The sequence below is a fragment of the Notolepis coatsorum genome (assembly GCF_963971535.1).
Source record: "Notolepis coatsorum genome assembly, chromosome: 14".
Classification (NCBI taxonomy): domain Eukaryota; kingdom Metazoa; phylum Chordata; class Actinopteri; order Aulopiformes; family Paralepididae; genus Notolepis; species Notolepis coatsorum.
The window spans coordinates 35,856,402-35,965,489 of record NC_140178.1 but is presented as its reverse complement, the minus strand read 5'-3'; the positions used below and the strand labels follow the sequence as shown (position 1 = coordinate 35,965,489).

The 109,088-nt window shown below is 43.8% G+C and overlaps 3 protein-coding genes across 4 annotated transcripts in view; all 3 read left to right on the top strand.

Annotated features, from left to right (window-relative positions):
• Positions 1–10,008: 10,008 nt before the first annotated feature.
• phospho1 (phosphoethanolamine/phosphocholine phosphatase 1) lies at positions 10,009–14,220 on the top strand. Of its 2 annotated transcripts, none has more exons than XM_084328652.1 (3): positions 10,009–10,133; positions 10,330–10,437; positions 11,715–14,220. In XM_084328652.1, exon 3 carries the CDS (start codon positions 11,862–11,864, stop codon positions 12,714–12,716), a length of 855 nt encoding a protein of 284 aa, XP_084184778.1. In that variant the 5' UTR covers positions 10,009–10,133; positions 10,330–10,437; positions 11,715–11,861; the 3' UTR covers positions 12,717–14,220. The 2 variants fall into 2 exon arrangements, with proteins under 2 accessions (XP_084184778.1, XP_084184779.1); XM_084328653.1 differs by having other exon boundaries at positions 11,911–14,219.
• An 8,436-nt stretch (positions 14,221–22,656) lies between these two features.
• On the top strand, positions 22,657–93,389 carry eftud2 (elongation factor Tu GTP binding domain containing 2). The gene is made up of 28 exons (XM_084328645.1): positions 22,657–22,749; positions 27,188–27,300; positions 29,016–29,181; positions 31,656–31,734; positions 33,251–33,326; positions 36,866–36,931; positions 37,102–37,137; positions 37,433–37,523; positions 39,002–39,084; positions 40,425–40,591; positions 42,422–42,546; positions 47,043–47,106; positions 47,828–47,918; positions 48,909–49,044; positions 49,950–50,077; positions 52,751–52,944; positions 53,235–53,346; positions 57,417–57,557; positions 58,926–59,027; positions 59,117–59,199; positions 64,094–64,180; positions 72,236–72,362; positions 73,260–73,347; positions 75,268–75,386; positions 75,791–75,885; positions 86,875–87,028; positions 87,993–88,100; positions 92,587–93,389. Exons 2-28 carry the CDS (start codon positions 27,199–27,201, stop codon positions 92,680–92,682), a joined length of 2,916 nt encoding a protein of 971 aa, XP_084184771.1. The 5' UTR covers positions 22,657–22,749; positions 27,188–27,198; the 3' UTR covers positions 92,683–93,389.
• An 8,146-nt stretch (positions 93,390–101,535) lies between these two features.
• The window catches only part of gjc1 (gap junction protein gamma 1), a gene marked incomplete at its 3' end in the record, with an annotated part of 100,429 nt that continues 92,876 nt past the window's right edge, over positions 101,536–109,088 (top strand). The window contains exon 1 of the mRNA XM_084328648.1: positions 101,536–101,579. The remainder of the gene's footprint in view (positions 101,580–109,088) is intronic.

Here is a 109,088-nt window from a genome sequence, read left to right as displayed (position 1 = left end):
CAGTGATTCAGTGAAGCAGAAAGCAAGAGGTCTCACCAAACAAAACACAATGATGCTTAAGCATATGGGTCACAGGCTAGAGACGATGGTGGTGCCTGGCTGGTGGAGCCAGGGTGGCTGCTGCTAGCCTGGTGGTGCCCGGTTGCTGATGATGGTAGCTGGGCTGTTGAAGCCTGGCCTGGTAGCCTGGCTGATGGTGGGGCCTGTGTTCAGCCTGGTTGATGGTGGGGCCTGTGTTCAGCCTGGTAGCCTGGCTGGCTGATGGTGGGGCCTGTGTTCAGCCTGGCTGATGGTGGGGCCTCTGCTCAGCCTGGTAGCCTGGCTGATAGTGGGGCCTGTGTTCACCCTGGCAGCCTGGCTGATGGTGGGGCCTGGGCTCAGCCTGGCAGCCTGGCTGATGTTGGGGCCTGGCCTTGATGGCAGCTGGCTTGGTGGTAGCTAGCCAGCTACTGAAACAGCTCAAACCAATAGTCAATATTGCTTCTGGTCACACATTTTGACAAAGATGATGTAAAGGGACATCTAAAGTCCACTGACAATCTTGTGGTTGAAAAAATACAGAGGATTACTTAGATTTTTAGCAGATTATTTTCACCAGAGTCACCAGCACAGCAGCATTGCATCCATCTTGGAAAAAACCCGACAGGATTTGTCTGTCTGTTTGTCAGAAATAAAAACAACACAGGCCTATGCTAAAGTGCAGATTGGCTTAGAGGACGATAATGTCTTGTATGAACTACCAGTAATATAAATCATATTATCAAGAAAAATGTGTTCCATCTTCATGTCAGATGATTTTCAAAAGGTGCATGAGTCGGGGCGGCTATGGTGCAGTGGGCAAGGCGCTCACCACCAATGCAGGATACACTGGGTTCGAGCCCAGCTCTCCGCATTGCATTCAGCTTTGCTGGTCGTTCATACTAATACATTTGGCAGTATTAGGGGGTGGGAAGCTGATGGGTGGGGACCGGACGTTGTGGACAGCGACTCCTACAGGTCGGTTGGTGCGCCTGCGCAGTAGAATCAGGAAGCGACGGGGGCGGCGTCCCTCCAAAGCGCAGACCCCCGACGCTGAAAGATCGCGCTGTGCAGGTGAAAAGATGCGACGGCTGCTACCTCGAGTACCGGAGGGGACTCGTGCAATGTATGGCTTCGTCCACATTACAGCCGGCTTGTGGGAGGCATGCCAAACAGCGTTCGAGACAGGGGAGGGTAGAATTGGACGATACGAAATTGGGATGGGAGAAAAATAGAAAAATGGGAGAAAAAGTAGATAAAAAAAAAGTGCATGAGTCAATAAAAAAAAATAACAAGCAAAGATACTGTTGAAAGTTCAGAACGTTGAAAATGTTTCACTCCATAGATTAATAAAGTGGACCAAACAGGGTAGGTGTGAATGCGCCCTAAAGATAAATCTTTTTGAACGCTTTAAATAATTTAAATGAATCTCCAAAATTAAAGCATTAACTTTGACAGTCCTTTAACACATGTAATCACTCTAGAGTCTAGTGTATGGTATGGTAGCCTGACTGACACGGAGCACAGATCATTGGAGAGCGTAGTGCGTCCCGTGCGCAGAGTGCACATCTCCCATCCGTAGATATACTCTAGAATGCGCTCGTGCGAAATGGGAATTGTGGAAGATCCAAGCCATCCAACCAACGAGCTCTTTGTCCCTCAGCGGTCGGGGAAACTAATCTATCAAGGCAACAACAAATCGAGAGTTTCTCTCCGAGCGCAGTGCACCATCAACAGCATGGCACGCTGACTGACAGAGGCTGCACTAAATTGCACTGTATTATGTCAGAACCTTGCTTGCACAATTATAACATTCTGTATGACTGACAGACTAATATTTGCACTTATTATTATTGTTTTATACTGTATACTACCGTCCCTGTAGATACACTGTTCATATGGATGTGTTGAGGATTGTATTGATTTGTGTAGATGGACTAGTGTGCAGATGGATGTACTATCGATTGTATTGATTTGTGTATCTATGCACTAAGGTGCATAGGATGTACTGTGGATTGTAATGACTTGTGTAGACACACTGAGGTGCATATGGATGTACTGTATTATTGTATCGACTTGTGTAGATAAACTAGTGTGCACTTGGATGTACTGTAGTATTGTATCGACTTGTGTAGATACACCTGGCCCGGGTGCATATGGGTGTACTGTGGATTGTATTGACTTGTGTAGATGCAGTAGTGTGCATATGGGTGTAAACTTTGGATTGTATTGATTTATGTAGATGCAGTAGTGTGCACTTGGATGTACTGTATTATTGTATCGACTTGTGTAGATACACTGACGGTGACTAGTGTGCACATGGATGTACTGTATTATTGTATTGCCTTGTGTAGATACACCTGGGTGCCTATGGGTGTACTGTGGATTGTATTGACTTGTGTAGATGCAGTAGTGTGCATATGGGTGTACTGTGGATTGTATTCACTTGTGTATACGCCATAGGGGGTGGAAGCCAGCCCTACCTACCATCCTGTTGGCAAACGTCCAATAGAGGGGAAAAAAGGGAAAACTAAAATAATAAATTCTAAATACAAACAACTAACACAGGGAACACTTACTTTGAACAAGAAACAATGGAACATGGTCATTGCAACATCAACAATGGACAGACAATTGATTGATTGATTGATTGATTGATTGAAAACTTTAATTAACAGATTGCAGAATGGGTACAGTACAGTACAGCTCAATACACACAATTGTTAAGGGGATGCAGACCAGAGAAAGACTTTCGTCTTGTTTACATCAGGGTCCCCCATTTTCAATTCATAATGACATTTATGACATACACAACATACAGATATACAGATATAATAATCTAATCTAATCATGACATTTATGACATGCATGACATACAGATATACAGTACTGTTACATTTGTGACATACAAGATATGCAAATATACAGTACTGTTAAACAGATCCTAACTAATCCTAACAGTAAATATATACATACGAGGGGGAGGGAACACATTAGGAGTGGGTGGGTGGGTGGGTGGGGGGTTCAGACATTTACGGGGGCCAGTTTAGAATTGCAGCCTCCCGTAGGTGCTCTTTGAGAGCAGTTTTGAAGGTGGATAGTGATTCAAAAAAAATTTACGGCTGTGGGTAGGGCGTTCCACATTGATGTGGCATAATTACGGAACGTGTTTAGTCCCTTGTCTGAGCCGAATCTGGGTTGGACATGATTTGTGATTTCCTTGTGACAATATTGTCACCCACTGTAACAGAGAAGCTGTTGGTCTTGCTGAGTTTGTTATTTGATCTGAAGAGAATGGACTCTGTTTTACCCAGGTGTGTTGATAGTTTGTTATCAGCGAGCCAGGTGCAGATTCTGCCGAGTTCTGAGCTGAGGGTCTGTTCAACCTGTAACTTGTTCTTGTCAGAGACCAGCAGGGCTGAGTCGTCCGCCAACAGGAACAAGTTGCAGTCACAAGCTGATGACATGTCATTTGCATAAATTAGGAACAGCTCTGCTCCTCTGGGACAGGAGCAGAGATCTCCTGTGCAGGGATCTCCTCGTAGACAGGAGCGTGGATCTCCTCTGGGAAACAAGGAAACAAGGAACCCAAATACACAGGAATAAATGACAAACGAGAAACACCTGGGACGATTACAACTGGAGACACCTGGGAGGGGAACAGTCTGACAAAGAACTACAAGAAACAACACAATGAACTACAACTAAGGACGACAAGACACTGACCAGACACTGGGACAAAACAAGTAGACTACAGACACGGAGAACCTAATAACAGACAGTAACTACAAAGACTAAGACTAGACAGTGGCTACAAAGACTAAGACTAAACCTAATACAAGACAAGAAGAGAAACACTAGATTAACAGGGGAACATGAAGAGCAAGAGAGAGAGAGAAGGGAAATAACACTAAGGGACAGGGAGATGAGAAATACACAGATACAGGGAGAGGTAGAGCAGGGGAGAACAGTCCATGGACCCCCCCTGAAGGGACGAATCCCAGACGTCTCAAACAACCGCCCAGGGATGAGCAGGGTGGGTGGGATCCAGTGAAGGGGAACTGAGGCAACAGACCAGGGAGAAGGGGACAAGAGACAGAAGGCTGGGGAAGGGGATTTGAGACAGACTGCTGGGGGAAAGGACCTGAAACAGAGGGCTGGGGAAAACGACCAGGGAGAAGGGGACTGGAGACCGAAGGCTGAGGAAAACAACCAGGGAGGGCGGAACTGGAGAAGGAGGCCTGGGGAAAGGAACTAGGAAGGGGACTGGATAAGGAATTTTGGGGAAAGGAACCAGGAAGGGGACTGGAGAAGGAAGGTTGGGGAAAGGAACCAGGAAGGGAACTGGAGAAGGAGGGCTGGGGGAAGGAACCAGGAAGGGAACTGGAGAAGGAAGGTAAATGGCTGCATTCACTCACACATTCACACACCGACGGCGGAGGCAACCATGCAAGGTGCCAACCTGCTCATCGGGAGCAATTAGGGGTCAGAGGGGAATCTAGCACTGGGCAGTGGGGAATCTGTAGCACTGGGCAGAGGGGAATCTAGCACTGGGCAGAGGGGAATCTGTAGCACTAGGCAGAGGGGAATCTGTAGCACTGGGCAGAGGGGAATCTAGCACTGGGCAGTGGGGAATCTGTAGCACTGGCAGAGGGGAATCTAGCACTGGGCAGTGGGGAATCTAGCACTGGGCAGAGGGGAATCTAGCACTGGGCAGAGGGGAATCTAGCACTGGGCAGAGGGGAATCTAGCACTGGGCAGAGGGGAATCTAGCACTGGGCAGAGGGGAATCTAGCACTGGGCAGAGGGGAATCTAGCACTGGGCAGAGGGGAATCTAGTACTGGGCAGAGGGGAATCTAGCACTGGGCAGAGGGGAATCTAGCAGTGGGGAATCTGTAGCACTGTGCAGAGGGGAATCTAGGACTGGGCAGTGGGGAATCTGTAGTACTGGGCAGTGGGGAATCTAGCACTGGGCAGAGGGGAATCTAGCACTGGGCAGTGGGGAATCTAACAGTGGGCAGTGGGGAATCTAGCAGTGCGCAGTGGGGAATCTAGTACTGGGCAGAGGGGAATCTAGTACTGGGCAGAGGGGAATCTAGTACTGGGCAGAGGGGAATCTAGCACTGGGCAGAGGGGAATCTAGCACCGGGCAGTGGGGAATCTAGCAGTGGGGAATCTAGCAGTGGGGAATCTAGCAGTGGGGAATCTAGCAGTGGGCAGTGGGGAATCTAGCAGTGGGGAATCTGTAGCACCGGGCAGTGGGGAATCTGTAGCACTGGGCAGAGGGGAATCTAGCACTATTTATCCCAAATTAAGCCATTTACCAGTTTCATCACCTGTGCATTGTATGCACTTTACTGTTACATTTGCACTCTGGTTGTATGTTGTATTATACTTGCTGTGCTGTATAATGACAAAACATTTTAATCTAATTTTAATCAGTTGCAAATTGCTTTTGCGCTACCTGTTGAATATTTCCCCCATAAGGGTCAGCAGTGCACGGAGCAGACGCAATGGATAGTCTCTCCTTATAAGGAGCTGGCGGGTGTTTCTGTATGCAAATGAAGGTGAACGAGAACGCGCTTCCAGTAAGACTGAGTGACGTTTTTCATTCATGGGAACCCAGCTGAGATGATTTTGGCCACCTACGAAGACTTTTTCACACGTACATTTGTTATTACAAACTTTTTACAAAGATAGTTGCAAAGATACTTACGAACATGTTCGAGAATGAGGTCCAATGATTCTAACGGAGACCTGGCTATCGGTGTTCACCGACATATTCAACACATCACTGCAGCAGGCTGTCGTTCCAGTGTGCTTCAAAGAGAGACCATTGTGCCAATACCCAAGAAGACCAGGGTTACAGGCCTCAATGACTATTGTCCGGTGGCCCTAACACCCATAGCTATGGAGAAGCTGGTCATGACTCACATAAACAGCATCATCCCAGACTCACTAGACCCACTGCAGTTCGCCTATAGTCCAAACAGGTCTGTAGACGATGCCATCTCCCTGGCACTACACACTGCCCTGGAACACCGGGACAAGGGAGACACCTATGTCAGACTGCTGCTGTATATTGACTACAGCTCGGTGTTTAACACCATCGTGCCTGCAAAACTGGTCCTGAAGCTGAAGGAGCTAGGCCTGGACACCCCCACCTGCAACGGGATTATGGACTTTTTAACGGGCAGGCCACAGTTGGTGAGGATTGGTGACAACATCTCATCCACTCTGATCCTCAACACCGGTGCGCCCCAAAGCTGTTGCCTTAGCCCTCGGCTGTACTCTCTGTTCACATATGACTGACTGTACAGCCACACACAACAGCAACAGGATTATCAAGTTTGTAGATGACACAACAGTCATCGGACTGATAAACAACAAGGATGACAGAGATGAGCTAGTCCAGCTGACGCGTTGGTGCAAAGACAGCAGCCTTGCACTGAATGCCAGCAAGACTAAGGAGCTCATTGTGGACTTCAGGAGACATCAGGTCAACCACTCCGCCATCAGCCTGGAAGGGATACCAGTGGAGGTCGTCAACTGCTTCCGGTTCCTAGGACTCCAGATCTCTGACGACGTAAGGTGGACCTACAACACGGAGGTCATGCTCAAGAAGGCCCACCAGCGCGCCTACCCCCTGCGGTGCCTCAGGAAATGTGGCATAAGCATGCATATGAATGGTTGCAGATCTATATGAATCTGTGGATGTACTAGGGTGCATATGGATGTTCTGTGGATTGTATTGACTTGTGTATGCCCTACAGTGTTGTATGGATGTTCTGTGGATTGTATTGACTTGTGTAGATGTACTAGGGTGCATATGGAAAGTACTGTGGATTGTATTGACTTGTGTAGATGCACTACATATGGAAAGTACTGTGGTATCACGGTTGTGTTTAGAACCCAATGTGCATTCAAGGAGACACGGTAGGCAGAACTGAGCAAAACCCAATATGGGTATATTTAATAAGGTGGTCTAATGTACAGGCATGGGTCGGTACACTGGGGAAATTCTCGTAGTGTCCAGGATATACATGGGGACATGAAGGTCATACAGACTGATTGATTGATTGATTGAAAACTTTATTAACAGATTGCAGAATGGGTACAGTACAGTACAGCTCAATACATACAATTGTTAAGGGGATGCAGACCAGAGAAAGACTTTCGTCTTGTTTACATCAGGGTCCCCCATTTTCAATTCATCGTAACATATATGACATACATGACATACAGATAGACGGGGTGAAAAGCAGGAACAGTTGTCATCAGTGTCTCCAGGTCTTAGCCGGCAGGTCAGTGTCTCCAGGTCTTCACCGTGCAGGCCAGCGTCTCCAGGTCTTCACCGTGCAGGTCAGTGTCTCCAGGTCTTCACCGTACAGGCCAGCGTCTCCAGGTCTTCACCGTACAGGCTAGGAGAGAGGATGAGGATAGAGATTAGGTCAAGGTCGATGAACAAGAGATCCAGGCGAACAGGCAACAGAGTAGAGACAAGAGCATAGTAACGTGACTAACGTGGTATGAGAGTTTACGTTCTGACAGCTTCTCTATGTCTGGGGCGGGTTTATATACCCTGATGCACTCTGCCTCCAGACCGTAGATCAGTTGCCTCGTGACACACCACCTGTAACTAGTTAACGATAATGAGAGCGGTAGAGTGGGGAAGAGAACAGAGAGAGAAAGGAGCACTGACATGGTAGAACCATGACATGTGGATTGTATTGACACGTGTGTCTCTGCCAATTTTCTTTCTTTTGCTTCTGCATTTACCTTTTCTTTGTTTTTATCTTTAAGCTCAGCACACCCTGAATTCCAATGTATGTCAATTATACCTACAAATGGCAAATACACATGATTTTGACTTCATCCACTTGTCTGAGTAATTGTAATTCCAACTCTGTAAGACGACGCCTCCTATGATACACGTTTGAGGGAAATTACTGACAGAAAGAACACCCCATACCATTCTCCGCGGCTTAAATAGGCCCTATAGGTTGGCAGGTAATGGTTCAATTGGAGCAGAAATGAGGCACATATTTCTATGCAGAGACAAGGCCTGATTGGGGGGAGAGAGTGTTAGTGACTCACCGCTGGTGAGTGGGCGGTCAGGTACTCCGGCTCCCATCACGAATGGAGGGGATGATAACAAGCCGTCTGTACATCTACATTTGCCATTTAGATTCTAAAATAGTCAGCCGCCGCCAGCTGCTGGTGATTAAGCTACACGGAGCGGCATAGAGAGGGGGGGGGGGGGGGCAGGGTATCTTTGAGCAAGCTGATAAGGAGCCAGGGAGAGAGGGGAGTACAAGCATCAGGGTAACTGTCTCCTCTCCAGTGTTTTCAGTGTAAGAGTTGCTGAGTGTTTTTCGTTATGCAACCCATTCGCGAGGCCCTGCGGTTTTATCCGCTGCCTGTGTGGCATAGAAGTCGCCACATCACCCCCGACAAACGCACGTTGTTCTGTTGGTGGGTGTTTAAAGTGGAACATCACTCAATTCAAATATGTTATTTCAATGGTCTAGGGAGGTTCCATCAGTGTTTTGGGAACATGAGCTGCTCTCTCCCCCAAAGCCAGAACCCGGAGAACATGAGCTGCTCTCTCCCCCAAAGCCAGAACCCGGAGAACATGAGCTGCTCTCTCCCCCAAAGCCAGAACCCGGAGAACATGAGCTGCTCTCTCCCCCAAAGCCAGAACCCGGAGAACATGAGCTGCTCTCTCCCCCAAAGCCAGAACCTGGAGAACATGAGCTGCTCTCTCCCCCAAAGCCAGAACCCGGAGAACCAATAATCAAATGTGTGATGTCATTGAGTATGGAGCTGCTGCTAGACAAGTTCAAATTCAAGTTTTGTTTTATTTGTTACATATAAGGTGCATTATAGTGAAATACTTGGTTCTGTATGAGCCTCCTGAGATTGTTCTTCATACAGTAAAAAAGTAAAAGAATAAAGACCAAACACTATACAAGATGCAAAAAACTAAATGCAAACATTTGGTAGAAGAGGTAGTGCAAATTTGTAAGAATAAATAGACATTAATGACTATATGAAAGTTAGTTTGAGTTTTCATACTCAAAGGAGCTTCATTGGTAGTGTTTTCACTTGTGAAACAGAACATGTATCACATCCCCCTGGTGCTCTCAGTGTCACCTTTACCATCGTACCCAATTCACTTCCCCCAGACTTTATACCTGAAGACATCACAAGCACTCTAGTTTTTGGATTAAGGAGAGAGTTGTTCGGTGTTCGGGTGTATAGGTATAGGAAATACCACTACATTCCTGCTTTGAAATGTTAATAATGTTCCTCGGGACAGTGCCTTTGTTCTGTTTACCTTGGGGTTGTCACACCACTGTGTACAGCTCTGAACATGGCTTTGAACTGTTGGAATAGGTGACAGTAAATAACTTCTATACTCATGCACAATTGAGAGCATCCTGACTGGTAACATCACCTCCTGGTCTATTTTGTATTTATTACTAAAAGATTTGCACTACATCTCTACCTCGTTTTTTGCATTTTGTACTTTAGTTTTGTATATTGTATTTTGTATAGTGTTTGGTCTTTATTATTTGTAATTGTTTACTGTATGAAGCACAATCTCAGGAGGCTCATATACAGAACCAAGCATTTCACTGTAATGTACATGTAGGCTACCTTATGTTTGACAAATAAAACAAAACTTGAACTTGAGTATCCAGGGTGATTCTCTGGGGAACTCATGTAGTAGAACTCTTTGGTAAGGGTGTATCTGGGAGCTGATTGCAGGCTGAGTATAACAGGTTTAGACGGAGTTCAAGCGTGTTTGGCAAGTGTGCATGTATACAGTATATAACTGCATTCCGGACCACTGCATTGCATAACCGTCACCCATCTTCTGAAGGGACGGTGCAGTGCACTTGAGTTGAGTTGGATGGGCGGACCGGAGGCGGACTCGATCCGCCGACCGTGACGCGTGCGTCACAAGCTAGTCGGTGGTTTTGACTGCTCATAAAGTGAGCCGAAAGTGCCTTTTCTGCGGAGAACCCACACAGCCGTTCGAGAACGTTCGAGAAAAGCCAACCGTGGACAGGAGATCGCGCGGGGGACATCACTTGAGACAGCGATGGTAAATCCTTTTCTTTCCCAAAGCACTTTTTTGGCAACTATATGTTTCATGAGAAATAATGTTACTAACAATTTAGTTTCTCGTGCTATTCTGCATTGTTATATTATTATTATTATTATTATTATTACTATGCTGTGTTACTTTATTATTTATATTATGTAGGCCTATGTTTTATTTATTTGTATCTTCCTTACAGATCTGATGTTTCACCAGTAGCGAGCCGGACCTCTTGCACCTTGAACTTGTAGTAATGTGCAGCCGGATATCAAACAGAATCAACAGTTGACATTACGGATAATTAAAGGTACGGTAGAGACGAACCTGGCAGCCCGTGCTTCACGTAGATAACAGCGCGCATGTTGCCTAAACACCTATAGGCTTGTAGTTACGTGTTATGCACAGGCTGTAAACCTATTATGCGTTTATTATCCTTTGTCCATTTGTTTCCATTTGCTTGCCTATTGTGATGACAATACATTTGAATCTAATCGATTCTAGTTATAGAATTTGGTCTGCTTTGTTTTTGGCATGAGCATTCACATTTCTTTCCTTCCCTATGTAGTGGTTGTTTGGGTAGATTCATCTGACTTCCATCTTCATAATGCACGTTTCCTCTAATGTCTTAAAGGGGACATGCATTATAAATGGCCTTTTCCAGTGTTTAGCATGTTTATCTAGCAATTGGGGATTATATCAATTTGGTCTGTGTCGTTAATTATCATATTGACTCATCAGTCTAGTCTCGAGTTCACGAGATCCTCCCTCACTCAACTAAGCTGTTCTGATTTGACGGTATTGCTGACGTGAATAGGGTACTGATTTGCATAACTAACGCCCCCTCTATGGTTGACAGCGACAGCAGAGCGAGTGGAAATATCTTCACTTCCTCAAACAGAGCGAGGCAGAGAGAGAACGAGCGAGCGGGAGAGAGGGAGAGAGAGATAGAGAGGGAGAGAGAGAGAGCGAGGGACCGTGGTGCAGGAGTGTGTGAAACACAAACACACACGCATTTATACACACAACCTGGACCGTGCGGGGGAAGCAGTGGAGAGTTAACTTTATGCTCCGTGTCCCTCTCTCTCTCTCCCCCCCCTCTCTCTCTCTCTCTCTCTCTCTCTCTCTCTGTCTGTCTCTGGGTCGCAGACTGTAGGTGACTCTCACTCAAAGCGCTTATGGGCGGAGCCCATCCAATAACAGCCTGAAATCCTGAGGCTGGAAAATGAGGCTTTTGAGTACTTCATTAATAGAAATATAAAACAATGCATTTAAAAAAAAAAAAAACGTTCTGATGTGTTCAATAGACTCACAGGAATTGTGTAAAGTTGCCCAAATAGTGCTAGGAATAGCAATGCATGTCCCCTTTAAGTCTTGGTGGCTGGTGGGTTTTGCTTTGATTCCTCCTGGCTGAAAAGGCTGACGTGGTTATATTTAACCTTTTTCAAGGTCTTCCTTATACCTCCCTTCTAATCCTATCCAAATCGTAACTGTAGTTTTGTCTATTTTTCATCTTCTATCTTTGTCCTATTATCATCCTGTTCCTATTGCTTTTCTCCTCTCTGTCTATTCACTTGTGTTTCCCAGAAAGCCTCCTATACTCTACGCTGGTAGCCTCCACACTATATCCTACCCTGCCTAGCGTGGGATGTTGGAGAGCGGGACAGAAGCAGAGGAGTGTTTTGGTGCCACTTGGCAACAGTGAGAGAAAAAAAAAGGGTGACATTGTCAAACATGGGGGAGTCTTTGTTCAACTGCTGTTATGTTCCACCCAATCCCCCAGGCGAGGAGGAACCTCTGCGATCCAGACGTCCAGCCAACATGGCCTCCAACTCGACACACATCCCCTCGGACAAGCGCTTCCTCATCTTCTTCGACTTCGACGAGACCATCGTGGATGAGACCAGCGACGACATGGTGGTTCAGGCGGCGCCGGGGCAGAACCTCCCCGGCTGGCTGAAGGACACCTACCAGCCGGGCCACTACAACCAGTACATGCAGCGGGTGCTCTCCTACCTGGCCGAGCAGGGCGTGACCGAGAGCGCCATGCGCACCGTCGTGGAGAAGATCCCGGCCACGCCGGGCATGCTGCCCCTCTTCCAGTTCATCCGCACGCGGCCCGCGCAGGACTTCGAGGTGGTGCTGGTGTCCGACGCCAACACCTTCTTCATCGAGTCCTGGCTCCGCCGGGCGGGGGCCCGCCAGCTCTTCCACAGGGTCTTCTCCAACCCGGCCACCTTCAACAAGGACGGCCGCCTGGTGCTTCGCCCCTTCCACTCCCACGGCTGCGCCCGCTGTCCCGAGAACATGTGCAAGCAGGTGGTCCTCAGGGACTACGTGACCCGCAGGACGCAGGAGCGCGGCCGGCCGTACCAGAGGGTGCTCTACGTGGGCGACGGCGCTAACGACTTCTGCCCGGCGCTGAGCCTGGGGCCCAGGGACGTGGCCTTCGCCCGGCGGGACTTCCCCATGCACCGGCTGATCAACGAGACCCACGAGGCCATGCCGGGGGAGTTCAAGGCCGTGACCGTGCCCTGGGTCAGCGGGGAGGAGGTGGTGCAGCGGCTCAGGAAGCTGGTGGTGGAGTAGAGGGTAGTGGCGGAGGAGTCGGCTAGTCTTACATGTACACGCTCACACGCTCACACGGTCCCATCAGAACATTTCAATAAAGTACTTAATCGACCACAGGAAAAAAGGTACATAATGCACGTTATGTTATATATATTTTATATATATATATATATATTATGAAAGTAATATATTTACGTTTCGTATTGGCGAAAGTCCCCCCCCAAAAAAGCACAATTGTGAGTCATGCTTGTGGTGGGGGGTGAGTGCTCACCAAGCACATACTTTATTTACATACTTTAAGCGAGATCGGGCTGCACACACACACACACACACACACACACACACACACACACACACACACACACACACACACACACACACACACACACACAGAGAGGGGAGTTAGGCAAGGAGAGTTCATGAGGAAATACACACACACACACACACGCAAACACACTTCAGGTTATATTCTCAGGTCAAATAGCCACAAAAGCTGACGATAATTCTTATCGCTAATTCTTAGGCTATGAAAGCAGGGGACAACAAGCGTAAAGTAATCTCAGCAGCTCAGTGAGCAGACATCACTGAATTCCCCGTTCACTCTGTTGTGTATATGTCTCTCATACAGCCAGGGCCTCTGTCCAACGTCTCACGTTTTGATCCGGAGGTCACTAGAGACGGAGTACACCTGCGTGGTTAATCATTACCTGTTGTTATTATAGAAATTCAATTGAATCAAGACAACATTGACTAAACGCCAAGAACAACCTCTGTTATACCGAGGGAGATGAGAGAGGAGGAAATGATGAATGATTAACTGAATGGGTAATAGTGAGGGTGTCTTAATGGTTTTATTAGTGAGCTATGTTTCAGTGTTGACATTGAGCCTCATTGCTTTTTAAGGAAGTGTTGAATTGGGTCAGTGGGGCAAACGCCTGTGTTAGTTATCACCTTCCTATCTTTAAAGGTGCCCTGTCTTCTTGCTGTTATGGACAATAATGACTACCAATTAGCCTAATAGGTGATAAAAGGTACTTTTCTTTTCTTTTTTTCTTTACCAGTACCATAAATTATTAGAACAGGTGAAATTTGAGTAACACTGCCATCTAGTGGCAGATTCTGTAAATTGAGATTACGTCAGCTTCAGGGGGGGATTTACATAAAAGAAAGAAAATCAAATAGACATATTTATCAGAAATAAGTCTAGACAAATAGGTATTATATAGACATATTTATCAGACACGTATTGTGTTATCAAGCTATAATTTGAAAGTATATATGACTATGTTGTTGTACGTTTGTCTTCCTGTTTATCCGTTGTCCGTTTTTCAATCTGTTTTGAGTTGATACTTTGTGGGATAGGCCACCATTATTATTATTATTATTATTATTATTATTATTATTATTATTATTATTATTATTATTATTATTATTATTATTATTGTTATTATTATTATTATTATTATCATTAATAATAACACCAGCAGGAATAAAGCCATCAACTAAAACAATATATTGCCTGTGTATGAATTCATTATTAAACCTTATTACATGTCACTGATGGAGATTCATGTAGAAAGCATATTTTCATGTATAATATTCTCTGCCTATTATTACTCTGGTCAAAGTCTAGTAGACCGCATTTACAACACTTTTTGTAACACTGACACTATTTGCATTTGACACGTTTATCAACCACTGAACAATCTATGGAGGGTTCATATTTTCCTCAAACACATCCACGCCTATGTCAACAATGCTAATGAGATACGTTAGAGTGATTTAACACTTAACCCTTTCACTACCACACTACAGATCGTTAACATTTCACTACCACACTACAGACGGTTAACCGTCTGTAGTGAAAGGGTTAACCATCTGTAGTGTGGTTGTGAAAGGGTTAACCCTTTGTCATGTGGCAGTGAAAGGGTTAACCTTCTGTATTGTCGCAGTGAACGGGTTAACCCTTTGGTAAAAATATCTAGCTGCACGTTAGCCTATAGCTTAGCACAATGAATGAAAGCGGACATGGCCGGTTAGCCTAGGTACTGTAACACCTCTCCCGAAGGCTAACCGGCCATGTCCGCTTCCATTCATTGTGCTAAGCTAGGCTAACATGCAGCCAGATAGCTTTCTACTGAACTCACAGAGAGGAAACTGGTATCTATATTCTTGTCTCTCTCTGGAGAAGACGGTAAGCTAATTTCCCCAAATGTTGGCGTGTTCCTAAGGTTCAGGGCGCCCGTTTCAAGATCATATAGGGCCCCTTATCTTATCCTATCTTATCGTGTACATTTACAGGAGGATGTAGAGTGGGCCTTGCACATAAACCAACACATACCTCGCTGATGCCAAATTTGCTCTCTCTGAGTTAAATGTGTAACTGCTCTCAGGAAATTCGAGAGCCCATGTGCACACAAAAGACATTTTCGGTTTACTTTTCAGCCCTAAAATCTTAATGCACAATGTCATATACTGAATGAAACAGCAAATTACGAGGTTTCTGGAGATATGAGGCATGATATTCTACCTCACACAGAATCACAATAGCAAGCCAACGGAAATATATTGTTTTAGGCAAATTTGGCATCAGGCAAGACGCTATGTGCCAAACTCACCACAACGCAGCTCAACTAGACTTTGGAAATGTCCATTACTTGTGCAGAGCAAGGTTTCTTCTACAAGGTTAAAGACTTTGTCATTGAACATCTCTATTTCTACACCTTTATTTAAAGAATTTAGCAATTATGTGAACAAACATACATGTACAATCAAATTGAAGACACAAATGTACAGTGAAGACACACGGACAATCACCCGCTATACCCCTTATCCCTCCCTACCACCCCTGGGATCAAGAGCACACTCAGAGAAGAGGAGAAGAGGGGAAAAAAGTATTCATAGTTAGAAAAGTATATATATATATATATATATATATATATATATATATATATATATATATATATATATATAAGAGAGAGAGAGAGAGAGAGAGAGAAAGGGGATTTGTTATATAGGCGTTGGTTGTGAACTAAATAAATAAACCATCAGTAAGGTTTAATATTATATCAAAGAGTCAATCCCTTTACATGTTCAATAAAAGGAGGCCATATTTTGGTGAACTTGTCATAAGACCCATTCAACATATGTCTTATTTCTTCAAGTTGCAACAAAGACAGCACCTCCTGTATCCATCTCCTGAAGGGGGTGTTTGTTGGATTTCCTATTGCTTTCCTTCGTGCATTTGTGGTATGATTTCCATTTTCCACTGGTGTTACTCCACAAGTGGAGGTTAGTGGGTTGGGTTCAAGAGGTGTGTAACAGGGCGGCTCAGTGGCGCAGTGGGCAAGGCGCTCGCCACTAACGCAGGATATGCTGGTATCGAGCCCAGCTCTCGGCGTTGCTACCGGCTTGGCCGGCCGTCATACTAACACAATTGGCAGTGTTAGAGGGTGGGAAAGCCGGTGGGTGGGGATTGGACGTTGTGGACAGCGACTCCTATAGGTTGGGTGATGCCTGTACAGCAGAAACAGGAAGTATCGGGGGCAGCGTGAGCCAGTCCCACGCGTTACTCCTCACCACTGAGAGGTTGACACGTGATGCAAGGCTTCTATCCTCACTACAGCCGACCAGTGGGAGGCATAGTCTAGCAACGTTCAAGACAGGGGAGGGAAGAATTGGAATCACGAATAGGAGAAAAAGTGGATACAAAAAAAAGAGAGGTGTGTAACATAGGACAGACAGACATTCAAATATGTGGGACCAGACATTGTATAAAGAGGGACAGGACCAGAACATGTGGCCCAATGAAACTGGGTTGTTACATCATTACAAGTGGGGTTTACAGATAGGTATATTTTAGCCAGTCTGTCATTAGAATAGTGTATTGTGTGAAACACCTTGAATTTAATGAAACCATGTCTAATACAAATGGAGGAATTATGTGATGTGTATCTGCAGATTTCTGTCCACTTGAAGTTTCCTCAAGAAGTACACAGATGTTGTTGAGCCTTTGCAGATCTGGCATTGGTATTATCGTTCCATGTGAGTTTACTGTCGATAATGGTGCCCAGGTATTTGTACTCCTGTACTATTTCAATGGGCACGTTGTTCATGGTCACGGGGGGCAGAGAAACAGATTTTTGTCTAAAATCAAAAAAACATTTCTTTGGTCTTTTTTTGTAATTAAAATCAATGAGTTTTCAGAGCACCAGTTAAAAAAGTTGTCAATCACAGCTCTATAACTGGTCTCATTGAATGGGACGTGGGATAAATGGGACATCATGCAGGCTGGGGAAATGTGTCTCTGTTGGTGAGCAACACAGGGGCTCCATTCCTGTTCACTCTGTACACATCAGACTTCAACTACAACACTGAGTCCTGCCATATCCAGAGATATCCTGATGATGCTATTGTGCACTATCTATCTATCTATCTATCTATCTATCTATCTATCTATCTGTCTGTCTGTCTGTCTGTCTGTCTGTCTGTCTGTCTGTCTGTCTGTCTGTCTGTCTGTCTGTCTGTCTGTCTGTCTGTCTGTCTGTCTGTCTGTCTGTCTGTCTGTCTGTCTGTCTGTCTGTCTGTCTGTCTGTCTGTCTGTCTGTCTGTCTGTCTGTCTGTCTGTCTGTCTGTCTGTCTGTCTGTCTGTCTGTCTGTCTGTCTGTCTGTCTGTCTGTCTGTCTGTCTGTCTGTCTGTCTGTCTGTCTGTCTGTCTGTCTGTCTGTCTGTCTGTCTGTCTGTCTGTCTGTCTGTCTGTCTGTCTGTCTGTCTGTCTGTCTGTCTGTCTGTCTGTCTGTCTGTCTGTCTGTCTGTCTGTCTGTCTGTCTGTCTGTCTGTCTGTCTGTCTGTCTGTCTGTCTGTCTGTCTGTCTGTCTGTCTGTCTGTCTGTCTGTCTGTCTGTCTGTCTGTCTGTCTGTCTGTCTGTCTGTCTGTCTGTCTGTCTGTCTGTCTGTCTGTCTGTCTGTCTGTCTGTCTGTCTGTCTGTCTGTCTGTCTGTCTGTCTGTCTGTCTGTCTGTCTGTCTGTCTGTCTGTCTGTCTGTCTGTCTGTCTGTCTGTCTGTCTGTCTGTCTGTCTGTCTGTCTGTCTGTCTGTCTGTCTGTCTGTCTGTCTGTCTGTCTGTCTGTCTGTCTGTCTGTCTGTCTGTCTGTCTGTCTGTCTGTCTGTCTGTCTGTCTGTCTGTCTGTCTGTCTGTCTGTCTGTCTGTCTGTCTGTCTGTCTGTCTGTCTGTCTGTCTGTCTGTCTGTCTGTCTGTCTGTCTGTCTGTCTGTCTGTCTGTCTGTCTGTCTGTCTGTCTGTCTGTCTGTCTGTCTGTCTGTCTGTCTGTCTGTCTGTCTGTCTGTCTGTCTGTCTGTCTGTCTGTCTGTCTGTCTGTCTGTCTGTCTGTCTGTCTGTCTGTCTGTCTGTCTGTCTGTCTGTCTGTCTGTCTGTCTGTCTGTCTGTCTGTCTGTCTGTCTGTCTGTCTGTCTGTCTGTCTGTCTGTCTGTCTGTCTGTCTGTCTGTCTGTCTGTCTGTCTGTCTGTCTGTCTGTCTGTCTGTCTGTCTGTCTGTCTGTCTGTCTGTCTGTCTGTCTGTCTGTCTGTCTGTCTGTCTGTCTGTCTGTCTGTCTGTCTGTCTGTCTGTCTGTCTGTCTGTCTGTCTGTCTGTCTGTCTGTCTGTCTGTCTGTCTGTCTGTCTGTCTGTCTGTCTGTCTGTCTGTCTGTCTGTCTGTCTGTCTGTCTGTCTGTCTGTCTGTCTGTCTGTCTGTCTGTCTGTCTGTCTGTCTGTCTGTCTGTCTGTCTGTCTGTCTGTCTGTCTGTCTGTCTGTCTGTCTGTCTGTCTGTCTGTCTGTCTGTCTGTCTGTCTGTCTGTCTGTCTGTCTGTCTGTCTGTCTGTCTGTCTGTCTGTCTGTCTGTCTGTCTGTCTGTCTGTCTGTCTGTCTGTCTGTCTGTCTGTCTGTCTGTCTGTCTGTCTGTCTGTCTGTCTGTCTGTCTGTCTGTCTGTCTGTCTGTCTGTCTGTCTGTCTGTCTGTCTGTCTGTCTGTCTGTCTGTCTGTCTGTCTGTCTGTCTGTCTGTCTGTCTGTCTGTCTGTCTGTCTGTCTGTCTGTCTGTCTGTCTGTCTGTCTGTCTGTCTGTCTGTCTGTCTGTCTGTCTGTCTGTCTGTCTGTCTGTCTGTCTGTCTGTCTGTCTGTCTGTCTGTCTGTCTGTCTGTCTGTCTGTCTGTCTGTCTGTCTGTCTGTCTGTCTGTCTGTCTGTCTGTCTGTCTGTCTGTCTGTCTGTCTGTCTGTCTGTCTGTCTGTCTGTCTGTCTGTCTGTCTGTCTGTCTGTCTGTCTGTCTGTCTGTCTGTCTGTCTGTCTGTCTGTCTGTCTGTCTGTCTGTCTGTCTGTCTGTCTGTCTGTCTGTCTGTCTGTCTGTCTGTCTGTCTGTCTGTCTGTCTGTCTGTCTGTCTGTCTGTCTGTCTGTCTGTCTGTCTGTCTGTCTGTCTGTCTGTCTGTCTGTCTGTCTGTCTGTCTGTCTGTCTGTCTGTCTGTCTGTCTGTCTGTCTGTCTGTCTGTCTGTCTGTCTGTCTGTCTGTCTGTCTGTCTGTCTGTCTGTCTGTCTGTCTGTCTGTCTGTCTGTCTGTCTGTCTGTCTGTCTGTCTGTCTGTCTGTCTGTCTGTCTGTCTGTCTGTCTGTCTGTCTGTCTGTCTGTCTGTCTGTCTGTCTGTCTGTCTGTCTGTCTGTCTGTCTGTCTGTCTGTCTGTCTGTCTGTCTGTCTGTCTGTCTGTCTGTCTGTCTGTCTGTCTGTCTGTCTGTCTGTCTGTCTGTCTGTCTGTCTGTCTGTCTGTCTGTCTGTCTGTCTGTCTGTCTGTCTGTCTGTCTGTCTGTCTGTCTGTCTGTCTGTCTGTCTGTCTGTCTGTCTGTCTGTCTGTCTGTCTGTCTGTCTGTCTGTCTGTCTGTCTGTCTGTCTGTCTGTCTGTCTGTCTGTCTGTCTGTCTGTCTGTCTGTCTGTCTGTCTGTCTGTCTGTCTGTCTGTCTGTCTGTCTGTCTGTCTGTCTGTCTGTCTGTCTGTCTGTCTGTCTGTCTGTCTGTCTGTCTGTCTGTCTGTCTGTCTGTCTGTCTGTCTGTCTGTCTGTCTGTCTGTCTGTCTGTCTGTCTGTCTGTCTGTCTGTCTGTCTGTCTGTCTGTCTGTCTGTCTGTCTGTCTGTCTGTCTGTCTGTCTGTCTGTCTGTCTGTCTGTCTGTCTGTCTGTCTGTCTGTCTGTCTGTCTGTCTGTCTGTCTGTCTGTCTGTCTGTCTGTCTGTCTGTCTGTCTGTCTGTCTGTCTGTCTGTCTGTCTGTCTGTCTGTCTGTCTGTCTGTCTGTCTGTCTGTCTGTCTGTCTGTCTGTCTGTCTGTCTGTCTGTCTGTCTGTCTGTCTGTCTGTCTGTCTGTCTGTCTGTCTGTCTGTCTGTCTGTCTGTCTGTCTGTCTGTCTGTCTGTCTGTCTGTCTGTCTGTCTGTCTGTCTGTCTGTCTGTCTGTCTGTCTGTCTGTCTGTCTGTCTGTCTGTCTGTCTGTCTGTCTGTCTGTCTGTCTGTCTGTCTGTCTGTCTGTCTGTCTGTCTGTCTGTCTGTCTGTCTGTCTGTCTGTCTGTCTGTCTGTCTGTCTGTCTGTCTGTCTGTCTGTCTGTCTGTCTGTCTGTCTGTCTGTCTGTCTGTCTGTCTGTCTGTCTGTCTGTCTGTCTGTCTGTCTGTCTGTCTGTCTGTCTGTCTGTCTGTCTGTCTGTCTGTCTGTCTGTCTGTCTGTCTGTCTGTCTGTCTGTCTGTCTGTCTGTCTGTCTGTCTGTCTGTCTGTCTGTCTGTCTGTCTGTCTGTCTGTCTGTCTGTCTGTCTGTCTGTCTGTCTGTCTGTCTGTCTGTCTGTCTGTCTGTCTGTCTGTCTGTCTGTCTGTCTGTCTGTCTGTCTGTCTGTCTGTCTGTCTGTCTGTCTGTCTGTCTGTCTGTCTGTCTGTCTGTCTGTCTGTCTGTCTGTCTGTCTGTCTGTCTGTCTGTCTGTCTGTCTGTCTGTCTGTCTGTCTGTCTGTCTGTCTGTCTGTCTGTCTGTCTGTCTGTCTGTCTGTCTGTCTGTCTGTCTGTCTGTCTGTCTGTCTGTCTGTCTGTCTGTCTGTCTGTCTGTCTGTCTGTCTGTCTGTCTGTCTGTCTGTCTGTCTGTCTGTCTGTCTGTCTGTCTGTCTGTCTGTCTGTCTGTCTGTCTGTCTGTCTGTCTGTCTGTCTGTCTGTCTGTCTGTCTGTCTGTCTGTCTGTCTGTCTGTCTGTCTGTCTGTCTGTCTGTCTGTCTGTCTGTCTGTCTGTCTGTCTGTCTGTCTGTCTGTCTGTCTGTCTGTCTGTCTGTCTGTCTGTCTGTCTGTCTGTCTGTCTGTCTGTCTGTCTGTCTGTCTGTCTGTCTGTCTGTCTGTCTGTCTGTCTGTCTGTCTGTCTGTCTGTCTGTCTGTCTGTCTGTCTGTCTGTCTGTCTGTCTGTCTGTCTGTCTGTCTGTCTGTCTGTCTGTCTGTCTGTCTGTCTGTCTGTCTGTCTGTCTGTCTGTCTGTCTGTCTGTCTGTCTGTCTGTCTGTCTGTCTGTCTGTCTGTCTGTCTGTCTGTCTGTCTGTCTGTCTGTCTGTCTGTCTGTCTGTCTGTCTGTCTGTCTGTCTGTCTGTCTGTCTGTCTGTCTGTCTGTTGTGACGTGCATGTTTCTTGACAGGAAAAAAACAACAATTCTTTAAACAATTTGAACACAAATGTAAGGTTATATTTATCTCATATTTCAAGCAGGTAAACATAAATTATGTTTATTCACAGCCTTTTTTGTCCACATTTACCTTGGGTGTCAAGAATTCTTGAGGGAACCTTTGCTTCTGTCTTTTGTAAAAGACAGAAAAACTGCATGGGCAGATTGATTGATTGATTGATTGATTGATTGAAACTTTTATTAACAGATTGCAGAATGGGTATACAATACAGTATGCTCAATACAAACAACAGATATGTCAGGTGCCATGTATGTAGTGTTACTCTGCTATTCATTCATTACCCTTATTTATTCTCTAAAATACATTGAGGTTACCCTCATTTGCAATGTTGTCGATATTACAGGCATATTAGCATATATAAGATGCAGAAAAGAAAAATCTGTTTAGATAAATTAGACATTAGACAGTCACTGCCTTGGTGGCTTCCTGAGGAGAGGAGAAACAGACCAAGCCCAATCTGTTGCCCTCCATCATCACCTTAGCACATGTGATGTTCCCAACACTGATCTATGCTAACTTTCTAAGCCCATGTTGTAAATTGGAATATAGACCTGTTTACTCCTGTGCTTACAAACATTACTAACATAAGCAAATCTATTACAAGCACAAAAACGTACCTATTGTCTAGTATTAGTCTTAGTTATCGAGAGATCCAAGCCCTGTGGAGCTCTAGAGAATGAAAAGATGTCTCCATTCTTATTTATTATGTTTGGTGGTAGGGTGACACATTTGTTTACATTTCGGATCACTGATGGGCCTCTCTGGTTTACAGCTTGGAAATTGTTGGAATACATCTGAAATTGTAAGAGGTCATCAAGAATAAAATAAATAGACTCATGTTCAATTCAGAGTGTCCATGACACACGGCAATAATAAATGCAGAACATTTGGTCAATGATTTTTTATTGCAGGTTACGTATCATCTTTCTGTAAAATAAAAGCATTAACTGACCAGTATATTCATGGCATCCACTTATTATTGCCTCATCTTTAATCTACATTGACTAAAATGTTGCATAATATAAATTTTAATTACTTTGTTTCCTTTCTTTTTCAATAAGACATATATAATGTAATTAATGATTAATAGTTAGTAATAAGTGATCCGTTGTCTTTATTTCTGTCTGAATTACTATAGTTTTAAACTGAATTCTCATATTTGTTAAGGCAGTTTTGAAGTAACCTAAATGCATACGTCATGCGATTGCGCGGAAGGGTCCTTCTACCTTTGCGCATGGTTTTGAAAAACAAGACGATATTTTCGTGTAATTAAAACTAACGTCGTCTCGTTGTATTATTACGTTGTTGGCTACATTGTAAAACACAGGTAAGCGTGTTTGTAACTTTAGGCATGCAATGGAATATATGTGCAACATATAAGTTAGCTAACGTTACACGAAAAGGAAACGCAACTCAAACGTCGCCAAGAGTCATTCATTTGAAGGCGAGAAATGCCTGCTAGCCAGCATGCTAATCACCTAACGTTAGCTAAAAGCAGTGGTGTTGTTCACTCGAAAGTCTGCAGACACAGTATATAGATCGTAGTGTCCGCATACCTAGTTTATCAGGCAGTTCGAAAACAACTGTACAGTGACTAAAATCCGCTGTAAATAACGCAAGCTAGTTAGCTCACTCAGTCTGTGCAGCTGAGCATGCTAGCCTAGCTTGAGCACTTAAGTATTGTGAGTTGATTGATTGATTGATTGAAAAGTTTATTAACAGATTGCAGAATGGGTACAGTACAGCTCAATACATACAATTGTTAAGGGGATGCAGACCAGAGAAAGACTTTCGTCTTGTTTACATCAGGGTCCCCCATTTTCAATTCATCATATGACACACACGACATACAGATAGACAGTACTGCTACATCTATACATTTATGACATACCAGATTTGCAAATACAGTACTGTTTGTGATACAAAAAGTGTCCAGAAAAAGAGTGTATATACATTTGACATAGAAACTGTACATTGGAGGAGGTTGGGTAGGTGGGGTGGGGTTGGGTGGGTGGGGCTGTACATTGGAGGTGGGGGGGGGGGGGGGGGGGGGTTGGGTAGGGGGACGACGACACTGTACACTGTACATTGGAATACTGACAAAGCCATACTTGGTCTTTACTGTACAACTGGGTTAGGACATTTGTAGGGGCCAGTTTCGAATTGCAGTCTCCCGTAGGTGTTCTTTGATAGTGTTTTTTGAAAGTGGGTAGTGATTCACATTCCTTTACAGCTTTGGGTAGGGCGTTCCACATTGATGTGGCATAATTGCGAAAAGTGTTTAGTCCCTTGTTTGAGCCGAATCTGGGTTTAACATGATTTGTGGAGCTCCCTCTGGTGTTGTGATCGTGGTATTCACTGACCTTTGGGAAGTATTTTGACATGTACATGGGTACCTTGGTCGTGTAGTGTATCTTGTAGACCAGGCCCATTGCAAGTTGCTGTACTCTGTCGTCTACTCTAAGCATCCTAGGTTGGCAAAGTGGGCAGGGGTGTCATCGGTCTGTTGGCCTCTACACTATAATCAATCGTCTTACTGCATTCATAGTAATCGATCACATCATCATCACCTCATACATATTGGTAGGCAAACGACAGGTGGTTGTAATTGATTAACATGCAGGGAGGGATACCTTTTTGAATGCGGTGTGTGTGTGTGGGGGGGGGGGGGTCATGTTATCGAACATGAGACTTAATTCATGACACAACTGACTAGGGATGGGAATTGATAGGATTTTATCGATACGATTCCATTATCGATTCTGCTTATCGATTCGATTCTTTATCGATTCTCTTATCGATACCTGATCAATTTATAATTTAAATAAATAAATTGGAAATGCAACAGAACTAAGCTGGTTAGAATAACAACATGCAACTTGACATTTCTGATTGTCATTTATTGTTGAGCCCCCATGTCAGGGGCGACAGTGGCTCGGGAGGTAGAGCAGTCTTCTGGCAATCCGGAGGTTCCCGGTTCGATTCCCGCTCCTCCCGGGCAGCGTGTCGATGTGTCCTTGAGCAAGACACTTAACCCCTAACTGCTCCCGATGAGCAGGTTGGCACCTTGCATGGTTGCCTCCGCCGTCGTTGTGTGAATGTGTGAGTGATTGGGTAAAATGTAAGGAACAAATTGTAAAGCGCTTTGGATAAAAGCGCTATATAAAAAAGCAGCCATTTACCATGTCAGAAAAATACAAAAACTGTAAAAAATAAAACATTAACTATAGCCTACACTTAAATAAAATAATGTATTTGAGATTCTCTTAAAATGTATTTATTTTTTTATTCTTAAACTAATTTAATCTATTGAATAACAGTCGTTATTCCTCTGACTTCTGTCTCACACACACACACACAGACACACAGAGCTCCCTCCCCGGGCCCCTGTCCTGTAGGTATTGGCTTGTGTTGCTACACTGACACATTTGTATGTTGCACCATGGTACTTCCTGTCTGACGGACTCAGAGTAGAGACTTTGTAAATAAACAATCCGGCTCTTATTATATGTGAACTAAAGAGTACAATGTTTACAGAACAGTCCCCACCCGCTGTTTTATTGTATTTGTACCTGTACTATCCGCTGTCAGCTGTTTATCTCTCTTTGTGAGCTTGATTAAATAGCGTTAGCTCACGTTAGCTAGCGATAGCTCCGCGGCTAATTTTAGCTCAACCTAAACTAAATCAATGACTATGTTCTAAAGCATTCAAGTAGTTTTCACTGCACATAGAAGTAGCCAAACAGCGGGAGCATTTCAGGAGCATATGACCAAAAGCCAGGCAATTTCGAGCCCTTAAGGAATCAAATACAGTCTGCCATGGCTATATGCTAACGCGCGCAACTGTAGGAAAAACCTGGCAGCGTTAAGGGAATCGAAAGTCACAGGAGCCACACGGTTCCAGGCATCGGCCAATTAGGAACCGGTTCCCAACGGGAACCGGTTTTCGATTCCCATCCCTACAACTGACTAGACATTTAGTTTAAAAGGGTATACTTCACTACAACGTTATGATTCTTAAACAGAAAGTGCATCAGATCAGTGAGCCTAAGTTAGTGACACAGTTGAAAGTTATAGTCTATAAATCCTAGTGTTACCTGTGGTTATGATTATGAACTTGTGTTGTTCCCTTGTATGCAGATAGATTACTGTTAGCCAGTGCTATCACTGGACTTAGGGCTGTCTTAAATGCTTCGAAGCTTCGAACGTTCGATTCCATGGCACAAGCTTCGAACATTAAAAAAAAATCGAAGTTAAAAAAAAAATATATATATATAAAAAAATTTTCAACTTTTTTTTTTTTACTTCGATTTGTGTGTGTGTGTGTGTGTGTGTGTGTGTGTGTGTGAACTACCCATCCCAGTTAGGACAGCCGAATCCCGTCCAATCTTTCGCCGTCGACTAAAGACTCACTTCTTCAACCATTATCTGAAATGATAAAAAAATAAAAAAAAAATCTAACCGTGACTAACCTTACTGTCATGCACTTGTCCTAATAAACTAACCTACACTGTAACACGCATCACTTTGATGAACATTGTTACTCAGCTGATAGAGTTGTACCCTTCTTGCTGTCTTGTCGTACAGAACTTGTAAGTCGCTTTGGATAAAAGCGTCAGCTAAATGACGTGATGTAAGTGTGTGTGTAGGTGTGTGTGTAGGTGTGTGTGTGTGTGTGTGTGCGCGCACCTTGTAGAATTCCACACATAAGAAAGAAAGATACTGGGATGAATAAACAAAATAGGAAATAAAATGTAGAAATGCATGCAATACATAAATAAATATGAATCTCCATATATGAAATATAACATTTAGATAAGGTGCTACTGAGATGTTTTGGTGAGTTCTTTGTTTTTTTGTGGAAGTTGCACTTCTTAAAAATGCATGAACATTCACTGATAATTGGTCTGTAGTGGAGTCTACAAGGTCTACATTGCCGGACCATGTAGAATCCGGACCTTGTAGACTGACATAATTCTGTGCATAGTTTAGTCTACACAGGCCATATTTCAAATAATCAAAATCTTACTTCATTCATCTTAAACATTCTTGATTTGGGGGATTGGTAGTTCCCATGAAATCTGAAGTTGTTCAAACGACAACAGCGATCCACCTTGAATTAAATCACACAGCCGAGTGAAACCTTGTTGGATGCGTCAGTCACGAAAGGGGCTACTTAATTAATTAATCCAACCCACTTTATTTATAGAGCACATTTAAAGACAACAACGTTTACGAAAGTGCTGTACAAGTCCCACAACATAAGATAAAAAAAAAAAAAAAAAAAAAAATATATATAAAAAAAAAATAAAAAAAAATATTTTTTTTATTTTTTTTTATTTTTTTTCGAAGCTTCGAATTAAAATCGAAGCTCGGCCCCGAAGCTTCGATTGCCAAAAAAAGCTTCGAAGGTCAGCCCTAACTGGACTATAAGTGTTTCATGGCTCCAGCCGCTTCTTTTCACCTGACAGCGAGGACTCTCACTGGGGGAGCGTAACATGTGGGAGGCTCACACTACTTCCCCCAGTTTGTGTTGATGTAATATTGGTTGAATTCATTGGATGAATACTGGCCTTAATCTGCTCCTTTTTCTCTCTCGATGACTTTGCGCCCCTGAAAGTGTGTATTCATCTCAAGCTTCACCCTCTTTTCTTGATCCTACAACTGTTTTGAATGACTCCCTGAAACATCACCAACCCCCTGGCCATAACCTATAAACTAGCAGTAATAATAAGTAATAACCAATTCATATTTCACCCTTTTAGCTCCCTACAACATGGAGACTGACCTGTATGATGAGTTTGGGAACTACATCGGTCCAGAGCTGGACTCTGATGATGACGATGACCTGGACGCAGAAGACAGAGATGTTGATGAGGTATGCGTGTCTTATCAATTTCTTAGTTACAGAAATAACCAGTTATAATTGAGACTTCAGTCCTATTTAAGGGGAGTAGCCATTTCAATGAAAAATGGCTTTTTCAAATGTAGCCAAGAGTAAAGACCCCAACCCTATCAAAACAGCAGTCGATGTGTTAATTTTTAGCACTACGTTTGTTTACCAATGATTTAACCGCTTAAGCCCTAGTCATATTTTCAGAAAATTCACCTAAAAATCATACCTAAGTAAATGGAAGATTGCTCCACTTCTACAAGGTCCATTGTTCTTGGTATCTAGAGACATCTATGGATCTCAGGGAATGTATTCCCAGTGTCAGAAATATTGTGTCTGTTACTAGGCTTGAGTAAATTGTAATAAACCAAAGGAGAATATAAAAATAAAAAAAATATATTTGATGGTGAATAACACCATGCTAACATTGACCAGACATGAACAATTGCCACTGAGCTTATTCATCACCTTCTTGAGATCACATGTACAAAAGATCTAAGCAAATGAATAAAGGGCAGAGGATTTATAGGTTTTTTTTGTAGATACAGTACTGAATTTTGCCATCCGGACACATGCAATTTGAAATATGAATATAGAATATCAGGCCTATAAATTACCTTATTATGGCCAAGTCACACATCTATGGATCGGTCCAAATCCTCCCTTTCCAATGGCAGAGTTCATTCAATCTGGATTTAGTACCACCAGGCGCCCCTGATAGGGCAGCAAAAAAACGCGAATGAAATCTACTGTAAGTACAGTTACTTTTTTATAATGTACATATCTCCGCCATTTTCCATCAGATTGCAACGCGTTATTTTGCTAGACGTTCACAGAAAGGTAAAGAAACTAGCTGCATTCTATTTTATGGCAATAATGTTCAGGTTTGTTCGAACCGTGAGATATCCCGAAAATAACGGTGAAAATATATAAGTAAATACATAGTCTTTACCATCTCAACAAAGGACACAGTTCGAGATAAATAATAATACGTACATTTGCATATGAATAGAACAAACTGAAAATGGCAATCGAATGAATAGACAACACCATAGAAAAACCCATTTAGACAATTTCATATAGAAACATGTTTATGGACGGCTGGGTGGCGCAGTGGGCAAGGCGCTCGCCACCAACGCAGGAGATACTGGTATCGAGCCCAGCTCTCGCCGTTGCTTCCGGCTTGGCCGGCCGTCGTACTAACACAATTGGCAGTGTTAAGAGGGTGGGAAAGCCGGTGGGTGGGTCCTGGTCGTTGTAAACAGCGACTCCTACAGTTCGGTTGGGGCGCCTGCTCAGCGAGGAAAAGGATCTAAGGGGGGTAGTGTGATCCTTCCACACGTTACACCCTCTCAGTGAGAGTCCACGCTGCCAGGTGAAAAGAAGCGGTTGATTGGCTACACGTGTGTCGGAGGAAGCACGTGATAGCCTCCACTCTCCCAGACCGACTGTAGGGGGTGGGTGCGCAGCGACCAGGAAGGGGATTGGGAATTGGCATAACGACTAACATTTGGATGGGAGAAAAACGGAGGAAAAAGGAGGGGGAAAAAGATAAGAAAAAAAAGAAGAAAAAAAAGAAACATGTTTATATAGAAAAACCTCCACCGCATTGCTTTAACTCTACAACGTAGGGAGCCGTCGCTGTCATGTTCATCATCATCTGTTTGCAATACGACGCGTGTTTCTCTCCCTCTGTGAAGGCTGATGAAGATGATGACGACGAGCCCGCCGATGCTGACGACGACGTGGTCCCGGGCATGGAGGTGGTCCTGCACGAGGACAAGAAGTACTATCCTACAGCGGAGGAAGTATACGGGCCGGAAGTGGAAACAATCGTCCAAGAGGAAGATACTCAGCCGCTCACAGGTCAGAGGCACACAGAGACACACAACACATGGTGTGGGCTACAGGTTAAACCAGGGTAGAGAATTTAAGGGGAAATCCACCATAGATGCTGTACAGCTCAGGTTCCATTTGTGAATATTTCCTCAGGACTTTCGAACAAGAGGGTGCTGAGTCGCAACTAGGCGGTGGTCCGGAGGGGGGCTAAACATTTGCAATAAAGAAAGGCAAGCCATTTGCTCTAATGTCCTGCACCCTAAAACATAATTTCAATAAAATAGCAAAGGGTAAGTACAGTGACAAGGTTGCACAATAGTCTAGTGTTGACCACAGGGATTAAAGCACTCTGTCTTGAGACGGATTTCTGTCAATTTGATTCGGAGTCGTGACGGATTTCCCGTCAATTGGCTACCTGGTATAATATGATTTGTAAATGCATACAGATTGCAACAAAATTGAGCCAATCAGCGGCTTCAAACATGATGAAAAAGGGCATTTCTTTCTACCGCGGCCACGCCAAGCAGAGTCATTGGTGTTTGGGTGTGCGGCCTGATATTGATGAACAATAATGGACGCAGTGAGAGAGAGAGAGGATTACGCTAATAGTTTGTCTTCGGATATGTATAATAATCGCAAGATACTTTCAGACAGTGTTGGATCTAACTAAATGGATTTATGGACATATTTATGCCCGGACCACAAAGCTTATCGAAGGGATAGCGCGACGGCTCTCAGCCTGTTATGATATTATGATATGAAAATGTAATTGTAGTGCTGTCAGACCCTGATACGGGTTGTCTTTTCCTTTTAGCTAACGCTATTAAATAAAAATATACAGTGGAGGTTAAAATAAGAAAATGACTTTGCCTGAAAAATAAAGTTCAGTCAGGAGATGTTTTTTATATGACGCACCCCCGCGGGATTGACTTTACCATAAATCATAGGCTGATATACGCTACATTCTCTTTAAACATATAAATGTTACAGGACAAAAGTAATAGATTTAATCACTTTTATTCTTTTAAACTTGGTCTGATCGACCTTCAGCATACATAGACAATGAACAGGCAGGTAGATCCAGTAGCAGAAACGCATTCACATCATTAGTCTATGTCAGAAAATACATGTGCACAAATCCTGCATTAGGCCTATTTTAGCGGACAAACCCCAAACCAAACAACTTATTTCTCACGCGTTGATCTACCTCTGATACTAATCGGAGCCCATATGAACGCGGAAACTTGATTTCCGTTTAGCTAGTGATGCTATAAGCATGGACGTGCGCATACTAAAAGAAGGCTCCGATGTGTTGGAGGTAGATACAAGCGTGAGAAATAAATGGAGATGGGTGTGGCTCTACGAAACAGGGTATGATAACAAGCCTTTTTAGTTCATGGTGCAAAAAACTAAAAGAGCCAGGTGTGTGTTTTTGCAACGTATGCCACAGGAAATTACAGTATGGCAGTAATGGGAAAAGGGTGCTAGCTCGCCATCAATCAGAAGCTAGCCACAAGACTCTCATTCGCGCTCTCCAGCACACAGCCTCCCTGCCTGGCGCGACAACCACAACAGTAGGGTCTATAGTCACAGTCGGGACAGTAAGCTGTAGCCTCTACTGTCCTGACTGTGACTATAGACCACTGTGTTGTAGCCTACTGTCCTGAGTGACTGTGACTATAGACCACTGTGTTGTAGCCTACTGTCCTGACTGTGACTATAGACCACTGTGTTGTAGCCTACTGTCCTGACTGTGACTATAGACCACTGTGATGTAGCCTACTGTCCTGACTGTGACTATAGACCACTGTGTTGTAGCCTACTGTCCTGACTGTGACTATAGACCACTAGGGCTGAGCCCAAACGTTCGAATGTTCGAACCTTCGTTCGTTACGTTGGCATTCGAATTCTAAATCAACATTCGAATTTTTTATTTTTAATAAAAAGAAAAAAAATAATTTTTTTTTAAATATTCTTTTCTGTTAATTCTGTTTAAACCAATGGGGTTTTTCTATATATATATATACACGGGATTCGAACTTCGTCAGGGTTTTTCGAACAAACATTAAATCAAACCTTAGTTTTTAATTAAAAAAAAAAAATAATAATAATAATAATATAAAAAAAAAATCAATCTTCTTTTTTTTTGTATTTTTTTAATAGATATCCTCAAACTAAATCCTCAATTTGAATAAAGTGATTAATTAATTAATGTTAACGTAACGAACGAACGTTCAAACGTTCGAACATTCGGGCTCAGCCTTAACACACACATACACACACACACACACACACACACACACACACACACACACACACACACACACACACACACACACACACACACACACACACACACATCGGAATTTCCCAATCTCATATTTATACTGATTATTGGCCGATACCGATCCCTAGTAATGATCCATGTGTCCCGGTGATCTTGACCTTTTGAACTTACATGTTTAACTATAATGAACTTGTTTTCTATTCGTTTCTATCAGAGCCCATCATCAAGCCTGTGAAGAATAAACAATTCACTTTGATGGAACAGGAGCTGCCCGCCACTGTTTATGATATGGAGTAAGTTACCAACGCTACACTTTATGTATGATATGAGGTATTGTATGATATACATATATGAGGATATGTATACAGTAATCCCTCGCTTTGTGGCGATGATGCCTGATATCTTCTACTGAATGTCACTCGAAATTGATTGTAGTGTCTCTCTAGGTGTCCAGTAATTATTCCTCCAATTACTGTTTTGTGTTTTAAAATGTTTTGGTACATGGTAATACATGTATGGAGACTAGAGTGATATGTATAGTCTACTATCTATGGATAATGCAAGTGCATACATAATTTAATGAAATGTAAACAAATTGACAGAGACCACCATTACTTGAGACACCAATTCTCAATACATTTGTCAATTAATCTGATTGTTTGGCAATAATGTCACTTACCGGTATCTTTTAATATTCAATGTTTTGATACACTGTAGCCAAGCAATGAAACAATTATTACAGGTGTCAAAGTTACTTACATTAAATCTAAGATTTAAAGGCTTAATAGGCTGCCGCCGATCTTTGGCAACATTTAAAATGTCTTATTAGTATTATCTCGACAGTAATCAATAGTACTAAAATAAGACACTGGAAAGAAAAAAATTATCTTCCGGAAGTCATTCCGCTAAGGCGGGGCAGGAACATCCAATGAAACGAACAACCAAGTCAAAGGATTAGAACAAGTGAGCTGTCTATCAAACCCTCTAGTGACATGTGTGTTTGTTATGCGTACAACAGTTCCACGCATACCTAGGCTGCCTGCTAGCTACCTAGCAGGGCTTGGCTTTGGAGGCATTCTGATGCATTCTGATTGGGAAGGGCATTGACAAATTCAGTTTCTGCCCCAAATCAATGGCCGCCTATTGCTCCTTTTAAGTTGCTGATGTGTTTGCGCCCTTGTCACTAACGTCACGGTGACCAATTGCAGCCACTCTTATTGTCTGGGACCAAATACGGCCACGCCCCACTCCCAGCAAAAAGTGGGAATCTCTAGAATGGGTTTGGGGCGGCGCTGTATACGGAAGTAGCTCTCAAGGTGACGATTAGACAACACTTTTTTGTTGTCAGTAGATGGCAGCATTGGTTTAAAATTAAAGGCTGAAAATGTTGAGAACTACAACACTGCATTTCCCAAGAGCGTTAGCACAGGTCGCAGGTCACTGGGATGTGTCTATATTCTCCGATGTGATCTGAACAGCGTTAAACTATTACTGCGACCTCGGTATAGCGACCGAGAATGGCCAACTAATTATCTTAACAAAAGTGCGCTGGTAGCGTTACATATGTTGTCTAAAGGGGGACATATGGTACAATTTAAGATTCTAATGATAATCGGCATATAAAGGACAAGATAAAGCATTGTTAATTTGTAAGAAACCTCAATGAAAACTGCGCAGGGTGCTATTGTTATGAAAATGTTATAGAATCCTATAAAAATGTGGACGCATTTGGCCTACGTTCCGTTAGATCACATTCACTGTATGTAGCCATTGAAGTGTCCCTGATTCCTCTCATATTCCTCTTTGCAGATTCCTTGCTGATCTGATGGACAGTCCAGAGTTGATTCGTAACATCACGCTGTGTGGTCACCTCCACCATGGCAAGGTTAGACACGGGGCATTGGTCCACTTCCTGATTCATGGGTCTTTTTTCATGCCATACTATAAATTCTTTCCACCTGCTCCTTGTTTGGTAGTTTTGTGGCTTGAAAGGAAACCACTTGTGAGATGGGTGGGGGGGGCACAGCTGGGGGCGCAGCAGGGGGCAGGTTAAAATCACCACTGATCTGTACTATTTGTCCTTGTTTGACGTTGTGGACTTTCCTCAACTATTCCTAATTTGTCACTATGCTGCGCCTTGGTGGACTGTTTTTAAAGGTGATGAGAGGAGCCGACAGCCCCAACAATGATGCTTGCTAATAATGTATTCCTCCTACTCCAACCTCACCTGCTAATAATGTATTCCTCCTACTCCAACCTCACCTGCTAATAATGTATTCCTCCTACTCTAACCCCACCTGCTAATAATGTATTCCTCCTACTCTAACCCCACCTGCTAATAATGTATTCCTCCTACTCTAACCCCACCTGCTAATAATGTATTCCTCCTACTCTAACCCCACCTGCTAATAATGTATTCCTCCTACTCTAACCCCACCTGCTAATAATGTATTCCTCCTACTCTAACCCCACCTGCTAATAATGTATTCATCCTACTCCAACCTTTTTACAAGTGCACTGCGTTGCGCCAAGGCTGCACAATCATCTATTACCAAAAATAAGTGGTACACCTACTCTTGCGTTTAGATTCACAAAAATAGGAGTTGGGAGTAGAAAACAAGGAGAGGTCCGGGCAGCGTCATAATAGTAAAGCGTACAGATGTCAAAATGTTCACAGGACCAATGAGATGGTCTATTAACTCTTTAATTGCCAGACCCGAGATATCTCGGGTTTTGGTAGTGTTGCCATATGAAAGGATTTTGAGATCGCCAAAGTGCAATACCGGCCGCATCCTGCCAGATGGCAGTGTCGCCCACCCTTTGAAACCTTATATCTAACTCTGTGTTACACTCAAATGTCTCCGGGCGCTATATTTAGACGGAGCCGAGTAAGTAGCTTCATCCGAGCACTTTGAAACGCATCTGGCACACGCGATCCATACGTTGTGCCAAATTATGTCTGGGACCAGATGGACACCAATACTGGAAATCGCGATCAGACAATTGGAATATTATTTTTGGAATACCACCGACCAAAGGTAAGGACTATCTGACATCAATTTCAGCTTGATCCAACAATGTTTTCATATCGATCCAGCTGATCAGCTTCTGTAGTGTTCAACACGAATGCCATTACTGCCCATCAAAGCATAAAAAAACTACCCCCCCCCCCCCTTTCATGCATTCATAAGGAATAGTGTGGAGGGAATGCATGCTAGACTGTCGTGGATGAGGGTGGAGGAGAGACTAGCATGCAGTTTGATTAGGTTTTTAAAGAACATTTGTACCTTGGGTAAACCCACTCAATTGTATTCTATGCTTTTACATGCTTCAAGTAGTCGCTTCACCCTACCTCTGCCTAGAACCAACACTCTAAAGAAAACGGCAATGTATAGAGCCATAACATAGTGGAATAGGATCCCATTACATATTATACGGACGGAAAACAAGGACAGTTTAAAAAAGCAACTTAAAGGAGCCATAATCCGGAAGGAAATTAATATATGTCATGCATGAGTGTAGCTGCAGCCATGTTATCCAAAACTTCTTCTGTTTACTTTGTGTTTTTCTTTTTCTTTTTAAAGGTATGGTGAAATTGATGTTTTAGTAACATTGATGAGCATTCTGGAAGTATTTTGTTTTGTTTTTTTTTGTTTTCTGTTTCTTTGCTTGCATGTAATTTTAGCCATCTTAATTGTTAGTTTCATTGTGCATTGTGTGTTGAGTACTGACTTTTAATAATTCTGTTTTGCAATAATAATTGTTTTTGTATGTTTTTTTGTGTGGACCCCAGGAAGACTAGCTGGGGATCTGTAATAAAATCAAATGATGAAACATAATACCTATTATATACATTTGATTTGGAAATAGTAGTCTCCAGGCAAGAAACGCCAACGCTTATAGTAGAATTCACGTTGCGTCCTATTACTCGCTTCCCAGGAATGATCCCGGATCACTCTGAAATTATACTTACCGGTATATTCACCACGGGATAACGCGCAAACGTATGCATGGAAAAATTATCTCTTTTTTTGCATCTTGGACGGAAGAAAGTCACTGTCAAATGACCATAGTATTGTCCCCATAGCTATAATATAGAATTAGGGCTGTCTTAAATACTTCGAAGCTTCGTAGCTTCGTTCGATGGGCATGGGATTCGAATATGAAGATAAAATTCGAATTTATAAAACATTATTATTATTATTTTTTTGGTGCAAAATCAACTCTGCCTCTCTTTGTTAATTACAACAAGCAATGCTGTTTGTTATTTAAGATGAGGTAGGACTCGGCACTGACAGATTTGTGTTCATTGTGCTGCTTTTATAAAGCCTCAAATGACGGCTTACAATATTTCATGAAAGCAAAGTGTTTCGTTTGTCTAAGATTTAAAAAGGTTTAAACTAGGGCGCCCCAGTGGCGAACCACATAACACACTGAGTCGCGGCACGGCCGACCCGGCTTCGATTCCCGAACCCGTCGTTATTTGTCGAATGTCTTCCCCCCCCACTCTGTCTCCCTTTTCACCTCTCTCTCTCTCGCTCTCGCTCTCGCTCTCTCTCTCTCTCTACTGGACTGCCCAGTAGAATAAAGCGATAAACGCTAAAAAATAAATCTTTAAAAAGGTTTAAACTTTACAGCACTGACAAAGTTGAACAAAGTGCTGTACAAGTCCCACAACATAAAAAAAATATATATATATATATATATATTTTTTAAATTATTATTATTATTTTTTTAATCTCAAAGCTTCGAATTAAAATCGAATCTCGGCCCCGAAGCTTCGAATTCCAAAAAAGAATTTGAAGGTCAGCCCTATATAGAATATAGATATAGCTCTCCAAACATAGTGATGCACAGTGAAAATATGTCATGGAAACCTGGCACGTTAGCTACAAGGCCAAGACTAATAGCTGGCGCTGAATGAGTTAAGGGAGATCAACGTTGGCACTTCCTCCTAGCGGGTGATAAATTCAATATGCATCATCGATTCATGGTAGCTTCAGATTGTTTTTATTAACCACTGAAATGTATAGAATAGTAGCAAACTAGTTTCATTACCTGTTGATCAAATAGCTTATATTCAGACGTTGAAATTTGGCACTCAGATTTTCTATATCAGGCTAATGGACTCCAATCATACATAGCAACTGTTGACAATACATTATTTTATTTCCTTAACTTGGTACCTGTTGCCATCTCAGTGTGTCCAACCGGTGCTGAGGTTTTTATTTGTGGTTGAGTCCAGCTTGGACTGGACAGTGGAGCAGTGGAAAAGCGCTGCCTACACAAGACTGTATTAACGTGTTATTATATCCGCTCTGGAAATGTATGTGTGGTTGGCCACCACATATAAACCTATGTATGGGAAACACTGGCTTCTAGGTGGTCTAATGGCGATCTAATGTATGTGTTATTCCCTTTCAGACGTGTTTCGTGGACTGCCTGATCGAACAGACACACCCTGAGATCAGGAAGAGAGATGATGTGGATGTGAGTGTTGTCTCTGATCATTAAAAAAATATATATTCCTCACGGCTTATTATTACATATTATTTCAGATGTTCAGAGATTTCTTTTGGTCTTCGGGACAGTGTTATTCAATTGTCGTGAAACATGTGTTACTGTTTCACTGACTGGCTGTTTTGTCTTTGGTCTTTTAGCTGCGATACACGGATATCCTTTTCACAGAACAAGAGGTGAGTGTTTTTGGGCGACCTTTGACATATTTGAATAGTTTCCTATTGATGTGCATCAGCGGTTCTTGAACCTGAATTGAGTAAACTGGTTTCACCCTGGGACCCATTCACATGAAAACATACTGGTACCTCTTTATCAAGTGTGGGCCCATCAGAGACAGGCCCACGGCCACTTTTGGGGTCCTGCCCCACAGTTTAAGAAACCCTGATGTATATAATTATTTTCCCAACAAGTGTTGGATCCCTGACGCTGCAGTGATCCCTGTGGATTGTGACGATTCTCTCTCCCCGTCAGAGAGGAGTTGGCATCAAGAGTACCCCCGTCACCATGGTCCTGCCCGACTCCAGAGGCAAATCCTACCTCTTCAACATCATGGATACGCCAGGTACTGTATGTTGGGGTTGACCGCATATATATATCCATATCTGTCTGAATATACCTGCATACAATCCTTCTATATACCTACTTATACACCTGCATATAACACATTTAACTCTGCATGATAGCGTGTACAATAATGTATATATATATCCACATCAGTCTGTACATACCTGCATATAATCCTTTTTACATACCTGTAGATACTATATTTATATCTGTACATATTCCTTACCTACTCTTACTAGTTACGCTGCCGGCCAGTATGACTTATTACCATAGTGTCTTTATACCTGTATTACTGTACATATTAATATTACAACTCTGTACATACATCTGATTAGCACTATACTCTGTAGTAGGGCTGGGCGATATGGCCAAAAACGTTATCGCGATAAAATTATAAAATTATTTTCATATAACTCGATATCGATAATTATCGTCGATATAATGTCTGTCAAGTTTAATTAACTTCTTATGCCCGGCGCCGATGGACTTGTTTTGCTGCTGCGAATGTCTCGAGTTGATGTCGTCATCAGTCCGTGCACGTTAGCAGTTAGCCAGAGCAAGCGGTGTATTCCATGACAATGTACTAAATATGACCCTAAAATACTCCGTTCAGCCCCAATACATTGCAACAACGTCCACCGTATACCCCACACTACTATAACTGTGGCCTCAGAATTCACGCCACACACCCACTCGGCACGTAAACTATAAAATAGCGCCGTGCAAGCTAATTATCCTAGCCAGCCTTGTTTACAATGTACTAAATATGACCCTAAAATACTCTGTTCCGCCCCAATACATTGCAACGACGTCCACCGTATACCCCACACTACTATAACCGTGGCCTCAGAATTACACGCCACACACCCACTCGGCACGTAAACTATAAAATAGCGCCGTGCAAGCTAATTATCCTAGCCAGCCTTGTTTACAATGTACTAAATATGACCCTAAAATACTCTGTTCCGCCCCAATACATTGCAACGATGTCCACCGTATATACTATAACCGTGGCCTCAGAATTCACGCCACACACCCACTCGGCACGTAAACTATAAAATAGCGCCGTGCAAGCTAATTATCCTAGCCAGCCTTGTTTACTACTTGAGTTGAGTCCTACCTCTCTACCCAGAGGTCTCCTTCCGCTGTCGGCCATCTCCTTCACTGATTGGTTGTTAGTGCGTGTGCTCATATCCAAGCTTGGAAAATTGATATATCGAAACTTTGCGACCACGTTTCATGTTTATTTCGAGGAAATAATTTATCGCGATAGTTATCGTTATCGTTTTATCGCCCAGCCCTACTCGGTAGTTCTAATTTATATATTTTATACCCACGATAATCACCTGTACATTGTATATTACTATTGCACTTTAGATTTGAATCTACTCTAATCTGTGTTGATGTGAATCCGATGTTAGGGTTGTATTGCTGAATGGAAGAGAGTAATTCAATACCTTTATGTGACCCTTGTAGGCCACGTGAACTTCTCAGACGAGGTGACGTCGGGGATCAGAATCTCAGACGGCATCGTGCTCTTCATAGACGCAGCGGAAGGAGTCAGTCCCCCTTTCTTTCCTTTCTCACTTTCTAGTAGTAGTAATAGTAATAATACTAGTAGTAGTAGTAGTAGTAGTAGTAGTAGTAGTAGTAGTAGCAGCAGCAGTAGTGACTGAAAAGGTACAGGTTGAAGCATAATGCTTACAGTATATATACCTGTCCTATATTGTTATCAAAACAAAAAATTATTCACATTTATAATCCTCAAAAATAGCTACAATACAATTAAAACCAACACGTTTTGGCAACATGCCTTCATCAGGGTTAACTTACATGACAAAGAAAGAACAATGGATCTTAAAGATTTGAAGTAATTCTTTGTCATGTAACCCTGATGAAGGCCTGTTGTCGAAACATGTTGGTTTTAAATGTTTGAATAAAGAGCATTATCTTTAGAACATCCATCGGCCTAAATTTTTCTCCTTTGATGGTTTGTTCCAGTTCATGCACCTTGATTGAGGGATGAGGTTGATGGTTTGTTCCAGTTCATGCACCTTGGTTGAGGGATGACACCGGTTCCTGACAGGCAGCGAGCGAGCGAACTGGAGACGAAATCGCGCGCGACACTGTCCTGATATGAGGCGGCGTGTGTCCGAGTGTGTCTGTGTGTGTGTCTGGAAGCACACGGGGGCAAAGCAGCCTGCGATTCTTGACCAATAAAAAGTGTTTAGGGGCGGGACTCTGCCGCGACACAGCGAGCGAATATTTGAGGGGTGGACGACATCGCCGCTCAGTTTGCTGTCGCTCGCGGCAGGTCAGGATAGTCTGATTGAAACGAATACATTTTAATCATTTTCGCAATCACGCTCGCTCGCGTCGCTGCCTGTCAGGAAGGGGTGTTAGGTTGAGGGTTTGTTCCAGTTCATGCACCCTGGTTGAGGGATGAGGTTGAGGGTTTGTTCCAGTTCATGCACCCTGGTTGAGGGATGAGGTTGATGGTTTGTTCCAGTTCATGCACCCTGGTTGAGGGTGACATATAATAGTGATGCACCGATGTGTCGATATCTCTGTATAGAAAACACTTTTTTATGATAATCAAATAAAGAGCTATTTTCCAAAACACATTTTTTTTTTACTTTTGTAACTTATTTTCAGAAATTACAGATATTTTGAAACAATTTAAGGCCAAAACATGTAAAAAATACAATTTTATTTAATTTTTTTATCTGCCCATATCGGCCCTATCTTGATATCGGACCGATACCGATGTGTAAAAAAACGGCCATATCGGCCGATATTATATCGGTGGCCGATATATCGTGCATCACTAAACAGAGGCCTTGCCCCCCTAACAGAGGCCATGCCCCCCTAACAGAGGCCTGTGTCGATCTGTGTCTAGGTGATGCTGAACACAGAGCGTCTGATCAAGCACGCGGTCCAGGAGCGCCTGGCCATCACCATCTGCATCAACAAGGTGGACCGGCTCATCGTGGAGCTCAAACTGCCCCCTACAGACGCCTACTATAAACTGCGGCACATTGTAGACGAGGTGAACAGCTTGCTCAGGTAATGACCGGGGGACCCCGACATCCACAGCTGGGTGTTTAAAAGATCATACCAGGCTGATTCTGACTTCTCGCCCATTACCAGAGATTGTCCCTGTCTTTAAGAAATTGCGTGTGCATTAGGGTTGGGTACCGTTCACATCTGAACCGATTCCAGTAGCGGTACCAGTTCCTGGATTTCGCTACCTGTACCCGACGGTACCTTTTTTCCGGTACAAATAATTTAATTTCAGTTGTAAAAAATGAGTCCAAACTTCTTGATTTTAATATTATTTGTAACACACCTCACAAAGTAAATCGCATGATCATGTAGTTTGTTTGTAAATGTTCAAATATCAACATAATTTTTTTTTCGTTTTTTTAACCTTTATTTTACCAGGTAGTCACTTGAGATCAAAGATCTCTTTTTCTAGCAAGACCTGGCCATTCTCAGTTAATCCTATCAAACTCCTCTGACCATGTCTTTCCAAAGACCCAAGATATGGGACAGAAATATATACATTTGTGGAAAAGGCTCCCTCTTGTCTAGTATATTACACTCTTATACTAAACGTATAAAGGTACTGAAATTTGGTACAGATTGATCTAGCGTGAATCGGTAGTACCGGTGTTAGTTCGGTACCGCATAAACGATATCTTAAATTATGGCTATGTGTCTAATACGCCCGTCGCTTATCAATGACTTGCTTGCAGTCAACATGTACGAAACGGATTGTTTTTTTCCGTTTTATACCATTTTGAAAAACGCTAGTTTTTGGAAATTTCCAGAAAATAAACAATTCTGTGATAAACGCCCTTTAGTGGAATACCCAAAAAACGTTGTAATTTTTTGGCCTATTTATGAATCGTTTTCAAATAAACGCCAGATTATCGATAGTATATGTGTACTTATGCACGCTAGAGAAGCGGGCTGAACAATCGATTATCTATTTCCTGATCAGCACACACACATACACATATAGGGGACACGTTGATATATATGTGAAAAAAACTCTTGATTACCCCAAGACTGGTAAAATAGATTCCTTACCTCAGATCAAATGTTCTCCAAAAAGATTATTCCAATTCCTGATCGCCATTCCAAATATCGATCGCGTTTATTGATCCAACGCTGGGTGCTCGAAACACATATTCCACGCTGTTCTGAGGGACCACAATGACTGCAATCGGCTACAAGTAAAATGTGGATTCCGGATTTTCTTTTCCCCATGCATTTTCATTCAGTCCAATCCAAAGGGTGCATTACCATCCGGGAGACGATAGGGGGCAGTATTTTCCCTGTTCGAGCTCAAAGCCAGTCCCAATGGTAACGGGAGGCTAGATTGATGAAAAATGAATGGAAATCGCTAATAAAAAAAATAACGATTAAATAATGAGATTTCTCGTCATTGGCACTCAACGTATGGCATGAACTAATGAGATTTCTCGTGGCTGGCACTCAAAGTGTTAAGACAACTTTCAACTCTGGGTATTTTTCAACATCAATGGCAGTTTGAATGGCATTCAAACAAAAACATACACCTACTAACAGGTGTGATCTCTGGTTATGGTGAGAAGTCAAAGTTAAACTGCTATAATGTACTCCTGTCAAAACTGCATCCTCTTTTGTGATTGTTGGTTTGTCTCCTCTCAGCACCTCCTCTTTTATGATTGTTTGCTTGTCTCCTCTCAGCAGCTCCTCTTTTATGATTGTTTGCTTGTCTCCTAGGCTCTCAGCACCTCCTCTTATGATTGTTTGCTTGTCTCCTCTCAGCACCTCCTCTTTTATGATTGTTTGCTTGTCTCCTCTCAGCACCTCCTCTTTTATGATTGTTGGCTTGTCTCCTCTCAGCACCTACTCTACAGATGAGAATCTGGTGGTGTCTCCTCTGCTGGGGAACGTGTGTTTCGCCAGCTCCCAGTACAGCATCTGTTTCACACTGGGCTCCTTCGCCAAGATCTACTCTGACACCTATGGTGAGAGAACTCTACACACACACACACACACACACACACACACACACACACACACACACACACACACACACACACACACACACACACACACACACACACACACACACAAACACTGGATTCCTCCTTCTCATCTAATGTCTTAGGCCATGTCCAGATGAAACTGATTTCGGTCGTATCAGTCAAAGTATTTTATCGTATGCACCTTTCATCCACACGGAACTGCGTTCTGGAAGCCTGAATACGCTATTTTCTGAGACCGGCTCCCAGAGTGGGCAAATCTGAAGTCGCAATCTTTAAAGGCCTATACGCGTCTTTTCCTGAACCAATGACGCGATAGCCCACCTCTCCCTTAATCCGCATGCAAACCCAGCCAACATCACAACAACAATGGCATCGTACAGAGTAGTTGCGTTCGTGTTACAGAAGCTATTGAGCTTGATCAGGCTTTTACAGCTGTACTGCCACCGTCGACAACAGATTGACATCTCCCTTAACACTTTAAGGACCGTCCACAAGTTTATTCGTGATTCGATTCCACCCGTTGAGGACCAGAGCCACGAGTTAACTCGTGGCGAGTTGTTATTGTTTTATTCCATATTTATAACGCTATTAACGTCCGCGATCGACATGCATGACCTACCCACATATTTGATTTTTGAAACATGCAATACCGGCCAGATCCGCTTAGGGGCGCCATCGCTCCACTGCAGTATCATTGAGGGCATTTGAAAAAAAATATTCTTTTCACTGTATGTGGGCGTTTCATATGAGCCTCGGTTCCAAACGAATACCCTCCATCTTTGATCACGTTACCGATCGCATATTTCAGCCTGGAATAATGGGATTTATGATTAGCCAATGGACATATCGATCTACCAGATTCCGATGACTAATGACGAAATGCTGCCAGCGATCACATGGCCTGACGGTAGGATACTATTCCCCCAAATTACAGCTCGATTGGACATTGTTTTAAAACCTAACGTGATCGATCACTGACATTGGCTACCTGAACGCACACTGTATTGCTAATCAATAATACTAATCGGCGTTCCCCGCCGCCCCCATTTCATCCATAGATGCTCTGTAATAGTCCGGATGCTAAGCAGTTTGTTTTATTTCATTCGTATATATACAGCAGAAATGGCGTTTGATATAACGGCGCCAACGTTTAGCCTATTATCTAGCTCCCCGGAAAAAAGACGAGACGAAAAGTGTGATAAACCTTATATTCACGACGCTATAAAATGACAACCAACCGATGGATTTTTATTTTCTTTAAGCCATTATGAAGGCACGGTTTATGCACTCAAGTGACAATGCGAATGGACAGATAGCAATACTATAAATGATATATATAGCTCTTAGAAAGTACATCGGTTTGTAAACAAACCTCTGTCCTCTGGCCTATAAATCGGCGCAAGAGTCTGGTCGCCAAAGTGTTAACACATTGAGTGCCAGCAGGGGGCACACGATTTATCGCTTGAATGCCAGCCTTTTGGGACTGATTTTTTACGATATTTCATGATTTTCTTGGAGCTATTTCTATATTATGGCTATGTGTCTAATACGCCGTCGCTTATCAATGACTTGCTTGCAGCGAACATGTACGAAACAGATTGTTTTTTCATCAGTACATTTCCGTTTTATACCGTTTTGAAAAACAGAAGTTTTTGGAAATTTCTAGAAAGAAAAAAAGATTCCGCAGGAATCGCCCTTTAGTCTAATACACACAACACGTTGTTATTTTCCGGCTGATTTATGAATAGTTTTCAAATAAACGCTAGATTATCGATAGTATATGTGTACTTATGCACGCTAGAGAAGCGGGCTGAAAAATCTATTATCTATGACCTGGTCAGCGCTAACGTCATATACACACATACACACATAGGGGACACGTTGTGAAATATGTGAAAAAAACACCTGATTACCCCAAGACTGGTCAAATAGATTCCTTACCTCACATCAGATGTTCTGCAAAAAGATTATTCCAATTCCTGATCGCCATTCCAAATATCGATCGCGTTTATTGATCCAACGTTATGTACTCGAAACACATATTCCACGCTGCTCTGAGGGTCCCCAATGAATGCAGTAGTCTCGGGTTACATTGCCTGAGAAGTAAAATGTGGAATCCGGGTTTCCCCCCCCCCCCCATGCATTTCCATTGAGTCCAATCCAATGGGTGCAATACCATCCGGGAGACGATAGGGGGCGGTATATGCCCTTTTCGAGGTCAGAGCCAGTCCCAATGATAACGTGAGGCTGGATTGATGAAAAATGAATGGATATCACTAATAAAAGCAATACCGATTAAATAACGAGATTTCTCGTCGTTGGCACTCAACGCATGGCGGCCAATAACGAGATTTCTCGTCGTTGGCACTCAACGCATGGCGGCCAACAGCGAGATTTCTCATCGTTGGCACTCAAAGTGTTAATCCGCATGCGCAAACCCAGCCAACAAAAAATAAACATGATACATATGTCTTATATTATATGTCCAGATATGTCCTGGCTAGAAGTGTTTATTAAACACCGGGAGGCTACTGTGATGAAATACACAATACGATACTAGCTAGAGATTAGCGTCACATAGCGGGCCTTTTTCTGAAAACCCAAGTAGTAGCCAAGCACATACTATTCCATAGCATATGCCTTCAGTTGATCATGACAAATCCTCTCTTACCTTGACGATTAAAAAGCCTCAATAATTCCCATTGCTGGTGTTGAGATTTTACGATGCCAGCTTGTGAGAATTCGTTGTAGCCAGCCAGCTAGTTGATGCTATTCAATGCTATCAACATTAGCACTAACATACTCAACTAACGTTAATGCCATTCAGAATTTATTAACATAGCTACAACACACAGTAACGACTAGGGGTGCACGGTATTGATTTTTTTTGACCCCGATATCGATACCGATAACTTTCTGCTCCTCAAGGTTGATACCGATACCGATAACCGATAATATATATATATATATCTATTGTATTATACATTTTCTTTTAATGTATATTCCTGTAGTTTTGACCTAACCAGATTTATCATGACATGTCATGAGCGTTACTACTATGAACAAAACAAAGCCAAGAGAACAGTTTTGACTCTTCAAATAAAGTGACTATATTTATTTTTCCAAATAAATATAATTTGAGTCAATCACAAAATTCACAATCCGTCAATGTCATTAACAATGTGTTTCCCTGAACAATGAGTGAACTAAAAACCAACAGGTATTGTGCTTTGTCAGCAGATAAAACATTTGACGCTATAGGAGAGGAGACTGTTGTGGTCTTGGTCCATGAAACAACTATTACTTGGCATTTATAGGACAGCACGCCTCAAAAAGAATTAAATAAACCAAACAAATCATCTCTGTCAAACGTCTTTAATTTTGCAAACGCCTCGTCAATAGGTACAAGCCGCGCCGGTTCCTTTGCAGCTGGCTTTGGATTCGCAGCAGCTTAGCCTTTAGCTGCTCGCGCGTCGTCTGATTTTAATACACCATCGTAGTGGTGGTGATGTTTCAGGTGACTTATTAGGTTGGATGTGTTAAAGCTTGTTGCCCCTTTCCCTCCTCGTGGAACTTCTGCATTTGTTACAAATAGCAAGCGAACTGTTTTCCTCTGAAACTTTGAAAAAGTCCCACACTACCGACGCCGCCATGTTTGTTTACTATCTGTGCTGCTTCTGAAACTTACGTGGCTACGTCACAGCCAGGCATGACAAAGGGAGCGCTGGATTTGTTAAAAACTCCCTCTTCCTAAACCACACGCTATCAGTCGTACCACAGTACTGGGAAAACGGGAGGAGCCTACAGTAAAAACAAACGCCCTTCATCCCAATCCACCCACACCGGATTTCTTTTAACCAAAAAATGTATTATATATTATCGGAGCTATCAATAATTTTATCGGGATGACGTCATAATTGCTGATATCGGCCCGATAATTACCGATAATGCATCATTCATTGTTTACAATGCACGGGTGGAGCTAGTCGAAAGGACTGGACACAGAGACAAGTTAAACATCAATCAATTAATTTAATACAACAGGTAGTTCGAGCTGCCTCCGACCACACCACGGGGCTATTATATTATAAACGGCTCTCTCTCTCCTGCCAATTAAAATCAGCAGCTCTTCCTCCTCCTCATCATCGAATGCCTGTGTGTCTCTCTTATCCTTTGGAAACTAGCGTCAGCTCAGAACTGGACGACACAAGTTATTCTGCTAGCGAAAACAACGATAACACTTCCGGTCGGGGGGTTTCAAAATAAAAGGGCGACGTCTAAAAGAGGAAAGACATTTATTTTGTACATTTGTGGCACACACTTATTTCTTGAGACAATTTCGTTTTTATGGAAAACTTTTATTTTTTTTAAATGAAAACGAAAAATAGTTTTCGTCTGGACATGGGCTTAGACAGTTTGTGCAGTTGTGAAATTGTATCAGTAGCTGACACTAACTGTTCTCTCTGGTGTTGCAGGTGACATCAACTACAATGAGTTTGCCAAGAGGCTCTGGGGAGACATTTACTTCAACCCCAAAACGTCAGAACCTTTTCTTTTCTCTTTTTTAACTTTCCCATCAGAAATAAATGTATCTGCATGTTCAATGCCCCCCCCCCCCTGTCCCTCTCTTAACCCATTCTCCGCCGGGCATTGTACCCATCCTAAACCATCCTCTGCCAGCTCTATTTGTCTATGGAGATGTTCACCTTCTTTGCAGGGCTATAACTTTTTAAATTGTATTGCTAAATTGACATTACTATGGCCCATTCAACATCAATTATCTATCGTTCAGGATGTAGGAACGTTTTAATAAAAATAAGTCTTAACTCTAATCCATCCTTTAAGTCTGTAACTCAACTTCCCCTAATACTAATCCACCCTCTGTCTGTAACTCAACTTCCCCTAATACTAATCCATCCTCTGTCTGTAACTCAACTTCCCATAATACTAATCCATCCTCTGTCTGTAACTCAACTTCCCATAATACTAATCCATCCTCTATGTCTGTAACTCAACTTCCCATAATACTAATCCATCCTCTATGTCTGTAACTCAACTTCCCATAATACTAATCCATCCTCTGTCTGTAACTCAACTTCCCATAATAGTAATCCATCCTCTAAATCTGTAACTCAACTTCCCCTAATACTAATCCATCCTCTGAGTCTCTTTATTCTAACTCAACCTCTCTTAATACTAATCCATCCTCTGAGTCTCTTTATTCAAACTCAACCTCTGGCTTTCTTGTGTTTCTCTTCAGGCGCAAGTTCACTAAGAAAGCCCCCACCAGTAACTCTCAACGCAGCTTTGTGGAGTTTGTCCTGGAGCCCCTCTACAAGATCCTCTCACAGGTTTGCTTCTAACTACATTTGTCATTTACGTTGACACGTCCAAAGACTATTCACCTTGTGTTTCTAGGCAACAAGGACGCTGCCAGTTATAAGCTTGTGCCACTTTATCTAGAAAGGATATTAGCCGCTTGAATTCCGTAAATCTTGAAGGAAAAATGCCCCCTTGTTCCATTTATTTACTACTATCTTATAATGAGCTATCTAAACAGATAGACCATCATTTATTTGGTTAGGAAAATCCACACCAGCTAGCATCCAAGGAGTTTAAATGGAGGAGAGGGCTGTCAAATCCACACCAGCTAGTATCCAAGGAATTTAAATAGAAGAGAGAGCTGTCAAATCCACACCAGCTAGCATCCAATGAATTTAAATAGAGGAGAGGGCTGCCAAATCCACACCAGCTAGCATCCAAGGAATTTAAATAGAGGAGAGGGCTGCCAAATCCACACCAGCTAGCATCCAAGGAATTTAAATAGAGGAGAGGGCTGCCAAATCCACACCAGCTAGCATCCAAGGAATTTAAATAGAGGAGAGGGCTGCCAAATCCACACCAGCTAGCATCCAATGAGTTTAAATAGAGGAGATGTTGTCACTGCTGTAATTTTGTGTCATATCCTGTGAACGATTGGGGGTATAACACATGCACAGTTAAAAACACTCCACCGGCGCAATCTGAACATGTGCCCACCTCCCATTGGGTGACTTACTGGTGACTTAGCCTTGCTAGCGTCCAGGAAACAAAGGAAATAAATGGTCCCATTTCACTATTATTTTACATCACGGATAAATGACACTTCTCATTGAAAACAATGGGAGCTCTTTGCCAAATCACAACAATGTTTCTTCTTTTAAGTCGCACCGGTTTTTAAAATCAGTCGATAAACACATCCACAACTTGTCATGGTAGCTGGATGGTAAAAACAGGAAACAAGACCACTCCCCTCCTCTAGATGTTCTGTTCACACAATAATGAAATGGTGGTCTCTCTAGGTGGTCGGGGACGTGGACACCTCTCTGCCCAGGGTGCTTGATGAGCTGGGGATCCACCTGACCAAAGAGGAGCTGAAGCTCAACATCAGACCACTGCTGAGGCTGGTCTGCAACCGCTTCTTCGGAGAGTTCACTGGTACAATGCCTCCCACATACACCCTGCCTCATCCATCACTATCCACTCGTATACAACTCATGTCCTCATTTACCCTCAGTGGGCTCATACAGTTGTGATGCATTAGGGTATCTGCTGGGTATTCAAAATGTCTTAAAAATAATAAAATTCATAATTAGGCTTTAAAAGGTATTAAAAAGTCTTAAATTGTATTTGCACAAAAATAATAAAAAAAAATTGGTGGATGTCGGGAGATTTTTTGCGGGGCTACCGGGAGCTTGGTGCGTCTGGCGAGAGCTTGTATGGCATGTGAGAATTTAAATTGACAACTTAAGATGTACAGCCAACAGTTCAGTGTCTTTTACTAGTATGCATGCACTCTGCTACTTAGGAATCTACCTTGCTTATATTACTACCAGTACCTGCTATGCTAATATGCCTTTACTACTACTATGCACTCAAGACTGTAGCACTCTAGTTCGACACTGTTTGACGAACAGTCTTACTTACCCTTAGCTGCCAGAGTTGTATCCTTCCTGCTGACTTGTTGTACGGATAAAAGCGTCATCTAAATGTAAATGTGTGTTTTTTGGTAATACATTTAGCTCTATGTGGTATTAAAAAGGTCTTAAAATTTCTCAATTTAAGATGTTGAAACCTGCAGATACCCTGTGCATTCAGACAGACTTATCTGTGAGGAATACTATAATGGTTTAAGTTTTGTGTATTTCACATGACATTGTGTGCATTCTGATGCTCTCCTTGCAGCCCCTACTGCAGAGAGCAGCCAGAGGCTGTGTATCTCCCTAATGCTTTGCTTTTTCATTATCTATTCATAATTATAATCACACACCGAGGGTGAATGTCATGCTTTTCGTCAAATGGGCCAAATTAATCTGAGGCTGAGCGTGAAACTCTCCCCTCAGGCTTGGTGGACATGTGTGTGCAGCACATCCCCTCGCCACTGGGGGGCGCCAAGAACAAGATTGAGCACAGCTACACAGGAGGCATGGATTCAGACCTGGGGGAGGCCATGGCAGAATGTGACCCTGATGTAAGTGGGAACAAACAACAAGACTCCATTTGACACTTAACAAGACGCTTATATTAGGCTAGAGGGAACCACATAGGCTGGTCTGTAATGGGCTTCTAATGGAAATCAATAGCTTCATTGTAAACAGCCCTAGCAAATTTGGGACATAGGTGATTTTAATTGACATTGAAAATGAATACGCTGTTTAAAAGTCAATACAAGACAATGGAAGACATTGACCACAATATTCCAAGTGTTGTTTTAAATCCTGTCCATTAGCTTGGACGTGTTCGGTTCCACTGGTTAGATCTCCCTGTTCTGATTGTTTTCTTCCCCATTCCTCCTCCCCTTCCCCCCCCCCCCTCTTCTCCTCTGTCCCCCCCTCTTCTCCTATGTCCCCCTCCCCTTCCCCCCCCCCTCTTCTCCTCTGTCCCCCCCTCTTCTCCTATGTCCCCCTCCTCTTCCCCTCCCCCCTCTTCTCCTCTGTCCCCCTCTTCTTCCTGTCCCCCCCTCTTCTCCTCTGTCCCCCCCTCTTCTCCTCTGTCCCCCCCTCTTCTCCTATGTCCCCCTCCTCTTCCCCGCTTCTCCTCTGTCCCCCTCTTCTTCCTGTCCCCCCCTCTTCTCCTCTTCCCCTCCCCCCTCTTCTCCTCTGCCCCCCTCCTCTTCCCCTCTGTGCCCCTCCTCTTCCTCTTCTCCTCTGCCCCCCTCCTCTTCCCCTCTGTGCCCCTCCTCTTCCTCTTCTCCTCTGCCCCCCTCCTCTTCCCCTCTGTGCCCCTCCTCTTCCTCTTCTCCTCTGCCCCCCTCCTCTTCCCCTCTGTGCCCCTCCTCTTCTTCTTCTCCTCTGCCCCCCTCCTCTTCCCCTCTGTGCCCCTCCTCTTCCTCTTCTCCTCTGCCCCCCTCCTCTTCCTCTTCTCCTCTGCCCCCCTCCTCTTCCCCTCTGTGCCCCTCCTCTTCCTCTTCTCCTCTGCCCCCCTCCTCTTCCTCTTCTCCTCTGCCCCCCTCCTCTTCCTCTTCTCCTCTGCCCCCCTCCTCTTCCCCTCTGTGCCCCTCCTCTTCCTCTTCTCCTCTGCCCCCCTCCTCTTCCCCTCTGTGCCCCTCCTCTTCCTCTTCTCCTCTGCCCCCCTCCTCTTCCTCTTCTCCTCTGCCCCCCTCCTCTTCCCCTCTGTGCCCCCCTCCTCTTCCTCTTCTCCTCTGCCCCCCTCCTCTTCCTCTTCTCCTCTGCCCCCCTCCTCTTCCTCTTCTCCTCTGCCCCCCTCCTCTTCCTCTTCTCCTCTGTGCCCCTCCTCTTCCTCTTCCCCTCTGTGCCCCCCTCCTCTTCCTCTTCTCCTCTGCCCCCCTCCTCTTCCTCTTCTCCTCTGTGCCCCTCCTCTTCCTCTTCCCCTCTGTGCCCCTCCTCTTCCTCTTCTCCTCTGCCCCCCTCCTCTTCCCCTCTGTGCCCCTCCTCTTCCTCTTCTCCTCTGCCCCCCTCCTCTTCCTCTTCTCCTCTGTGCCCCTCCTCTTCCTCTTCCCCTCTGTGCCCCTCCTCTTCCTCTTCTCCTCTGCCCCCCTCCTCTTCCCCTCTGTGCCCCCCTCCTCTTCCTCTTCTCCTCTGCCCCCCTCCTCTTCCCCTCTGTGCCCCTCCTCTTCCTCTTCTCCTCTGCCCCCCTCCTCTTCCTCTTCTCCTCTGCCCCCCTCCTCTTCCCCTCTGTGCCCCTCCTCTTCCTCTTCTCCTCTGCCCCTCTGTGCCCCTCCTCTTCCTCTTCTCCTCTGCCCCCCTCCTCTTCCCCTCTGTGCCCCTCCTCTTCCTCTTCTCCTCTGCCCCCCTCCTCTTCCTCTTCTCCTCTGCCCCACTCCTCTTCCCCTCTGTGCCCCTCCTCTTCCTCTTCTCCTCTGCCCCCCTCCTCTTCCCCTCTGTGCCCCTCCTCTTCCTCTTCTCCTCTGCCCCCCTCCTCTTCCTCTTCTCCTCTGCCCCACTCCTCTTTCCCTCTGTGCCCCTCCTCCTCTCCTCTGTCGCCCTCCTCTTCCTCTTCTCCTCTGCCCCCCTCCTCTTCCTCTTCTCCTCTGCCCCACTCCTCTTTCCCTCTGTGCCCCTCCTCCTCTCCTCTGTCGCCCTCCTCTTCCCCTCCTTCCCCCTCCTCTGCCCCCTCCTCTTCCTCTCTGTCCCCCTCCTCTTCCTCTCTGTCCCACTCCTCTTCTCCTCTGTCGCCCTCCTCTTCTCCTCTGTGCCCCCTCCTCGCCCCCTCCTTCCCCCTCCTCTGCCCCCTCCTCTTCTCCTCTGTGCCCCTCCTCTTCTCCTCTGTGCCCCCTCCTCGCCCCCTCCTCTTCCTCTCTGTCCCCCTCCTCTTCCTCTCTGTCCCACTCCTCTTCTCCTCTGTGCCCCTCCTCTTCTCCTCTGTGCCCCTCCTCTTCCTCTTCTCCTCTGTCCCCCTCCTCTTCCTCTCTGTCCCACTCCTCTTCTCCTCTGTGCCCCTCCTCTTCTCCTCTGTGCCCCCTCCTCGCCCCCTCCTTCCCCCTCCTCTGCCCCCTCCTCTTCTCCTCTGTCGCCCTCCTCTTCTCCTCTGTGCCCCCTCCTCGCCCCCTCCTCTGCCCCCTCCTCTTCCTCTCTGCCCCCTCCTCTTCCTCTCTGTCCCCCTCCTCTTCCTCTCTGTCCCACTCCTCTTCTCCTCTGTGCCCCTCCTCTTCTCCTCTGTGCCCCCTACCTGCCTCGACCCTCAGGGTCCTCTGATGTGTCACACGACTAAGATGTACAGCACTGAGGACGGGGTTCAGTTCCACGCGTTCGGCCGAGTGCTGAGCGGGACCATCCAGGCGGGACAGCCCGTCAAGGTGCTGGGAGAGAACTACACCCTGGAGGACGAAGAGGACTCTCAGATCTGCACCTTGGGACGCCTCTGGATCTCAGTGGCCAGGTACACTCAAAGCTACAAAATGATCAGATAAAACATTTGCACACAGAAAACCTGGTTACAATAGGCTTCACCATCGCCTTAAATACATTCAGGGTTACCAAGCTTTGAATTTTCAGATCGGACTGGAGATTGTTCCATGCAGTAGGTGCGGAAAACCTAAAGGCTTTCTTTCCCATTTCTGTTCGGACTTTGGGAACAGCAAAGTGCAGAAAATCCTTTGAACGGAGATTGTGCTCGTATTGGATAGTGGTTTTTGTTTGGGTGAAGTTCTCCTTGTCCTCCACCCTCAGATACCAGATTGAAGTGAACAGAGTGCCCGCTGGTAACTGGGTGCTCATTGAGGGTTGTGACCAGCACATCGTCAAGACGGCCACCATCACAGATCCCAGAGGAAACGAGGAGGTGAGGAAGAAGTTTCAAGTTTCTTTATTAGTTGTCACAATAAAATGTGACCGTGAGTAAAAATGAGTAAACAGTGAGGTACAAATGCAGACAATGAGGTACAAAACGTTAAGGTGCAAATGAGGTATGAATGTAGTTAATTAAAAATATTTAATAAATAGATTAAAGTGTTTAAAGTGAGTGTTAATAAGGTGAGTGTTTGTTTAAAAGTGAGTGTGTGCATGTGGATGTGTGCAATGAGTGTAGATGATGGGTTGTTACATAGAGTCTTTGTATTTTACAAAATAACAAGTATAAAACAAGTGTAAACAAACCACTCTAGCAGCAATGAACTATTCTAAAAAATTGTCAAATACACATCTATATATTTAAATAACAAATAAATGAAAGTATTTTACAACTGATTAATCAAACAAACAATCTAGCAGCAATGAACTACTCTGCTGCTGATTGAGTATTCTAGCAGTTCTTTTCGCTCCACCCCCGCTTTGGAGAAGACCCGCTCTGCGGTGTGTTTGGTCTTACATAACAGCCTGTGGCTTGTTTACCGACGTCACATCCGCTACTCTTCTGTCTAGTCTTAGCCTATGGAGCTAACGTTATGTCAGACGATTAGCTAACGTTAGCTTAACGTTAAATAAGTTACAAATATGTGAAACTATATGGAAGGAGTAAGCCGACGCTAAAAAGAAAACCCACTGTGGCAGCGCGAGCACATAATAAAATAAAGTTTCGAGAGGAGTGGAAGTTTGGAGATAGTAGCAGAGAGCAAGAGCAGAGGTGGAAAACTGAGCTACACTTTCTAACAACCTGCCCACTGTACCAAGATATCAGAGACATAACAACCTGAATCTGCCCACTGTACCAAGATATCAGAGACAAGTATACTCCCCATGAATTGCAAACACCCAAAGAGAGTTTGAAAACATGTATTGTGCCGTTGACATTAACGTGTGGTTTCGTTTTGCGGACTTTTTGCAGACTTTTTTTTCTCTTTTCTCATAACCGAAAGTAGGCACCGTTGGATCTCACATGAATCGATACTCGGTAGTACCGACGTGTTTCGGTAGGTACCTTAAAGTGGAGATGAAGCAGTGAACAATGTGATCCTAGTTTGTTTGTTGTGTACCTTGTGTAAGACAGGGTTCTATAATCAAATGTGAAATCTATCTTATTTGTCTGAAAAATCAAATATAATATCCCTGTTTTCAACATGGGCGCCGCCATTTTGTTGCTGACGTCATGGGGCTTGTTTGGTGTATACACTGCTGGTTAGCTGCCTATGGTGAATGGGTCAGTCAGTAAATAAAATGTTGCCTACAAAACAACGGGACCGCGGTGGTTCTGTTTGTATTGCTCCTGGCTGTTCAAACTAATTTTACCATGTGAGAGAGAGGAAAGTTGGTTAATTTCCACAAACTACCAGTGAAAAAAACAGTGTTGTTGGCACGTTGGCTCAGGCTGGCTGCACTCAGGCGGCGCGACCAGCCTGTTGGACAGGGAAGGAGGATCTGCAGCGAACACTTCATTGCCTCGGATTATGTTGTTGGGGTGGGATGTTTGTCCAGAAGACCACTAATCAGCTGAAGCCGGACACGGTTCCCTCAGTCTTCGACAGACAGACCGGCCCAGGCAGTTCAGCGTCGCGGAGCATTCAGCCTGCTGGCTACCTAGATCCACTTCAACCAGCGTCGCGGAGCATTCAGCCTGCTGGCTACACAGCTCCACTTCAACCAGCCGAGCGTCGGGAGCTCCAGCAGCTTGTCGATGTGCTAATAGCCTGGAGCCAGCTACCGTTAGCTTGCCGAGGCTATTAGCACACCGACAAGCTGCTGGAGCTAGCTACCGTTAGCTTGCCGAGGCTATTAGCACACCGACAAGCTGTGTAGCCAGCTACTGTTAGCTTGCCGAGGCTATTAGCACACCGACAAGCTGTGTAGCCAGCTACCGTTAGCTTGCCGAGGCTATTAGCACACCGACAAGCTGTGTAGCCAGCTACCGTTAGCTTGCCGAGGCTATTAGCACACCGACAAGCTGTGTAGCCAGCTACCGTTGGCTTGCCGAGGCTATTAGCACACCGACAAGCTGTGTAGCCAGCAGGCTGAATGCTCCGCGACGCTGGTTGAAGTGGATCTAGGTAGCCAGCAGGCTGAATGCTCCGCGACGCTGGTTGAAGTGGATCTAGGTAGCCAGCAGGCTGAATGCTCCGCGACGCTGAACTGCCTGGGCCGGTCGTCTGTCGAAGACCGAGGGAACCACGTCCGGCTTCAGCTGATTAGTGGTCTTCTGGACAAACATCCCACCCCAACAACATAATCCGAGGCAATGAAGTGTTCGCTGCAGATCCTCCTTCCCTGTCCAACAGGCTGGTCGCGCCGCCTGAGTGCAGCCAGCCTGAGCCAACGTGCCAACAACACTGTTTTTTTCACTGGTAGTTTGTGGAAATTAACCAACTTTCCTCTCTCTCACATGGTAAAATTAGTTTGAACAGCCAGGAGCAATACAAACAGAACCACCGCGGTCCCGTTGTTTTGTAGGCAACATTTTATTTACTGACTGACCCATTCACTATAGGCAGCTAACCAGCAGTGTATACACCAAACAAGCCCCATTACGTCAGCAACAAAATGGCCGCGCCCATAATGATAAATGCTTCAAAAATGCACATAACAAATCGTTTTTTCTTAGAAACTGCTTATTTTTATAACGTGATTTTTTCTGTGGCTTATCTAAATACTAATGTGATGCTATGAATATGTATTTATCGCTATGCTTCATCTCCACTTTAAGTACTGAATTCGGTACCCATCCCTAGTGACTAGAGTCTTTGGTTATTCTCTTAGTCTTGGCCCTGCAACGCTTGTTATAAATGTTCTGGAGAGTGGGAAGCCCACCTCCAATTGTGCGTTCGGCTGAACGGGCCACTCTCTGTAGTCTGCTGCGGTCGTGTGCGGTGCTATTCCCAAACCAGGAGGTGATGTTACCAGTCAGTATACTCTATTGTGCATGAGTAGAAGTTCTTAAGGATCTTCTGACTCACTTTGAACTTCCTTAGGCGCCGAAGGAAGTAGAGGCGCTACCATGCCTTCTTCACTACACTGTCAATGTGTGTGGTCCATGTCAAGTCCTCAGATATGTGGACTCCGAGGTACTTAAGACTGTTCACTCTCTCGACCGGTGCCCCGTCGATGCTGAGGGGGCTGTAGTCCCTGGCCCCCGACCTCCTAAAGTCCACAATCATCTCTTTCGTTTAGCTGACGTTCAGGGAGAGGCTGTTCTCACAGCGCCAGGTTCTCTACCTCTCCCAGGTAGGCCCTCTCGTCGTTTGCAGAGTTCAGGCCCACCACAACTGTGTCGTCAGCAAACTTGATGATTGTGTTGCTGTTTCGCTGTGCCACACAGTCATGTGTGTACAGCGAGTAGAGGAAGGGGCTCAAAACACAGCCCTGTGGGGCACCTGTGTTGAGAGTGATGGATGAGGAGGTGCAGTTGCCTGCTCTCACCACCTGGGGTCTTCCTGTCAGGAAGTCCAAGACCCACTGGCAGAGGTCGTAGTTCAAGCCCAGGTCTCTGAGCTTGACTACGAGCTTGGAGGGGACTATGGTATTGAATGCTGAGCTGTAGTCAATAAATAGCATTCTCACATAGTTCCCCTGTCTCTTGTCCAGGTGTGATGCTGCTGTGTGCAGCACATGGGCTATGGCGTCCTCCGTGGACCGTTGGGGCGATATGCAAATTGCAGGGGGTCCAAGGTGTTGGGGAGGGAGGAACAGATGTAGCCCTTCACTAGCTTCTCAAAGCACTTCATGGCTATGGAGGTGAGAGCTACAGGGCGATAGTCGTTGAGGCAAGCAGGCGTGGATTTTTTTGGTACAGGGACAATAGTGGGGATGACGGACTGTTCTAAGGACCGGTTGAATATGTCAGTGAATACCGGGGCCAGTTGGTCGGCACAGACTTTTAGGACGCAACCAGGGATGCCGTCTGGTCTTGCTGCCTTCCTGGTATTCAATTCAATTCATACCAAACTGCAAGGGCAGAGTTTCAATTCCTCTACTTTTCTGTCACAGGCCCAGATCTTCCGACCTCTGAAGTTCAACACGGCGTCCGTCATCAAGATCGCCGTGGAGCCCGTCAACCCTTCAGAGCTGCCCAAGATGTTGGACGGTCTGAGGAAGGTCAACAAGAGCTACCCGTCTCTCACCACCAAGGTACAAACAGCCACACTCTATAACGGCAGGTCAATGAGAGCTACCCGTCTCTCACCACCAAGGTACAAACATCCACACTCCATTACGGCATGTTTTTCACTGACCGTGTTCGAGCCTGATGGTGGGTTGTAGGACGATTAAAAATAAGAAAATGGTATTAAAAAGTTGCTGGCCTATGTTATTCTTCTAATGTTGTGTTCACGTGCCAGCGCTAGACCATATATCGTTCATTTTCAATAGGTGATGACATATTTGAAATCTGACAATGCTGACACAGGCAGGAATGGAATAAGCAGACTCCCGGGATGAATGACAGCTGTGGGATTTGATTGACAGGAAAATGGTATTAAAAAGTGGCTGGCTATGTTATTCTTCTAATGTTGTGTTCACGTTCCAGCGTTAGACCATATATCATTTGTTTTCAATAAGTGATGACATATTTGAAATCCGACAATGCTGACAAAGGAATAAGCAGCTGCGGTTCAAGTTGAATTATCTCTGCGTCTCCTTTTGACGTACTTTGCCACAGATTATGAAATGTTGAGCCGGACAAGATTCAGCTCTTTGTACGGGAACAATGAATCTAGACCCTTTCATGGAATGCAGTTTGTAGGAGTAGTTTAAGTGTGATCATCATCTTGTGACTTCCCATTACGTTTGACGATTGCAAAGGCCCCTATCCCTGACTGGAAATACAGTGATGTATTTAATACTGGACAGCCAGGCAGGCTTGGCACAGCGCTCCGCCCTCGTCAACTGATAGTGCTGATGACGGCTTTCTAAAAAGTCTGCAATCTGAACCGCTCCATAAAACCTTCCCAAGAATCCTGTAGTGTAGACTGAATAAAACACTCGTCTGTGTCTGTGGGTCAGTAACCCTAAAGCAGTTAGATTTATTTAGCTCGATTAGTCTCCCCAACTGTCTTCCGTTCTTGGTCACCAGAAGAATGTGAGATTTGAAAATGTGTTGTCATCCTCAGGCAACGAGATAATAAATGATCACTGGTTGTACGAAAAACCTGGGTACATAAGAGTAGCCTTAAAATAAGATATAATTTTATTGCAGGGAGGAGGAGGGGAGGTACAGGTATGGGCAGGGTAATAATAGACATAAATACAGGCAATACAATTTTATTTTGAAAAATGTAAACAAAGGTGCAGATGAGGGTCTGTATTCCCTATCGGTTATATTATACATCAGAGTAAATATAGGTAATAAAGAATTTAAATCTGAATATATACTATGAGTAAGTACAAGTAAACCGTACACAAAGTGCAGTATACACAAGGTACTGGCATGTTATATACGTCATACGTTGTAGTCTGTGCAGGACTATTGATTTGTGTGTGTGTGTGTGTGTGCGTTAGGTGGAGGAGTCGGGGGAACACGTTATCCTGGGCACAGGGGAACTCTACCTGGACTGTGTGATGCACGACTTGCGCAAGATGTATTCCGAGATTGACATCAAGGTCAGTTCTCTTTCCCCGCCGCACGGTTCGTATCACTGACGCGTCACGGTGTTTCTTTGTTTAACTCCCGTTGATGTTCGCCCACTCAGGTCGCCGACCCCGTCGTGACCTTCTGTGAGACGGTCGTGGAGACTTCATCCCTGAAGTGTTTCGCTGAAACGCCCAACAAGAAGTATGTGTCAAACTCTAAGCCTCCGTCTACTAGGGGTGTAACGGTACGCGTATTCGTACCGAACCGTTTCAGTGCGGGACCTTTCGGTTCAGTACGTGCTGTGTACCGAACAAATGCAATGTTACTTTAACCACTTACGCAGGCGCAGAACTTTTCTTTTGCGTGCAGAACTTAATAAAAAATTTACTCCAAGGTCTCACCCCCCCCCCCCCCCCCCCCCCTTCCCAAAATATAACTTGCGCAAAGGGCCGGATGTTGTTTGTTCAGCCCAGCGCAAACTACAAGCCGGAGCTAGAAGACCTACCTATTTTGTATTTATTTTACATTTTTTACAAGTCGATTATTAATTAGAATTAGAGGTGGGCATAGATACAAAAAAATAATCTAGATTAATCTATCTGCAATCCTGGAGTTAATCTAGATTAATCTAACGGTAGATTAAAATGGCTCATTTGAAGTCTTCGTCATTCAAAATATGTGTGTTCTACCCAAATAATGACCAGAAGTCATGTAAGTCCTTACTTTTTCTTTCCTCCTTTCCTCTCAGGCCAGGTGGCCCATTACACCATGATCCCATCTCCCGTTTCCAAAATGCATTACAGACTGTTTGAAAAAGCTGTTTTGCTATGATAATTGGTAATGAAATATAAAAATAATGTTCAATAAGATGTACTTGTGTTTAATAAATTGTTTTACAATATAAATCCTCTAATATTGGACGGGTCTTGTATTTACCTCAGCTGCAAAGAGCACCAGGCCTTTATTAGAGAGAGGTTTATATAAGAGGCAGGCCTTAATTTAAAAAAAATTACACTCATGGACATAATCCATTCTATTTTTCTATACGTACATTGTCTGTCTACATTTATTTAGACTAACATTGGTATTTAAATATTGAGTGCAGTTGAGTAATTGTGAAACTGTGGTGGATTAACGTAATTCACACACTGAAGTTGGAACTGTCTATACTAGGTTGCAGGGCCTGCACGCATGAATATTAAAGGCAACCAACTTGTGTTCAGCCTTTCGTTCAGCGTTTCTCTGATTGGCCACGTGACCGCGCGGCAGAGAGTTGCGCCGCCCGCGGAATTGTTTACATCAGGGTGAACGCTATTGTATTCGCAAATATGAGAGCCAGCAATACGCAGCTCCAGTTAACCTAATTTATACCGTAATGAATCATTAAAAAAATATACCGTTAACTGGAATATGTTGTTTCTTTACACATATGTTGGGATTATGTAATTGGTTTGTCATGACAAAACAATACAAATCGCTACTTTACATCGGGGTGAACGCTGTTAGTAACGCTGCCACCACCCACTTCAATGACAGAGCTCTCATATTTGCGAATGCATAAACTATATCTTAAATTATGGCTATGTGTCTAATATGGCTGTCGCGAAGTCATTGATAAGCGACAGCCATATTAGACACATAGCCATAATTTAACATATAGTTTATGCATTCGCAAAATATGAGAGCTCTGTCATTGAAGGGCTTCTACAACGGAGCACGGCCGCTGCTGCTGCTGGAGCTGGACCGAGTCAAGCCGGCGGTGGCGCACGGAAGCCGGGGACAAACCACCACATCGCCCCGCTGGCGCTTCAGCAGCCTCCACGGATGTACAGTGACGAGTGAATCTGGTAGTTGGTTTATGACGTTAAAAACGCGAAATAATAACGTTACGGCGTACAGTTCCACACTGATGTACAGTGACACCCAGAGTTTCTAGTTACAGTAGTGACGCGTGAATCGAGATAGTCCTAACAGTGTTTATTATTAAGAGTCAGATAGTCCTAACAGTGTTTATTATTAATTAACGTCATAAACCAACTACCAGATTTATTTTGCACCAGGGAACTTGAAGGTCCCTGCCGCGATCGCGGCAAAAGGGGGCGGGCTAGCGGCGTGGGGTCGTGGCCAATCAGAGAAAAGCTGAACACAAGTTGGTTGCCTTTAATATTCACGCGGCCCGCACGGGCAATTTTGCGTGTGGTACCTTCTCGACTCTACCTGAGTCGAATCGAGTTGATAACATGCAGGCAATAGCTTTAGCTAGCGCTATCATAGCATCATGATCTGTAATGTCAACTGGACAACGCCAGCCCCGCCTGCCAAGCCATATAGATAGCGAACGTTAACTAACGTTTGCAAACGAAGCCAACGTCATCCAGCTGACACCACAGATCTAGCTATGACAACATTAGCTAATGCTAACGCCAACGAGAGGGAAACGTTAATGTAGTCAGTGTAGCGGGAACAGTAGAGAAAGGCAGCACTTAGGGGCGCTTTCACATATAGTTTTGGTGGACTCTGTGCGGTTCTGGTGGTGAAGTTGCAACATTGTTGCATTCGTCATTTGGTTCGTCTGCATTCACATTGCAATTTGTCAAGCGCACCAAACTTTCTGAACAATGTCACGCGGTCGAAAAGGGCACTCGTCTATTGGACACAATGGAGAGTGGAAATCACTCCCCTTCAGGAAGTGAAATCCGCGAAAACACAAACAGCCGCAAGAAGCGTGATAGTAGAAGAGACGTGGCATTGACCCATTACCGCCATCCTCTCGCTAAACAACTTGTACACCTCGTTGTTTTTGTGAGTGCCCACAGGCAGCTGTTTTATTTGGTCTTCTGCCCATATGTCGATCAGGTCTTTCACTTCATCATTCGCCCAAGTCTGTCCACGAGACATGTTTACAGTGCGCTTGTTTTGCAGTGAATGCCGCCCGCCGCTGTGTTTTTTTCTTCCTTCTACAGTATAGGTGTATCGTTGCGCAGCAGCGTCTTGGCTGGTCGGTAGTACTAGGTGTATCGTCTTGGCTGGTCGGTAGTACTAGGTGTATCGTCTTGGCTGGTCGGTAGTACTAGGTGTATCGTCTTGGCTGGTCGGTAGTACTAGGTGTATCGGTGCAGCAGCAGCGTCTTGGCTGGTCGGTAGTACTAGGTGTATCGTCTTGGCTGGTCGGTAGTACTAGGTGTATCGGCGAGCAGCAGCGTCTTGGCTGGTCGGTAGTACTAGGTGTATCGTCTTGGCTGGTCGGTAGTACTAGGTGTATCGTCTTGGCTGGTCGGTAGTACTAGGTGTATCGTCTTGGCTGGTCGGTAGTACTAGGTGTATCGTCTTGGCTGGTCGGTAGTACTAGGTGTATCGGCGAGCAGCAGCGTCTTGGCTGGTCGGTAGTACTAGGTGTATCGTCTTGGCTGGTCGGTAGTACTAGGTGTATCGGCGGGCAGCAGCGTCTTGGCTGGTCGGTAGTACTAGGTGTATCGTCTTGGCTGGTCGGTAGTACTAGGTGTATCGTCTTGGCTGGTCGGTAGTACTAGGTGTATCGGCGAGCAGCAGCGTCTTGGCTGGTCGGTAGTACTAGGTGTATCGTCTTGGCTGGTCGGTAGTACTAGGTGTATCGGCGCGCAGCAGCGTCTTGGCTGGTCGGTAGTACTAGGTGTATCGTCTTGGCTGGTCGGTAGTACTAGGTGTATCGGCGCGCAGCAGCGTCTTGGCTGGTTGGTAGTACTACCCAAGATGCACAGTTTATCAGGTGACTTCCTATATTTGGTCCGCGTTTGGTCCGATGAAGCGAACCGAGACCTATGTTTTTTGGCGGACCAGAGTTTGCGTGTTTGGTCCGCACCAGAGTTCGACTGCGCATTCACACCACCCCAAAAAAGCGGACTATCGAATTCTGGTCCGATAGTCCGGACCAAACAGCTCTGATGTGAAAGCACCCTTAATTTGCATTGGCAAGAGTTTATCTCGTTCTATATCACGGCACGAAAAATAAAAAAAAACATTTTTTTGCGACCTTGTATTGGAAGCCGGCCTGTATTTGTCTGCATGTTCAAACCCCCGCCCATTATAAGAGGCCTGTCCTCTATTTGAATACCCTCCACTATTAGAGGATTTATGGTACATCAGCTAATGTAATTGGCTTCCAGACCCAACTTTGAGAATAGATTAACGGTAGTAAAGTGGGCGGCTACGTGGCGTAGTGGGCAAGGCGCTCGCCACGAAATCTGGAGACGCTGGGCTTGCCTGTTCGAGCCCAGCTCTCCACATTTGCTTTCAGTTTAGCTGGTCGTCCGTACTAATACACATTGGCCGTATTAGGGGGTGGGAAACTGATGGGTGGGGATCGGGCGTTGTGGACAGCGACTCCTACAGGTCGGTTGGTGCGCCTGCGCAGTAGAATCAGGAAGTGTCGGGGGCAGCGTGAGCCTCCCACGCGTTACTCCTCGCCACTGAGAGATCGAGCTGCGCAGGTGAAAAGATGCGACTGCTGTTACCTCAAGTACCGGAGGGGACTTGTGCTATGTATGACTTAGTCCACATTGCAGCCGGCTTGTGGGAGGCAAGAAACAGCGTTCGTGACAGGGGAGGGTTGAATTGGATGATACAAAATTGGGATGGGAGAAAATATAGAAAAATGGGAGAAAAAGTGGATAAAAAAAAAAGATTAACGGTAGTAATTTTTTTATCGCGCGATAAGAGTCCGCCGTTAACTTAGCCAGGTAGCTGCGTTAACGGCCTGGCCTTAATTTGAATATATGAATATAGAATATTTGTTGACAGCCCTACTTAACTAACTGCACACTACGTCACCCTCGAGTGGAACATGGAAAGCCATGTTCTGCAAACCTTTCCCCACTGTACTGAAACAAACCGTTAACCATGACTTCAAAACCGAGGTACGTACCGAACCGTGGTTTTTGTTTACCGTTACACCCCTAGTCGCTACCTCTCTGCCCTTCGCTGTGTTTCACGTTGAGAAGTTTCTATTTGTGAACTCTGTGTGGAGAGAGACTTGTCAGGAGTCGTTGCTTCCTGCTGGCTAAGTCTCCTAGACTCCCGGCTTCCGGGATGAATGACAGCTGTGTGATTTGATTGACAGGAATAAGATCACGATGATTGCAGAGCCCCTGGAGAAGGGTCTGGCCGAGGACATTGAGAACGAAGTGGTGCAGATAACATGGAACAGGTATGATCCACTAACCTATCTCACACACACACACACACACACACACACACACACACACACACACACACACACACACACACACACACACACACACACACACACACACACACACACACACTCACATACATGCTTGACACATGCGCATACACTTAACATCAAATATCAGTATAGAAAAAGGGGTAAATGTGCCCATACTTGGAAGCATATCATTTTGATTGACTTCAGTCAATGGAAACAGCATTCCAAGCTTTGATATACTGTAAAACTTAAATTTAATTAAATTAAAATCAAATCAAATTGATTTGTAAGGCCCCACAACACACGTTAAGTCCCCATGTGGCCGGACACGTCTCCTTTAAACAAGTCAAGAAGAAACAAGAACAAAACAAAAAACACCATGAAATCCAAAATAAAATGTAAAATAAATAAATGCAACACTCACCCAGACATACCCCCACGCGAAGGTAAGGAAAAACCCACTAGGAAAAAAGCACCACAGGCATTGTGGAGGGGAGAAACCTTATAAGGGGGGATAGTAGTGTTGTTATAAAACAGACGAAACAGTTGGTAAGTATGTACATATACGTGTAATGAAACACAAATATGTACATGCAATAGCAACTGGGGTACATAAGAACATTTTGAAAGATTGAAAATAGAATAGAGCTGATAACGGATGCATTTGAGGTATGGGGGCGACGTAGAGAGGATCGCATCCTCCCGGTCATCCCCACGGGACGTCCACCACTCCGGTCATCCCCACGGGACGTCCACCACTCCGGTCATCCCCACGGGACGTCCACCACTCCGGTCATCACCACGAGACGTCCAATCACATGGAGACAGGGACAGGCGTTGGACAGTTTGCGTGTTTGTGATGGGGCGGAACTTAGCAATAGATGCATGTAGTAAGCATATATGTGAATAGAAATAGATACATGTAGTAAGCATATATGTGAATAGAATCAGAGTATATAAGAGAATCGCGAAATCAAGTAATAAATGGAACTAAGAACAACTGCAAGGGTATGTATACAGGATGGGATACGAGACGATGGCTCAGGGCAGGAGAAACCACTCAGAATAGGTCATGGCAGAGCAGGTATGGTTTGCCGATGCAGGTCAGACAGAAGGCGATAGGAAGCTGATCCATGATCTCAGTGGTGCACATAACCAATGTGGGGGTAGAGTCACTGCAATCTTGGCCATCACCCCGAGACATCCACCACCTTGGCCAACACTATGAGACAACCACTCAGAGAGATGGGGAGATGGGGACGCGTCTATGCTTTCTACAACGCTGTTCGGTTTCCGGGTTCCTCTGATTGGCCGCTGAAGCACGCCCCCCAAGTGACGCGCGAACAGCCAGCCTTCACCGAGCGCTCTAGTTCTAACCAACTCGATGGAGATCAACCCAGAGGTTGGAAAATCACTTAGATTTCATAAATATTTACCCGTTTCTCATACGGTTAACGATTCAGAAACAATCATTGCTCATCTCCGTGTGTTTATGTCGTTGCAGATGCTCAACAAGGTGGGTTTGATACGCAGTCATGGCGGCGAAAGTGTCTTTATTATTTTGATTAGTTAACGTTATCATTAGCAGGTAAGTTATGAAGTCATTGTTTATCATAAAACCAACAGCATGACTGGCTCGTCTATTCTGTGCTAGATCAAGACACTATTTCAATAATGGATGACGGTGCGGAATTATCTTTTTAAAGCAGAGTAGGAGTAGAAAACAATTCATGAAAGTAGAAGATATAGGTGTGCAACCTCGCTAGCTGACGTTATATCTACAGAGTACTAACTGTTCTCGGTGGCGTGTATGCTTTCACCGTCATCCATTATTGAAATAGTGTCTTGATCTAGCACAGAATAGACGAGCCAGTCATGCTGTTGGTTTTATGATAAACAATGACTTCATAACTTACCTGCTAATGATAACATTAACTAATCAAAATAATAAAGACACTTTCGCCGCCATGACTGCGTATCAAACCCACCTTGTTGAGCATCTGCAACGACATAAACACACAGAGATGAGCAATGATTGTTTCTGAATCGTTAACCGTATGAGAAACGGGTAAATATTTACGAAATCTAAGTGATTTTCCAACTTCGGGGTTGATCTCCATCGAGTTGGTTAGAACTAGATCGCTCGGTGAAGGCTGGCTGTTCGCGCGTCACTCGGGGGCGTGCTTCAGCGGCCAATCAGAGGAACCCGGAAACCGAACAGCGTTGTAGAAGGCATATACGCAATGGGGACAGGGGTTAGAGAGTTCCCATGTTTGTAGTGGGCGGAGTTGGAGCAATAAATACATGTAGTAATGTGAATAGAATCAAAGTAAATAAGAGAATTGTGAAATTAAGTAATAGATAGAACTAAGAACTACTGCAAGCGTGTGTATACAGTAGGGCTGTCTTAAATACTTCGAAGCTTCGTTCGATGGGCATGGGATTCGAATATGAAAATAAAATTTGATTATTAAAAAGAAATTGAATCTTTTTTTTTTTCAAAATCAACTCTGCCTCTCTTTGTTAACTACAACAAGCAATGCTGTTTGTTATTTAAGATGAGGTTGGACTCGGCACTGACAGATTTGTGTTCATTGTGCTGCTTTTATAAAGCCTCAAATGACTGCTTACAATATTTCATGAAAGCAAAGTTTCGTTTTTCTAAGATTTTAAAAGGTTTAAACTTTACAGCACTGACCAAGTTGAACAAAGTGCTGTACAAGTCCCACAACATAAAAAATATATATATATTTTTTTAAATCATATTTTTTTATTTATTTCGAAGCTTCGAATTAAAATCAAATCTCGGCCCCGAAGCTTCGAATTAAAAAAAGTAAATCGAAGGTCAGCCCTACTATACAGGATGAGATACAAGATGATGGAAAACACAGTCCAATATAGATGTTTCTGTTACTGGCTGGGTGTGGCTACACGTTTTTGACAAATAAAGGCCAGTCTCAATCAGGAGTCTGGTCTACATTAATAATTTTTCTGGTTGCCATAGATAATCCAAAGCAGTGTTTTTTGCATTCAAACGTAAAGCGGTAAAAGGGCCATACTGCGTGATGGGTGGAGGAAGCTTGATACAAACACTAAAGTAAACTACACTGCAAGGTCATAATGTCTAGTGAAAATAATCCCCCAGTGGCCCAAACTGGCCATGGTGGCGGAGTTTGCTTGGCCAGACAGTGTCGTTAGCAGCAGCTCTGTATTCATCTGACTCTGCACAGCTGCTGAGTGAGTGTGTATGTGGGCTGGGCTGGGCGCTGTCCAGTGCTGAATCGGACAGGAGGGGCAACCAGAAATAAAGTACATTTCTCTCTTTAACGTTACATTCACTAGCTCGGTCTCTCGGAGCGAGAACAAATTAATGATTCATAATTTATATGTTGCTCGATAGCCAAACAAGCAATACAAGCAATATTCATACTGGTTTAAATAAACAAGTTGATGGTATTTCCCATCTTTGCTGAGCAAGAGTTTTGTGGGGATTGGGGAAGGAATTAAATGCCTGTCCCATATAGATCCCTGTCCCAAATATAGATCCAGTCGAGTTCAGTGATTGAAGCAAATTAACGGCTAGGCTATTAATTGGACGTTTATGGTAAATTGGTCATTATACAATAATTTATCAGATTATTTGTTAATTCTGTCCATCCCTTTCATGTTGAATTTTTTTTTGGTACAAGGCTAATTAATTTCTCCATATTTCAGAACCATTCTAAGTACTAATCCTTTCCTGTTTATGCCCCATTAGCATTTAGAGGGTGTGTTGGAATGATGTGCGAGGGCTAGAATATTAATTTAAAGAGCTGAATGTGTGCACATAGAACAAACATCCCATGCACATAGAATACCCATTGTGTCCATAGGCATACCTCATACTATTGTCTAGTCTACCCATATTACTCTGTATGATAGCATGTACAATTGTGCTGTATATACCGTATATATATATATATATATATTTACCGCATATGTATATATCTATATGATATATCCATATCTGTTTGAATATACATGTATTTTATTTATATACCTACTTCTTGTTGTGTCCACAAGACAGTCAATTACAAGGCTATACCTACTTATACACCTGCATATAACCCACATATATATATATATATATATATATATATATATATATATATATATATATATATATTCTTACCGTATACATATATCTATCCTCATCTGTCTGTACTTACCTGCATATAATCTTTTTTACATATCTGTAGATACTATATCTATATCTTACATATATATCCCCGAATTTACAATAAAGGAACATCTTATCTGATCAGTACATATCCCTTACCTACTCTTACTAGTTACGTTGCTGGCCAGTATGACTACTACCATAGTGTCTTTATACCTGTATCACTGTACATATTAATACTACAACTCTGTACATACATCTGATTAGCACTACTGAATAGTACTAATTTATATATTTTATACCCAGTTTAATCACCTATACATTGTACATTACTATTGCACTTTACTGTTACATTTGCACTATGTTGGATGCCAAACTTCTTTCCATTGTACTGTACTTGTGCTGTATAATGACAATACATTTGATCTAATCTAAAGTACATTTTCTACAAAGCTGTCATGCATATGCAAATTGTTGATACTTCCATTTGCCGATTGCTACTGCCCATAACCGTTCTGCAGGTCTGGGAATGATAACCATATGCCTTCATTTGATAACAGTAGGCCATTAATGAAGATTCTTTGTTCACTTGCCATTCATGTGGCCTCACATCGTGTTGCCTCATCTTTTCCTCTTTGCAAGTCGGATCAAAGCAGGGAAAATGGAATGATTCAAACGACAGGCATCAGTTTCACTTCAGTCACATTCATATCAATGTTTTAGCGCCTTAAGCATTTCAGTCTCTTTAGCATTTCAGTCTCTTTAGCATTCCAGCTCCCTGCAGAAGCTGACCGCAGTAACTACGCAAACAGTGAGACTGAGACAAATGTCTTCAGCGTTCTTTGACTATCCAGTGATTTTGTAGTTACTGCAATTCTTTATATCCCTTTTCTCTGAAACAGAGCAAGATTGAACTCTGAAACTTTGTCACAAGATAACATTTTTTAATTACTGCGGGTAGCTTCTGCAGGGCAGTGTAATTTAGAACATGAGGTTGTCAACCTTATTGGACATGAGATCTACTTTGTCCTTTTCCATGGCTGGAGAGATCTACCATCACCAGCCAAGCAGACGGAGTGGAAATCACATTTTAAGTCTCATCACAGCTTGGCTAATCATAACAATGCAAACATAGAATTGGTCCATATTTTAATATTATTAATAATGTTCTGAATTCCTATTATCTGCGGAGATCAGCATTATGCACATTTGATATTGTGAAACAATAGAAATATATTACGGAACCTGATGATGCACTTGCTCCAGATTGGAGCACTTGCTCCAGATTCCTTATTAGACCCATGTGTATTAGCCCATTTCAATAATAAATTAAATTGTGGCTACTAAAATTCAAGATTATGGAAACAATATGAATTCTCAATGATCAATATTTATTATTATAATTTATATTATATTTATTTGACATTTAAAATGTCAAAGTATTCTCTTATTTCAGAAGCAGAAATTAGTCCAAGCTTTTTTGAATCTGTCAAAACATTTTCAGAATAGCACAGCCAAAAAATCAAACCATTTGACAGACGGGTCTCACGACATGTCAGGTCTAGGTGATGCCTGATAGAGTGCTAGCGGAACCTTCTCCAGAGCCGTGTTGTGTTTTTCCTTCTTTTCCATCAACTCCTCCATGAGAGACACGTGACACACTTTGCAATTCAACTTGTATGCCTAAATTATCTATCAAGCCTAAGTATGCTGTCAAGCCACGGATATTCCTTCTGATTTTAAGAGACCATTAAATGCCCCCACACACAATTGCACAAACACACACGCACGCACGCACGCGCACACACACACACACACACACACACACACACACACACACACACACACACCTACACACACCTACACAAACACACCTAACACACACACACACACACACACACAGCAGAGTCGCCAGACACAGGAAGAGAGAGAGAGATGCCTAAAATTGTCTTGTAACCCTTTGCTCTATAACAATACAAGATAAGATATTCCTTTATTGATCCCCTTGGGGAAATCTGGACATCATAGCAGCACGGGGAGAGGGCAGGGGAGGTACAGGTATGGCCATGGTAATAGTAGAAGACATAAATATAGGCAATACAATTAAATATGAATATAGAAATATGAGAAAATATTATGATTGTTCCAACAAGTTCTGATTCCTGCATAAGGCAGCAACAGTGCTTCAGAGACGGGGGGAGATGAAGGGCTGAGATGGGAGATAAGAGCCTGCGCTCGTCTCAGTTTCTTCCATGTCATCAAGACGCCTCGTCTGTATGCAGCCTACTACTGTTATTCTCACTCAAGTAATACAGAACAAATAGTGCTCTGCGTTGACTCATAAAGGAAACGGCATTTTGCGTTATTATATAGGATGATGGTAACCTTCTCTCTCCTCCGAGCGCACGGACAGCCTCCTCTCCTCCGAGCACACGGACAGCCTCCTCTCTTCCGAGCGCACGGACAGCCTCCTCTCTTCCGAGCGCACGGACAGCCTCCTCTCTTCCGAGCGCACGGACAGCCTCCTCTTTACTTTGTCCCGAATGGGACGTCCATCATGTTCAATATATTTCTAAATATCTGGTACACACCTAGCCGATACCTGCATAGGAGTCCTAGGGCTATACACAATGTTAAGCAATGTGAATGCAAACGGGACCCAACGAAAGCCAGCGGAAAAATAAGGCGGGCCAAAGAGCCACACTTGAGGACAGGGATTCGCTGAGATTCAAGTTTAAACCAACAAGCCTGAGTGTGATTGGATGACTGACAAAATGATGGATGTCTTTGTCTGGGTTTTCCAGCTCGTCCAGTGATGGACTCGGAGGCCATTCAATCATTTTGAAAGGCATGTTCAATCATTTTCACAGACTAATTAAATTCATGATTTAACTGGTTGTCTGAATTGTCATCCAAAAACGGAATCCACTATTCAGTCTTTATCCGGATGCCTGTTGTTTTTTCTTTTTCAGTTGTTCTCAATGGGCTTCAAGTTGAAATCCTCTGAACTTTTCAGAAAGGCACCGCTGTTGTCATTGATGCTTCGTTTCCCCAGCCAACAGTTGTCAGATTGAGAGCAGGCTGTGTGCTGAGGCACAAATGGTTTTCATTTGTTTTGCGTGCATGTGTTTGCATTCTGCTGGCTTGTAGCCTTCACTCCGTGTTCATCCATACCCCATCTGGTCAGCTGGGCCTGGCATAGCTAGCATGGGCTGTCTTCCATTCCTCCACTTCCATCAACGTCCATGTCCCCCCTCTATCACTCTGCCCTCAGATTCATCACTAATGATGGATACAACACTCATCATTGTGTCCTTTATGAGAAGGTTGGTTGGTCCTCTCTGACGGAGAGGCACAACAAACACTGGTATTTCTTCATTTTTAAGGCCCTTATTGGTAATCTACCTCCTTATACTACATCATTATTGGAATGGAATTTTGGAACCTATTGACCCCCTTCTAGTTACTGGTTGGTCCTTAATGTTTGCTCGGAACAAGGTAAATCTGCATTTTGCTATGATGCCCCAATGAATGAACTCAAAAAAGTTAAAGCTTGAGATTCTCCCCTCTGTTGCAGAGTTTAAAACCAACCTTTGTGAATCAAGTTGTACGTGTTTTAATTGATTGCTTGCTTTTTGCCTCATCTTGTTGTCTTATTGTTATGATTTTATATGCTGTGTGATTTGATATTATTTCTATATGTGCACTCAACTCGACTATAAATGAGGGAAACCTCAGTTGCCTTTTGAGTTTAAATAAAGGTTTGAGATTAAATTAAATGAAATCAGCCAATCGCCATAATATTCGACCCAACGTAATCTCCTAACCTCATTAGCAACCACCAGTAACTCTGTGTCCTGCTTCCTTCCTCATGCCAGGAAGAAGCTGGGGGAGTTTTTCCAGACCAAGTACGACTGGGATCTGCTGGCTGCCAGGTCCATCTGGGCCTTCGGACCGGACACCACAGGACCAAACATCCTGGTAGACGATACCCTGCCGTCTGAGGTGAGCCGGTGGGCCAGGTGGACTAGTCTGGTTCAGTCTCTATAGATGTCTCAGGATAAAGGGCTGCACTAAGGATTTTGTGTATTAGGTTGTGGGTTTATTTCCCAGAATATGAGAAGAGATGTTGAGAGTCAAAACAGTATCCTTTGGTTTCATGTGAATGCCCCTTGGCAGCCAGTTTGTGTCTCCTATTACATTCAGCTTAATTGATTTTGGTACACAAATTGGTACATGTGAAAGCAACTCATCGATGAACCATTTTACACAGCAGGGTAACATAAAAACCTAAAGTTCTCAAAGATTATAAAATGGTTGCTTAGATTTTTTCTTTGCTTGTTGAATCCAGGAAATTGTATAAACCATAACACTATGTTCCTTTTTATATTAAATCAATACAACTGTTTTACAATATCTGAATACCTGGTTTCTATGTTGGAGAAATTATTGTAGCTACCGGTAACTGTAATGGCTTTTAGCCATTCTACAATTCTTCCAGAAGATCTGCAGGAGGGCAGGCACTGTAGAGCTCTACGGAATATCCACTCTTTTTCTGGATGGAACTCTTGACACTAACTGGACCATTTGTAATTGTAATCGGAATCGTTGTTGGTTTATTCAGAACAGGGTCACCCTCTCTGAGTGTTCAGAGTACACTCTGACCAGGCAGGAATGTTCAGCACTCATTGAACACTATTCGAATGTTCAGTTAATGCTATCAAACTGACCGGCTGAACTTGCTAGCATCATGCCAGTTGACAACAGCAGTGAGAGCACATCTATCAGCCAAGTTACCATTGAGATGTACAGGCTGGTGGGGGATCACAGTGTGCCACCACCGCAACTACCACGACACCACCTTCAACCTCTCAACCCACTCTGCTGGTTTATCTTGTGTAGGTGGACAAGGCTCTTCTGGGCTCCGTCAAAGACAGCATTGTTCAAGGCTTCCAGTGGGGCACTAGGGAAGGACCTCTGTGTGATGAGCGTGAGTGTTCTGCCACACACACACACACACACACACACATACACACACACATACACACACACACACACACACACACACACACACACACACACACACACACACACACACACACAATTGTGTTACTATACTTGTGAGGACCCTCTAGATCAGCGGTTCTCAACAGGGGTGCCGCGGCACCCTAGGGTGCTGCAGAGAGCTGCCAGGGGTGCCTTGAGATTACTTTTTATTTTTATTACATTTTTTTAGTTCTTTTTGGATTACAGAAAATTATCACTAAAGTGCTATCTGTTGCAGCTGCACTGTTTTCCATGAAAATACCATATTTGGATAAGTTTGACCATTTCTCAAAATCTGAAAATCATTATTTAATAAAACACAGAAAAGGATCACCAAGTTACTCTGGATAAAAAAAAACTTTACAGACAACATTGAGACAAAGCTTCCTGACACATCTCCATCCAAACTCTTGGAAGAACTCATTGAAATCTCATCTGATACCACCTGGAGAGCTAGTTTCAGAGTGTGGTGCTGAGTACCAAGTATCTCATGATGCAGCAGTTAAGGTGTTGATACCATTCAGCACCACATATCTGTGTGAAGCTGGCTTTTCATCCATGACAGCTCTGAAAACAAAATATAGGGCCAAGTTGAGCCTTGAGGATGACATGCGTGTTGCCTTGTCAAAGATCTCACCACGTATTGACCGTATTATTAGCCAGCAGTGCTTATTTTCTGTATTTATTTATATTTTTTGAGAAATGGTAACTTGGTGATCCTTTTCTGTATTTAGTATTTTCTGTATTTTCTGTATTTAAATGTAAAAGAAATACATGATTTTCTGTTTTTGAGAAATGGTCAAACTTATCCAAATATGCTATTTTTATGGAGAACAGTGCAGCTGCAACAGATAGCACTTTAGTGATCCTTTTCTGTATTTAAAAAAAAAAATACATGATTTTCAGTTTTTGAGAAATGGTCACACTTATCCAAATATGCTATTTTTATGGAAAAGTGTGCAGCTGCAACAGACAGCTGCAAAGACTTTTCCGGTCCTGTCTTTTTTGCTACAATGATGACAAAAGTGCTTGCTTTCAAAATAATGTTTATTTAAGAAACCGGGAAACACATTTGTGTGTATATGCAGGCTATATAATGCATTATTAACAGGTGTTTCAGGTCTAAATGGCTTAGTACTGTTGACATTACACTGCTTGTAGTAGTAAATCAAATAGCATATTTCTTTAAATAAAATTACAGAAAATTATCACTAAAGTGCTATTTGATTTACTACTACAAGCAGTGTAATGTCAACAGTACTAAGCCATTTAGACCTGAAACACCTGTTAATAATGCATTATATAGCCTGCATACACACACAAATGTGTTTCCCGGTTTCTTAAATAAACATTATTTTGAAAGCAAGCACTTTTGTCATCATTGTAGCAAAAAAGACAGGACCGGAAAAGTCTTTATCGTATGTAGGGGTGCCCTGGAATATTTTATTGAACACAGGGGTGCCTTGCCAGCAGAAAGGTTGAGAACCCCAACATTAACCCCCACCAGTAGATGCTTAACCAAACCTGAGATCTAACCCTAGTCCTAAAACCTAAGCTCTGACTCCAAAATAAACACTGGCCGACATGTCCTGACTTCCCATATCAAACTGGTCCTCACAGGTTTATTAGTAAGTACACACACACACACACACACACACACACACACACACACACACACACACACACACACACACACACACACACACACACACACACACACACACACACACACAGAAATACACACACACAAATATATACACGCACGCCTTATATCCATCCAGGCATCCACATATTCTGGAGTACATAAAGACTCAACGCATTCATGCGCCGACTCATTGCACAACCTCCGCTCTCCCCCCTGTAGCCATCAGGAATGTGAAGTTTAAGATCCTGGATGCGGTCATCGCTCAGGAGCCGCTCCACAGAGGAGGTGGCCAGGTCATCCCTACTGCCAGGAGAGTGGTGTACTCCGCCTTCCTCATGGTGAGATCAGCTCCCTATTCCTCATCTCCCATCTCTTTCATTAACTCTCCCTTTTCATCCTCTCTGAATGTTCCATTACCTTGATTAACTTGTGGTTTTTCTTTTTTCGCTGACGGGCCTTCTTTTTAATTGCAGTGTGATAACACTCTTCCTTTCCCGCTCTCTCTCTATCTCTCTCTCTCCACACGCTTTTTCGTCATCCATACCTGCTGTTTGCTTTCCAGCTTTTCATGGTCTAACTATGACTACCTCTCTCTCTCTCTCTCTCTCTCTCTCTCTCTCTCTCTCTCTCTCTCTCTCTCTCTCTCTCTCTCTCTCTCTCTCTCTCTCTCTCTCTCTCTCTCTCTCTCTCTCTGGCTCTTGTCCACTCTCTCTCTAACATGTGGTCCCTTGTTGTTCTGCAGGCTACCCCGAGGCTGATGGAGCCCTATTACTTTGTGGAGGTGCAGGCGCCTGCGGACTGTGTGTCTGCCGTCTACACGGTGCTGGTGCGGAGGAGGTTAGTAGCTAGTGGTTAGGGGTTAGAAGGTTAATGGTTAGAAGGTTAATGATTAGAAGGTTAGTGGTTAGAAGGTTAATGGTTAAAGGTTAGAAGGTTATTGGTTAGAAGGTTAATGGTTAGAAGGTTAATGGTTAGAATGTTAGTGGTTAGAACGTTAGTGGTTAGAAGTTTAATGGTTAGTGGTTAAAGGTTAGAAGGTTATTGGTTAGAAGGTTAGTGGTTAATGTTTAGAAGGTTAGTGGTTAAAGGTTAGTGGTTAGAAGGTTAATGTTTAGAAGGTTAATGGTTAGAATGTTAGTGGTTAGAACGTTAGTGGTTAGAAGTTTAATGGTTAGTGGTTAGAAGGTTATTGGTTAGAAGGTTAATGGTTAGAAGGTTAGTGGTTAATGTTTAGAAGGTTAGTGGTTAAAGGTTAGTGGTTAGAAGGTTAATGTTTAGAAGGTTAGTGGTTAGAAGGTTAATCGTTAGAAGGTTAGTGGTTAGAAGGTTAATGGTTAGAAGGTTAATGTTTAGAAGGTTAGTGGTTAGAAGGTTAATGTTTAGAAGGTTAATGGTTAGAAGGTTAATGGTTAGAAGGTTAGTGGTTAGAAGGTTAATGGTTAGAAGGTTAGTGGTTAGAAGGTTAGTGGTTAAAAGGTTAGTGGTTAATGGTTAGAACTGAAGGTTAATGGTTAGAAGGTTAGTGGTTAGAAGGTTAGTGTACGGTCCAATACGCACTCTCCCGTGGCGAGCCACCACCTGTAAGGTTGTCATCGCCCACCACCCAATAAAACTATATTAAAACAATTATTCTTCGGTCATGAACCAGTAAAATTTAGCTACAGGGTATCTGCGGTCCGGAGGTTAAATAATATTAAGTTAACCCTTAAGCCCGACGGGCCCGGTACGGGGCCGAAATTAATATCACGTCATAAATAGATCAATACAGTCCATATTAATTAATGTTGCGGTTTCTTTTCAAATGTAGCCAAGAGTAAAGACCCAACCCTATCAAAACAGCAGTCAAGGTGTATATTTTCAGCGTTTGTTTACCAATGATTTCAAGTGTTATTAGCGAAATATGAGTCTATAAATATCTCTGCGCATCCCGGCAGAAACCGGATGAATTAGATGTGAGGAAACCGTTGTAGTCCTAAGACGGAGCAGATCCAGGGATTTCGATGGGAGTTGACATTTCATAAAACTACACTATAATAATCTTCATTTATATAGTCACTACTCTGTGAAAGCTGCTGAAAATATTATTTGCGAAAGATTCTGATGTTATTTTCATGATTATATCTCACGTGTCGAACAAACCTGAACGTTATTGCCATAAAATAGAACGTAGTTTGTTTCTTTACCTTTCTGTGAACGTCTAGAAAAAGAACACGCCTGGTTAATGTTGCATGGTGGTATTCACCATCAAAGATGGAAGAAAAATAAGAAATAATTATAATTGATATATTCTGGCTATATATATTTGTACAGGGTAGACTTGTGTTGGCTATATATATTTGTACAGGGTAGACTTGTGTTGGCTATATATATTTGTACAGGGTAGACTTAGGAAAGAGTCTCATCTCTTCACTCACAGTGATCCAGTTGCAGAGCAGATCTTTATCTTTATTTTTCTTACTTATATTGTATTCTTATTATCCTGCATGTACCTCTCCTATACTTCTCCTGTTGCCACTGTGACACTTGAGAATGTCCCTACGGGGATGAATAAAGATCTGTTATCTTATCTTAAAGTAATAATAATAATAATAATACATCTATCTTATATAGCGCTTTTCCAGGTGCTCAAAGACGCGTAGGAGAGACAAAACTATGGCAAAACTAAAAACAGAACAAAACAAAACAAAAGTAATACATGACAAAATAAAATAAAACCGACAGAATTAGAGGTCAAAAGCAAGATTGAAAAGGTGGGTTTTGAGGGCTGATTTTAAAGATGTCAGGGTGTTTGCATCACGGATATGGCTGGGGAGGGCATTCCAGAGGGAGGGGGCAGCAGCAGCAAAGGGAGGTGTTAGGAGGTTGGCATCTGCAGACCTAAGGCGACGGGTGGGCGTGTGACAGTGGTGGAGTACAAGGTTCTCTCTCTCCAAACAGTGTGGCTGTGCCAGCGTTTCCGTTAGCCGGTAATTACCGGTATTTGACCGGCAAAATCTGTTGAAGTCCGACATATTTAATCTCTCCGGTCTTAATGTCCGGTGAAAATAATTCCCTCTAAGCACAATTTGATTATTTGAATTGTATTAAAATAGGCTAAAATTAAATAGCCTATGTGATGAACGAAACAATCATTACATTTGTTTCATCGTTGCTTCTAATAATGACAACGACGTTTGTCAGCGAGAGCTTAGTGCTGGGTTTAAGAGTGCATGTGCAGCTGCAGAGCCGGAGCAGCAGCGGCACAGTGCAGTACTCCAATTCAGCCATTGGCAATTCAGCTGTTGGGTGGAGGGGCGCTGCTGAGCGGTCCCCAGATAGAGCCAGAAAAGAGCCAGAAAACAGCTGAATCTGCTGCTCTGCATCGACATACTCTCGCAAATAAGTCATTGGGAGGTGGAGAGAAAGAGAGTCGTCACGCAAACCCACGATAATGTTGCCGTCTCTCTCTGCCAAATTTCTCAGTTCTTCGCTTGATATAATTAATACAAATGTCCAATATAACGGAATTCGTTAGCTCATAAAAATGTGATTATAACAGACTGCTGTTTATTAATGTCGGGCGACTGCCCACAGACACCTATTTGATTTAAAGTCGGCAGCAGCACGGAGTCTCGGGACTTATTTTATTTGGAATATAATGACTATACGCAAAAGTAGCCTAGTTTTAAGTAAACATATTATAAATCTACATGCCTTGATGATGTCATTCTTTTGTTTTGTTGTCATTCTTTTGCCTATCAATTGTTTTTAAGCTCAATAAAATGAATTTCTCTCATTTGACCGGTAGATTGAAATCTACCGGACACTGAGGCCGGCAACAATTTTTTCTAACGGAAACCCTGGGCTGTGCACCACCTTATGAGGTTCCACCACCAGTCACCTCGTACCTCATTTAGGCTCAGTACCTTTTCGAGTATCACTTGTCACCCAGTCTGTTACACAGCAGTATCCGCTACGGTGCGTTGCGACCTGCAGAAGCTCCCCCGGTACAGCGCCTACGGGGAAAGTCGGGAAGACATTACTTCCAGGCAGCTGTTTACATTCCCCAGGGGAGAGGAAAGCATGACTGTGCACAGGGCACATACGGCATGTAGCTTAGTTTAATTATTGCACTCAATGTATAGGTACAGTCGTATTGGCACTGATATATTAGCATAAACTGTGTACGAGGCGCCCTGTGTTGCCTCCTTGCTTTCTGTTTCTCAGGGGGGGAATGTAAACAGAAGTTGTGTGGGGCTGCTGGAAAGTACTGTCTTTTCAACTTTCCCTGTAGGAGCTGGACTGGGGGAATTTACAGACACGTCGATACCATATGAAATATGTTCCGGTTACGCTACAACATGTAGCACACGCATTTTGCAATTGCTCCGCTCCCACTAACGCTAATTTCGTTTAAAAACATTATTTGGACAGTAAAGAAAGAGAATAGACCACATCGTATGTATTGTTAAGACCCTCTACTAACCATATCAAAAGACAATATGGTTAAAGGTGGAAAGAAGGCAGAGAAAATAACTACGGCAACTTCAACGGCGCAGGACGTAAAAAAACGAGATAGACGCGTCCTAACCGTCGCTGGTTCTGAGCCGACGGCGACAAGCTCCGAGGAGGAGAAGGAAGAGGACAACGTACCGGGATCATCGATTACGGTCCCCGAAAGAGAGTCAATAGAGACCAACATAAAAGAAGGTACAGATTCAAGCTCCGTGAGAGGGAGAGCAGCCAGATTTATGGATTCCAACGTCACTGCATCTATCTACCATATGCCGTCAACTGAAGTAAGCAGAAATCCACCCGATTTCAACACATTGTCTAACCTGATGGTAGAACAGTCTAACCTGATGAAAGAACAGTTAGAACAGTCTAACCAGATGAAAGAACAGATGGTAGAACAGTCTAACCTGATGAAAGAACAGATGGTAGAACAGTCTAACCTGATGAAAGAACAGATGGTAGAACAGTCTAACCTGCAGATTACACACATCAAGGCGCTCGAGGCAAACGTCGAGGCTAAATTCGATCGCATCGAGGCTAAATTCGATCACATCGATGAGAAATTAGAAGAAGTCAAGAAAGCGTTCGATGCACAGTCAGAGCGAATCACGACAGTGGAGATTTCGATGACAGAAAACACAAAAGCAGTCAAGGCGAACGAAGGTATCATGACAGAGATGGGAGAAGAGATGGAAAAAGTTAAAGATGAATACCGGAGGGAAATAAAATTGCTTAAAAACGAAGTGATGGAGAGGCAACTAGAAACCCATCGTTACCACAGGCGGAATAACATCCGCATTGTGGGGCTTGATGAATCAGTGAACTGCGATGACATCAACTTTCCAAACGAGTTATCAACGATTTTGAATAACTCCGATCCAAACAAAGTGCCAGAAGTGGAACAAGTTTACAGAATTGGTTCCCAGGGGCAAAATATCAACGGGCCGAGAGTCATCATTGTCACTCTGCGGAAAACTACAACAAGGGATGAAATCATCAAATATGCTCGCAACCAACGTGGGAAGCTGAAGTATGGTGATAAACCAATATTTATCTACGAAGATTTGAGCAGAGAGGCCATCATCCGACGTCAACCATACAAAGTTGTGATGCAAAAGCTGTACACAGCCGGCCACAAGCCAAGGCTAGCATATCCGGCGCTGTTATCATTCTTGGACAATAACGGCCGCAGGTCAGGTCCATTTACACCCTTTGATGCTGAGGATTTCCTGATTCAAAATGCAGCAAATAACCCAAAGCATGACGGAAATGCCGGAATCAGTTAAGCCTCTCTCTAAATATATACCAGTGTTGGAATGACTTTATTGTGTTCATCAATGAGGTCATTCCACCAGTGTTGGAATAACATTGCTGTGTTCATCAAAGTAGCAAACGATATGCAAGTCGTCTATAACAATGTGTACTGTGTATAATACGATTCATAATACATTATAATTTCAGTCTCTGGTCTCTGAGGGGACAAATAAATATCAATGCAAAAAGATCTATCTGGAATATTCTGGGTTTATCGCTCAAATGCCCTGGGTCTCTTAGATCATTCTGGAATGTAAAATAGTCTAGGCACTAGTATATTCTACAACCTTCTAGAATATAAGGCACCATGACAACGAAGCATACAACTCTAACAATAACATTCGGTGTGCATACACATAGCATATATAAATTAAATGAAGTGCAATCAGCCCTTAATAATACTTTAAAATTATCCACACATAAACGTATGGGCACAGCAAGGTTATTCTAACAATTTAAGTAATCACTCCATTAAAGGCACATTGAAGCGCTAAAAGGCGCTGCTTTTCTATCTTATCTAATCAGTTAAATCGGTTCTAGTGGCTTCTCCACGTTGATAATTATTTATCTCTTATTCCTTATCTATATCTTTCCATTGATTTTTATTTTATTAAATTTTTTCTTCTCATCACCCTATATTTTTTAAATATAATTTAACTTACATTGTTCTTTTCCAATGTTCTTCACATTAAGGTGTCAATATTACTATATATTTTTTAAATATATTGTAACTTACATTATTCTTTTCCAATGTTCTTCACATTAAGTGTCAATACTGATCTACAATCTTTTCCTTTTTTTTTTCCCTCACACGTTGGTGGAGGGTTCAAAGGAATATGTCGATAAAGGTTTATTCTCTTTTTATTTTATTTTTTATTTTTATCTTTAGGTTATTTATCACAATACTTCATTACAGTAAGGGAAGGTGCAAGACCAAAAGCGACATTCTATTGCAATAGAATGGAAATGTTAGATCCTATGGCAATGAGCATAGGAAAATTAGGATTACAATGCTCAGGTTGGGCAATCCGGTGGACCATGGGAGAAAGTCAATCGCGGAGGATGTGTTCTTGGAACACAGGCATGTTCGACTTTCTGGGAGAGGGGAAAATAGGGGATTTTTATTTGTATATATATATGTTTTTAAGCTCAGCTCTCAACGGGACCTCATTAATTGGATGTGCATCTATTGTAGCTTCATACTCCAGAAACATTACCAAAAACTACACGAAAACATGCATAGACTATGGCTAGTTTGAATATAATGGTATGGAACACCGGTGGGATAAACAAACAACACAAGCGCAAAAGCGTGCTTACACTGATGAAAAAAGAACATGTGGACGTGGCACTATTAAGCGAAACGCACATTTTAGAGGGAGACATAAATACGTTAGCGGATAACATATACCATAATATTGGTCACTCTTCTTTTGCTACGAGAACTAGAGGGGTAGCCATAGTCGTCAGACGCAAATTAAATATCGAATTGAAAGGGGTATGGTCGGATGCTGAGGGGCGCATAACTATAGCTAGGATTATACACAATAACAGGAAAATTGCATTGGCAGCGGTATATGCCCCGAATTTGTACGAAGTGGGTTTCTTCACTTCACTAACAGGAGAAATGTTGAACCATCCCGAGTACTTATACATAATAGGTGCGGATTTTAATGCCATTTGGAACCCAAGGATGGACAAAACTTACCTTTCCTTCTCCAGCGAACAAAAGAATTCATCTAAAGCATTAAAAGATTGGTCGAAATCAACAGGAGTAACTGATTTATGGCGTTCACTTAACCCCATGACCCGCAAGTACTCCTGTCGTTCGGCGAGACACAACACACTATCCAGAATTGATTACGTCTTTGCATCCCCGAGAATATTTGATAAATACGAAGTGGAAATGACACCCAATGCGCTATCAGATCACTGCTACTTAATCCTGAAAGCAACATTTGGTACATTATCTACCCGGGCCCCAAGATGGCGTTTTAATTCGATGCTGCTTAACAACAAGGAATTCATTACACAAATTAAAGAAGCTCTCACAGTATTCCTACAAGTTAATGCTAACTCGGTGCAAGATCCCAGAATATTATGGATGTCGGTAAAGAGTATGATCAAGGATTTCTCGGATAGATTTACCTCCATATTGCGCAAAAATCAAAACACAAAACTGTCTGAAATGGAAACGCTTTACTCAACGCTTTTTAATTCTTTAAAATACAACAACTCTACTAGACTAGATAACCAAGTTAACATTCTAAAGACCGAGATCAAAGCAATGTACAGACAAAAATCGGAATTGCAAATACGCAGCACTAGACAACAGCAGTACTTCCAAGGTTCTAAACCTAGTCACCTATTAGCCATGCGACTAAGAATTAATGCAAAATTTGCAGATATAACTGCCATTAGGAAACAACAAGCTCTAGTAACAGAACCCAAAATAATAAACGATACATTCAAAGAATTCTACTCCGATTTATATAACTCAGAAACGACCTTTGATCAAGACAAATTAGACACATATCTTAATCAAATTACTCTCCCTAAACTTACAGATGAAGACGCTAAACAGTTAGAAGTACCGATCACATTAGAAGAACTCAAGAAGGCCATATCCGGAATGAAAAACGGCAAAGCTCCGGGAATTGACGGTATCCCATCAGAAATGTACATTTCTTGCTGGGACATATTTGGACCCTTATTACTAAAAATGATCTTATACTCAGTCAAAGAGGGAAGCTTCATCGAACACCAAAATACCGCACTCATTTCAGTTCTTCACAAAAAAGACAAAGACCCCACTGAATGCGGTAGTTACCGTCCTTTAAGCCTCCTCGGAACCGATGTCAAACTGTACTCTAAGATATTAGCCATCAGATTGCAAAAGCATATGACGTCTTTAGTTCATACGGACCAAACAGGCTTCATAAAAGGTCGCCTGATCAATGATAACATAAGGCGAATACTGCACGTACTAGATACAGACAAAGAGGACATCACACCTAAGGCGATACTATCCCTGGATGCTATGAAAGCATTTGACAGGTTGGAATGGTCGTTTCTATGGGCAGTATTGGAAAGGATGGGGTTAGGAAAAGGTTTCATTGATATGATTAAAGTACTATACAAGGACCCATCGGCCATGATTACAACAGGCACAATCATCTCCAAAATCTTTCCGGTATCACGCTCTGCCAGACAGGGTTGCCCTCTTAGTCCCGGACTATTCAATTTATCATTAGAGCCTTTAGCACAATATATAAGACAATCCCAATCCATAGAACCAATCGTAATCAAGGGCACACAACAAAAAATTAGTTTATATGCGGACGACGTAATATTGTTCATGCAAAACCCCAACACCACATTGCCTCATCTGCTCAAGTTGATTGAGAACTTTGGTGATTTATCGGGATTTAAGATAAATTGGCCGAAGTCGGCTTTCCTTCCACTTAACACCCCTGCAAAAAAAGATATAACCCTCCCAGGTGCGATACCGATGGTAAAACATTTCAGATGCTTGGGAGTGGAAATATTCCCCACCATAAGACAAACGGTGAAGCACAATTACACAAAAATACAGAACAAAATCAAGGACGACCTGGACAGGTGGGCAAAACTTAAAAACTCAGTACAGGCAAGGGTATCAATAGTTAAGATGGATGTATTACCAAGAATCAATTTCTTCAGCTCAATGCTTCCGTTACCTCCTCCAGAGGGCTACTGGAAAAGATTACAAACCTCCACATACAAATTTATTTGGAATAACAAACCACCTCGCATAAAAAGATCCACCGCACAGAGAAGTAAAGCAGACGGTGGCATGGCAGTCCCAGATTTTTTACAATATTTTAATGCCTTCACATTAAGACCATTGAAGAAGATATGGTTTGACCCCGAGGCTTTGGTATCTTGGAGAAAATTAGAAGAAAACATAGTAGCCCCACAGAGATTGAAAGACATAGCATACACTAAACTTTCAATCAAGCATTGTGAGCGAGAATTTGGCCCAATAATAACCCATGCAATCAGGACATGGCGGGAAACTCAAAGGAAATTTCCTAACAATCAAGTATGGCATAATCACACTCCCATATTCAATAACAATGCTCTCTTAATGGGAAAACGACCTATAAGATTCCCTGTATGGGAAGAAAGAGGCATACACTCATTAGGGGATATTTTTAATAACAAGGGCCTCTGTAGTTATGTCGAAATATGCATAAAGTTTAACCTCACCGAGTCCACATGGCTTTTTTACATACAGTTACGACTTTGTATGAGATCTCACGGTGTTCCATTACACATACCAATTGAACACCACAGATACCACACATTTTTCTATGACAGAGATACATTGGGAGGTTTTGTATCAGGTTTTTATTCACAATTACTAACGTCCTCGTACGAAACCCTTCAACTAGACAATGTCTGGAGGAGGGATATACCAGACCTGGAAAATGACTTTGATTGGCAAGGAGCCTGGGCAAATGTCCGACTTACATCAAGGAACCCGGATCATCAACAAATCAATCTGAACTATATTCACAGGACATACTTGACTCCTATAAGGCTGTGCAAAATGGGGCTTATACAAGACTCCAAATGCTCCCAATGTACAAATGGGGACGAAGGAACATTTATGCACATGTATTGGGACTGCCCACCAGTTAAGGCATTCTGGGAAGATGTGTCCCAACAATTATCAATACTCGTATTTTGGAATATACCTGTACACCCCGCGGTATTGCTATTGAATGATGTTTTTGAGTTTGCAGTGAACCCACAACTAAAAAGATTGGTTTTATCGGGTATCACAGTAGCTAAAAAACTGATTGCATCACGTTGGTTTCAACCGGAAAAAATGTGCCGGAAAGTGTGGTTTCTTACATATCTTGATGTGATATATCAAGAAATATCAACAGCAAGAATTCTAGGGCTCAATGAATCCAAAATGTTAATGTGGTTAGAAGTGGTGGAGAGAATAAAAGCTAGCCTATAATGGTGATGTCTGGTTAGGAGTGAGGGATAATGGAGGTACTATCCAAGAGGGGGTCCGGGAGGGGGGGATTTGAGCTGGAGCATATGTGTGTAGGGTTTTAGAAAATAGGTATTCGGGGTATATTATATACTAACATTTATATAATTGTAACTTCGCTGGATATACACGGTATACGGTTAAAATGTTATTATTGACTATTTTTGTTTTATCCTGTTTCTGTACTTGCATATATTTTAACCACCTTTACTGAAAGTTTCATTATACATTGTGTGTTGAGTACTGACTTTTAATAAGTTTTGTTTTGCAATAATAAAAAAAAAAAAAAAAAAAAAAAAAAAATATGTTGTGGTCGATTGTGTCTGTGTAAAAGACTGCCTGTCATTAGAGCTGCCGCGGTATTGATTCTTTCCTTACCGCACAAATTAGTGAAGCCATTAAAAAAAATCCTAGACCCACATACCTCTTTATCCCTGAAGCATTGCTTGGAATAATGGCTTTTCTACTGTCTGGAAGGGCATTTCTCACCCCTCCATTCACAAGTGCAAAAACACACACATGAACTGACCTGATGGTAGGCTGCAGCCGGGATCGCTCCATGGTCCTGATTGCAAAATATCCGTATATGTTTGGACAAGGTGCCTCGGAGACTCCAAATATAACGTTGGGTTTCGCTCATTCACTTCTAATCAGCCGGTATGAATAATTCCTGTAGCTTTAGCATCGCTGCTCCTCTTCACGTTCATTCTGGGTGCATGTTGGATACACAATTATTATAATTATAATTATTTACAAAATAGCATTGCATTTATTTCATATCACATAACGCAACAATTGTAACATAAACAATAGGCCTAAAATAATTAGGGCAGGGGCGCAGTAATCAGCTTGACTCTGCAGTGGGCGTGATGTGATTTACTTACTGCAGTAACTGTGGCAACCCTACCTGTAATTTTGTAATGATATCAATGTTAAGATTTGATGTGTTTCTGTCCGCTGTGTGCCAGAGGCCACGTTACCCAGGACGCCCCGATCCCAGGCTCTCCTCTCTACACCATCAAGGCCTTCATCCCGGCTATCGACTCCTTTGGCTTCGAGACCGACCTTCGCACGCACACCCAGGGGCAGGCCTTCGCCCTGTCAGTGTTCCACCACTGGCAGGTAGGATCAACACATTGCATACACAAGCATATCATGTGTGTCCTCTTTGTGTCTGTCAGTGGAGATTTTGTCACTCCCACGCCCATCTCTCTCTCTCTCTCGTGCACATGCAGAGACATTCTGTACACATAAAGCGATGGCAGCTCGTGTTGCAGCGTGACCAACCTCATGCTCACGCCTGCCACTCTTCTTAAATTAGTCTGGATGCTGACTAGGAGAGAGCGCTGAATCAGCAGGTGTTCTGTACACAGTGGGGTTGTCGCTCTGCCTCATGTCTTTGTGTGTGTGTGTCTCTCTATGGCGGTGTCAGTGAAAATCAATTAGCCCAGGGCTCCATATAGCATAGTTTTCCTGAACACTGAGTTTAGCAGAACCGGTCCACGGGTCGATCATTATTAGGTCATTATAGAAGTGCCCCCCCCCCCCCCCCCCTGGCTGCTCTCTTGGCCTCTGTCAGGTATCCAGTACCGATGCCCTCTCCCGCTACCTTCAGGCATGTCTCTTCTAGCAGTGAGAGGGGGCAGAATAGCCAGCAGGGTGTGAGCCGGTCCATGATGAGAATGGGTTTTAAGTAATCACCTTAAGAGCCTATTGTCCACACTCGATATGCTAACGTAGCAGTCATGAAGCGTGTTAGTCAGAGACTAGAGGGTGGGGGGGGGGGGGTACTGACGTCTTGCTCTCTCCCATCACGTTGATGGACTCCTGACTCAGTGAGACGAGAAATGGATGACGGGCTTGGAAGCATGAGTCAGTTATCTGGTTGCAGGGGTTCGGGCTCTGTGGGGGAAGTCTCTGCTGTTCCTGCTTTCCACGCATGTGTCTTTTCGGGTAGACTGTGATCGGATCCGAGCGGGAAGGATTTCGTCCGGAGTCTTGACGTCTCCTCGTGACCAAGTCTGCTCTCTGACTCTTGTCCGTTCCGTATGACATAACAAACTACCTCTCTCCCCCCTCCCTCCAGATTGTGCCTGGTGACCCCTTGGATAAGAGCATTGTGATCCGGCCTCTGGAGCCCCAGCCTGCTACACACCTGGCCAGAGAGTTCATGATAAAGACCAGGAGACGCAAGGTGAGCTCAACGTCTCTTGTGGTTTTGTTTTTACTTAATAGTGAACATGACATAATCAAACAAGCGAGCTAGATGGCTGTTATCATTGCTAACGGTTAGATATTTGCGAGGAGGCTAACATTTCCAGGGACAATTCCAGGGCATTCATTCCGAAAGTTACATCATTGATCCTTGAAATGTTTGAGCTTCCACGTTAACATATGGTTTTGTTTGTACATAACAGCGAACGAGAGATAATCCAACAAGCGAGCTAGCCGGCTGCTGTCATTGCTAACGGCTAACGATAGCGGACCAAGCTAGCGTATTTCCGGGAATAAAAGCATTAATTCCTAAAGTTACATCACTGATGCTTGAAATGTGTGAAATTAGTGAAACAACATGGCAGACGTACAAAACGTTGCTGCCATGTAACATCTCCAGTCTCTCTTTCTTTATTTACTGTTCTCCCAGCTGTTAACTAACTGTTATGCTACCCGGCTAGCTAGCGAGCTGTACCCAGCATGCCGTTCAGCTGTGTAACAGTTAATAGGGTCCCGTTTCAATACACTACACAGTGTAGGTGCCGGTAAAAACAAGGGAAAATATAATTTCTTTTGTAATTTAATGAATATTTTAAAATCGATGCCCATCCCTAACTCAATGGGCCTCATTCATGAAGCGATATAAGAACAGATTTCGTTCTTAACTAGCATTTCCTCTTATTTTGTTCTTACCTGGGATTCAGCAATGTTTTCTTATTGTTGCTTTTCTCTCAGGCAAGACCAAATTCTAAGAGTGGTCGAGAGCACTCTTACCCAGATAAGAAACTCTTCCCAGATGAGAAACATTTAAAAAAGCCTACCATTCATAATAATAATAATAATAATACATCAGATGTATATAGCGCTTTTCCTAATGCTCAAAGACACTTTACAAAACAAACAATATAATACAATACAGTTTTAGTAGATCAAATAAAAAAATATATATATAAAATGGTGAGAGAGGAAGGAGTTCATGGGTTGAAAGCAAACCATTGGTCATTTGCCCCCAAATACAGTACCCCCAAATACGACTTTATAAACCCAGAACTTTTCAATAATAATAATAATTATTATAACTTATTGCGTGCATTCTGCTTCTGAAATGGATTATATATTGCTGTTAGAACAGTTAGATGCTGGCTGCCCAGGCGTACGCATATAACGCATATTTACAACATCTCCCCTCTCTTCTCCTAAAGTTCTGAGCGCACTCTGAGTTTTGGCCACGGGGTCATTTCGGAGAGAGATGGCGGGTGACAGATCCGGTATTTCCGAACCTATAGGTTCGGAGGTACCGGATCGGTCACCTGTCATCTCTCTCTGAAAGGAGAGAGCATAGGATCAGCGGCATATACATATCAGTATACTGCGCGATTGGTTCTTGACAAGCGTCGTCAAGTCGTTCAGTATTGACAAAGCCTACTTTGCTGGAACGATTTATTTCGCACTATACAGTACGCGGTATAAGTACAAGTATAAGTCTTTATTTGTCATCAGATTAACACACACATGCGATGAGCGACCCACAGGAACACACACACACATGCACTGGGTCGCAAGTCGTGAGACGTGTGTGTGTGTGTGGCATTTTGAGATCAGTCGCAAAAATGCTTCCTGTTGAATGGATTAGACAGCGATCAGATGCCGACACTCGGCTGGTTTACACACGCTTCATTCGCCTTATAAGGAGATGGCGGGCGTGTCTGTATGCAAATAAATTTAGTGCAAGTGCGCATTTCAGTTTAAGAATGAGTGGGATTCAGCATGCAACCGACCTGGGTAAGAACCAATTTGGACGTTAAGAACGGCTTGGTGAATGTGGCGGTGGCTTTTCTTATTGTTCTCTTAAAGGAAAACTCCAACATTTTGGGAAATTCGCTTATTTGCCATCGACCCTGGAGTTGGACAAGAAGATGCATACCTTTTTTCTTCTCTGTGCATGCAGTAGGAGTAGGAAGACGTGCACCGTTAGCCTAGCTTAGCATCAGTCACTGGAAATAGGTTCCTCCATTAGCCTAGTTCCCAACGTCTTCCTACTCCTACTGCATGCACAGAGAAGAAAAAGGTATGTATCTTCTTGTCTAACTCCAGGGTAGATGGCAAATAAGCTAATTTCCCAAAATTTTGGAGTTTTCCTTTAAAGGCCCACTTGCATGTTGTATTTTTGTTCAATAAACAATGTGGATTAGGCCAACGGTGACTTTCATTAACACATTGAGTGCCACGCCCCTTCCGGGAAGTGACCACTTCCGTGCCGCCCATTAATCCCATGTAAACGTAGTTGTAGTTTGTAGAACTAAACCTATATTTTATAGTATCGCTATGGGTCTAATAACGCCCTCGAGTCTCATTGAGCCACTTCTGGTCAACGTGCAAAAAAAACAGATTATTTTTTCATCCGTACATTTCTGTTTGATACCGTTTTGAATATCAACATAGTCCGGCCGCTTCTGAGCAATTCCAGGGAAAATACACAAAAACAGCGTTTTTGTGTAATTCAATAAACACGTTGTCATTTTTCGCCTGATTATCGGATCTTCCTGAAATCAACGCTAGATCATCACTATTATCCTTTGTGGTGCACGCATGCAATGTGGTTTAGACCGGCGCGCCCCCTCCTGCATCCCAACGCAGTAGAAATAAATATCAGATCAACGCAAGCTTTCATATAGTGTCTCTGAAGTAATGGAAAAAAAAGAATCCAATAATCTCACCGCCATTCCAGTTATCCACAGCGATCGTGCCTCTGACGTTATTGGGCATTGCTCTTCAACGGGCGGGCGGGGTCAGTTGTCCAAGCCATCCCTATAAGCGTGTGTTTTGCCGGAGTGTTTAGGACCCGCCCCCACGCCGCAGCTCGGTATAGAAAATAAACGAACCCATTTCTAACCGGGTGCATTACTGGCCGAAGGCGTTAGAGGGCGGTATAATACCGTCTGCCAGCTTAGACACACTCGGAACAGTATGCATAAGGTGCCTCACAGGCAGGTAGTGGCAGGAAGCAAAGAGCCTTCTTGTTACTACTAGCCGAGGATCTAGTATCTGTTTCACCTAACACTATTGCTCCGTGATCATAGCCATTTATCTCTAAAGCTAACCACTATTTGTAAAAGCCACAACCACGTTACCATATTTGTAAATACTACCGGTAATGTAAATCATTGTGTCGTTGTACATATTGTGTATATAACGTTAGTAGCTAAGTTAGCTTGCTAGTCGGCATTCTCGAAACTCCTAACTCCTGTATACCTTTGTCCTCGCAAAGTATTCTGCCAGGGAACTTATGGACACAACAGTAGTAGTAGTTATAAGGTGTTTGAGCTTGTAACGGTAACGTTAGTTAACTATCGTGGTAGCCCGTTTCGTGACTGATGTACCGAGTGCTATCGGGGCTGCCGAGCGGCTGCTATCGTATCAACATGCCGTGACGTGTAGCTTGCTAGCCGGCATGATGCGTGTGCAGTGCTTTGCTCCACAGGTCTGAGAAGAGGACCTGCACATTTTACTCGTTCCCGAAACTCTTCTACTGTACATGCGTTTTTCCTGAGTCTCGCGACTGCCGTGGCTCCACCACTTGCTCGATGTTGATTGGTCGGTCGAAAAAAGTTACCTTGATGAGCGGCGCTCCTCTCCAAAAGTTGAACTAGTTTCAACTTTATGCGTTGGGAGCGTTCCGCCCAAAAACGCTGGCCGCCGAGAGTGCTAAAACGCGAGGCGCGGCGCTGGGAAAAGGAACGTGCCTGTCGCGTCTGTAGCATAGAAATTAATGACAGAAAGGAGCTGACAACTCATAAAACGTCCCCGGTCGACACGGGCCCATACAGACCAATAGCGCTGCTGTACTGAACAACAGGCTGCCTAGTGGTAAATGTAGTTCTTTTTTTACGACATTAAAAACCTTATAACTACCTTTAGTTTCAACCAAAAATGCAGTTGTAGCTGGTCCATCAAAGTCTCTCCGACGATTAAACCCATTTTTGTCTTGTAAGGCGTCCATTTGGATCAAGGAAATGGCTTTCTGCACTCGTCAAACTCCATTGTAGTGGATGAGATGTAGGGGAAAGTTACCTTCAGTGACGTCACGGCACTGATAGCGTCTGATAAGCTTTTTGATTGGCTCCATACATGTTATTCGTGCATGGACATTTTTAACCCTTTCTGAGTGGAATTTCCGGCATCAAATGGAAAAAAATAAATAATGAAATAGATGCCAATGATGTAAACTACCCATAATTGAAGAGTAGGGTTTAACCTGCAAGTGGGCCTTTAACAGACAGGTAAGCAAGAATATAAGAGAAATAATAAGAGAGTATTGTTGAATGAGGCCCAATGTCTCTTATCTTTCCATTTGTCTATGAATTAATTGACCTCTCAAAACCCTGCAGGGTCTTAATCCATTTGGTTGATGCTTTTGGCAAAAGACATAATTTCACACGTGGTTGTTTCCTCTCTCTCCTCACCAGGGCCTGAGTGAGGACGTGAGCATCAGCAAGTTCTTCGACGACCCCATGTTGTTGGAGCTGGCCAAGCAGGACGTGGTGCTCAACTACCCCATGTGAGAGGACTTCAGCACCACCGCCCCGTCAGCACCGCAACCCCGCTACTCATCATCCACAGTTACCCCCCCACCCCCACTTTCTATTTGACCCCTTTTTTTATGAAAGTTAGTTTATCCATCATCCTCAAAGCTGCGGAGAGTTGGACTCCGAAATGGGGCATGGTGGCACATAAGGCGGGGGAAGCTTTGCCCCCCTGAGGGAGGCATATGGGCTTTTTGGCCACACAGTGCCGCTTTTGGCTGGTCAACAAAAAGGTTTGTCCGTTACATTATCTGGTATTTTTTAACCCCTTCCCCCTCTCTCTTCACGTCGGATGGAGCCGTGAAACCTACCACAGATAAAGGATTTATCACGAGGTGAGGTCACCCTGTCCCCTCAGCAGCCCTGGTAATCATGATGAGGGGTGAAAGTATCCTGGTATCTCTGTTTTGCTGGTGTTCTCTTTCCATTCAGTCCCTCTATGGAGAGATGTGTTTTCATAAGGCCGTTGATTATGAAGGCTATAAAGTGTGATACAAAACATCCGATCTCTTTAAATGTTCAGGCTCTAATTGATAAACGCCATCATTTCTCACTGTCTTGGATATTTTATTTTTTATATGTATAAATTCTCAATGTTTTTGTAGAATAAGAAAAATTGAAACCCTGTTTTTTTTTAATAATGGCACCGACTGGTGAAAGCCTGTTTAAATAAATAAAAAATATCTGTGTAATCCTGGGTTTTTCTTCAGATAGAATGGCATTCTACTATAATTTCACTTTAGTAGAACCTATCAAGTTTCAGCAGTCTTACCTCCATGTAAGTGCATCTACAAGTAAGCTAGCAACCACTGTTGTCCCGGTCGTCTACTGTCAACACCACCATTCCTCCCAGGTGTCTGGCTCTTCATTCACTTCCAGTCATTTTGGGGACCTAGTCTAAATATTATACTTCTGGAGTATAAACAAACTACTGCTGTGCAGATTTAAATAAAACAGGCACTTCTGGGTCAAGATAAGTGTTTGTATTGGCATTACAGATTCATTAACTGAAAAATAAAAGCAGATCCCGTCAATTTGTAGATTTGAGTGTGCTTTGTATCTTTTTGCCTTGCATAGAATGTTTGGGAGTTGGTGCTGCTGCCGTGCTGGAAGAAAGATTCCAAACATTCTGTGAAAAGTTGACCTCAAAAAGGAATGGTGGTATTGACCTCAGACGACAGGGACAGTAGTAGTAGGAGTAGATGACTTTAAATAGAGGTAATACTGCGGAGTTCTACTAAAGTGAAATATCCCTTTAACTGCAGGCAACCGTTTTTTTTTTAGTGAGATATTTTGATTCCTTATGTACCGGTAGTTGATCTGTACATTTAGTTCTGTATGTATGTAGAGAGAGACGCCAGTGAGATGAGTATAAATCTTTATTTGTCATCAGATTAACACATGCGATGGGCGACCTACAGGAACACACACATGCACTGAGTCGCTGACTAAATGTTCTCTGCACTTCCCATCCCGTCGTCCTTCCCCTCAAAGCCAGCGCCGCGCCCGGGGACCAATCCAAGTGCTCCTGTCCGTCTTTGTCAGGGACGCGACAGCGTTAGCGATCTGTTGTGCATGTTTTTCCATTGGGTTTAATCGGGAGGGGAAACCCTTGCGAGCACGGCGAGAACATGCAAACTCCACACAGAAAGGCCCGGGAGATACCCCACCTGGGCAACAGGGCAACCTGGTCCCCAAGCGGGAATCGAACCCACAACCTTCTAGCTGTGAGGCGACGGTGTTAACCACTACACCACCGTGCCGCCTTGTAATGGTTCTCTGTTATTCCATATCTTTGGGTGGAGGCTGGAGCAAAGTGCCATGTTGGAGCTTTACCGTCAGTCTGAGTGATGCGTGCGTCTGTCTGGGACACTGTGTGGGCTTTGATTGACGGACAGGCTTTGGGATGGGATGGGTCTAGGCAGCCACAGAGGTGGGGAAAGTTGGTTCATTGATGGGCGAGTGGAGAAATGGGGCATGCCTGGGATAATTTAGTTTTGTAAGACTAAGACTCAAGGAATATTGACAGTTCAACTGGAAATTAACCCATCGCTGTCCATCATAGTATCAGAATATTTACTTCATTTTCAGTTTACACCAGGCAAAAATTTGTCCCGCCCTCTTTTATTGATGTTCCAATCACAACTGTTGCGATTGGAGGATCAAGGAAAAGGGGTTGGGGCTTGAGATTAGATTATAAATGTATTTTAATTATACAGCACAAGTACAGTACCACGAAAATAAGTTTGCCATCCAATCAGAGTGCAATAATAATATACAATGTATTGTACACGTGATGAAACTGGGTATAAAATAGATAAATTAGTACTACTGGGTCTAGTGCTAATCAGATGTATGTACAGAGAGTTGTATTAAGGTCCTGTGTCTTATAAATGGCCTTTTCCAGTGTTTAGCATTGTTTCCTAGCAATGGGGGTTTATATCAATGGGGTCTGTGTCTCTAATTCTCATTTTGACTCATCAGTCTAGTCTCGAGTTCACGAGATCCTCCCTCAACTAAGCCATTCTGATTTGACTGTTTTGCTGACGTGAGTAAGGCACTGGTTGTAGTCACCGCCCACAATCAACAATTCACTCAACAGAGCGAGTGGAATTACTTCCTCAAATGGGTTGACGTGCGCGGGTGCCGACAGAGACAGCAGAGAACGAGAGGGAGAGAGAGAGGGACACAAGCTTCTCTCTGGGAAACATGCATTTACACACACCGCAAAGTGCGGGATGGGGCTTCTCCACTCGCATATCACTGTCAAAATATCTTTGACTCCCACGCGCGCACCCGTATTCTGATCCGTGCAATCATATTCACAGGGGTATATATTGTCATTTGAAACAAGTTACCAAATTAATTAGTATCCCCCTCAATCTTTCTATATCTCTCTGTCTGCCAGTCAGACTGTGGGTGACTGTCACTCAAAGGGCTTATGGGCGGAGCCCAGCCCAAAACAGCTAGAAATCTTGAAGTGGAAAATGCTGCTTTAGAGTACTTGATTAAAAATACAAAACAATTTATTTTTTTGAAAGAAACTTTACAGATGTGTTCCATAGACTCACAGCAGGAATTGTGTAAAGTTGCCCAAATAGTGAAAGGAATAGCAATGCATGTCCCCTTTAATATGTACAGTGATATGGGTATAAAGACACTAGTAGTAAGTCATACTGGCCAGCAGCGAAACTAGTAAGAGTAGGTAAGGGATATGTGTACTATACAGATATAGACATAGTGTACAGAGATATGTACAGACAGATGTGGATATATATATATTGTGTATTGAAATATGCTCTATATATCCTTCCTATCGCTACACATGTCTCCCACAGGAGCGTTTCAACAGGGGTCAGAACGCCTGGTCTGCAACGTGGCACCCCTGGAGCGGTTTAGGGGTTCAGTGCTTGTTCAAGGGCATCTCGGCATAAATGGTCGGCACTGTTGTAATGCCAGCCACCTACATGCAAGCTTGCAACTGGAATACATCTGCCTGCCTTTACTGTGAATCGAACTGGCAACCTTTTGGTTACTATTTAGACTTTTTTGTGTGTGATGACATGGGAAAATTACCCACAATCCATCTTTTAGAGCCTCAACTGTTAACATTACATAATACTTCCCTTTGTTGTAGGAAGCAGAATGACACTTGACTACACAGCTAATTGATGAGCTGTTTGTTAGGGTGACTTGCTGTGCGTCTAACACCTAGCAACGTCGCTGACATCTCAATAGCACAGGTCACTCCTCACTGACAACGGCCCTGATAGGCAGGGGATGTGTGTGTGAGGGGGGGGGGCAGTACGGAGGGGACAGGAGAGGTCAGCAATGGCTTGAGCTGCTTTGACATGTGGGGCTGAATGTGAGTCCTGTCCTGTGAGACAGATGGACATTGTTTTATTCCGGTAGATGTGGGCTAGACCGTGATGAGGGACTACTCTGCCCTTTTCAAGCACATGCGGGAGATAAATTATTTTGTTGACAAAATCACCAACATGTTTGGCGTTAGGGAGTTGGATTGTTGTGACTACAGTTTACAGAATGATATGAATATGTTGCTCATCACTCACAATATATCCACATGACGGGATGCTTTCGGTGAAGAGGGGGTCTTTAGTCAGGGATGTCTAACCAACATCTCATCATGCTTTCAGGTGAAGAGAGGGGTGTCTAACCAACAACATCTCATGCTTTCAGGTGAAGAGGGTCTTTAGTGAGGGGTGTCTACTGTCTAACCAACAACATCTCATGCTTTCAGGTGAAGAGAGGGTCTTTAGTGAGGGGTGTCTACTGTCTAACCAACAACATCTCATGCTTTCAGGTGAAGAGAGGGTCTTTAGTGAGGGGTGTCTACTGTCTAACCAACAACATCTCATGCTTTCAGGTGAAGAGAGGGTCTTTAGTGAGGGGTGTCTACTGTCTAACCAACAACATCTCATGCTTTCAGGTGAAGAGAGGGTCTTTAGTGAGGGGTGTCTACTGTCTAACCAACAACATCTCATGCTTTCAGGTGAAGAGAGGGTCTTTAGTGAGGGGTGTCTACTGTCTAACCAACAACATCTCGTGCTTTCAGGTGAAGAGAGGGTCTTTAGTGAGGGGTGTCTACTGTCTAACCAACAACATCTCATGCTTTCAGGTGAAGAGGGTCTTTAGTGAGGGGTGTCTACTGTCTAACCAACAACATCTCATGCTTTCAGGTGAAGAGAGGGTCTTTAGTGAGGGGTGTCTACTGTCTAACCAACAACATCTCATGCTTTCAGGTGAAGAGAGGGTCTTTAGTGAGGGGTGTCTACTGTCTAACCAACAACATCTCATGCTTTCAGGTGAAGAGAGGGTCTTTAGTGAGGGATGTCTGTAACCAACAACATCTCACCCAGCGCTTTACATGCTACCCAGGCTTGCTTTGCAATGCCGTTACTCTTGTGTTTTCGCACCTCTGCTTTGAAAATATCTCTTATGACAGAAGAATGTGATCAACCCTCTGCCCGCCTGAGTGTGTATTCAGACGATGAGGTCCCGCTCCCCCCCCCCTGCGGTGGCGTGAGCCGTGATGATGGTGGGTGGCCCGGGGCAGCGGGACGGATGGCGGCAGTTCTTGCCGGTCTCGAACGCACAGCCCTCGAAGCGCTCTCTGCAATCTGTGGACCCAGTGCTAAATATAGAGTGGGCTGAGGCTGCCTTGCTACAGGGCTTGCTACACCAGGGGTAACCGAACCCGCAAGCCAGGCCTCCGCCTCCATCCTCCCCTGCTCATCTGGTCTCATCCACCTCTCCTCTTGGTCTGCCGTGTCCCTCGTCTTCTCCACCTCCTGTCATCTCCTCCTGTCTACGTCGTGCACCACCAGCGCTTCCCTGGGTCACGTGCACATGGCTCTCACACCTCTCTCCCTCTCTCCTCACAACCCAAGCTGACTCGTCCTCTCACGTGCACCTCATAACGGTGACTGGACATGGCGTGACCCCCTCAGAAAAGACCATGTCCAGATGTTGAGCAGAGGCCAATTATATAATTTTTTATAATTGACTGAAGGAATATTAAAACCTTGAGTCTGACGAATAAACGTCACCTGTGGATGTGCAAACAAACATAATATATAAGGGAGCTGCAGTTTGCAGACCTTCGTCTACCATTGCAGCCAGTGCAAGCCATTCCATTCGTATAGCCTGTCTTACGGACACACGGGCGACATCGCTGCCCGGCAGGTCAGTGCATGGCAGACGGTCCCAAGGTCGGTGGAGTGAGCAAATGAGGGGGAAAAAAGCCACCACCACCAGATGACTGTGTGACTCCCACACCCTAGAGCACCAGGCGAACCCACAACACTGAATCACCCTCTAATCACAGAGATCAGAGGATCCAGAGGTCAATCAATTCCACCCCAGAGAACAACCATGACTGTCTGGAGCCACGCAGCAGGCAGCACATAAAGCTCAAAGGGTTGCACAATCAGAGGAGGGGGGGGGATATATTTGTGAGCAACACTTTTCAGAACAATCCAAATCAAAGCACCAGCTATTTCAATTTGCCAAATGAGCCATAATTATGTTCCCTTGCGGGAGACTTTCAACAAAGGCAGATTGGGACCAGACCAGGGGCCCCACACACACTGGTCTGACAGATTGGGACCAGACCAGGGGCCCCACACACACTGGTCTGACAGATTGGGACCAGACCAGGGGCCCCTCACACACTGGTCTGACAGATTGGGACCAGACCAGGGGCCCCTCACACACTGGTCTGCCAGATTGGGACCAGACCAGGGGCCCCTCACACACTGGTCTGCCAGATTGGGACCAGACCAGGGGCCCCTCACACACTGGTCTGACAGATTGGGACCAGACCAGGGGCCCCTCACACACTGGTCTGACAGATTGGGACCAGACCAGGGGCCCCTCACACACTGGTCTGCCAGATTGGGACCAGACCAGGGGCCCCTCACACACTGGTCTGACAGATTGGGACCAGACCAGGGGCCCCTCACACACTGGTCTGACAGATTGGGACCAGACCAGGGGCCCCTCACACACTGGTCTGACAGATTGGGACCAGACCAGGGGCCCCTCACACACTGGTCTGACAGATTGGGACCAGACCAGGGGCCCCTCACACACTAGCAGTTGTTTCTATTTAGCTGTACTGCATATACTGTACCCATTCTTCAATCTGTTAATAAAGTTTTCAATCAATCAATCCCAGCCAACAGTTCTGAACTCATCAATGATGCATATGATTCAAGTTTTCCCTGCAACTCAAAATGTGATGCTGGACTCGACTCCTCTCTGGACGCCCTCACATGCCAGAACAGACCCAACCAATCCTGTTGAAGCCCGTCTTGATTTTGACCGCCGCTATCATACAAAGAGTGATCAGAGAATGGTCATCGGTTCCGTTGTCACTCTTCTTCACGTCATTGCCATGTGGGCTGTGGCGTTAAAGGACGAAATAACCAGGTTTTTCTTTTCTTTTTTGGAACTTCATGCAAGTCTGAGTCTGAGCGCTTTACAATGGAGAAGAGAGCAGAGGGGGTGTCGTCGGAACCACTCAGTCCCCCCAAGAAACTAAACAACATACAACTGAGGGTAAGAAATCTGATGTAATAAATTCATAAAGCTATGGCATGTCTGGGTAGTATTAACATTAAGAGTTGGCTATGCTTTCCTTTTAATTTGTCTTTAATCGTGATATAATTTGCACTTTATTTCTGGTTTATGTGGTGTATGCTTAACGTTATAGCTGAAGTCTTCGGGGGAAAGTTTCGCCGACGCGTGGTAATGTTGTTTGGCCCCAAAATCCAAGATGTGTAACCTGTCGGGGACGCGCACTGCAAAAGGCGGCGCAACATCCTTCTGATCTCTCGCTCGGCAAAGACGCTGTCAAGCGTTCCAGTCAGAAAAGCCAACTGTCAATCTCTGGGGGTCTCACTCTCTGGGGGTCTCACTCTCTGGGTCTCTCTCACTCTCTGGGGGTCTCACTCTCTGGGTCTCTCTCTCTGGGTCTCTCTCTCTCTCTGGGGGTCTCACTCTCTGGGTCTCTCTCTCTGGGTCTCTCTCTCTCTCTGGGGGTCTCACTCTCTGTGGGTCTCCCGGTGCCGCCAACGTGTCGCGCTGGTGTGTCCATCTATCTACTATGCCGCACGAAGAAACGCTCGCTTGTCATGATGATAAACACGAGAGGGAAACGCTGTCGGATTTAGGTGGAAACCAAACGTAACGAACAGAACTGGAACTCAACCAGCCGCCTCCTCGGAGACGATCGAAGGACCCAAATGGCGATCTGAAGACATTTCGCGTATGAGAGACTCGTCGTCTATTGATCAAAATAGAACCAGTCAGGAGCTGATGCTACTGTTTCATGGCGGTGAAGTGAAAACGGTGCCAAAATGACAAGACTATTGTTTAGCATCGCTGCCTGTAACGGAATGGACACGTATAATGTTGGCACTGGTTTTACGCGGCAGACAACATCGTTTAATTGACGTCCTTGTTTAGTGAGAGAATAGTTCACATGGACAAAGAATGCTTAACTCTTGCAGTATTGCCATGAGATAATAAAAAGGAGCAATAGTCTACCGGCGCTTCTGAGAACTGGAGCAGACGGCAACGGCGAAATACAAGTTTGGACATCCTTACGTCCAGAAGAGCAACCCATTTCACACGGAGCACCTTATCTCTATATTAGTCATCTTCACAGACTCGCATAGCGGTAAGGATTTCTGTATTTATTCCTGATCTTATACTGTCTGTTATTGTCATCTCTTCGTTTGGCTAATTTATTGGCACAGTGAATGCCCTCGACGCGTCTCAAGATCGCGAATCATATACGCACCATTTGTTACTGCACTATAACGCACAAAATATAGCATTTTCGTGGTAAATATTTTTTCTATTTGCGAAATACAAATGATACGTTGTTTTCATTTACACGTGTTTACACCGGAGGTAAAGGCAAAGCCACATCCAAAGGCTTTCAAGAAAGCTAAATTCCAGAGCAGACAACGAGATTAGGAAGGCGATGAGATTGGCGCGCCTAGCAGTAGCACCTACAGTAATTGTCTTGGTGCGGTCCATGTGTTCTCCCTCATTAGTTGTAAACCCTGTACTGATATTGTATATCAAGACTTTCATGATCTCAAGTTCTCACGTTAAATCTATTGTACACTTAGGGACTTTCCAACGTTCTTGGTTTTTCACGCCATGAGCACTGAGGGGAAAAGCATACCGGTACATTGCAGACCCTATAAGGACATACATTAATTAGGCTATGACTTAATTGCTCAATCAGTAAATGGGTGGCTCCACCACCAAAACGAAATGGACAGGAATGGATGTGTGTTTTCATTTTTGACTATACAAGAAGTAACATCAGATATAAGGTAAATATGAGTTTTCAATTGTGTCTGCTGTATTTTGTGACTGTAAAATATTTATTTTGGAATTGTTTGTAAACATTTGAGTGAAACAGGCCTTTATTCCTATTTACAATGGGTAAAAATCCCAAAATGTTTTCCCCCATGCACCTACAAATCAAACTATTGGAAAAGATACTTCTAGATTGGGGCTTAATGGATATAATAATTAACTATTATAGCCCAGATGATAGTCTAGTTTTCAGTATATAGTAATACGTTTGAATAGTTTGTTTTTATTTATTAATATACAGATTAATACACCATCATTTATACATCACACACATCATTATAGACGGTAAGGGTTAATAATGGAATTAAAATAATAGTAGTAATCAGTGCTGATTATAATCGTTCAAATTATTATTTACTGTGTTGATGACTTCAAAGGAAGGCCTATCACAAAATAGAATATGGATCAAAAGAGGACCAAAATAGTCTAGATTTCTAACCATTACCTTACTTTCAGGCATAGATACTCGCAAATAAAGATAAATACAAATATGTAAATGACATAAGCTTACATTATGTATATAAATATTGTACGGAAATATGAAACCAGTCCAGCCCATCATTTTGATGCTCAACATCAGAGGATTTGAGAAGCTGTTAAGCGAAAGCTACTCATTCGATCAGAGTTAAAATATAGATGATTTAACTCATTGCTTCGATAACTTCATAATACATACGCCAATGTCTTGGAATTATCACCTGGTTTGTGCGGATGAAGTTCACGTTTCGCCATGGGCTGTAATGCTGGCACCACACAGAGGCAGGTTCTGGTGAACAGGAGGACCTCCCCATTCGTCATGATAATGAATGAGTCCATTGTGCTGTTAGCATTATGAAATAACTCTTTACATTATTAACTTTACATTATTAGGGCTCCAGCGCTGAACATCTGTCAATGTCACCCTGACTCTGACCCAAGTTGTGTGTTTAGACTTTCACTCCACGCTTTAGAAACACACCACCCACTTGCTGTGCAGTTGCTGTGATGAATTTGTGTTTGGGATGTTGCCTGGTGTTGAAAGGGCTTTGGTGAATGATATTCACGAGTTTATATGAAATATGGATGTAATCTCCTTCTTAATTTCATCTCCTGTAAGCTGACAGTCGAGCCCAAACCCATTTGCCTTCCTTTTCTTCCCATTTTCAATACCTCTCTCTTGCCCTTTGTCCCCGTTCAGTGGGTGTATTTGCCATTTCTCAGCCTTGCATTGATTTGATCCATCTTTTTTCTACATGGTGATGGTATTTCTGTGGAGCGGTTCCCACTCTCGTCTCTAGAAACACCCTCTGCTTCCCTCTCCCTCCTGGACTCTCATTTCCTTCCCTGTGGAGTACAGGAGGTCTGCCCTGGCTCAACAGACCCCACTGTGCCCTGGTGCTGAGCGAGAGGGATGAGGGACAGATATGGTGTGGCAGCAGAGAAATGCACCATCACCTGTAGTCGGCCACTATGTGACCCTGTTATATTTTTATGTAAAACACCTGCATGGCTTATTTTACCATTGGGTGGTTCCAGTGTACAAGGTGTTTCTAAAACATTTAAAAAACATTTAGATATTCTTCAATTATTCATCAATTGGAAGAGCTTGAAAAATGTAAGGAAAAAGGAAAGGTCTCCATTCTGCCAAACCAAGACGGTAGAAGTATAGTAGATAATTATCTATACAGCATTTAAAATGCTTTAAAACATACCCAAATTAAATGAGAGCAAACCACATTTGTAGCTTGTAAGCTATTCCAAGTATCTACAGTATATCTGTTTGCTGCATATGGGAAGTCTATATATGCATGCAGTAACAGGGCTATTGGCCATAGTAGTCTTATTTGAGTTGAGCTGTTTACATGCATCTCCGTGTTTGAGTATCTCTGTTTCTATTTCGTGAATCTATTAACAGAATATTCCACCTGTGGTGTCCTGCTCACAGATACAACAGTCCACCCGCAGCTGTGCCTACCAGCTGCCCTGTCCCTCTTTGACTCAGCAATAGTCAAACATTCTTTTAGCTGACAAGAAATAAGATGACGATGCCTTGAATAAGGTCTTCTTTTAAAGGTTTAGCTATTCTGAACAATACCAGATGATATGTGAGGTGATGGTTAAATTACCATCCCAGACCAACACAACCATTGAGACACTTAATCAAATCAAATCAAATCAAATGTATTTGTAAGGCCCGACAACACACGTTAATGTCCCCATGGGCCGGACACGTCTTCTTTAAACAAGTCAAGAAGAAACATCACAATAAATCAAATCAATCAAGAACAAAACAAAAACACCATGAAGTCCAACATTTTTTAAATAAATGAATGAATGCAACACTCCCAGACATACCCCACGCAAATGTAAGGAAAAACTCACTAAAACCTATAGCAATAGGAAAAAATGCACCACAGGCAATGTGGAGGAGAGAAACCTTAGAAGGGGGGATCTCCCTTCTTAGATGTCGGTGATAGTAGTGTTGCAATAAAACAGGCGAAACAGTTGCTAAGCACTTAACTTGTAGAAGTGGTGGTGGTTTTCAAATCAACCAAATTGTACGACGAGACATTAATGACAAGAGCAGGTGTGGTGGCCTTTTTACCCCTACAGTTCAAACTTTTAACTGGTTGAGTATGAAGTGAAACAAAGAGTCTTTGTTGAAACGGATGGTATTAATAATCAGGTTATGAGTTTATTTGCGAAGCTGCTTGTTCAGTAGGAGCAATTCAGTTACACAGAGTACACACGGCAGTCTGGCAAGAGAAATGCTCAAGAATCCAGCTTACACACACATTTATATGCTAGAAAAGCTGACCTTGAAGATTTGGGGAGGATGTTAAGTGTTTCTGACCTTTGACCCGTCCAGTCTGTTGTGTAAAGATGAAAAAATACATGAACATGATGTAATGACCGAAAAGGATGTGGTTTGTCAAACTATATTTGGACACAAAGGCCTGTGCATGAGAGAGAGAGAGCTCTTTGGATTAAAGGTGAACATGCTAAATATATATATGATATGTGTTATAGTAAATTGGCTATAACACAGGCCATCCATGACAGTCGCTAAACCCATTCTAATACAGCTTGTACACTTGTTTGACAACCAACCATAGGCTGCCATTTTTAATCCGGATGTCCTAAATAACACTCACAATAACAGCTGTATTCAATCTTCATCATGCTCTTAGAATACAATCTGGATATGGGCAGGACTATTCCCTGCTGCATAGCCAGCATGCTAAATTTCCATAATAGCACCTTTGCTAACCTCCCAATTTCCCCCCATTTATGAAGATAAGACACCAGGCAATTGGACAGTGAGGAGCCGGCGTCGAAGCGTATAGTCACCCCCAGGATAAATAGCCAGTTATATGTCAAAACATTACGTGAGGATTGGTACTGTAGATGTGTTGCGGTCGGCAAATACTGCATGTGTAGAAAAATGGGAACTCAATTATAGAGGCGGAGCCATTGACAGTGCCTGCAATTTCCCAGCTAGCTCTAGGGATTATGAAATACCTATATCTTGTTTAGCAGATGCAAGCACACATCAGCCTTAATCCTTTGAACACAGTGCAGAGAGGGAAAACTGCGCCTTTGTGTCTGAACGCCAGCTACTCTGTGTTCCCTCAGCCTGACAGTGTGTACAGTATTTGGTTGCCGGTTGATATAAACCACATCTGAGCGAGAAGGAAGGTCCTTGCGGTCTTAATCGAATGACTGGGTAACGATAATAGCTTGAGTTTGTTATTATAGTAGCGGTAGAGGGCAAGCCTCAGATGTTGGCTTGTTGGCGATCCAGCGTATTCGTATTTCCCCTCAAGTCCTTGTTTACGTATGCAGTCTAGTTCATTTGTGAGTGCTTGTTTACTTGTTTCCTCTGCTTTATTCAATCTGTGAGGCTATTGCTAGGGTCATATAAATACGGTTTGGTTAAGGTGTAGCGAGGTGGCCAGCCTGGTGGTGCGGCTCGGGTCAGGCTGATCTGGTGGCACTGTTTTTGGGCTGAGGAATAGGCAAATTTCAACTTCAAGATGCATCAAGTCACGACGGCTGGGTGGCGCAGTGGACTAAGCGCTCGTCACCAACGTGAGAGACACTGGTATCGAATCCGGCTGTCAGCGTTGCCTCCGGCTTGGCCGGCCGTCATACTGGCTCAATTGGCAGAGTCAGCGGGAGGGAAGCCAGTGGGGTGGTATTCTGGTCGTTGTAAACAGCGACTCCTACAGGTCGGTTAGGGCGCCTGCACAGCAAGGGAGGGAGATGGTGAGGGTAGTGTGACCTCCCACACGTTACACCTCACCAATGAGAGTCCGCGCTGGCAGGTGAAAAGATGCTGCTGGCTGTCTCCTATGTCTCGGAGGAAGCATCTGATAGACTTCAGGGCTCCCTAGACCGACCAGTGGCGAGCAACGACCAGGAAGGGGAGGGGGGAATTGGCATAACGACAAAAAAAATCGGATGGGAGAAAAACTCAGAAAAACAGGAGGAGAAAAAGTGGATAAAAAAAAAAGATGCATCAAGTCTAGTTGTGCGGAAAACACTGTTCAGTTCATTGGTATGAAAATAATGGCGTAATCTCACTGAAATGTTTCTTTTACACTGGGATGATAATCTCTGGTTAGTGAGCCTAAAATTAAGTTTTTAATATTAATGAAATATGGCATGAATCGGGGCGCCCAAGTGGCGAACCATGTAACGCGATTCCCGGACCCGCCGTCATTTGCCGAATGTCTTCCCCCCACTCTGTCTCCCGCTCTTCCTCTCTCTCTCTCTCTCTACTGGACTGCCCGGTAGAAAAAAGCGCTAAACGCTAAAAAATGTATCTTAAAAAAAAAAAATATGGCATGAATCCTGTCATCATGTAATGTATTTGGTGAATATAAGATGATTGCCTAGAACTGAAGTAAGAGTTCAACTAAACATGGAGACTAAACATGTAAACATGGAGACTAGAACCCCTACAACAGTCCAGTGAGAAGCAGGAGAGGATTGTGTCCTCATCTCTGTGACTCAAGCAGTGATGCGTTGCTCATGGGACAAGGTTGCACTCCGTGCAACCAAAGTTTTGTGAGCAGAAGCGCGTGCACACAGGAATGCGCTGCACTCGACTGATGCGCCAACTCGCAGTACCCACCTGGCTACTTTGCATATCAATAGCGCCGGTCATCAGGTGTTACATTCCATTCGTAGAGGCAATTAGGCACTGTCTTTAGTCTGTCCTTATGCGAGGGACGCGTGCACGTGGCGTCATTATCGTGCGTGCAACCAGTGTTGACATGAGCATTGCAACACTGGACTCAAGATGACTACCTCATGTCAGTCTGGGGAAGACGTGCCCGCGGTCACCCCAGACCCCTTTATGCAAACATGTCTACAGCTGATGTTCCACATGTGACTATGGCGAGATAGCAGTCTTCTGATTGGTGCGTGTATGTGTGTGTGTGTTTGTTTGTTTGCATGTGTGCACACTACAGCATGTATTAAGGACAGAGAGAAAGAGAGAGGTCGCACTGAGTGTGTGCGTATGATGTCAAATGTCAGATCCACCTAAAGCCAGGGATCATGAAGAGACGAGGACAGTGTGGCAAATGAAAAGAGTCATGAGGCTCCTTCCCACTGGGAATGTCCCCGCTGAATACCAGGATCAGCTCAGACACACGTGCCTGGTAACACACACGCATGTACACACACAGACGCACACAGAGTCACTGGCCCCATACATGGGGATGCTTACACTCCGTTCATTGTTGAAAACACACATATTCAAACTGATATATCTCAAACTGAGGAACTGAGGACGCGTTTACATACACAGGCAATGGTTGCTATGGCGCGGACCGTAATCCACGGCGACAGGTCTCATGCCACTTATAGGTCACTGGGTGGGCGGAGCCACAGAGCGACAGGCGGCAGAGTGAGGGCAGAATGTGGGCACAGCAGGCTTTTCATTCACCAACCATCTTATACTGACAGGAACGATCACATCTATCTATCGCACACTCACTCTTAGTCTCTCTCTCTTACTCCCTCTCTCTCCTCTCTCTCTCTCTCTCTCTCTCTCTCTCTCTCTCTCTCTCTCTCTCTCTCTCTCTCTCTCTCTCTCTCTCTCCCTCTCCCTCTCCTCACTATGTGTCTCTTCCTCTCGTCCTCTCTGTGGGAGAGACGAGAGTTGAGTTTTGTCTGGCCTTGTACAATACGGTGTGTGGGCATGAATACCACTGACAGGAGATAGTTGCTCAGATAGCTGTCGTTAGACACATTGAGATGTACAGTGTCTTGTGTCTCAGCCTCTCAAAGATAAGCACCAATTGCGTCAACTTCCAGCTATGATTCTAACATGCACACACACACACACAGACACACACACACACACACACACACACACACACACTGACACACACCATTACACGCACGAATACAGACAGTGTTGGGAGTAGCCTCACTATATGTCATCAAACTAGTCGTTTTAATTACTTTTTGCAGTAACTTGCTGGTAGTTCAACTCATTTTGAATTTGTATTGTAGTTGTTAATGACTTTTTTTTTCCTATTTTGAGGTGTAGTTAACTACTTAGACTACAAACTATTTATTTGTCTATCAAAGTAACAAGAATGTTGAGAGACTGCTCAACAAGAATGTGATAAACAAGAGGTTCTGCTCTGACAACGAGGCTGACAGGTCCGTTCTTCAAACTGTTGTTCTGATCAAGTTGTTGAATAGTCTAGAAAAGTGAAAGTGCAAGATAAACAAGTTCATATACAATTTCTGTTGACTGTCTAAACTGTTACAATTATGCAAGGCACATACTGTAGAACAAAAATAAACACTCCTGGCAGAAACCAGATTAGATATAGAGTTATTTAGCATTGGTTCAATTCCAACGGACAGGCAGCTATTAAAATGACAAGTGTGCACCATAGCTTTTTTCAATGAACTCAATTGAGTGCTATATTGTGCAGTCATGCGACTTCTTTTTGTATTATATTTATGATAATTGTGTATTGCTTTACATATGCGAATGTGAATTTTTTTTTAAAATGGTTTGAACCTTCTCTATGTAACTTGAGTTAGTACTTTAGCCAAACTATATTTCTCCTGGGGGTAGCTTTGCTGTAGTTCTTCAAGTGTGAAACAATTGGTAGCTTCAGCTTGCAAAGAATGCTTTAAGTAGTAGTTTCCCCAACACTGCATACAGGCGTACATACATACACACACACACACACACGCACACGCACATGCACACACACACGCACACGCTCACACACATACACATTTGCGTGCACACATACAGTACACATACACACACAGACATAAACACATACACACTGAGACCCCATGCTGAGACAAAATACCATGACACATCATCAGCCCTGGTGCAGTCAAGGAGGACGCAGAGATTGCCTAAAACAACTAGAGACACTCTCCCCATCAGGACACCCCCCCCCCACACACACACACACAGCTGATCAGCAAAGAGT

Excerpts from the sequence above, each read along its gene's own strand:
- phospho1 (XM_084328652.1), top strand. The coding sequence starts at position 11,862 with ATGGGGGAGTCTTTGTTCAACTGCTGTTATGTTCCACCCAATCCCCCA.
- eftud2 (XM_084328645.1), top strand. The coding sequence starts at position 27,199 with ATGGAGACTGACCTGTATGATGAGTTTGGGAACTACATCGGTCCAGAG. Across the intron at positions 31,735-33,250 it reads GCCACTGTTTATGATATGGA|ATTCCTTGCTGATCTGATGG; the intron begins GTAAGTTACCAA and ends TCCTCTTTGCAG. Across the intron at positions 57,558-58,925 it reads ACCCGTCTCTCACCACCAAG|GTGGAGGAGTCGGGGGAACA; the intron begins GTACAAACAGCC and ends TGTGTGCGTTAG.